A 144,179-nucleotide genomic window follows, 5' to 3' on the forward strand; every position below is an offset into this window, starting at 1 on the left:
CTGACATATTATAGACCTTCAGGGTCCCCACAGGATGAGTGACAATCCTCTGCCGTCCCCTCCAGGGTCAGCATGAGGTTTGCATTTGTACTTTCGAGTGAATTGTTCCAGTAGCCTACCATGAAAAAGAAACTTGTTGCAAGGCAGCTGGATTCTCACGAAATTTGTGAGATCCCAAACGTACTCAATATTTTCCAGGCCTCAGGCTATGTCCTGTGAGCAATGCACAAAACTTATCTACAGATCTGCTAACTGCTACTTGCTAGCTTTCAGATCCTCAGTGGCTTGTTACATTTCTTCCTAATTGATCTGAATTAGCTCAAGACAGAAAGGATTGCTAATCACATATTGATTTGAAAGCAAAACTTGGGCCATGGTGTACTTTCTGCTAGTACTAGCTAGCTTACAAAAGGCTCAGATTATAAGTGACACATGTTTCAAAACTGCAGTGCAGTAGTCATACACAGATGCTAGCAGCTACGCTTCTCCTGTTGCTATCTGATCTGTTATAATGAGGAAATTGTTATTTACAAAGGTTGGGGCAAAACTTCACCAATATATAAAAAACTGGTTATGTTTATGCCAACGGAACAATTAAATGAATCGCCCAACATATGACATTAAGTCACATTAATGGAACATACGTGTGATCGAATTGGGGCCAATACAGCTGCGAAAGTCTGTGTTAGTAGGTAGGGTTGGGGATGGTGGGGGTACATATAATAGAATCCACCAGACATTGTGAACAGTTTCATTTTCATCTGTGGTTCAGTTTAGTTTTTCATTGCAGCTGGATTTAAAAAAAAACTACTGGTTAAGATAAGACATTAAAAAAACAGCGTAAGGGGTTAGGAAAGGATCATCAAAGAACACACACATTTATCACATCAAACACATTTTATGAGGAAAAATGGTCACCCCACCAGCATGAATATGTAGAGATTTAGGAAAACATATGCATGTTCTGTGTCAAGGACCGAAACACTAACCTCATGTTACGTTTCCTGGTGAGGATGGCCTGCACCACACTAACTGAATGTGGTGGAGAATGGACAGACATGGGTATCTATGTTGTAAAGCTGAACATATTAAAATGATAATGTGTATTTTGCCCTTGAAATAATGTTCATCAATCATTTTCATATCAACTGGTAACAGTGTGAGTTGACATGATATAGCCTGTGAGGGAGGGTCCGAGCATGGAGCTGTCTCCATGCTCGATCAAGATCGGCGACATGAATGGAAACACTGTGCAGCTTGTTATACTGTGAGCGGACAATAAATACACATCTATTTCTGTTTACAAAAGTACCTCCCAAATGTAGGAGGAGCCCCTAAGCCATTTTCCCCCTGAACCTTTGTTTTAACATGGAGGTCTAGGGGGATAACATGTAGCCAGACTCAAGTGGCATCAGGAAGGCGTAGTTCATCCCTTTAGGCCCAAAGAAGAAAGCTTACTGCATCCACCATGTCAAAAGTGGATTATATTCCACAGGAGAAATTAAATCTGTCTTTTAATGAAGAACCGTGCTTATAAACAAAACAGCTGTTAAATATTCATGGATTTGACATGGAGTGGGTCACTGGTGGCTTTCATTCACATTCTGGATTAGAATCAAAACAGTACTAACTGTCCTTAAACAAAGAGGAATGTGTGTTAGCCACAGACTCTAATTATCAAAAGAAGACTGGGGGAAATGCATCAAAGGTCTGTTTCATGTTGTTTGACTGTGGGGTGATACAGTGTGTTTAAAAAGTAGAGCATACACAAAATTCCTGTTGAACACAGATCTTATAGATTATCACTTTAAACAAACCATGAGAGACCTCCTCCTCCAAAGCGCACATTTTTCACATGTATGAAGAAAAAGCACTAAGAGAGCAGCTTGATTTTTACAGCCTGCAGCGTTGGCCTACCCTGTCAGGATTTAGGACTCAACAGATCCCACCCACTCCCATCCCAGCTGAACATCAGTCCCGATCCAGAGTGATGAGAGAGGCTGGGATGTATTGTTATGCTTTACGCATTCCAGATGAGACCTTAGACTGCTCCCCCATCTCCGCCCCTCTCCCCACCCATGAGAGTGTTTCAAAACATGTGTTCTCTTTATATAATGGATTTTACCCTTTCATGACAAAAAGAAGGGTGTAATCAAGTTTGATTTTAATAATAAAATATAAATTATGCTTATAAGATAAAAAAAAGCAGGAAAAATACGTGTAATCCCAACTTGAGCACTGAACTCAGAGAAGAAAATATAGCATGGCAGTGTGGATTGAACTTTTTTTTTAGGGCTGTGGGGGGATGGGATGGAAAGACTTAATTGAAAACAGGGGTTGTTTTTATATTTTTTCCATTATAAAGTTCCCCTTTCAAAACAATTACCTGGGCTCACATCACACTGAGCCTCAGCCTTGTTAAAAAGCCAGGCTCCTACAAGATGTGCCACTCTTATTAATGTACAGTATAAATACCACAAGCATGTTGTGAGGATAAACAACCGAAACAGACACATGCTCTCTTCTCCTTCACACACACACACATAAGCAAATGTGCAATCACAACGTAAAATGCCACTTTGAGGATATATGGGGGTTTTCCAATGAGAATATTTAATTCTCTGAGGTCATGGTTGGGTTTGTGGATCTCCAGTCTGTAAAAAACTACACACATGCCTGTGGGAGGAGGGAGTATAGGCCGAGCTGGCCAAGTCCTGAAAGTTACCAGACTAACTACAGTGTATCGTTGCACAATGGATGACTGGAAAATTCATGGAAACTGGAAACTTTGTGGCAGCTGCAATTTTTTTTTCACCTCTCAGCATTACATCCACACTTCACACAACAGCGGACAGTTCATTTCATGTCATGATATGATCCTAAAATGGCCATTTCTTTTTGGATTTCCTATTAAAACTTGCTGGTGACAAGGAAATTCCAAATCCTGTCCGCAGCTCTTTCCATTGAGTAGCCCTTTCCTCCAAACTTGGTGTCTGCTTGAGTCACTGTCTGGCTGCTCTCCTGCTTTACTAAGAACTGATGGGACGGGCTGCACACAGACGACAAGCAGCTGGAGCAACCATAACACACACACACACGCATACATGCAGGCCACCCTGGTCACACCCAAGGCATCCCAGGCATGCAGGGCCAGGCACTCACACAGTGGTCTCTAAATATGCCTTTGGCTGTGTGGTGGGGGCACGTTAGCGTGCTGCATGTTGTGTGTTTGATAGTGTTCAAAAAGGGCAGCACTGTGTGGAGTGTGGTATGAAGGGCTCAGATTAAGAATGGACAGACTGAGCCGTAACAGTGGGCTAAGTGTCTCCTCTCCTCTCTCAACTATCCTCCCATCCCAGGGGCCATCATCTCCGTGACCTCACCCTGCCTCCACCCTGTACACTCCTCCTCCAACGCTTCCTGGCTGGCCCCAGACTGTAGCACAGCTGGAGTGTGCAGCAGGAGAATAGTAAAAAAAATACTTGATTTGGGTGATTACTTAACCATTCCTTCTCTATTTGTTCCATCTTGCTCTGATTCACATTTTGTCCAATCTCACTATTGCTCACCAAGTCGGTCACACACCCACGTAAGCAAAACACTCGTGCACACAAGCCCCATGAAGTTTGAGGTTTTCTGCTGTGTGAATGAGCTAGTGCTGCCCGAAGATGAATCTCATGCAGCTTTCTTTGAGCGGTGCGGCGAGCCGTCAATCAAAGTAAACACTTGCAGATGGAGAGGGGGCGGGGAAAGGCTTTAACTTGGGCCTCACCATGCGAGGGACTGACACAGGAAATCCAGGAGATGGCCTCATGCTCAGCTGCATCTCCTGAGCTCAGAGGCAGACACACCTCTCTACATCACATGTTTAAAATAAGCACTGCGGATAGGTTTAAAATGCAGGGCCTAAAAATGTCAAATGCCAGAAAAAGAATGTGTCACGACAGATGTGAGGATGTTAGGGTTGTTTGGGGGATCGAATAACTGAGCTCTGCTGGTTCAAATCCAGCTTTTGAGCGAACACTTACATTTATAGCATGCATGCCTGCAGGATGGTGGAGGCTTGTGTTTACCACGGCTGTGCAGACTTCTGTTATTTGACACAGAGCAGAAAATTGTATAAATTCCGTTGCTGAGTTCAGTTAAAAGAACTTCTTCCTCTCTGCAGTCCGATTTGGATATTTATTTATTAACGTTACATTTGTAAACCAAGCCCAGTGCAGTCATGACATAAAAATTAGAAAATAAAATAAACTCAGAAGACACACACAATAGAGCTGTCTGTGGACTTTCAACTCTGATTGGCCGTGGACCGTAAAAACCTGGCCAGCACCGGCTGGACTTTTCCCGTTCTGCTCTCCAGCTCAACCCCAAGGGAGCCCACGGCCAGAGGGAGTGGAGTATAAACTGGATGACGAAGTTGTTAAACAGAGGACCAACACCCAGTACAGTGTGTTTTAAAGTCTGAGATTCTTCATCCTTGTGTTGTTTTCTATCTCTGGACACGCCCTGATTTATGATGCCATTGAGATTCTGAGGAGAGTGAGGGAGCCCTTTCAGCCGTTTCAGTGTTTCCACCAGCGAAGTGCAGCTTGCATATAATGTCGCATGAAAACAGGAAGGTGGATGGGCTGTAATGGAAAATGTGTCTGGTGCTGATATTAGTCGAGTGCAGCGTGAAATCACAGAGGCCAACAGTGGACACTGTGTTTTAGAAATGGCACTTTGGATGTTACATCATAGTTACTGAGCTGAACATCTTCCTGAATTTTAAAGTGAGATGCAATAACCCGGACATCAGTCCTTCTGCCCTTGCAGTGAATGAGCGGCTGGTCTTTACTCATTATGTGTGGAGAGAGAGAGGGAAGATTAAATTGAAGAAGGACTAGGAGGTCAAAGTTCAAAGCTGGCCTTATGGGAAGTGACCCTTTGTGATCCCCTACTTCCTGGTCAGCTCGCAGCCACACTGTGGGCATGCAGTGTCTACCAAAACAAGGGCTGCATTGTATGGACATACAGACTCTGTATAGGAACAGAGCCAAGCCCATGTTGGCAAGGATGTAGACACACTGTGTGATCTGAGGCTTCATTTTATCAATCATCATTGGAGTCACCAGGAAGAAATCAGTTTTTTTACAGTGATGTATGTCGTTTTCCACCCAAAGGTTTACATGTGGGTGTACACAGCAGTGCACTCCGTCCTTCAGTGTCACCCAGGCGTGGACAGACCTGGGAAAGAGAAGCAGCCTCTGGCAGATATGAGGGGTAAGAGAGCAGCAGAGCGTCCCCCTCCCTCCCCGCCTCCGGCCCCATTCACTGTGGTCATGGCTGAATGCAGGCCAGGCCAGACCTCATGGGGACGCATATGGCTTCAGGAGTGAGACACACAGACAGAGGAAAAGAATGGAAAATGAAGGAATGAATCATTGTTTCTGCGCTTGTGGCAAGAATTAGTCCTCACTGTTAAAAATGGGACAAGACATGATGGATCAGTTTATCAGTTTAACTTGTTATCACACTGACATAAAAACACATCATCTACAGATTCATTCACAGCAAACACAACACTGTGAGTGGTTAAGGTTTAGCAGTTGTGGTACATGAAAAAAACTTTTATGGTTGTGACACTCTCGACATTCTTAAAGAAGACTGCACAGAGAGACACAGGGACGCCCGTTACCACATGAAAAATCCATACACATTCTGACATACCTGCAAAAATCCCAGTGAGGGATGATGGTCTAATGTTTCATGGTCTTCTGGCATCTGAAGCTAGAAGACATCTAAGAGCAGCAGAAATCCTCCCATCCACCGTGTGTGTGTGTGTGTGGTCTCCTGCTGCTGGCCCTGCAGACCCAGGTTTCAGAGGTCAATAGGTCAACACAGGGTACTGGAATGTTTATGTTCTCTGCTCCTAACATCAACATCCACGGTGCTCTGCTCTGGAGCCTAGATCACAAAGGGGGGTGGCTCCTGTAAGAATAATGAAAACTGAATTTTAAATAAAAACACAATACATGTATGCATCATGGGAAAGGATGTCTGGATGGTGTCCAGTTTAACTAACCACTAAACCCACAGTTGGGGCTTTTCTACCATGATACTCGCCTTCCAGTCACACTCTGGTACACCACACCCACATACTCCCCCTCCTCTGTGCGCAGAAATGGCTGTTTGTTTATGAGCCATTAAAAAAAAAAGTTACGAAATGGTGCTGCAAAAATAAAAGAAAACACTGCTTGGGGAGTGGTCTGTGTGTGTGTGGGAGGGGGGGCTAGGCAAAGGGCGGTATATGAACAATTTCTGCTCCTATTCTCCCCCATCCCCCAATTTTTTTACTTCCTCTGCTTCAGCCATCCCTCCCCACCTCCACCCCCCCACCAGCAGGTTGTTTAATACTTTCCAGATTTCAGCATGCCTGCAGCCTTCTGGAAGAGCTGCTGATGGAATTTGGCGGAAAAAAGGTTGTGGGGAAAATACAGAAAAAGAAAGCTGGGAAGCAAAGGGAAATGACATTTGACAGGCTCGGGAGCAGATGAAAAAAGCGCGGGTGTTTGAGAGGAAGAAACAGCTGCAAGGCAAGACTCAGATTACACTGTGTGGAGAAAGGGGGAGGGAGCAGAGAGCGGAGCACCCTGAACGAATCAGGAGTCTGTGGTGTCAAATTCAAACAAGGCAGGACAGCAGCTGTGTTAACATGCTGCTGCAAATCATCTAACTAATCTTCTCTAATAATGACAGGAGACTTTTTTCTGCACTGTAAAATGTGGCCATTAAATTATGAGAGAAATGAAACTAAATAAAGTAAAAACATCAGTCTGTATGATGTCTGTAAGATGAAGCTTTAGCAATATGAACCCCACACTGACACGCCCATCACCCGATGTTGGCTTCACACCACCACTAGATGGCAGTAAATAACAAGCTTTTATACTCTGGGTTTCCCAACCCAGCCATGGCACATATTTAATATTTAACACATTGAATTCAGACCTGGGGATCATTCTTGGACCACCCCGTGCAATTTGACTTGTACAATACATCTTATACCTTTTTGAATACTAATAAGTTAAACCTTTTTATTTAAGTAGTTTCTTTCTTTAGATTTTCAGTCTTGAAATATGAATGTATCATGTCCAGCACTTTTTAATTTTTAAGCAAAAAACACTTTCACTTCATACTATCAAATGAACGTTGAATTTATTTAACCCCTCCATGAAGTACAAGTATTATGACACGTTCGTCTGCTGTGATGAAATGAAAATCATACTGTGATGGAGTAATGACACATGTGACTGCAGTCAACATATGTTTTACACTTCAAAAATGTGATTAAAAATCTTCACAACCATGCTGCAACATGAATAATCAAAGCAACAAACTCATTATGCAACACGTTGCCTAGAAAGATGTTCATTGACATTAAGCTTTTTAAAAACAGGAGGAATGTGGGTCATTTAACATTGGAACATGTATAAAAACCTGTTTATGGACTGTGAAACACTGAAAACAGGGAAAACATTCTCCATCAGTTCTAACCCAAGAAGGTGTGTGACTGTGCTTGTCACTCCCATACGAGGTACCGCAGGATCCCTAACAGGCCAGTAGCATCTGTTGGCACCAGCTTTTGACCAAGGCATGTGTTTCATCTGTATTCAGGATATAGGTCACATATGAGTACACACTGCTTCCACTACCACTGCAATTGCCCTGTCAACACTTTTGTGGCTGACTGGTTGGGAGGCGTGGCTTCAGGGTGAGCTCCGAGAGAAAGGGGCGTGTGTTTACTTTCAAAATCTGGCTGACTCTCACTGAGTTTGCAAAGTCTCCTACCCTACCTTTAACTGTTTCTGTGAGAGCCTTATTTAGTAGCTCACGGGCATCCGGTATATCACCATTCCATTGGTCACCATCTTGTCTGCTGTTCTTATCAAGGTGGAGCTGAACAGTCTGTGCACTCACCAGTTTTGCTGGAGTCGTCACAGGCTATCAGTCTGATTAAACTCTCGAGGTCTGTGGTGTCTACAAGCCTCAAATTAATCAACTTGTCATCAACAAATCAATGATTCTCATGGACCCTGCACTGACCATTGTTGAGGTCAGACAGGGAAGGATATACAGTACAGCCCAAATGGGCAGAGTTTGAGTAGGACATTTTTTGTGAAGGTTCTTCACTGTCAATACTCACTTTACTTTTTAATCTTGTGACGGTTTGTTTTCGTCCTGTTGTAATCATCAAGCGTGATAAAGGACACTACATCAGCTTGGAAAAACACTGGAAATCTCTTTGACAGTGGTGGTGCAGTTTATTTGCTTGAACCCTGCTTGAAACGCTTGTGTTTCCTGATCATTCTTCCCTCTGTTACCTTTGCAGTAACTTGTTTTTATTTCTCTTTTCTTGTTTGTTTATTTTTTATCTCTTCATCCAAAGCTTCATGGTAGTTACTCTTCCCATCCATCCTTCATCTATTAACCCGCTTCATCCTGCAGTGCAGGGTCACGGGGCTGGAGCCTATCCCAGCTAATTTTGGGTGAGAGGCGGGGTACACCCTGGACCCAGCGTTTAGTTAATTTATTTAATTTGGATGATGAGAATCCTTCTAGTTTAATAGTATATATATAATAGGTATCTTTTCCAGAATATTTCACCAGTTCTGTCTGTTTTCCTCCATGGATTTTTGTAGCTTTTCAATTTCTTCCTGTAGTCTGTCTCTGTTCTTCTCAGGGATTCCTTTGCCTACAACACAGCTATCAGTGACAGCCTGCTTCTTATGTCGTCTATTTTTTCTCAGTCCTAAGAGCATACTGTTCTAACCTTGAAGATTGTGCCTGTTGTGGCTCCTGGACCACTGGACTTTGAGGAGGGGTGTGGATAGGCAGCCTAGCCTTTCCCTCCTTTCTCTTTCCACTTTTTACACAGCGGACCTTTGTCTTGCTCACAAAGACCATTAATAAGCTTCTTTTTCCCCTTGCTCTACATCCGTCTCCATCTCTGACGCTCAAGTATTTTGCCTCCTCTCAGGATCAGCATTCTGACGTACACGGCATTGCCGCTGTCTCTCTGCAGCGCTTAATGAGGCCATGATGGAGACATCTGCAAATATTTTGAAATGTACATTATTCTTTAGTGAGTCATTGAGAGAGACAGGTGGAGAGAGTGACTGACTGAGTGAGACCATGAGATGAATTGGATGTTGGTGACTGAGTGAATACATGAGTGAGAGATGAATCAAACAGAGTTAAAAGAACAGTGAAAACACTAATAATAAATGCCACTGACCTTTCCCACTCGTGGCAGACATGTTACCATGTAAGCCTACAGGTTGTGGCTCAGTTCAACCAGTTGGTTTTAAATTGTAGTATCACAGTAAAAACTGTTACAGGGTGGTAAATTTCAACCTAAAATGGCCACGTGGTCAGCCAGCTAACTTAGCAGCTTTCTTTAATGGTATAACAACAAATAATCACCAAAACATCAAGTGGGGACTGACTGCGTTTGAACGGGCTGCTGCAAAGCTTAATGATTTAATTGTTTTATTAGAGAGAGGGAAAGAGTGACAGGGTGCTAAGACTGAGTGCAGCCCGGAAAGCTTAGCATTTTTACATTTTCAGGATTTAATCCTGAAAATAACAAAGACTTGATAAGAAGGTGTTTTTGTTGAAATGTGACTTGGAAAAAAGGGTTAGGGTTATTACAAATGATATGTTATTGTTTTGGAGTAGCATATTGTGTGATTGAGAGGACCTCAGTTAACTCATTTCACTGTAAAACATGCCTGGTGACATGTTTTAATGTCGAGCACTGGTCATTTCAGTATGGAGTTAACAGCTTCCTGCTTCCAGACTCCGCCTTTGATAGAACTCGCTGCCGGTCTGAGGGCCCCACGCTGGCTCCTGTGTCTTTAAGGAGCCATGTAAAGAGGGCGTGTTCAGCGGGCAGCAGGCTCTGTAGTGAGCGCAGTGAGCGTGGAACAGAAGCACACTTTGTGAGGATGCGGTGTCAGCTGCGGTGAACGTGTCTCTGGAAGCAGCTGGTCCGGTTGGTGTCGCAGCAGACAGGAGTGATCTGCTGCGGTTCGATACACGCGCCCCTCGTCGTGGACCTGCTGGGGCCTGAGGAAGAGGAGCAGCCGGCTTTATGAATGGGATGCTCGGTAAGTGTGGCGCTTTGTGTCTGTACATGTGTCTGTACATTTCTCTTCCCTGACCTTTTTATTTGTGCTTAGACAGGAGTGAAATAAACGCATTGAACCAGGCTTATTTACTGCAGATGCTGCTTTGGTCAGCTGTTATTGTTCTGTTGCAGTGACCCACCCAGAAGCATCGCTGGAGGCTATTGTGATGCGATCAGTCGGTGGCAGACGCAGGACTGAATCAATCTGTGAAAAGAAGCCATTTGTTTTTAGTCTGCTTAATATCTGCTGCTTTGAAGCTTTTCTTTGTGCTGTTGCTGTCGCGAGGTCTGAGTTAGGCCCAGTCTGTCAGAAACCACATCATCATCAGTATTAATATATTATTATTTAGATGGACTGAAACTGAACTTGCACCGGATGTTATGAAATGTCCCACGTGTGCTTGATGCTGGCTGTGTTTGTTTTTGTTTTTTTTACATGATCAGAATCACTTTTGTGCACATTTGATTTATTTGTGCAGAGCCTGCTGGGCTCAGTTTGCTTGATGAGCTTCTGTGAGCAGCAGGATGTAGCAGGCCTCAGCTCTGCAGGCCCTCTCTGTCTCCACCACTGATAAGAACTTCGAAAGAGATAATGTTATCTGGGGGGTCTTGTTGTGTGGGATCTCTTTTGTGTAGCGACATATGACCTTCTGAACACACGGGGTTGTGTAAGATGTCAGATTCAGGTTGCAATTTGCAAACAAGGAAGCCTCGTAGCTTAGATTCATGTGTCCTAACGGTCAGGCTTGTGTACGCTTCTTGTGACCATTTCAGAAGCTCTGCTTGCTCTGCTGTTTCACAAATCACACTCCTGCAGGAGAAGTGTTAGTGCCTGAAGGTGAAAGTTATGCCTCCTCCTTGTGGTGTTGGACACTGTGCCAAGCACTCACTCACTGGGCACAGCACTCTGGCTCACGTCCTACAGGAAACACAAAGGTGAGCAGATGTATTTAATGGGGAGATAATCAGCATCTGAGACACTGTGGTAAAGCCACGCAGCAAACTGTTATTTTGTGGCCACTGAGTGAACAGTCCTGCTCCCATGTTTGAACATGTCCGCAGCTTGTGCGAGGCTAAGTGTGTGTCCCGTCCAGCCCTTCACATTCCAGGAAATACCAACATAAACTGTTATTTTTTTCCTGGAATGCCTCAGAGGATGGTGATAGTGAAATTCTGGATTGTTACAGGGGACGGACAAGTCTTCTGAGAGATGTGTAGATCAAACAACACTTGGCTTACTTTTCTATATGATTTGAATGTAATGTTTTTATTAAACAGATCAAATGCTCTGAATCCCCAGCAGTGGTTTGCAGGGGATACACATAAGCTCAGTGGAAACTTGAATTGTGACAGTTCATCAGTTCACTGCCACTCGTACCCTTTTTTACGACATTGTTGTCTCCTCAGATTATAAGGGCGTCTCATGTGTCAGTGTGTTTGTTCCTGTGTCGTTTGTTTGGCTGCTTTGTTTTCTGGTCTTATCCAGCATGCTGCTTTGTGACCCCCTCACGCTGGGGCTGCCTCAGGGAGTGTTTATTCTCTGCTGTTTTCCTGCTTCCTTGTTACTAGATGTAAATACTGCATACACAATTGAAGCAATGCACAATGTCTGGCTCATGACTGCACATGTATTCAGAGATTTAGTGTTATAGGTCAGTCTTTGTACAGAGTGTCCATCTGCTGGCACAATCTGCCATCTTGTATTTTCTGTCACTGGCTGCTCCTCTGGCCTCCCACCACCGTTTTCCCTCTTGTTTTTGGACTCTGTAATTATTACGTTGCCGCACTTTAAAGTAAGAGTGTGTATAATTTTCCTGCATTCTTTCCGTCGGGATGTGCAGGTATCCTTTTAAAGGGTTCATCTTACTTTTACACACACCTCAGAGATACAGACACCTTCAGGCTGGAGCCGTCATCGGATGTTGTGACTCGGCTACTGGTCGCGTTCATCCCCTAAAAGAATTGCTAAACTTTAAAACCCTCCATGTACAGTGAGCTGCTGTTGCACAGACACAGTGTCTACTCCAGTTCAGCGCTCTGCAGCTTATTAAAAAGTGTGTGTTGATGGAGATACTGGCTGTTTGTTTGGATAGCCCATCTGTAATACAGTATAATGGAGCGAAGCCTTGTTTGCGTTATGAGTTGTCAGGAAGGGCAGGCTGGGGAGATTTCCGGAGAGATGGGAGGCTGTACTGCCTCATTTTCTCCCTGCCCTTCCTGTGGACCTACCCCCCAACACGTTTCTCCATGAAAAGCCTCCATCATGCAGATACACTTTCCAATCAGAAAGCATCAGAGATGATAACAGAGCAGGGATGAATACCATTGTTTGTGTATAAAGAAAAAGCCATTGTAGAGCCATGATCATGTTTATCCATCTCTGTCACCGTGCAAAATACTTTCCTGGAGGTGGAGTTCCACATTTTTGCCTGCCGCCCACTGTTTGTGTCTGTAATAAAAGCTGTCAGCATCATCACAGCGGAGGACGGAGAGAAAGAGATGAAGAGTGTCATGTCTGCAGGCATTGTTGGCTGTAAATGTAGAGAAGACAAGCCATCTCCTCGGGTAGCACAGGTCAGATGGTACATGTCTAGCTGTCTCGCCGCAGGCCTGCTTTCTGCCAGGAAGTGTTTCATTGGCTGTCGGGGCTCTTTTGAAAGTTGCAGTCTCGCCGGCCTTCATCTATCACTTTTCCTTAGTCTTGCTAAGCTGGCGTGGGCTGCTTGAGGCTTTAATTCGGATGAGTACCAGCGACACTAGAAGTGACAAGTGCTGCTTTTTAACATAGCTACAGCGTTGCATGCTGTGGATTGGCAGTAAGTTCCCTCAAATATTCCACAGAGGCCTTTTCACACTGAATAACAAACAACCAACAACTACTAACATATGGCTCTTGTCTTCAAGGGTACAGTCATTATTCATTGCTGGGTCAAATGACTTCATGGAGTCAGGAAACACTTGAGTAGAACTTCTGTTTTTACACAGCTGTGCTGATAAATTCTAGCAGTTTTTGGCTGTGCTGTGTGTTAATTTACTCTGAACTATGAAATTCTATACCTTAACCTACAGTGCCTCCATCACCCCTCCAACCACCTAGGGGGGAGTTTGTGGCTGTCTTGGGTGACTTCTATTGACAACCTTGTGCGTCCTGTGTGTGACAGGATGTGTGTTGTATTTTTGTCCTTACCAATCTTACTAAACACATCTGTCAGTTATTGCGTTCAGCGCTCATGATGTATTTTTTTTTTTAATCAACATTGCAAAACATCCCATTTAAAATGATGTAAACCAGTGAAAAGAGGCAAATCTGTTAGCTAGAACAAGAACAATTAACGTTTTAAGTTTTGCATGTCTAACTGCCAGATGCACATCCTGTTCAGGAGCTCTTAGCTTTCTTGGGGATGTGACTGATGAGGCCAGAGAGAATCCGAGCTCTTTACATCATATTCTGCTAACACCAGTAGCAAATGGCATGTGACTTTGGTGCCCCAAATGGACCATTTAGCAAACAACTAAAAATTGGCTTTCATTTAAAAAGGAGGGTTGTGTTTGTTAATGCTCATTATAGCAACATATTTATCTCAGAGGGCATCATCTGCTTGATGTCTGCTCTTCCCCATTTGTGTGATTGAAAGATAATGTGATTTCCACTGTTTGTCCTTTGGCTGCTCCTTTCTAAATGAGATATTCAGGCCTGCTAACTGAATTGTATTGCAGATACCTATCTACTGCAGACCATTTGTCTGCTTAATTACCATGGTGTGAGAGCCTGTGGTACCAACAACTGTACATGTTTTGCATACATGAGGGAATAAATGAGATTTCGCTAACAATAGGAGTAGATTTTAGGCAGGATCCAACAGCTTCCTTTTGGTTTTACACAGGTTTTCGGTGCATGCTGCGTCCCACTCCCTCATGTCATTTCACCCTCAGGTCATTTAGCCGTTCATTCAGGTCAGTGACTTCAAATGATGCAGACAGGGAGCCTGCAGTAGCCCCATTCCTCTTACCCAGACAGTAAGCACACACAGGATGATTAAGCCAAAGAGGGTGCATCAATACTGACGGTGCTCTAGAAGCTGAGCGTAATTCATATTTGATGGTGTGTGTTTGGGGCTCAGTGAGGGAGCCCTTGTGTATTGAGAGAGATTATTGACAAAATGTTAGGTTTGTATTAAACATAAATTATCTAGATGGTCGATATTTCTCTCTGATCTTGATCTGCAGTGTTTGTTGTGCATTTTAATTCTGTGTGTGTCGGTTAGCTAAGCTAGAGAACCTTAATGATGGATGGTGATTTTTGCCACACTTTGTTCATTTGCTCTGATGTAGCCTCTGTTTATAACATTAAAAATGACTGCAGCCTTGCTGTGGTTTCTGCTTTCCACAAAAAGACACATATTCAAGATTTTTGATATTTTTTGATTCTTTGATATTTTTAAATGCTTTGTAGACCCTGGTCTACAGATCTGAGATGGTGAGAGAAGTAGTGACAGTATAAAATAAAAAATCTAGCTGCTTTACTGCTGCTTTTTACTTGGCAGTTGAGAAATACCACATCTCCAACAAGGCAGGTCAGTGCAGTGTCCCAGCATACACTGTCAAGATGAGATGATGCAGATGTTCGCTCAGCTTGTCTCACATTTTGTGCCTGCAGTGGACCCTGCTGAGTGTTGTGAAAGTCTGTTTATAAAGTCAATTCCCTCCCTCCTGCTGTGACCCCATGGTTCCCACGCTTGCTGCTGCCTTCTCAGGCCCCTTTTCACTTTTTTTAATCCAGATATACACCCACTCCTCTATACACACACACACACACTCTTCCGCAAAGTTTGACAAGGATATAAATATAGCTGCAGGTCTGTGAATCTGGTGAGATGTGATGCAGGCAGCAGTCTGATTTCTGCTTCTACATCCCAGCAATAGGCACCATTGAGCTCAACACGGTCTCATCCAATTATGTAAAGTAGTGATGTACTTAACACTTCTATATTCCATTGTAAACTAATTGATGCAAAAGTTAAAAAAGCCCATGTCAGTAGGAAAAGGGGCAGCAAATGGCTTAAACCCACACAAAGCTGCAGCCTCCAGGGCCAGTCAATCTCTATAGACTCCTATGTTAAAATGTCAGGATTTGGCACAGATATAAACATGATTTACAATCTGGTACAAAAACCGTTTTGGTCTCCACTGATTTTTATGGATTTTTATCACGTCATTCATTTTAATTGTAAGACCTTACATTTCTTGCAGCTTTCTGCTTCCCCAGTTGCTCACCTTCCTCAGCTCCACTCATGATCCACATCTTTGCAGCTGAGGTGGACTCCGATGCTGCCAACATGGCTTAGGTGGCTTCGTCCATAGTTATCTACACTTAACTTTTACCCAGGAAACCCTAGTTTGTGTCCCCATTATGACATTGTTGCTTTATTTCTGTGAGGTGGTGCATGACACGATGTCACAAATACCACAAGAAGTAGGCAGTGAAACGCCACTAATTAAGGTTAGGCATTAAAAACAGGGCAGGTTGTCATGTTGGCTGTTATAAAAATGTTTTCTGTCAGTCTGTACAAAACCATATGTTAAATTACGTCACTATTTAAGAAAACATGCTGCAGGAATGATACATAGCTCCAATTGAAATGCATTAGTTTAAAATTTGTGCTGCCTGTCATGACAAAAAAGGAGAGCGTGCGTCAGCGTGCACGAAGCACTTTATTCAAAATGACATGACTGTTCTCATGATGTGATGAGACTGGCTGGGTTGTTCAGCTCGATCGTGGCCTGGGGTGTGGGATATAGAGGAGTGGGACGTGGGCTTTCACCAGCTCCACTTGTGTTGTTATGCCACCCAGTGATGCATTTCTAACCGGGTGTGAATTACTTTCCAAAACAGGCAGCGTAAACATGTCTTTTGAAGAACAAGTGAACATTTAGATGTGGGTGGAAGGTGTGCTGGAAGTTTTCACAGTAGTGTTGACGAATGGAATGAATGAAATCTCATATTAAAGGCTGTGTTTGAACTGCTTTGTGCTTCTAAACCTGAAACCTTGTGCAGCTGACAGGAAACACAGTTGCTTGCATACAGAAGAGAGTTACTATGGAAACCAAAGCAGGTGAGCGCTTCAACAGGAAGAGGAGTAGAGGCTCGGGGCGGAGACAGAAGAACGAGGTCAATGCACTAAAAATCCTGCCACATTAAACGGTCTCATGCACTCAGGCGCTTATGCTAAATCCTTTGTACTTTTATATCTTGTGAAAGCTCGGTTGTTAGATCCAAATTAGAAGTTAAGATGCCGACAATGTTAATATTTTTGGTTGGTAAATGAAGAAAGAGGCACAATGTGCAAGGTAAGCATCTTCTTCAGGCCTGCTTACATGTAACCTGAGAGATTTTCCACCACATCCGTCTGCAGGCGCCCTTCATGCTGCAGACCACCATGGCAGTGTTCTTTTCATGTGTTTTTATATATATATGTTGGGATGGATGGTTAATGAGACGCCCTCCTGTCCTCCGGTGTGCCACCTGAGGAAGCTGCAGCGTCTGGCTGGCAACCTGCAGAGAGGCTTCCTCTGTCTGGTTTTTCAATAATGCAGATTTTCTATCAGCTGTCACTCACAAGGCTCCAGGGGATTGTTGTCTAAGAAAAGAAGGTGGATCAGAAATATTTTCTAATGTCTGTACCATCAAGACAGGGGTGCTATTGTTCTGTTCTACCTAGAGGATTACTGGTTACTGCAGTCAGAGTTGTAGCAGAAATCCCTTCAGCCTTCTGCTTCGTGTTGGTCTGTGGTATGTGTTTTGCTCTCAGTTATGAGGCTGTTTCAAAGTCAAATTTGTGGTTTCCCCATCTTTTTTTCTGGTGCATTTTTAAAGAGGTCATCCCATGAGATGTTGGAAGATTGAAGCTTATCATTATAGAGCTACATAATTGATAGCTTCAGCTCTTCAATTAGTGGAACATTTGAATCCCTAGAAATGTTTTTGTATGTGTTTAATGGGATTCAACAGCTAAATGAAAATTCTTTTCAACATAACAAGCTGTGGTAGTTGGTTGGACCCACTGTAAAAACATATTTGAGCTCTGACGTCTTCTGACCTTAATGTTTTAACTATGAAATTAAAGTTTGACATGATTTTTCTTCTCTGGCTCAGAATTATTTGAGATTCCAACCTGAGATTTTCCAGAAATTAAGTTAAAAATATTTTAAAAAATATTTTTTAATTTTTAGTTTCTGACTGTAATACTGCCCCATGATTGGTGGCCTGTCCAAGGTGTACCTCACCTCTTGCTGGGATAGGCTCCAGTGACCTTATAGCCCCGAACAGGATACATTTGAATTTGAGCTTAATTGTTTTTGAAAGGATTCATTGTAATGTAATGTAGAAGTACCGGTAACTGTGTCTGAATAGGTTCTTGTTAATTATTTGTATTTTCTTTTCATTTTTCAGGTACCCTGGCTTATTGGATTTAAGAATCAACATTTATTCCAAGACTCCTCAAACCCTTAAATCAACCACCATGCCGATTTTAAAGCAGCTAGTGTCCTCTTCCTCCCAGACCAAGCGTCGCTCTCGCATGGACCTGACCAGGGAGATGATCAGCGCCCCCCTGGGTGACTTTCGCCACACTATGCATGTAGGCCGCAGCGGTGATGCATTTGGAGACACTTCTTTCCTCAGCACGCGCTCAGGAGAACCTCCTCCTGAGACCACATCCTTCCCCCGCTCTCCTCGGCCCGGCCTCCTCTCACGCACCTTCAGGAGCAGCAAGCGCTCCCAGTCGGTGACCAGAGTCGACCAACAGAGAGACAACATGGTGCTGTCTGGAGGGTCGCCAACTTACGTGAAAAATGCAATGTCTCTGCCCTTCCTCAATAATGAGGATAGAGAGGACAGCATGGTGGCAAAGAGTCTGTCTTCGAGCCCACTGAAGGAGCATGGGGAGGTGGATGGCAGAGGTGCAGCAGCAGCACACATCATAGAGCTGCAAGAGCGCAGCTTTGGTGAGCTGACAGAGCTGCCGGAGAGCTCCTATCACTATGGAGGTGGAATGAAGCATGCAGAGTCTGTCATGTCCTTCCACGTTGACCTGGGGCCCTCCATGCTGGGTGAAATCCTTGGTGTGATGGAGAAGGAAGATGATGATCTCGGCTATGAGGAGGGCAAGAGCAGCGAGGGCCAAGCCTCCCCGCCTCTGAGCGCCCATGGAGAGGGAGAGGAAGAGGAAGGCGTGGAGAGAGGACAGGACGAAGACACAGAGGAGAAGATGGTAGCAGACGACACATCGGCACACCTGTTGCAGCAGAATGAGGTCTCTGTGCATGCAGCTACCTCTATTGATCTGAGGCCTGAGGATGGAGGCCCTTACACCCCGGAGTACACCCCTGAGATACGACCCAAACATTTGCAGCACCTGGACAGCTGCTCCATGTCCAGCTCTGGATCTGCAGCTCTGGATGAGAAACCTAGCCAAATGTATGCAGGCGACACAGACAGTGCCACATTCAGCGCCCCGCCAGAGGAGGAGAGCAACTTCTCCTCCTTCCTGGATGATGAAGATGATGAGATCCGTGTATGAGAATTTAAAATATTGTGGAAAAATAGAGTACGTAAATGGTTGATGTGAAACTGGCAAGTCCTTTGACACTGTGGATTTGCACTTGAACCAGGAGAAGACACTGTAGTGAGGTACTGTGGGGATGGGATTGTCAAAGAAGATAGAAGAACTTTTACTTTGTAGGCTTACAAAGAAAGTGTGACTACTCCTTTAGGATGAGCCCAATCTGTCAGAGAGCCTCCGCTGTCTTTGAACACTGAGGGAACTTACATGGAAGAGCAGACACTTTTTGAATATGGAACATTCCAAAAGTAAGCAGGGAGTGTTGGTTAGAGAGGAAAAAACACGTTCCACAACTAAACCTCAGCTTACCACTCTCCCTCTCACTTGACATGTCACATGTGCTTTTCTCATTTGCTTTGTCTCTCCTCTTCTCGCCGTGCTCTCTCTCTCTCTCTCTTCCTCTCTGGCTGTGGGACATGGTGAACAGAAGGCCTTTGTCACAACAGGATCACTGGTGGGTATCTTGTCACAATAAAGGGAGCTGTGTGTGTGTGTGGCACTGGAGTGTGGGGCCCTGCTTTGAGCCTGCTTTCATCTGAAAATATTACAGTAGTGCCACAGATCTATCAAGAGATCTTGCACAAAGGCTGCCATTTCCTGCTGCAAGGCCCCAACCAAAGTCCTGTTTTACTTCAGTGAGAGCTAGTGGTTCACAGCTATTAGAGATGCATATAAAACTCTCATGACCACACTGTTTATCTGTTTTCCATTGAACAGATTTCTTTTTCTGATGCCTTCTACGATTGGGCATCATTTGAAGTTAAACTGAACAGAGTTTTATAACCACTTCCTTCCTTCCTTCTGTTTCTTTGAACATCCGAGCAAATGCAGTTGTGCAACCAGAAAAGTGCAAATGATACTCATTAGTCAACGATCCACCTTTAAGTTTAAACAGCTTCCACTGCTATGTATGAGTGGGCACAATTAAAGCAGACACTACTAGTATTTGGTGATTTTTTTTTTTTCGTCTTATTTTCATCTGCCATGTTTGTTTTATGTCTGTTTGAGTGGATGAAAAAGAAGCCAGCAAAAGATGCACAAGCCTTAAGAAAAGATTACTGTTTGTGCACAGTCCTTGCAGCCTGCCTGTGTCTCTTGCATCATTTAAGAAGCCATGACCACAAGTGTTGAGGCAGAGTTGCACCGATTAGTTTCACTGCCTTTCACTGAAACTAACATGTGCCAAAATCTAATTTTTCAGCTAAAAATAGTTGGAGTGGTGGAGCTCTCTTTTGGGCGAGGTCTGTCAAATGCTTTTCATCGTTGAATCCAGGTTTAAGAATAATATTCTAAGATGTGATATCCTGCAAGAAAAATAAAAACTAAGAATTTGCATAACTGGATCTTTAACACTCACACTACACAGTATATTCAGGTAACTTTGGATGTTCATTTTGTGTGAATGAGATGTACTCTGTGTGTATTCTGCCTTACTGTTTGTATATTGACAGCCTCTTTTCTGTATTAGCTAAAATAACCTATATTTTTCAATAAAAGAAAGCAATAATAACTTCCGTCATATACATTTTTATTGCTGTTTTGTGACATCAGACTTTAATATGTGTGAAGTGCTGCTCGGACAGCAGTATTAACAAAGGCATTTTTGAGTGCCTCCTCTGTTTCCTGTCACTATTCTTTGGCTCTCCCAGAAGAGGAAGGAAGGAAGCAATTGAGACCTTTAGCAGCCCTAACTGGACATGTCTACAGTACACCAGCTGCCAAACATCAGATGACTCAGGGATAAATGTACATGACTAAGAGTCAGTCAGTAAAGAGTAAAGACAATGTCTAAAAAAGTAAATTATTAGTTTAAATTGTTTTTTTTTATGTCTTCATAAAAAAAGCAACCTTTGATTAATTAATACATTTCCCAGATATGTTTATGATAATGTATATATGGATGTATTTCCCAGCATACGTCACATTGTTACGTTTATGCTATCGGTACACATTGCCTGCAATCATTGTGGAACCAATGCAGAAATCTGTGTTAGGTGGGGGTGGTGGGGGTGGTGGGGGCATGGCCAGTGCAGTGGACCTTCACTCAAGACTCCGGGGTTTGAGTTCCTCTGACACCACGAGCTGTTTTGTTTTCATGTGCTGTTGCTTTCACTCATGGTTGGGGTTAGGCATGAGATTACAGGATAATGCTACCATGGTGATAAGAACTTTACCCTGTGGACACACATAGAGATGCAAGCCAGAGAAATATGTTCTGTTTTTAATGACTAAACTATCAGCACATGTCTTCCTGTTTAGGTCTGTTTCTTTACAGGGCCATTTTATAAAGTACACCTTGGCAGGTCGGACCCCTTTCGATTTCAGATCCTGCATTCATTCTTTGTGGCATATATCCACAGTGGACCATCAGTAGCTTCTCGTCCTGCTGATTTGAGGTTGGATGAGCCTGGTCACCAGAGAACAGGATCCTCCTCGTTACCATTGACATCCTGTCACTTTTGGTTTTTACGGGCCATACTTTAGCGTTTCACGCACTGCTGAGCCCCTCACAGCTCGGGCAAAGTTCACCGCACTACGTTTTGTTAACACTCGCTGCAGACAGTACAGGTCTGACCCTCCATCCCTGCATCTAAATGCTGAAAACACTGCCCCAGTGCTTTTTTCATTTTGATTCAGTCTTTCTCCTCCACTTGGGGCGACGTTTAATCTCGTTCCACTTTCAGTTTTTCACAGTCGCATATCCCGCTGTTCAGTCTGCCTGGGGGCTGGAAAAAGTCGTTATTCTCACACTTGTGGGCCGTTTATATTGATTGTGTGGTCAATTCAAACCAGTCGGTGTATTGATCCTTCTGGTGTCTGCCAGTATAAAGTCATTACTCTTCTAGACAAAAGACTACATCTTCACCACTCACTTCTAAGTTTATTCTGAAGATGCTTAATCAATTCTTGTAACTGAATTATACTGTATTATTCCCCTGTGCTCCTACACTCTGTAGATCAGTGTTTCTCAACCACCTTAACAACTTTAACTTAGTGCCTAAACTTAGTGCAGGCAGTGTGTGTGTGTGTGTGCGCGCGCACGTTCCGCTGTGCCCGATACTTAGAGCAGAGAATCCAGTGTAAGTGTGTCTGTATAATATTATATAGATTTATACTAAACCCAGTATAGGGATATATAATTTCAGCAAAATGAATGGGCTAATGGATAGAGCCTGAGAGTTTGGTAATACACGTTGCTATTGTACTCATAAAAATAATGTTTTACATAGGTTACTTATTATCGCACGTACCTTTATGACATGGTAAGTATATATTTATATCTTTACTTTTTTAAATTAAAGTTAGGTATCCTTTTGGGTGGTTATATAGTGCTTTACAAGCGAACAAACCTGTAGGGCACACAGCGAAGCTGGGTTGAGTGGTTTGAACCAGTCACGTGATTCCCTTAGGGGACGTCATTGGTCACATGTCTTTTTCTGCACCATAGCAAACTTTGAAGCAGTGGTTCCAGTTAAGGCTGTTTTCACCCCTGGTCCCTTTTAAAAGAACCAAACTCAGTCCTCTTTAAGTGGTCCAAAAAGTGGACCAAGAGAAAAGGATCTCAGTTCTTTTGGTGTTCACACTGTGAGTTTATCACTAACAGGACCAGGTTGTCTTTCTGGTCCAGTTCAGATTTGTTGGGGCCTCAGTCCTTTTTCTGTTCACATCAGGCCCTCCAGAGCTCTCGGACCCCCACTGCACTGAATTCTGGGTAGTTTTCACTTGAAGCAAAATGTCTGCTGCTGTGCTGCCTCCTGCTGTGTTTTCAGATTAAATTAGTGCACATTCATGGGTAAATAGAGATATTCATTACATATGAGCACAAAAAGGAGACTACAGTTATTATTGGGGGTCTGAATGACTTGTTTATAAAATGTAAATTGTTTTGAATCTATATAATTATAATGATTAAAGTCTGGGTACGATGGGAGTATTCACCTGCGTAAAAAATGTGTCATTGATCTGAGTTCCTTTAAAGGGACCAAGTGTGAAAACACCCTCAATCTCATCTCAGAGCATCGGTGTCAGACAGCCATCACTAATAATAAGCTTTTTGTTTGTTTAAACCAGAGGAGGGATCAGCTACACGAAGACTTTTGACTACTTACAAGTTTCATTTGTGTTTAAATGTCTAATATTATAGGCCCTAGTAATACATAAGTGATGCATGTTGTATGTTTCCTGTACAAATATTGGAAATACATGAATATTTATTAGGCTACTAGTAAAATAGTGTTTGTGTTATATGAATTTTGATTCCGGGCCTCATGTCAGTGTCTATAGTCCAGTGGTTCTCTGGTAAGTCTTGAGGGGCACTGTCCAGTTACTTTTACTTTAGTTAGGCTTTAGTTTAAGGAGATAAACAAAAGACTCCCGTTTTCGCCAGTTTCCCTGTTTAAGACAGCTTTTTGACACTCAGTCTGGTAAAGGGGTGTGTCCTGCAGGGAATGTGACATCACGGTCATGTGACTATAACATCACTAACAATCTTTATCTATATGCCATTGGTAGTTTAGTCACTTGTTAGCAAATATCACCACTTTTTACGTGATTTAATAAGGCGATTGCTATTAAATTCAGTGATCAGTGAAATTAAAGTCTGAGCGAGTGAACTACAGAAGCTACGGACTGTTAGAGAGGAACCTAACTGCTAATGCATTAGAGACTCTGCATGTGTAGCATGGAGTTACCATGTGTGCTTCACTTTGTTAAGTAGTTATGGTTCCCACCATTTCTGTTAGCTCAGTTAGTCTTCCTTTAAAGTGTGTTTCAGCATAAGTTGTCCATATATTTTAAATTTGTAAAATGATCATTTCCTACAGTCCAGAAAGGCAGACAAAATCCTGATAATGTTCAAATTGAAAAGATTTTTTTTACCTTTCCAACAATTGATTTCACAAGATAAGATAAGATAAGATAAGATAAGATAAGATAAGATAAGATAAGATAAGATAAGATAAGATAAGATAAGATAAGATAGCAGTTAGCAGTTAGTACAGAGTATAAGTGTCACTATAATCCAAATCAGAGTACAGTATGCAGTACATCAGTTTGATCCTCCACCATTCAGTGCCTTTTTTGTGTGTGGTGAAAGAATGAAGAAACAACGGGCCACACCGACAGGAGCCTGGGGTTACTGTTTGTCACATGGCTTTCTTTCTATTGTAGTCTGATTAATTACTTTGATGAAAGCCTCCCTGCATGTTTCCCTGTCTGACATTATGAGTACCTGGACCATTTGTTTGATCTTGTGTATTCCAGGTTGATCAGCTGCCCTCTGTCAGCGACCACTCATTAGTAGCATTTGAAATGGAAATAAGTGGGAAGCGGCTGAGGTGCACCCTGGCTCTGAATACGTATTCTGAGCTCGGGAGAATAGAATGTGTGAATGGCTGCTCATTATCAGAGGCCAAATGTCACGCTACCTGGATGGAGTCACCCGTCTTTTTCAGTCATTTATTCATGCTAGTCCATCTGTCCATGCTGTTCTTCAAACCCACTGTTCTTTCCATAATGAGCTGCATGAATGTGTCCATCACAAACACACACCAGTTGTTTCCTGCCTTTGGATTTGTTCCCAGAATGCTCTGTCCCACCAGCTGATGGGAGAACATGGCTCTTTATGATGAGAATCTGGCTACAGTGGCCTTTTGGTTCATGCTCAAGCTGTTACTTTTTGACATATTTTTGAGTCCCAAAGGGATAAACGTGACCACATCTTCTTATATGGTACCAGCTGACCTCTTTCTCTCTCTCTCTCTCTCATCCAACATTCCAACATTGTTATTCAAAACTGGTCAGTGGAGGAAATGAGAGGATCCACTGTGACATGATGATGCATATAGATGTTGCATTTGTGTCACTGATGTTTCTCTTGGGCATCCTGTTGTGATATATGTACTTATACATTACATGAATACTTATTGGTTGAATGGCAGGGTTTCTGTAGAAGTAACAAAAACCTCTCTTGTGATTTTTCTTTGAAGGCTGCATGTCTGACGTCGTATTAAGCACGCTTCTTATCAGTTATGTCGACTTTTGGTGCTTGATATTTTCAAATCTTTCTCAGTTGACATTCATGATGCATGATGCCTTTTGACATTGCCATGATCCCCTGTTTGGTTGGGTTGGTTATCATTTAATCCTTGGTTTCTGGTTGTATCTCTATTTATTTTGGATAAATTGTATGTTTCCTCGGGTTTGGTTATGGTTCCTGTTTTATTTTGAAAGTCCTTGTGTGTCCTTGCTAGTTTTACTTCCTACTGTTTTTCCTCTGTGGTGATTGCTGCCCTGCCCTAAATGTGTTTCACCTGTGTTAACCTTGTGAGTTTGTTTTACTCCCTGTGATGTCCTTGTTTTGTTCCCTGCCTTGCCTGTCTTTCTTGTGGGTTTCCTATTGTTTTATGTGCCACCTGAGATATGATGTTCATGTATACTGACTACATGTGATATGGTCAAAGGTACTCTTTAATTGCATACATAACTGAGCCTTAAAACAATAGTAGACGTAAAGGTACTATTTGCTCTTTGTCTTAAATATAAATACCATGAAAATATATTGTGCATGTTGTAACAACATTGGCAGGTTTTGCAGCTTTTTACATCTGCTTTACAAGCTGTTGCTAGAGATGTATGCGAATATGTAGTCAGATTGCATTCAGATAACTCGAAAGTAAGCAAAATGGCCTACTGTTAACTACCATAGGTGGGCACCAAGCTCAGCAAAATGTGGTTCTTTCCATTTCCTTTTCATATCACATATAGACTGTGTGACATCACACATGTCCTAATTTTAAAGTCAGATAAAGTTAGTTGTGCTGCAAATGTGCATTTCACAGTCAAAATTAGGGCATGTTCTGTACAAGTGGATCCCATGAGGACACTGAGCTGAAATGTAAAAATGTGACAGATTGGTTGATGTGAAGCTAATTCTGTCTTTCTCTGTCCCCCTTTAACTGTGTGGGTGAATGTGTGTAAGTAAAATATATCTGTCTAGTTCCTGGCAGTGAATCCACAGAACATGAGTAAAAAATGTTACAAAACAAAATGAACTTTAGAGATCTCTGGATAATAAATGACACCTTGATATTATTGATGGTGGATGACTAAATATAAAAACCTTTTAACCAGGTTTTTTGCACGTGTCCCTAAACGATGATCCGCCCACTGCTGTGAATTTAAATGCTGATGTCTTTTTAGGTCTGACAGTATTTATGATGAGGGCAAATGAACATGTTCCAACAGTAACTCTCGCTACCTCTGATTAGACTTTCACCTTCTCCCTATAAACCCTTCAACCTGTTCCCCTCTGCTCCTTCCTGTTTGGCTTGCTTAACATCAATGTGTTCTGGCCTGAAATAAGGAGATTACCCCGGCACCTGTCCCACCCTCCCCCAGATTTTCAGCATGCTTGCACCGGATCAGGTTCTTCTTCAAATTCTTCCCTGTAACTTATGCTCTTATGCATCCCAATTATGTCTCTGTTGTGGGTGAGAGAATCAGGTCATTTCTACACTGTGAGATCGCTCACAGATCACTTTGTATTCAAGACCATTCAAGTAGCCCTACACAGGACTGTTCTGTGCAACATAGTTGTCAGCAGAGTCTAGTACGTACATATTTGTTTGTTATAAGGTTTTATTAATCCTCTCATATGTCAGAGAAAATATTCCCAATTCATCAGAGGAATTATTTTTCTAACATATTCTTGAAGTGTTTTATGATTCATGAAGGAAAAGCCACTACAAAATAGAATAATTTATTTTCATTGAGCTACCATGAATATGTGCATACTGCTTCCTTGATGATGTATACAGTGATGTTCACAGTGGAAATTTGACAGATGACATTTGTGGACCTTTACTGTTATACAGTTTATACATTATGGGTCCACCCCCAGCACAGCAGAGACCCAGTCAGTGTTTGTAAAGAACCTGTATGTTCAAAAGTGTGGTAGAAAACATCTAAAACTTCATATGTTCTGTTACCGTAGCATAAAATTGAAAACATATAAAGCGTGAACACACATAACACATGACAATCGCTGGTGATGGATTACACAGATGTCTTCTGTTGTTGTCTATCCCTAAATAAATTAATAACTTAGCTGCCCCCTTTTCTAATCAGCCTAATCATCAAACTGAGACTAAATACATGCTTTGTTGTTTTCAGCTTCTGCTGTTTGTAACCATGTCTTTCCAGTAAAGAAAATAAAAATTCTGGAAAGATATCAGTGTGGGGGCACATTGATAGTACCCTGACAGCCAGACGCTTTGTTCTGTAGAACTATCAGGGAAGTCATCCAGGGAAAGTCTTGAAGCCTTGGAAAGGCAGATGATTGGAATGACTTTTGGTCAGTTACTGTCTGTCACGAGTCAACCAATCAGATCAACTCACTACAAGGACACAGAAGCTGATGAGGATCTTTTAAAGCTGGCATATCGGTAGAGATTTTTGCATCCAAAACATGCCCAAAAATACAGGACACTGATTGGTCTGACCAACTGGTGGTTTGACTACAAGCACATAGCTTGAAGCTTGCCAAGATACATTTGCATAAGTTTTCTCATATGTCATAAAAGTCCAGCTGCTGATAGACCGCTTCCTTGAGTGCTTTTGTTTGTATGTTGGTCGATGATCTGCAGTGTTTGCAAGGACATGGTGATATGTATATTTGTAAAGGGAAATGATTACTGTTGAAGTTGAGCTGCTGATTGGTCAGAAACATTGGCAGTTTGATGTGCATAGCCTAGAGCCTGGAAAGATGGATTTGTGTGTGATCTCACAAATTCTTACTAGAATCAAACAGCTGCACAAGGTTACCCAGAAGCCCCATGCTTGATGCAGTTAGCTGTTAGCATATTAGTATCGTCCGTATGAAAAAACATGTACATCAGAGGTGAAGGTTTGCTTCTTGGTTTGAAATCAGCATTACAATACAATGATTTTGTAGCTTTGTTTCACACTCTCACTGCCACTCAGCAGCCTAAATTAAAGCTAAAATGCTAAATGTCAGCTAATTAGAGCGTAGTGACTCCTGCGGTGGGTGTGGGGGGATGCGTATCATTTGAACCAATACGATTTGTGCTTTTAGTCCTCAGTCATTTTCTGTGAACAACATTAAAGCAAACAGATGCATAATTAGTTTTGCGTATCTACTGACATGAGCACCAGCACACAATCAACATCCTCAGACTACAATAAAGGTGCCACAATGCTTTAATGTGAGTCATAACATTGTCACTAGTGATGTTCTGAAAATGAGAGCTTGTAGCTGATTGATATAAATACCTGGTAAACAACATGAGACGAGAAGCCTACATACAGTAAACATGTAATGCGGTTCCAAATATGTTTAGGCAGAGTGAGAAACTCCAAATGCTCGAATGAGTCCATTTTCTCACTCAGTTGTCCTCATTCCAGCTGGGGTTTCCATTGTTTCAGCAAACCAAGTGCCCATATATGCTGCTAAGGTGGTGCCTCTCCATAAAGCTCTCATATTCAACAATGATACAGTGTAAAACTGGATTTCTCTTTTCAGAACGTCTTCTGTTCTCCAATAGTTCATCTTTCAAATAAATTCACTAAGCAACACAGAAAAAAAACTTCAAATGATTGTCTTTTCATAAAATACATATCACATAGATTAACAACCCATACGCACCAAACACAATCATTCACACACTCTTCACAGAGGAGAAAGCACAATTTAAGATGCCTGCAATGCTTAATATTGAGCAACAACTCTGTCAGTAAGACAGAACAAAAGATTTCAAAAAAGAAGAGCAAAATACAAATAAACCAACAACAACAAAATCAAAGACTCATCCCCGGGGTCCTGTTGTTATTGGAATGAGAGCTGTGTGTCAAACAAAAGAGGAGAAGCCTGCGGTAGGTGCCTGAGTGGCAGAACCCAGGCTGCTGGGGGGCCGGTACAGGGTGCCATGTTGGCTGGGGGGTTCAGAGGACAGCAGGGAGGGGGTGGGAGTCCGGCTTCCCTTAGGCCTAAACAGAGTGCCCTGGCCCTGGCTCTGGGGCTGTGGGGATGGGGTGCTCTGGGGGAGCAGAGGTGGGAGAGGTGGCACGGGCGGTGGGTGCTGCCGCGACTCCTGTTCCACCAGGGGCTCGGGCTGGGAGTAGCCGTATGCCGGTGGGCGAGAGACGCCCTTCTGCTGCCGCCGCCAGGAGTTGTAGTAGGTGGGGTCGCTGATATAGTGGTTGACAAAGGAGTGGGTCTTCTGCCGGCTCTGATCCATTTCATATTCGCTGTCGCTGCCCTGTCAATCCAACAGGAAAGACTGTTACAAGTCAGCAGTAAGACAATCTGTTGGTGTTTTCAAGTCACGACTAATCCTCTGTCAAAATACAGCAACACAACTGCAAGTCTATCTATCTAGTCTATTTCATAGAGGGAGTCACAACTTCTACTGACATCGAAGCTCACCCATAGTTCTGTGGAGCACAAATATGATAAGTGTACACAAGGGGGCCCTAGAATTAGACAGAGGGGAAGATTAGTTTGCTTTTATTCTAATAATAAAGATTCTACGTACAGAAAACCCTTAACAGTAATAACTGTGTTTGTAAGATGAAGTGCACTCTTCTCATGCTCATGTGCTCAGTACAATGTATACATCCTGGTTTTTTTGATTATCTACTTAATGTGTTCATTGTTGCTATGTTCTTTGTGTCATACATGTTTTACCACAAGTGACAAACAAACAGCCCTTTTGATTTGCCTGTTCCCTGCATGTCAGTGTGCGTATGACATTAGGTCGCCTGTTTGGAAGAAAAGACCACAGTGATACAGTCTAGCTCAGCCACAGCTAGCCAGCTAAGATTTACTTGCTTACCTAAAGGCTAAGTAGAACTATCTAAGCAGAAAACTGCATTTTGTCTGGTTGGTAAATATCTTGTTAAATTATGTGCTATGTTGTCATGGAGCTAAGTTGCAGCTAGAAAAAAATGCAATGCTACATAATATAGGCTAAGATGGGTAAAATCCAATAATGCAGGAAGCAAGCAAAGCTTAGCCTGCTAGCTGTTATATACTTAATGCATTGATTTGCTGTTGTTTATTTTGATGGTAACATTATTTGATAAATTAAGTATGCACTAGCCAGGCAATGTATGAACACACAATATTTTACTAATAATAACATTACCAAGCTACAAGCTAAGCTTAGCCAGCTAGCTGATATGTACAAAGACTGCATTTATTTAGTGTGGTTGACTGTGGAATCTTAGTTAAAATATACTAAACTCATTTCATTTCGAATGCCAGGACATTGAACATGGTGTTTGTGTGTAAAAACCCTGCTGTTCCGCTTTCACTACGTTTGATGAGAAACACAAACAGCTACAGAAAAAGACAGCAAATTACTCTTACAGAAACATTTGGCACATTTGTGTGCCTGGAACGTGTTCGCCCATTGACTGCTCTATTGAAACACTACACAGCTTAACAGATGTTGAAGCACCATCTATTTGCACAAGTGGCAGGTAAACAGTGGGAGTCTATGCACAGGAAACAAATAACAGCAGTTTGCGTCTCCCGGGAGAGCAGTGTTTGCTGCAAATGGGTTGAACAATGTTTTGACTGTGCAGGTAGCAGACAAATGGGCATGGGAGATGAGGCCTGAGAGTGTGGGAAGACAGATGTTCAGAATCTACTACAATGGGCTCCTCCGCCTCTTCTATCTGTCATCCCTCGTCACTTCCAACCTCCTGTCTCTTTATTGGGTCGACATATTCATCATCACACACATACTCTGAACATGATGAGCCAGCAAGCACAGATTAACAAACGATTTCCTGTTTGAGGAGAATGAATTACATGTAAAGATATTTCAACAAACAGGAGACATGAGAATCGGCTCTGCGCTTCCTTCCCATGGGAGAAATCAGTATTAAAAGATCTGGCAGATGTCAGCAATGATGGGGCTTTGCTATATTTTTCTGAGGTGATCCACTTGAGGCAGACTGACTGTTCTTCCTAATCAGCTGTCTAATTTCTACATTGAGCAGAGAAACGATGATGAGAAAAAGGTGATCATAAAGTAAAGTGGACTAAGAGAAGTACTTTTAGTTTAAAAGGTTATCCCTGCACCCTGAGGACTTTGTCACTTTAAACATTTTTTACTTTTGAAACTTTTCAACTTCATTGCTTATTCCAGACAGGGAGCTGGGACTATAGGCTGTAAGCCAGGGTCACTGCTTACCTGAGAATCAGATATCTCCGAGGGTTTCTCAGTCAGACTGCTGCTCTCCGCTGGGATCAAGTCATTATACTTAGTGCTGACATCCTCATCTGAGTAATGCAGACTGCCAGGACTTGGTCTGGGAGGAGACCTGGGCACATGGAGAGAGTGAAGAGTTATAAAAACCAAGAAAGCAATCAAAAGCTAAGAGTTATATCAGAAAAATTCTCATTTAATCATGACTGCATTGTCATCATGTCAGTGTTGTGAAGTTTTAGTAGATTTTCTCAGCATGGTTCCCGCTCTCTTCACAAATTGTTCTCAGGACAGTTTTGGTGACATAATGCTCCTGTGACAGATGGGAATCATGTATTATTTTACCTTCCAATGACTTAGCAGTCAGAAGAAATGCTTCAGAGATAGCTGAAAGAAACCATTTGCTAAAGTACCTTGTAAAACTATGTGCAACAGAGGAGAAGTGATGCTATATTAATCTTAAACATGAGCCTCACTGAAGGCGTAATGTCAGCTGGCAGCATATTCTTCCAGTCATCCATTCGGTATTCTTAGGTAGTTGTAAAAGAAACAATCCTGCAGTAAAGGCAGTGTCTTAAATTATGAATCAGCAAATAAGGAATGAGTTTGTTTTTTCAGTTACACACACAAATACTTGCTTCTGATTGGTCGTATTTCTGAGGCTAGGCAGAACCATTGCATCACAGAACCGGCTGCTGGTATGGACTTGAGTTAGTTTGTGTCTATTCTGCTGAAGAAGTTTTATTATTTTTATTTTAGGTCAACATAAGTATGGACTATAACAACCGACACATTCATTTGGAAATCTTGTCTTATCTTGCTCAATAAAATTCAACATTAACGTTACCTAGCAAGCAACATTTGTTGATCTTGCCCAGCTAAGCAACATAGTGTGGTAACGGGGATGTTTCCATTCCCATGACTGCCGGAAAAAGAGGTGTAGCGGAGCCCGCCTTTCCCTGAGGTGACCTCTGTCACCTGCGGGAGGACACCGATGGGAGCCCGAGGACATAAGGGTGGGGGGCGTTGTCGTTGCCGGGACAGGATACGTCTTGCGTTTTAACCCCTATATTAAATTTGTTACTGTTTTGTGTAGCTATTGTTGCAACTTATTGTTTATGTGAATTTGAATTTAACTCCTTTTTCACAAAGTGGCTCTGACCACTGCTTGCTGTGGTCCCTTCTGGCTGCTGTGTCCCTTTGGAACTGCTGAGGCTTCGTAGTGTGTGTGTGTAGTGGGTCCCCTTTTTTGCATGTTGTTCCTTCATCTGTTTCCTCACACACCAAAAACAAATAAAACAAAGGAGTTGATGATGTGCTTCTAAAATTTGTAAGCCTGCATAGCAACTCCAAACATGAAGAGACATTGATTATGAAAATGATGCTTCAGACCAGCATTGAATACTGTATCACTAAGCTACTGCACTGTTTCCTTCTCTTTTTAAAAGTGCTTGAGTTCAACCCCAAACACAAACTAGTTGTCATGAGGGTTCTTTGAGGTGATTAGCACTGAATGACTGCACAGACTGAGCTGGCTAACAAGGCATGGATGTGAAGCTCTTATAAAGGGCAGGTCAAGTTAAAAAAAATACCCATAGTTTCTTTTGGCTGCGCTCATTAAGTCCTTGAAGTGAAGCATCTGCACAGACAATTCTTCTTCTGCTGCAGTAATGACCGCTGCTGCATTTAAGGTCTACTGAGACCGAACTGGAGCTACATCAGTGGGTTCAGTAGCCCAGGCTAATACATCATTAAAATACGAGTGCTCGTATTTTGTTTTTGGTAAAAAAAAGAAAGAATTACATAAACTAGGCATGAAAATAAATGTTTGAATAATCTGAAGTGGAAAGCACTGTGTGTGGTGGGGGTGGGGGTCTGGGGGGGACCAGACAAGCATAAAACGCTGTGATGTCAAGTGAATATTAAAGCACCGAGCAGACAACCTTGACAACCTCTGAAGTAAAAATTAATATGTAGAGATAGAGAAGTCACTGGGAATGCCAAGAACAAGCTTAGAAGACACAACATGACAACGGCCATGAAAGGGGTGACACAACAAAGGCATATCTCCTCTAGGTTAAAGGGGATGACGTGAGGGGGCAGACTGTGGAAAAAAGACATTCACATATGTCTAAAGTCAGGTATTTAAAGGATGGTGAATGTAGAGGAGGAGGAGGGACGATGGATCCTCAGCTATGAATTATTTAGGAGTATTTTTCCTCTTGCCTTATTGGGCTAATTCATCCTTCTTTCACTCACCCGTTCAAATATCCCACAGGGAGCCCTCCCACACTCTTCCTCCAGAGTCTACAGATCATTAGCAAACACTGCACTACCAGATTGGAGCTCTTCAAAGAGAGGGTACTACTCAAGGGCCTTTGATCCCCCCTCTTGGCCTTCTCGGTCAAGGAAAAAAAGCAGCATATTCCCCTGTCCTTTAATGCACCATAATGTGCAAAAACCAGCATCTTTTTCTGTGCCGCAACACTAACTTTGAAGTCATCCCCCGAACACGCAGCCATGACCTTTGTCTCTTCCTGCCACAGAGATTGTGAAATTCCTCCATCTGATGTTTGCCCAAACATTACCAAAGAGCGGTCACCAAAGTCCTGCTGACAGTAGTTCTCATAACACTGAGAGACTCCAGGCTCAAGGCCAACGAAAAGGAGCCGGTTCTGACCCATCAGCAGCTCTTTTGTCCAAAGCACTGACAAAGAGTGCATACAGAAGCGCTTGAATGCTAATTATCCTGCCTTGTGCTACCCCATATAAAGCTTCAGACAGACGCTGAATATCAAGTTGATAAGAAATAGAACGAGATCAGGAGCTGGACACCTAAAGGCTTTTTTCCTCATGCACATGATTAATTCTACTTCTAATTATTTAATGAACAGACAATTATGCTTCAGAAATGGAATTGTTGCCTTCAGGACATGAATAGCCAGCTGGAGTACACTAGCTGTGTGAACTGACCGGGTGTAGATGCCGTTTTTGCGGCAGAAGGAGTTCTTCACAGAGAGGCGTCTGTTGTTCAGCTCCAGGGCTGGGAAGCGTCCCTCGTCCAGGCGCACCATCTCTCCGTGTGTCAGAGGCAGAGCTGTGCAGTTAGAGTGGTTGCCTGCACAGGGGTATGAGGACAACACTGTGTGGGTCATAAAGTGAAAAACATAATTTGTAACGTAGATTTACTTTCAGCCATTTGATTGGACACATTTCTGTCAGCCTTAAGTCACACGGCCTTTTTAACTACATTGCTGGGTCCTCCTCAGCCTCCAGTAAGAGGTCAGCCCTGTTTACTAACCCCAGCAGTAGTGGCTCTGTGTTGAATGCTGACTAAGCTGAAAAGTCAGTGGTATGAGGTTTTAGGACAGTGTGATCTGACCCTTCACTTTTCCTCCACATCTGCCTCCTGTCTCACTATTTCACCTTAGATGACTGGACAATGTGTCTATAACTTCTCATGACTGAGCTATTCGGTCATCCCGAACCTCCACATTCTCTGTTGTTCTCCCCTTGTATTTTTTGACAGTCCTTTGTTTGTCAGATGTGAACGAACCAAGTCATACTGTGGGAGTGTGAGGGGCCCTGTGAACATCTGATCCTTTAAGCCAATCACTACCCTGTGTGCATGCATGAGTCTTCTTTGACTCATGACTCTTGTGTGATCGATGTACCTTTGTGCACAAGACTTGGGCCAGCCTTGTGCATGTGAGCAAGCAAATGACCATTTCATGACCCAATGACCCACTAATTCTTGGCACCTGGTTCACCTGATTTTTGTGCAAACAATCAAATCATATTAAACAGGTGTCAGTGTACATCTAAGACAGCCATAGATTGGTTAAAGTCATGGCTGAGAACTAGCTACTATCAGTCATGCGAGTGTCCAAGTCACTGCTACCGCCTGGTAACAATATAAGAGGAAGACAGGAAACACAAATATATTTCCCACAGTTTCCCATACTACAGTGGATTAACCATACGTCAGGTCAACTTCCCCTATCTAAAGTGTGTCTATTTGAAGACAAAGGCATTCAAAGGAGTCATGTGGGATCCTTTATAAGTGTGAAAATTGGTTTCTTGATACAGTGGTGTGGGAGCCACTTGTGCTGTAGTTTTATATATATATATATATATATATATATATATATATATATATATATATATATATATATATATATATATATATATAATTACTCTCAGTCTGACTAATGACCTGAGCTTTAAATCACAGCCGGGCCATTTATCCTGGTATCGATCCTCACTGCAGTTAAACACAAACAATAATATTTATTCATCCGCCGCTTTCAGCCGTTTCACAGACCTTTTCTCTCATCTTCCCTGTATTCACCAGGAAATCTAATCTAATTGTCTAATTGTGTGAGCATCCACACTCCATTTTGTAATATAGACTTTGGATGTGTAGGCATTAAAATGCAATTCTCAGCAGATTTGTCAGACAAATTCCACTTAGGCAGGTAAAGAAGAAAGAAAGTGAAAGGCAGTGAAAAAGGAGCCATGTCTCCTACCTGAATCTGCTTTTTTGGTGTATTTTTTGCTCTGGCCACGGATAATGAGGATGAATACAAGGAGGAGGATGAAGATAAGCCCCACCAAAGCGATAACCACCAAGAACCACCACTCCTCATAAAAGGGAGACACTTTCTGGGCTGCAAATGTTAGAAATCACAGACATAAGGAAATATGACAGATATTACTATATTAATAGAACAAATTATGTCGGCAACATTACCTGATATGGAAGGGGAGGGGGTGCTTGGAGACCCGTAGCCATAGTCATTGACAGCGATTACCCGAAAATCGTATGTGACGCCTTCTCTTAGCATGTCCAGGTTAAGCGTGTATGATGTCACTTCTTTAGGGATGTCTTTGATCAGGATATCCCACAATCCTTCATCTAAAGTTAGAATGACAATATGTAAATATGTATAAATGAAATCAAAGCTGTACTGTGTACAGATGGTTTGAGTTATTGAACTGGCTTACCAGAGGGTCTGGCCTCGATGACGTATCTCGTAATGGGTGCACGACCTTGATCACCACTTGTCCAGTGCAGTGTGAGAGCGGTACCATATCGGGAAATAAAGGGTTCTCCAGGAGGGCCTGGGGCTCCTTGAGGAGAATAGTGGATAGTTATCAAAGTTGGCCAATTATCTTTGATTGGCTAATGATTTCCTACCTTCTCCAGGCCCTGTGGTGATGTTGGCCTCCACCTCAGGGCCATAGGTGAGCGTCTTGGCCCGGATGCGGAAGTTGTAGGTGACACCATCAGCCAGATCTTTGATTTTCATCCACAGCGGAGCGCTGCCTTTTACATCTACTGTCACTATCTTACTGACACCTGGAGTGCGAGGAGAGGAGTCTGTAATGGAAACACTAAGACTCTAGATGCTGCTTTCTACAAGCGACAAAAAGCCAAGCTTTGTGCAAACAAGCAGAGACCAGACAGACAGACAATCAGACACATCTTTGTAAATATGACAGAAAATGCATACCAGAGACACTAGGACCTTATTATAATAGACTAACTTGTTTCTTTTTCTGCTGTGTTCAGCTTTTCTGTGGCTCTGCTCGCTGATAGCCGAGGGACCACAGCTGCCTCACTTCAGCATTCCACCTCTGCTCCCAATTACTTGACAATCTGGTTCAGGCAACCACACTTAGCCAGCTATTAACCATGTATCTCAGTGAGAGTAGAAGCAATGCAAAGTCCCTCCAGAGCATTCCATCATCTATATTTTTTAAAAATCAGCCATGCCATATATGTTACTGCAGGGCCTATATTCATCTGCAACAAATTAGAGCATGAGGTGAAGCAGCAGGAGTTAAAGGTGGAGTTTGGTTAGGGGTTGTAAGTCACTGCATGAGAAAGCCAGCTGAATGTCAGGACATTGCAGTGAGTTGTTAGGCAGCATGCAGGAGTTTCTCACCATCCACTGGCGTGCAGGGCTCATAAACCAGGCGGTAGCCCTCAATGATGCCGTTGGCCTGCTTGGGCTCTCCCCAGGACACGTTGACTGACGTGGTGGTCAGCTCACTGAAGTGGATGTAGCTGGGAGCACTTGGAGCTTTAGGTGAAGAAAGACAGGAAGAAAGACATGACTACTACTAATACTATTCATGCTGCCATTACTATATTACTACTACTACTACTAACCATAATCATTTTTCAACTTTACAAACAAAAGATAATTTGACATATTCTTTAAAGCTAAATAAATACATAAAATACAATAAATACATTTGATGTTTTTTAAGGTTCGAGAACTGCATTATTATGATTTAAATAGTAACAATATATTCAATATAGTAATATTGTATTGTTAGTGTGGTTGCTGCTGAATACAGAGGTCCTTATGTGTTACACTGGAGTGCCTAAAGGAAGAGAGATCCTGCATGGCTGTGTAGGCAAATGAGTCACCAAAAAGTAAAAGTAGAAACAAGTCTGTGCAGGATCATTCTGTGACCTTGAGTCAGAGCTGTGAGAATTCTGTCTGCTGACCCAGCCCAGATCCAGCTAAGTGTCGGGATTTAGCTGCAATTCTGCATAAAAAAAAAAATCACAAAAGCTTGGCTTGGCTCACGTCCCAGTACCCTGCAGTGCAACGAGCCAAAATTCCTGCCTGTGTTTTTAAGTTCTCAGCACTTTGTACCCCTAGTGAATGTCACAGCCTTCAAGGGGGTGGAAAAGAGAAATTTATACTGTAAACCATTTTTGTGCTGAAACCGCAGAGGAGGGACTCTTGCTAGCTGGTAAACACTGACGTCTTTGTGCAGTTGTGGACAAAAAAGCTAATCTACATGTGTCCCCCGCACTCTGTATTCTTTGCTCCTCGGCTGTTATTAGGCTTCCATCCCCATGGCTTGTGTTGGAGGAGGTGCCAGAAGGACTGTGATCTCTCATGCTGAGTCTCACAGGACAGAACCAACGTCTTTAGTAAATAAGTTGTTGCTGCATAGCACGGGCAGGTGTTATATTATTTGTTATAGAGCTACACAAACTGCTGCAGGTTTCTGTCACACCATCTACCCTAAAAACACAAAAAAAACATTTAATGATGTGACTGCACCTCATGGTGTAACTCACCTGCTTGCTGAGTGCGCCCTCTGGTGGGCAGGGAGCGGGGTCCATCCCCTGCAGCGTTGAAGGCAGCCACACTGATCATGTAGGTGGTGTAGCCCGTCAGGTTTTTAAGCTTCACTCCGAGCTCGGGCAGGAACAGAGTGCGCAGGCGCTCTGTCTCATTCTGGAGCTGGAACTCCCAGAAATAGATCTATAAAGAGAATGAAAGGATCAGGATTCTGTTTTGAAAATATATTAATATGAAAGACATGATGTAAGCTTGCTTCATGCTCTTGTAATACATACAAAAATAAGACACATTATTGATACCTTGTAACCCTGTATGTCACCATTCTGTGCATCCAGTGGAGGCGGGTCCCATGTGACATCCAGCTGAGTGGCTGTTGATGATTGGACCACCATGTTTTGAGGCGGGGCTGTCGGGACTAGAATGTGACAGGGTTTAAATAATACATCTGATTTATATATTAGAAATAAAAATAATAATAAAATACCAACATACCCGCCTCTCCAACAAACACCTCCTGCGGTGTGCTGCTAGGACCCTCCCCCACAGCGTTGTACACACTGAGGCGGACCTCATAGCGTTTGTGTTTACTCAAATCTGCAAGAAAAGCTTCCATTGTAGCTTAAGAGTTAAGATGAAAGAGCAAAGAGAAGTTCCTCAGAGGCACACAGCTTTAGTGACGGCCGTGGTGAAACATCACAAATTGAACAAAAAGAGACTGTGGGTTAGAATAATGAGACACACTGACGAAAAGATGGGGTTGTTGTAGGGACACGGGGAAGATTTGTCAGTGATTAAAAAGTAGGGAAGCATACTGAAATAATGACAGGACAGCTTGGAGAGATTAAAGTCATACACACACAATAAGAATCTGCAGTGGCCCCTCAGTGACTGCAGCTGAGTGGGAGGATGGTATAAATTATTATACAAATGTATATTTTATGGAAATAAAACACAGAAGATGGGATGCAAACAGACGGAGAGTGATGGAACAGAAGTTTAAAAGAAGATGTAAGACTTACTGTCCAGCTCATATTGTGTGAGGGAGGATTCACTCAAGTTCCTGATGCTGTAAGGAGCTGAAAATAGGAAAATGGGAAAATGGGAAGGGTCAGGAGAGAAATTGGTAGATAAATTGAATTCACTTAGACTAACCCAGAGCCAGCAGACAGAAAACCTCAATGCGATCTTTGACACGCAGCTAAGCATCATGGGAAGTCTGTCTCTGCATTCTATTACCTCAAAAACATTCTGAAGTATAACATCTTCACTCTGAGTGACATGGAGAATCTTGTACATGCTTTTAAATCAAGCAGGCTGATTATTACTGATACTTATTTACATAAAAAACAAAAACAGTGAACAATTAGTATTACTATAGTCAAACTTATACTTCTATTTTTGAATTATAAAAAAATCCATTTTAATTTTAAATTCGATTTTGAAATCTTGTTTTGGTTCATCTGTCTGATCAGGCATTTGTAAAGCACTGTGACCTCCAACATCCTGGGTAAAAAGTGCTATACAAAACAGAAGAGGGTGGGAACAACAGCACGCTTCTGTTAAGCCTGCAGTAGCTACCGTAGCTATTAGTAGGCTCCACTCACCAGTCAGATCTGCCCAGCTGGCAGAGGGGCTGTTTACCGTGCGCACAGTGAAGCTGCGGAGTCTGTCATAGTGTAACTCTCTGTATCTGACCCGGAACCCCAGCAGGACTCCATTTATATGATCCTCTGCAGGAGGCTAGGAGAAGAGGAAGTCTGCTTAACATACACTAATCATAACCAAAAAAATTCACTATGCATTTTTCTATTTACAACCCACAGCGCTCATTTAGCAGTGTACCTGCCAGCGGATGAGCACAGACGTGGTGGTGTGAGGTGTAACAGACAGTATTGTCGGGGCTTTGTCTGGGGCTAGAGAAGATGAAAAAAATGTGTTAGCACACCAGCATAGCTGTGAAAAGTGATATGTAATTCAAACAGTCTGGTAGAGAACAGCTTGAGAGTCAACACACACTCTGTTGACGTAAAGTATTCACTGTGAAAATCCAAAGTCAAAGCATGAATGCAAAGGCATGCTCACACAAAGGGCTCCTGTACAACACAGTGGAAAGCAGCAGATAATGACTTGTGTTGAGGGATGCTCCTACCATCCTGTAACGTGGTAATGGCCTCGCTCTCTTGACTGTATTCACTGTCTCCAATGTCATTGGTGGCTTTGATGCGGAACTGGTAAGAAGTGAAGGGCTTTAACCTTAAAGGAAGAAAAGACGTGAATCGTGTTTATAGTTTTTGACTGCACACTCAATTGTATGAAATTATATTCAGGAATATGCAAGCAAACGTTTTTATTTACTTATCCACAATGTAGGAGTGCGTCTCATGGCTGACTGATGCAGAGTGGACAGTCCAGTTGCTGTCCGGCAGCTCTCTGTACTGGACAGTGTAGTAACGAACCGGGGACAGGCCGTCGCTACCTGGTTCCCATGACAACAGCACCCTGCGAGCTTGAACTTCCTCTTGAGGCACTGTAGGGCGGCTTGTGGGTTGAGGTCGAGCTGAACACACACACAGCAGCTCTCTCAAACTTATATAAACTAATATTTAGAGGTGAGTGACTTAAATGATACATTTCAGCTGGAGTGCTTTGGCCATACCTCTCTTCTCCGTTGTGACCACCAATGCCTCTGCAGCCTCCCCCCAACCTTTCCGTGTCTGAGCCGTGAGGCGGAATACATAAACCAGTTCTGGTTTGAGTCCAGTTGCTGTGTACTGTCGCGTGCTGGGGCTTAGCACGTCCACGGTCGCAGCGTTGCTGTTGGAAGAGTTTCTTCTGTATGTGATCTGATAGGCTAAAGGCAAAATGGATCAGCAATGAAGCACAATATAAATAAATGAGAAGCAACATGATTAGACATGTCTTCAATATCAGCTCCTCATTACTCTTTATTTTACTCCTCACTGCTGACGTTTGTGGCCAATGAATGAACTGCATCCTGTACCGTACAGGGCAAGGGAGCATTTCATGCATGGACTTGATAAATTCAGCTGCTCTGCTTATGGTGCACTGTTTTATGAATGTACATAGTGCTATGGCCAGTGAACCAGTTTGTTGATCAACGTTACAATCCTTACAAAGTAGCTACGTTATAGCTTTCAAGCTAAGCTTAATGCATCCAACCGACCCTGGGCTGATCTGGATGTGCTTTTGTTAATGGCATGATGACATGTACATGGCTAATCTCTCTGGCCAACCATCCCTACACTTACTAATTAACATTAGTTGTTAAGAGTTTTCAAAAATTAGCTACGCCATTGGTGGCTGGTAGAGGAGGTGCTGATAATTAAAGGGCATGTTTTATGCCCCATGATGACGGTAAAGCAACTATTTTCTTGTTTTGTTTTATTATTCCTATGAAGTGCCTACTGTATCTATGTTCCTCATAAAGATGGAAAGAAATAGTTGTCAGGGTTCTTGTGTATCCTTTTCTTACTATGTTATTTGCTGATCATGGTTACAGTTATCTCATGATTAATAGTGAGGGTTCATCCAGTCACCAGTCACAGTGTGTTCTTTACACACAGTTTTCTAAAATTTCTTATAAACCGCAAGACCAGCTTATTTGTGGCCACTCCAGCCCTGGGAATTTGGATGACATTTTCTACTTTCTACTGTGCATTAAGCAGGGGAGCAGCTCATAGTATCAGCATTAACTTCAAGCACTCTTGAAGTAAACATAAATGACACCATCACATTTACAGGCTGCCAAAGGCTCAAAGCTCAATTGAACTTATCTTATACACAATCAGTTTACAATTTAGCAATAAACTGGTCTACATTGTATGATCGACAGCCTTGCTCTTTAAAGGTGCCATTCAAATAAACTTCCAATACCTTGACATGACTTTATCTTACAATATTATATAAGATCACAAATAATTGTAAACTCACCCAGAATAATGCCATTGGGCTGAGCAGGTGGCTGCCAGATGAGCCTGACTGAGGTGGTTCTGACTTCTGGAAAAAGAATTCCAACTGGAGGGCCCGGTACTGTAATAATAACATTTAAATAAGATAAACCATAAATTAGTGGTGAGTAAAGGTATACCGTACCTAAATATTATTAGGTATACCTTTATTTGCTTTAAAAATGCAATTTTTATTCCATGGTTTGGAATTTTTTTTTTTTACCATCATCCAAGGTTCTCTCTAGAATGGATGGCGAGCTCCTTCCATCTCCGATCCGTGTGAAGGCCAGCACCTGGATCTCATAGAGAATATACTTTCCCAGGCCGGTCAGCTGAACACTGTGACTGGTGTTGCCCTCCACTGTCCAGAAGCTGGGGTCTGAGTCTGAGTCCTTTTCCTTATACACAACCTGAAAGACACAGCTGTGATGTGAGAGTGACGACAATCAGAAGATAAATACGTTTTCATATGATTCACAAATAAGACCTTGTAGCCTAGGATGAGTCCATTTCGGTCAGCCTCTTGGACTTCTCCCCATCGCACAAGGATGCTGCTGGATGTGGTGGCGAATGCTGATACATTAGTGGGACCGCTAGAGGGCACTGCAGCAGCAGACAAACGTCATCGGTTACAACCTAGCACAGATACCTGCTTGATTAATTAGGATACATTTATTTTCCTCACCTGACTCCCTGGTCCTGCCATGGACTGGCTGACTCCAGGGTCCAGAGCCAATACCATTAATGGCCTGAACTCTGACCTCATACTCAGTCCACTCTTCCAAGTCCTCTATAGTGAACTCCCTCTCCAGGCGGTCCATTATAACGTGGGACAGAACACCCCCTTTGGACCCAGCTTTGAAGTACTGGATGCGGTAGCCAACAAGATCTGGATTGCCATTGTACTCCCACTCTGGAAGAGGCTGAGAAGTTTGCAGTTTTTATTAGGCTAGATTAATAATACCACAAAGTGATTTCTCTGTAGTATGCTGATAACTCTACATAGCCATCAGGTGAGACACACTGAATAGCACTGTTATATTGCAGCAACTCTGCTTTTATATCCAGGTACATCCACCCCCAGCTGCGAAGGCACTGACAGTGATGATCATGGTCAGATGTAGTAAAGAACACATTGGTAAATCGCTGACGCAGAGTGCAGCAGTTATCAAGGACACAGTGCATGCAGCTTTCTGAAAGATCATCAGTAACATCGCATGTATTCATTCCTCATTTAGCAGGCCCATGAATACAGAAAGAAAGAAGGAGAAAATTGGTTAAATTATGGCTTTGTGACAAGAGAGATGCTTGTGAGTCAGTAATTTAAAACATTTACTCATCACTGAATATCAACCTTTTTGGTACTTGGATGTTTAATAGGCAAAATAAAATCTCTGATTTTAAGCTTATCTTGTGCATCCAACTAAGCCAATGGCATTTTATACATCCTAACTTTAATTAAAATACTTTATAGTCACGCAGACACATCACAATACAACAATGTGTACAAAAGCTTGAGCTGAGGCTGGACCAATGTGGAGTGAAGCATGCCGTCTTACCACCCAGCGGAGCCACAGGCTGGTCTCACTGGCTGTGCGCAGGGTAACATTTGCGGGGGAGATGTCCGGAGGGGCCTGCAGTGTCTGGATCTTCCTGGAAGGCTGACTGGGAGGACTGGTGCCCACAATGTTAACCTGACGCATGCGAAACCTGTGACGAAGAAAACCAACGAATGAATAAATGTGAAATTATGATAGTCGAGTTTTTTTTATTATTATTCAACAGCTGGTCAGTAGAGAGTAATTAGAAGTAGTAGGGAGACTGACTGGGGCTCACATGCAACAAGAGGCAGCAGGCTGCGATCTGGGTAGTGCATGCATGCTCACCTGTAGAACGTATAAGGATTCAGATCCAGCACCTCCAGTGATCTAGCATCTGGTTCATTAGTCAGCTGTTGAACCATCAGCCACTCTTCATTCTCTCCAATTATTCCAATCTAAAAGCACAAGGTATTTAGTTTGCATCAGTAGCGGAGGGAAGTGAAAACATTTAGAGTGTGCACCATATTAAGACATTAGTAACAAAAAAACAAGTGGAATCTCTCACCTGAGCTTCAACCTGCCACCGAGAGATGGATGTCTTGCCATCGTAGCCAGGTTTGAACTGTAGGGTGACAGAGCGAGGGCCGATGTTGGAGATGGCTAAATTGGTAGGAGGACCGGGCAACTCTGTGGAACACAAATGAAGAGAGACTAATTAAAACAGTATTTTATATTAGGGTTAGGAAAGGAAAGACTCTTCTATTACTGGTGTGTTAGGAGATATTTTAAGCAGCAGTAAATTCTCCGGCCACTGACCTGGTGGTACCCCTGAGGATATGGTGGACGCAGAAAGCTGGCCTTGTCCCTTGGATGTCATAGCTGCTACCTGGATGGTGTAAGTAGTCAGAGCAGTGAGCCCTGTCACCTTGTACTCCTGGGTTAGGTTGGGCAAATAATGGGTCACCCTGGTGTTGGTGCGGTTGAACTCCTCCCATGAGATACGATAACCTCAGAGGCAAAGCACAGTGTTAAAATGAAGCAGAGGAGACGTGTCAATGTTAGACAGCCCTTTTTTTAATTGTCACCTGTGAGAACGCCGTTTTTCTCCTGTGGCTCCTTCCAGCTGACTTTTAGTGAGGTGTCCAAGATGTCTGTGAAACTAAGGTGTCCCACAGCACCAGGGGCTGTAGGAAGGATAAAGGCAGGCAGTAAAGAGTCTGGTATGTAATTATCTGTGAATTCTGTTTATGAGCATCTTGAAAAGGGACACATACTGTCTTCGTGTGTTCGTATCCGCTGAGGCGGACTGCGCGGCCCATCCCCAGGGGTGGTGAAGCACAGCACGGAGGTGTAGTACTCTGTGAATTTCTTAAGTCCTGAGATGTAACCAACATGAACACTGTCCTGGAAATTGGGGCGCACTGTCACCACAGTGACCTCGTTTGCACGGCCGGGTTCCCATGCCAAGAGCTGGAAATCACATGTGTGTTAGTGTGCACATTAAAATGCCTTTAAGGTGCTCATGAGGAGAATGTGCCAGGAGTGTCCTTCTACCACTGACCACTAGAGCGCACCAGTCGACAGAAAGGAGCTACCCACCTTATATCCTTGGTTGATTCCATTGATAAACTGTGGGCTCGGGGCACTCCAGGTAAAACGCACCGTGGTGGAGTTGACAGGCTCACCTTGTACATTTCCTGGTGGCACAGTGGGCACTGATCCAGAAGGAAAAACGAGAGATAAAGGCAGGGAGATTAAAGTGGAAGAGGAGTGGAGGAGGAGGCAGGCAGGGAGAATGGTGATGAGATAGGGAAGGAAAGTTGTAAATCTACCCAGTCAGACCAGCCTCATTCAGAGCGTGAGAATCAGGCTGAAGGAATTCTTATTTTGGCTCATTTGGAGAGGTGAGAACATGCCAATCAAACCGGGTGTGAGAGCGATTGCCTCAGGCTGCTTCCAGGTGAAGCCTGAAGCAGTTTGTTTGAAGAGAGCGTGCCTTTCTGATGTAACATCGGAAAACAGCCTGGAAGTCGCACATTAATGAATGTGATTGGCCAGCGTTGGCCCCCTGTCCACACATTATCCTTAATTCTCTTTGAATATAAATGCACATCATGATCTGCTCTTTAATAGAGTGAGTGACGGAAGCATCCAATTAATGAGGGCTGAGCATGAATGCTTTGTTCACTGTCATTACTCATTGACAGAGGTTTGCATGATGAAATTATTATTTATTTTTTGCAAGACAAGTGAAATGGAAATAAAAAGCGATGTTTGCCATATCTTGCAGGTTTCATAGTTGTGCTAATTAATTACACAGAATGGCCTTGTGTTTCTTTAGAAATGTGCTATATTTGTTTATGCAACTAGTCTGATTTGGGCCTGAACTGATTACAAAGGGTTACAAAGTGGCAAGCAGATACAAGAAACTGTAAGAATTTGACACATTTTATAATCATCTTCACAAAAGAAATCCCTCGATATGAAGCAAGATATATCTGTACATGTTCACTTGTCATGATTCTGCATTCTGTTTTTTTATTTTAGTGTGAGAGTTTTCATGGTTTGCTTTGATTGTTTCCCTTGATGTCCTGAGTATCTGGTTATTTTGTTATTTCCATGGTTTGTTGGATAGTAGGAGTCTGATTCTTCTTGTGTCAGTTTTAGACCCTGTTTACACATAGCCGGGTATTTTGAAAAACAAATATTTCCTTCCCTCTGTTTTCCAAAATAACATTGTGCACACATCATTGTTTTCAAAAAAGGTTCCGTTTACATTAACCCGCATAAATACGCTCCCAAGAGCCGTCATAACTACGCCAGGCCTGTGGGTGGCAGTGTAGGAAGAAGGAGAACACCGTGCAAGCCAATCAGAAGCCTCATCGACGTGTTGATTCCAAAATTGCTGAACCTGGAGACCTAACTCCTCTACATACTAAGAGGAGCTGTATTTTTAAATGCAAACACGTAAAAACTGCTGACACCAACAGAAATGCAAATGCTACCCGGAATGCTTTCATTACTAGACTACAGCTGCTCTGGCAGCCGTACTATGCAAAAAAAGGTCGCACCAACTGACACGCAGACTGCCGCAAACTCCGTTTTTCTCAGTTTTTGTTCACATTGAAACGCGAATATGGCGTTTTTCAAAATCTCCACTTTTGCCGGAGTTTTTAGAAAGATTCATTTTCAGAGGTGAAAAATCTGTTTAACTGTAAATAAAAAGGCACAAACGAAGGGAAAAGTCTCAGTTTTTCAAAATGCCCGTGTATGTGTAAACAGGGTCTTACTTCCTGGTTTTTTCCTCCTTGTTGATTACCTGCCCTGGCCCTAATGTGTGTCACCTGTGTCTTGTTGTCTTCCCTGTGTATTGAATGTCTGTGTCTTCCCTCACTCTTTTGCCGGATTGTCTTGCGTCTTAAGCCTCCAATACACTGTGCGATTTTGGGGAAGTCTGTATTTAGCACCAAGGAGGACAGGAAACCCACACACATGGACCAGGACCTGTTGTTTGACAGGTACACACACTGGAACACAAACTGGGAGTCATCAGGACCCTGCAGCACAGAGCACAAACTGTACCAACCAGCTCAGAGATGAAGAAGAAGGAGCAACACCACATCAGGAAGGCCCTGCAGACCTGTGGCTACCCGAAGTGGGCACTCATCAAAGCCACAAAAACAAGACCCCCCAACAACAAGAAGAAGGACAACACCCGGCGGAGAAAGAACATCTCCATTCCATGTGTCAGGAGTATCAGAGAAACTCCGCAGGATCTTCAACCACCATGACATCCCGGTCCATTTCAAACCGATGACAACACTGAGACAGAGACTGGTTCACCCGAAGGATAAGATTCCCAGGGAGAAACACAGCAATGTGATATATGCAGTCCAGTGCAGTGAGGAATGCTCTGATCTGTACATTGGAGAAACTAAACAACCACTCCACAGAAGAATGGCTCAGCACAGGAGAGCCACCTCCTCAGGACAAGACTCAGCTGTTCACCTCCACCTCAAAGACAAAGGACACTCCTTTGAGGACAACAATGTCCACATCCTAGACAGAGAGGAAAGGTGGTTTGAAAGAGGAGTCTAGGAAGCCATCTATGTTAAGCTGGAAAAACCTTCCCTTAACAGAGGTGGTGGCCTCAGACATCATCTTTCTACCACATACAATGCAGTGATTCCATCCATTCCCAGGAAGTTTGCACATACTCACAGCAAGAACAAAGGGCTGTCAACCAGTCCCCCTCCGGCAGTTTCATAGTCGTTAGCCAGTCGTTAGACACACCTGGCCCAGTCAGCCAGAACATCACAGGTAAGTATGGAAACATTCAGTGCTATTGTTTTTTAAGCTTTTACCCAGACCCACCCACTGAGGTCTGTAACCACATATAAACCATGTTTCCCCACCAAAGAGTTAGAACTGATGAAGCTGCTTGGATGAGCAGCGAAACGTCTTCTAGAAAACTCTACAAGTCCAGACGCCTTGCTTCAACCTTCTCTACGTATGATGACCTGAATGACTGAGAATCGATGTCAAGTCAAAGCTCATGATGTATGTGCGCACACTGTCTGGTGCAATGGTCGGCTGCGCCATCACTGCTCACACTACACGTGAATACAGGTGCTCAGGTGATCACATTGAACCGGAAATTAAACATGTCTAACCCGGAGCTGTTGCTGTTTCATAGGAAAAATCTAAGTCACAAGCTGTGCTGCGTGTTGCTGCCTCAGCTCATCAAATATAGCCTCCATCAATTCTGTCCAATGACGTTTGGGCGCCGCCATGTTTGTTATCATCTAAAACAATTTCGTGTAGGTGCAGTGATGTCAAGCGTGTTCGGCAAACGCATGCTCAGTGGGGAAAAAAACTGAAACAACTTCTGACACAAAGAGCCAAACTGGGTTGATAAGGCTTCTGATTGGCTTGCAGGGCTTTCTCTTTCTTCCTACACTGCCACCCACAGGCCTGGCGTAGTCATGATGGCTCTTGGGAGCGTATTTATGCGGGTTAATGTAAATTGACAGTTTTTTGAAACGATGATGTGTGCACGATGTTATTTTGGAAAACCGAGGAAAGGAAGCCTCGTTTTTCAAAATACCCGTTCCAAGTGTTCCAGCAGTTATTCTCCAGTGATTTCCTTGGGTTCGACTTTTTAGTTAGTGTTTTTTGGATTTTTGCCGCTTTGTTGCTTACCTCCGCTTGCTTCCTGACTCTTGAGACTGCCTTTCCCCTGCTGTACTGTTGCTTGGTTGGACTGCTTTTGAGTCCAAACCACCTTGTGATCCTGACACTTGTTGCGTGACCAGGATGATAGATGAGCTCCATTTGAACAGACATTGGCACTATTAGTGCATATTTAGTTTCTCCTTGTTTAGCCTCAGGTAGCAAGCTACTGGGGTGTAGGTTAGCTAGTTTTTAGATGTTAACAGCTGAGTTTCGAATTATTTTGCAACACCTGGTTATGTTAGAATTAGGTCACAGGGTCACATGTCTCACTCTGTTTCATGTGATCATGATGATTTTCTGCTGCCTGCATTTTGTCCCTATTAGGTAAATACATATGTTTAAATAGTAAGGGAATCCATTGTTATTATCCATACAGGCCCATTTTTAACACGCACTATAGTAATAGTGGTATTATCAAATGAACCAAAAAGCCTTTGTACTGTGTGCATTGTTCACTACAAAAAGCTAGTATATATTAGTCTCATATCTTTGCACAGCTGCTCGCAGAGAGCAGACACCGTCCATCAGGTGAAATCTCTCGGGCACATCAGCATGTGACTCTACAACCTGTTTGGTGCCACAGTCTAATACCACAACACCTGTAAAATCGAACTCTGGAGCCTGTAAGTGTATCTGAACAGAGAATAACGTAACATAGGAAATTAAAACCCTCCCAGTTAAGGGTGCTCTTGAGAATATTTAGCAAGTCTGGTATAGAGATCTGTCTTCATGGAATGGATTTAACATGACAGGGATTCAAAGATATGTGAGCCTGTTAAGCCTTTTGGGGCTTTATATACAAGTTAAAGGAATTTCAAATCAAACTGGGAAGTCAGTGCAGCATATCTGAACCAAAAGCAATATCCTCTGTTTGGCAGTAGCATTTCAGACTCACTGTAATCTATGAATTGACTTGGACTGAATGCCAGTATAGGCAGCATTATTCAATCTGCTCGTAAAAACATAGATTAACCTTTCAACATATTGACGTATATGCAGTAGCCTGCTTCAGCTCTGTATCTTGACAGAGGCAGCTTCTTAATGTGGAGTCTAAAAGGTTGACTTCCACACTTAGTCTTAGCTGATGTTGAAATGAGAAGTAATAACAGAGATATGTGGATGTGTGGAAGCTAAAAAGCTCATAATTGTGTTCTAATTATACACAGTATGTGTGACTGAGGAAGCTTCCTGCTGCAGATGATCCGACACTCATCATCACCTCATGATTCATGTGCACAATCAATTATATCTATGCTCCGAAAGGCTGCCTACAGGTTGTCAATATTTGTACCACACTGTTAACACCTATGGCCAGAGCCGTTTCTGATCATTCATCCTAAAGTCTGGAAAATGTGTCATCTCAGGAAGAGCTGGAAGGAAGGTGTAGTACAAATGTTCACTTGTACACAAGTGTCAGTCAGACATTGATGGTGACGGGTGAAAGGCTGAGGTTGCTGTGACCTCAAAGTTGTCCCTTTCTTGTGATGGAAATAATCTGACAAACACCTTCTCAACTCATCATTGAACTCTTCACAAAATACATGAGTCTGGACAGACAAGGTTGTAAACAACAACCGAACAAGGCGGTGATTCTAGTTCTTTTATGTGAAGCGCTCTGTCAAAGAGAGTCAGAAAAAAAGCCTCAGTGACAGTATGTTTTCTCAAGGAAGCACCAATTTTAAAAGACAAATAAATGCTCTGTATTTGTCGAGTGATTTTCTACCTACTCAGATTTCCTATTCCTTTACAGTTACACAATCACACAACAATGATTGACCAACTTCAGGCTAAATGTCTTGCCTAAGGACACAGGCTGAGCATTGAACTGCCAAGCTTCCAGTTAGTGGTAGCTTGGTACCCGAGCCTCAGCCGTCAACATAAAAACATGACATACACCACACAAACAATCTAACAAAGGAAAGATCGAGACAAATAAAAGGTATTCTTAAATAAAAACACAAAAACTTTACCACCAGATTACAGCAATTATAAAGAATCTGCACAAAAAAGTGTTCAAAGTACACAATGTGAAGAAAAAAAAGGATGTGGACACTATTTGTGTGGCCTTCATTTGAGATGAGCAATTTATGCTACATGTTAAACAGTAAACACACTCATTCACCATCACTAAAGCTATGATTAGTCAATGAATGGAAGGCTGTATATTCTGACTTATGGACAATATGTCACAATATAGATAAGGCATTGATTCAATACAATCAATCAGCAATACAAACAATAATCTGTTGCATCTTTTGTAATTATACAGCACAATTAAGAGTTCTCACTAACTTAACTGTGGTCATTTACTTTGGATCAATTAATGTAGTGAGCCTTGCTGCTGCGCTGTGCTGTTGATATCTGACTAATAGAGGAACAAATTGTGTGTGTGTGTCACTTCAGTGTTGGTAACACAACTATGTTGTGGTAAAAAGTTGTAACAAGCATCTAATAAAAAAAGGCATGTCCTGTTCTCACCTCCTTGCAGAGTCCACTCCGTGACTTTGTGGCTGTAGGTACCCCTCCCTGCTCCATTGTATGCTGCCACCTCGATCTCATAGTTGGTCCAGATGATAAGGTCCTCTAGGAGCAGACTGGTCTGGTCTGGGTTGGTGATGTTCTTCATCTGACAGTCCACTGGAAGCCCTGACAGACAGTACCTGGTGACAGCAGAAGTGACAGAGAGGGGAACACATAGATGGACACAATATAAATAAATTAGGACACCGATTCTGTGAAAGAAAAGAACTGGAACAGAACCTAGGCGAACAAGTATAAAATGGTCACAAAAAGAGAGGTGACAACAGTTGAATGGAGAGGAAGGTATTTAATTGGCACCAATTATTCTGCAGCAGCAGCGAGCAGGAATGAAGTGAAATGGAGAGGAAGAAAAGGAGCTGACATAACAGTTATTATCACATCTGAATGGCACTGGCCCTGACAGGCACCTATCCTTGGGGGGGGGGTGGCTTGTCATGGTCTTCTTACCTGATGATGTAGCCCTGGAGTGGACCATTCTGATGGCTCTCAGGGGGCGGCTGCCATTGGATCATGATGGACTGATTGGTGCGGCCACTTGCGATGACTGTCTGAGGAGGGGCACTGGGAGGCTCTTCTGGGAGAGTCAGTCTGAAGCGGCGAGGAAGAAAGAGTGCAGCCATGCATTCATTATGACAGGTTTCTGCATATTTCCATTCCATTTCATCATACACATTAAATCATTATAAAGGCCGCTTTATATTGTATTTTCTCAGAACACCATAAAGGAAAGTTGGTGTAAGCGTAGCTGCGTCTCTTTGTCCGAAGCATCGTCTCTACAATACTGTCCGCAGAGAGACAGCTTGCTGTGGCATGGAAAAAGATCAAAGAGGCCTTGGTGAAAATAGAGCAGCACAATGGAGAGACAGCGAGAGCAAGAGAAAGATATAAGAGAACAAGAAAGAGAGATCCAGGCTGACTTTTCCCTTAAGTCAATTTAAGATGACATCTTGATTTCTTCCCAGTGCACGGGAGCACGGCTCTGGAGGAGATAAAGCAGAGAGTTTAGGATCAAAGAGGTGTGCCGGAGAGATGTCTCAGAAAAGCCCTGAACTCGCTGATGCTCAGTCACCCTCCTGGGGTGCACTCTTGTCTGGGCCGATTCACACAGGAATTCAGCTCTGTAATCTAGCGCCTTGGGAAAAAAAGGGTGTTTGCTGCAGTGTTTCTTACTGCAGGAAGTAAAAGGATTGTGTTGATGTGGTGAAGGTCAGATGTGTATAGGTGACTCGTGATGAGCTTAGAATGTGTGTGTGTGTGTGTGGGCCTGTGACTGTTACTTCACTTGAGATTCAGGTCTGTGTTGAGCCTCAGACTCTTTCAAGGCTCTCTGTATTTTCCTCATGAAGTACAGCAAAGGCACTTAATAGGAGGAAGAGAGATGAAGCTGGGTCAGCGCACCCATCAAGTTTTCACAAAGCGCAATTTCAGCTCATTCATAGTTTTATCTTGAAAAGGCCCATTCCCGAAGCCGGCTCATCTCTCTCTCTCTCTCTCTCACTCCCACAGGAGCCAAGACCAAAAAGTGGACTTACAGGAAATCACAGGATTTTCTTTTGAACTGCCAAGGCGAAGGAGGAGAGTGGGTGCTTCCAGAACAGTAAGAAAAAACCTCTTCTCACAGCCATGTAGCAACAATTGGTAATATTCAGCAGATGCAGAGGATCTAACAGCACAAACACCCACCGGTCAGTCTCCTTGCTGAACTGGCCTCTGCCCACATCGTTGACAGCACACAGGCGGAACTGGTACGAGCGTGCAGGGATGAGGCCGCCAACGGTCACCCCAGTAGACTCTGGTTCAATGTTGGCCAGCAGTACCGTCCAGGGGGCATCTGAGACACAGAGCATGCACACAGACAGAGCTATGAGCAATAGCTGGTGAATGGTAAATGACCTTGTGAGGGCATTAAGATTCTTCATAAAAAAACTCATCATTGTTATTTCTGGCTGTTATCACACACCATTCTTTCATTTTCAGTAATATTACAGCAGCTGCAGAAAAAACAACAAAAAAACAAGTCATTTATTTTGCACATACTCCATCTAAATATCAGATTGCAATTCAATTATCACAAAACACAGATCCCATCTGCATCCTTAGATCCATTTTTCTTTTAATGAGTTGTCATATTTTCAGTTAGCCTGGGCTCCAGTGAGAAATGCTCTGCTCTTTGTTGGTAAAAAGAATCTTTGATTTTATCATGTGGAATGGAGACATCAATATGTTAGGCTCCCACTGATCATTACAAAAAGCACACAGGTGAGAAAATTGAGTTATACTGATTGCAGGAGGTATGTGAGGACGCAACTGCCAATTTTAGGGAGATGATGGAGGTAATATAATAGGAGGGATCGCAAATTGGCGCTTCCTGGGAGAATAATGTAGCAATATTGCTTTACAAGAAAACAATAAAAGTCATGTTTTTGTGCATTGCTGATGGCAGGGTTCCTCAACAAATTACAGACTCCCAGATCCAGATCTCCAGACTTCCTCATAGTTTACTACAGAAAGGGCCACTGTAAATAAATATCGGGTTCTCACTTTTTTGGTAAAATTTACCCTCAGTTCTGAGATTTAAAAAAAAAAAACTATGTCAAATTGTGCACATGCAACAGTAATCAAGTTATTCTCATGCATTCTCATTCTCATGCATCACTTTTAATTTTATGCTTGTTTGTATAAAAAAAAATCATCTAGTGCGTCTATCGAACATTTAGATTTAATCATGTGAGCTGCAGCAGGTGCTGCTGACGATCAGTCCTTGATGGATTGATCATCAGCAGGTGTACAGACCTCTATAAAAACATGTTTTGGCAGTTTGCTGCTCTGGAGCATTCAGGTGTGTGTTAACACGAGAAAGACACAGAGAGAGAAAGACATGAACAATGGTGTCACTACAGGCCTCACTGAGCATGCTCAGTGTTCATGTGACAGCACAAGGAGAAGACTGAACAAGTACAGTTTGTTTGAAGGGTGACCAGGAGCACATAGAGGCACGACTGAGGTTCCCTAAAGTGCATCTGAACAAAGAACAACACTTGTGGAACAATGTCCTATGGACAGATGAGACAACAGTGGAGTCATTTGGTCTTAATGCTCACCACCATGTCTGCTGGAAACCAAACACAGCCTTTCAGCAGACACACCTCATACACACTGTCAGCACGGTGGTGAATGCCCAAAAACCTCAATATGAAGCATTGAAGAACGGACTTATCTTACTGTTCTGATTCAAATGATTGCTGCTAAAGGTTATTGCTACTGAATCATTGGGGCACTTGTTCCAGGAACCCTGTCATACTGATGTAGGTAGTGAAAACTCACTGTTTTCTGAGACCTCCAGGATGTAGCGTATCAGAGGGCTGTTGCCATCAAAGGCTTGGGCCCATGTCAGATTGATGGCCCTCTTCTCTGTGGTACTCAGAGCTGCTATTGGGTTTTCAGGAGCATGGGGCAGCTGCCTGTTTGTAGACAGAGAAATAGATTCAGACAAGAGAGGCAGCAAATGACAGAATGAAACTGAGAGCTTCTTGTTGTAAATATTAGAGGTTTGATGGATTAAAGAGGAGAGCAGTGATAAAGCCACAACAGTGGAGGAAGCATCCATCCATCATGTCCAGGTCAGACATAAATACAGACAGTGAGATAAGGACGGGTGAGTCGTGAGCAGACCTGACTCGGAGGTGGGCGCTGCGGGAGTCATTGCCACCCACTGAGGTCACCCTGCAGGTGTATGTTCCAATGTCACCCGACCACGTCTGGGAGATGTGCAGGGTCCCGTCGGGATCCAGGCGCAGGCGGGGTGATGTGTTCACGTCAATCACAGAGCCGCTCTTCTCCCACACATACCTGCAGGTGCATGCACAAGTGTGTTAAAGTGCAACGCACTCACTCTTTATTCCAGAGTGTTGTGTGACAGTACATTCATTTACCTTGTTTGAGTTCTCAGAAGGTGCTGACACTGATGGCAAGCACACACACAGTACACAACCTATACTCCATGTTATAGCCACAAGCACACACATACTATGAGCTCCTGTGATTAATTGCGACTATTTGGGCTCTCCAGCTAATCTCTGCTGTGTTTCGTTTAATTAAAGGCGCTGTCTGAAGTTATTACTCTGTTTACATATTCATCTGTTTACTCTGCAATCTGATCAATGTCGCAGGCCCACAGGTGACAAGCACTCTAATCGCTGGGCTACACACACATCACTCCCTCAGAGACAGACACATGTACACACACTCCTCATCCTCAAGACCGTCTGAAGAGCGAGAAAACCGACAGGCTAATTCCTCAATCTGAGTCGAAGAGTTTCTGAATGTTCCCATAGTCCTCTGAGGGTAGATTAACGCTGAGATCTATCGCAGATTTTATAAACTAATTAAACACTGATACCCAAGCTTGATTTATACATGTTGAATGACGTGAATGAAATGTTCCTACACATCCTACAGTCTCTACCTCATGGTGACGCTGGGGTCATGGGTCACACCGCAGTTCATGACAGCCTTGGTCCCTTTGATGACACTCTGGTCTTGTGGCGGTTTAGTGATGCGGGTACGTGCTGTGAAAACACCCAGAGTGATGAGAGACTGTGTTTGAACAGTAAGACTGAACATAGCTATCTGGTCCTTCTTGATTCTTTAGTATTTTCAATGGGTGGAGGATTTGGCAAGACTTTCAAGGACTGGATCAAGTGGTCCTGATAGGACTGACGAACCTCTATCATGAGGAAAATTAACCAATCAGATAAGCAAATTACCAAAGAGGATACCACAATACACACATTTCTGAAAGGTAATACCATACATTCTGTTAGACCCATCTCCTGATCTTTTCATAGACAATTATTATTTTCAATTATTACAGATGGTAACTGTAGGTTTTAAAATAATTTCTTGAGAAACATTTTTCTAAATGTGTCTTAATAAAAATGTTTTCAAAGTCCAAAAACAATTCATGTATTGTATTGCCAATTATTTCCATGAAAATGATTTTAAAATTACATTGGATTATACTGGATTGTCATCATTATAATCAGGTGATGATGTGTCAGAATATGTAGTCAGTGTTCTGACATGGATTCTACGAGTATAAACAATGTATTCATGGTTTCCAGTTTTTTATATGAAACTAAAGCAACAAGAATTTGAAAAGCATCCATGTAATATAAAGGATTTGCATACAGCGACCAATGTCTGTTCTGCTTACCCCAGACCACCAAGTCAGCTGAGGCCTCATCAATGCCCCTGGAGTTACTGGCCATGCAGGTGTAGGTACCAGCATCTGACAGATGGGAGGGACTGATCAGCAAGCTGCCTGACTCCAGCAGGGTGAACCTGGGCAGCTGGACCGAACCACTGGCCAAGACCCGTTCACCTGGAAGTGATTGATGGTAAGGGATGGAGGAAAAAAGGCAGCAAGGTAGGAAAAAAGATTAGGGTACTGGAGAAATGTCAGGGTCCACAAATTCTGAATGTTTTTCCATGACAATTGAAAAGGCAGTATGATTACCCCACCCCCCCACTACCACTACCGTGCCATGCGGTTAGCCCACACACCTTTCTGCCAGGTAATGGCTGGCCGTGGAGCTCCTGAGGTCTCACAATGCAGGATGACTGACATGCTGTCAATCACTGCGCTGTCAGAGGGGCCCGCCGTGATGTTGGGGGCAATACCTGAGCGGGAAGCGGTCAGTCACACACACACATACACACAGAAACACATGTTCAAACTAAATCAGGTGAGACAGAGGTGATAATGAGAGGCATAAACAGCTTCCCCCCTAATAAAGAAGGCAGCAGCTAGAGCTTAATAGACTTGACAAAAGGGGCAGCTGTCAGATCTCATTCTCAGGGACAGCTCTGAGAATCTGACAAGGCGCCTCCATCTCTCTCTCCTGCTCATTCTCTGATTCAAAAATAGGCAATAATTGCCCAAGCATCCAAGGTGACATATCTGTCACTGCAAAGAGATATATAGATAGATGGGTGTAGGAGGGAAGACAGAAAGAGGGACAACAGAGGATTAGAAATGAGAACAGAAGAACGGGTTTAAGGAAGAGGGAGGGGAAGACAGAATTAATGCTGAAGGATTTTAAAGGGGACATACTAGTAACAGCTAGGTAGGTGTTTGTCTGGATCTCTCCTGCTAGATTGCGGGCAAAGCACTGAAACATCCCGGTGTCGTCAGGCAGGAGGCCGTTGATCTGCAGGCTGCCTCCTACCAACACCCTGTATCGGGGGATCTTCACCGGGCTGATGGGCACGGCGTCTTTATACCACACTATGTCTGGCTGTGGTGTGCCTGCAGAGGGAGGAGAGGATGTGTTTGACCCTCTTGGTGTTTTCTTGCTCTTTCCCAGAAAAAAACAGCACCAACCTTGCGCCTGACAGGGGATATCCACCACCTTCTCCATTTCTGCACTGATGTGACTTGGTGGCTCTTTTACAAAAAGAGGATATTCTGTTTTGAAGAAAAAAAAGATTGCTCCATTAAACACACAAAGGACACTTTTTGACCGGTCTCCTTCTTCAGAGCATTCGCACCACTCAGCACAATTAGTGAAATGACAACCCTTTTAACAGCACCATCCCTATTTGGATCAGTACCGAGAACATGCAGGTAGGCCCCGGCAGTGACCGAGGGCACGCTGCTGCTGCGGAGCGACGCCTCGCATTCGTAGTAGCCGCTGTCGCTGACCACGGGCAGACTGATGACCAATCGCCGGCCAAAGTCACGAATCCCCGTGTTGACCACCACCCCGTCTTTCCTCCAAGTGATACTCATCTTAACGAGGGGTCTGAAGGAGAGAGAGAAAAGAAGATGAAAAGAGAGCAGGAGACAGGAAGATCGCCTTTAATACAGATTTCTATTCCGTTTCAAGGTTACAGAGCATTGAGGGAGCCATGTGATACATCTGTCACTCTGATTAGGTCTTTGAATCGGAGATAATAGTCAGAATTCAGCTGGGGTTGTGTGAGATAGGAAGAACAGAGTGAAGCCTCGAGTCAAAGGAAAGAACGGAAGAAGAGTACAAAATGAGAGATGTGCGCAAAAAATGCGCTTTATCTGTTCAAACAAAAGATTTCCAGAAACGTTTCAGTCCGTGTTTTGGTGATGTCTCCTTATTACCTGGCATTGGCAACGCATTCCATGACAGCTTCGTTCCTCCCCACTGTTACACTTGTGTTCTTTGGGGGGACAATGATGGAGGGGGCGATGGGGTCCGCAGGTCCTCCCACATCTAGAAAAAGGTGAAAGAAGTCTTTGAAGCACATGCCTCCCCTTTAGATTCATCCCATGATCTGCCTGATCCAGCCTCCTTGAGCAGTACCCGTACATAAAGACTGACATCTGTCGCTATCGCCCAACTATTAACACCCCTGTCTGCCTCAGATCCCTTTTGTAGTGCGCACAGCATTTTCCTGAGCACGGTGTTAGCCGAGGTGTTAGAAGCCATTATGTAACGTAATTGAGACAAACACAAAAGGCGATTAAATGCAGCACCATCACTCACAAGCTTCACGGAGCCTCCAGCCAACCATCGATTCACTGCCCTCAATCAGTGATCTCTCTCTGAATCTGATCTCATTTTCTCCCACCACCCCTGAGTACGGATATGGTCCTGTGAACTTGTATGTGTCTGAGTGATTGGATGCATGTTTTGTGGGGGTCCATGTGAGCACGTTTTCAAGGCTGCTTAAGGTTAATGAGGTCGCTAATAAAGTTTTATTATTGTTATTGCCATTTTGTGCCACTACATTATCAGTCCCAACCTTTCACCGCTCATCTCCAAAGCTTCCTCTATAAACACTGAATAAATGTAGGAGCAGACCCTCTGGGTCTTCGCAAATTGTGAGATAAATTCAAAAATTAGAGAAGCTCAAAGTAGATCAGGCGTCCATTATGGAAAGGAGCCAATGAAGTGGCTCTGGCACCACACCAGGAGGCCCCGCTGGGTGCCTCTCTTTGACAGTTGGGCATAGACCGGGACTCACTGAGGGATTAAATCTTATAGCTGTCCTAGGAGTGGCTGGAGGATCTGCCAGGAAGAGAAACTGGCCAGCAAACTTTTACAATACATTTTATCAATTCATCCACCCATCTCTCAGGGCTGTGGTACCAACAGGTGGAGACCTCCATGTCTGCTGTAATTTCCACCAGCTGTGTGGAAGGTAGAATCCCTCCAACTGGTCCTGGCTTAGCCTCAGAAAAAGGGAATCTATTTCAAAAATGAAAAGTGTTGTATGTATTGTAAATGCTACTAAAACTGAACTTTAAAGATGGTGGTACATTTCAGTACACAGTGGACTGTGTACAGTGCAGCTAATTCCTTGGCACAGATGTACATTCCTCCAAGCCATCAAGCTCTCTGAGAGCTGATTTTTAAGTAGTGTATGTCTAATCCTGGAGCACATACTGTAATATATATTCATATGTTTTTTATCAGGGAAACTGCAGAATACATATGAGCAAGTGCACAAGATGAGACAGGAAACCCATGCTCTCATTTCAGAAACAACAACAAAAAACAAAAGGTAGACTACAGAATGAAAAGCATGGTAAACAGCAGTGGTATTTCAAGTGGCAGCAGATTAAGATCATATGGGTAAAATATGAATAATGAATCTGCAGCAGAGACAGGTGGAAGGAGCTGGGCTGCATCTTTTAACCAATACATCCATCTATTTTTTTAAATAGATGGATGTAGCCACAGGCGGAGCAGAGACTCCTAGGCCTCTCTGTCCCTGGCAAATTCCTCCAGCTCCTCCTCAGGAGTCTTAGCCACTTCCAGGCCAGCTCAGAAGATGTAACCCCTCCATAGGGTCCTGGGCCAGCCTCATACTCCCCGGCCAGATGGCGGTGCATGGTACTCCTTGAGAGAGAGTCAACCAGGGGGCACCAGATTCCTGAACCACCTCAACTGGCTCCTCTCAGTGAGTAAGCCTGGTCACCCTGTATGTCTGCCACATATATTCACTGTTAGAATTTGGTCATTTATTAGACTTCATGATATATATGTAGACTGAGTGGTTTTAGTTCAGTCCTTTCTTTACCATGGCAGAGGCTGCACCAACCCTGTTAATGACCGTTCTCTTTTCCCATCACTCGTAACCAAGACCCCGAGAAACCTAAACTCCTCCACCCCCTCACCCCAGAGGGCAGGGTGCCATCTTTTCCTGGGAGAGAATCATCAACTCGGATTTGGGCAAGATGGGCTGCAAATTACAATATGTATATATGTATAGGGTATAAGTAAATCTGTGTAAAAACAAGTATTTTCAGTACACTATGAAACTATGACAAATCAGGCCATGGCAATACTGTGATATACAGTAAAAGCAAGGAAATCATGGCATTGGCGTTACAACCGAAATATTTTAACACAAAGTATCTTGTTTGACTGACGGATTGACACGTCTACAGTTCTATCACACCATTTCATCATGATGATACGAGCATCATCTTGACAGGGAGGGATAGTGAAGACCAATCAATTGATGCAGAACAGCTTCTCATGATGCTATCACAAGATTTATTTTTCTTGCTTCTGGATGTTTCTAAGAAGAAAAAAATCACTTGGGTTAGAAGTTATTGGCTAAAATGTGAAAGATCACAGAATGTGGCTGATCTATGTGATTTTTAGGCCTAATTAACAAGTGAGATTCTCATTGCCAAAGGTCTTCTGGTCTCCTCATAGATTTAGTGAGGGAGTAAAAGCAGAGAGAAAGGGATAAATCTTCCACTAAAATTAGCAAAGGGATTTTCTATGATCAGTCTGTGATTGGTTGTACTGCACAATTATACAATTTATGAATGATTTATTGATTAGTAGCTGCTGCCTGACGTGCAGTCAGGAGAGGCAGAGCCACAGCTGTCATCATGGAAAGAATCAAATACATATATTTCAAGGAGTTGAATTATAAACTCATCTTCCATTTAACTTAAACAACTTTAAAATCACTGTATTTTCATGTTTCCCGTTCAAATAGATGACAGATGAGATGAAGGTGCGGCAGCAGCGAGCTGAGCCTCAAACTGTGAGGGCACGAGCGCCCCTACTGTGCAGCAGGAGAACTGCCTGCCTCACCTGGTGCCCGCTCTCATGGCACGCCGTGCAATGAGAGCGTGTTGCTGTCTCTGTGTGTGTCGGCCGTCACGTGTTTCAAACACTTTTAACATATACCCCCTGGGCCTCCATAGTTTAGCTGAGGGATATAATGTTCTGTATGTGTGTCTTACTAAGGCAGTGAAGAGGCACCAGGTGAGGCAGGCAGTTCTCCTGCCGCACAGTAGGGGCGCTCGTGAGCCCAGCTACTCCGCAGATTAAGTCACAGCGAGCAACAGGCCGTGGTTATGAATCAAGTGGGGAGAAGACATGGAAGACGCACGGACTTCATTTATAAGTAAAGTTTAGACCATAATGACGTTTTATTTACATGCATCACCTGGACCACAGTTTGTATGTGTGCTGATATGAGATATGATGCATACTGCTGCCGATCAAATGGTGAACAATCTATTCTGTTGGGTTCATATATTTGTAAAACGGATCTGATGGAGTCTGTACCTCACCAGCTACCCTTTTTGTCTCAAGAGGATGTGGACATGACAGCATCACACAGTTGATGCAGATTTGTCAGCTGCACATCCATGATGTGGATTTCCTGCACATCCTAAAGGTTCTCTGTTGGACTGAGACCTGTTGGCTGTGGAGACCATGTGAGTGAACTGAATCTGAGTGTTTACAGTCTTCTGTTGTCCAGTGTTGGTGAGTCTGTGTGAATTGTAGAGTAGATCAGCAGTTTTTGAAATCCTCAGACCAGCCCTAGAGGTACTAACAACCATGCCACATTCAAAGTCATATAATTGATGATTCTCAGAAAGTTGTATTCACCACATCTTGATGCGTAAGGGCAGTGAGCTGCTACCATGTGATGATGCTGATTAGCTATTTGTGTTAACAAGTAATTGAAATGCAAGCACAAAAATGCAAGGAAAAGAGGCCAATATTCAGTCATACAACAAAAAGTGTGAATCCATTATCACACAAATGAATGTATTTCAGTTCATAAACTCCTGATGCTGAGACACCTGAAGTGTGTAATTCTCTAATTAAATGAGAAAATGTAAACAACAGGGTGACCTGCATAGCAAAATAATCACAGCTGTCACCAGCTGCTTACATCTGTCTGTAGAATGAAACAAAATGTCTGCTTACTTGGAGCAGTAGTCAATGTCAGTTTGCCTTTTTACTATTACACTCAGCTCTGTCTTATTTGTATGCTCCCTCCGGAACAAGAGCCTCCCTCCGCTGCATATTTTTGTCTTTTGTCCACAGAAAACATGCAGCTGTTTAAAAGAAAAAAGCCTTATTGACTTTCAGATGTAAGACACAATTGTGTGATATACAAGGTCAGATCCAGTGATGTTCGCTGATATGCAATCCCCACAGAATGCTGTATCATGTGTGGTGAGCATGAATCGCAAACACTGCATTAAAGATATGATGAGTGCATCCTGGAGGGAGCAGAGGACGCGGACATTCAAAAGCTGCAATTGAAGTTAAGATTCTCATCATGTAATATTCAAATTATATCAGATCCCTATTAAAGGTTCAGTACAGGAATGTGGAATGTGGTATGGTAATGTGGTTCTGATAACTGAGCCGTAGTTGGATGCATCAGCACGGGTGATGAGTGAGTACAGGACTGTGGAGGACAGCTTAGTCATGTTTGAACTGCTCAAAGCGGCACATTGTCTTCTTAATTATATCCATATTGGATGTTATTTCAATGCTGTTATGTTTTACTTGCTGTATTTAAGTTTTATATGCTGTTACCTTACCTTATATTATATTTCTAATCTGTTAAGAGTTCTGATCATGTATGGAACACCTGGAAGTTATGATTCTGTTCAGAACCTCATAGCCATTTAGCACCTTCTTGTTGGAAGGCTTAGGTACGCAAACACAGACTGATGTTTTATAGATGAAAGTAAATAGCAGTAGGCAGCAGCATTGTGTCTCTTTGTTTAGATAAAAGGTGACAGTAGGTGTAGGAGGACGGGGAAGCATCATGTTCAGTTACACTAATGATTTGCACTGCCAGCAGCGAACTTTATTTGAAGTAGTGAACATGTTCTTTTAATAAGTGATGCCAATCCTCTAGTCTAATGTGCGTGGGTGCCTTTAGTCATTTACCTGTTTGTCTTTTTTGTAAACCGAAGAACATGTACGACAACCATGTTCTATACATATCAATTAAAATGTGCCAAAATAAACCAGCACTCCTCAGTCAAATGGGAAGCCACTGTCAGCTGTCATGTGACATGTGTCATGTGGCTGATGTGCAGTCGAGTGTAAACCTAAAGGCTATACCAGCCTCATCCCATCCATTTTCCTAACACTGTACAGTCCACTGCCTCATCCCATAATGAGACCTAGATTTATATATATTGTTTTGTGTTGTGTGTTAATGCTCAATCCTCACTGTGCGTGGGTAAACAAGATAGAAGTGATTGCAACGGTCATGAAACACCTCACAATATATAAAACAGCTATGCCACAAGGGGGAACCAGGGGCTCCTAGGTGATGTTGTTACAGCCTCTTCTTCCACCAGCCAGGTAAAATGTTCAATACCTTAATGGATGATGTGACTATTTTAAATTCAGTGTTCCTTTTTCCTCTCTGAGTTCTCTCTGCTTCTTGCCATGATTGCGGTTTCAATACAGACTTGACAATGAACAATGAGCTGAAAATGTGACAGGAGGGGAAACATGTCACTAAAGTGCTTGGAGTTGTGAGGCCTGTCAGAGAGGTGCTGTTGGGGCTCTGCATATACACAACCAACCGTGGTTGGAAAAGTAGAGACGATGATAGGAGCATGTCTGTAGAATGCGGCTGCCAGTAGAGGGTGCTATTTGTGTTTCTATTGTCTTTTGCTAAACCACCTGTTGTAATCAGCTGCTGTAGAAACCTTTTAACTGCAGTTTCATCTGCCTCACAAAGTTAATGCAGTCTGATGACACAAACAATCTGTGGCTTTCACTGTGTGGGGGCGAGGAGGTCTGTTGTTTAAATTCATGTGTGCGTGTTTGTGTATTTTCACGGGTACTTACTCTCCACTGTGAGAGTGATTGGCTGGCTGGTTTTGTTCTCTCCATTCTTGTCGTTGACTGCCTGGGCATAGTAACGTCCTGCATCAGGGGCCACTGTGGACAGGATGACCAGTGTGTTGTCCAGAGCGATGGCACTGAGTAACACACACACAGCAGACACAAACGATTGTAGGTCATATTTTTAGTAGTGTTATTTTTGGCTCTTTGATTTATAGACATCTTCAGTCAACTCCAAAACCTGTCCCAACACACACACACACACACACACACACACACACACACACACACACTCAAATCATTAAACCAGTGAGTAGATGTTTCTAACAGTCAATAAATTCTCAGGGTAAACTGACACACTCACATAAATGATGTCAGGACAGAAGATGTGTGCAGTGTCTTAAAGGAAAGAGTTTCTTGTTCTTTCTGTTTTACATTATTTTACACGGTAAAGTGCCCAAAGTCATTTAAATGCTGTATAACCTCAAGGGCAGCTGCATGGGTTTTGTAAATAAAAATGATTCTTAGTTGATGTATTCATCATGTGTTAAGCCAAAGTAACTGGCCCTATGCAGGCCCTGGCCCTTTTGTTTATAGCATCTTTTACAAAAACTAAATAAATAAATAGCCTCCGGGCACTTTACAGAAACTCGCAGCAATTAGGAACATCACCAGAGAAAAACTCACTTTTAATTAACAGGGAAAAACCTTGAGTAAGACCTATGCAATATTGACCAAAGATGTATCAGCATACTGAATATTGGCTGATGTTTTTACTCAGTTTGATGCAGAAAAAGATGCTACAACATGCAACTTTTCATATAGTCTGAGCTGCCTTAACTTATCTTAGTATCTAATCAATACTGTCTGCATCACATGTAGCTGTACACACATACACACAGTTACCTTTAGTTGTGAAATAATAGCTAGTAGCCTACCTTGCCAGTTACCTAATGTGTAGTGTATTAGTGCATGGCCAAAACACTGACGTGCTGATGCTAACAGCTGATATTGGCCTATATTTCTTTTTGGCCTAACATAATAAGAAAACACATGCTAAAGATGTTTGTCATCACATAATATGAGCTGTTTCGTCAATATTATGACAGTGACCTCACTGCACCATCACAGCTGAGCAGATAGTGGCGCTGTCAGTCACATGATGTCGTTATGGTATGTTGCTTAACTTTGTTACAATTCTTACATTTCTGGTGAGTTAGTAAACAATGATGCACACAACACTGTCCCTGAAAACTACCTAGCTATACTATAATCAGTGTTATGTATGTCCAAGAATAATTATACCCAATATATATATACAACATATGTATACATAAATTCAACAAATGTCTTAGCATTGTGTTAGCGCATTACTATCAGCTGATTTGTGGAGTACTGTAAAACAGATTTTTGGTTTTCCCAGCCTTAAATCCATTTTGACTATTTGAGACAGTGTAAGTCAACAGTGTGAAAAATAGTGCTGTGGCCCTGCAGTCTCTGTAGTGACTGTTTGTTGGTTCGGCTGATGGTCTAAGACGTCTGTGAAAATGAGAACTGACGCCAAGCACGTGGCCACATTAGTGCTCCCCGTATCTGCCAGCATCTGCCTGATCGGTGTCGGATAAACACACAATTAGGAACCCAGGCTCTCTCAGAGACACAAATACACACATACACACCTGGGAATATCAATGTGGCCTGACACAAAGCGAGCAAACAAGCAGTAAATGCAGAGTGTCCTGTCAGTGCCTCTCTTTGTCACGGAGCAAAGTTTCATGGCTTCACCTCTGATGAGAACCAACTGCATAGTAACCAGTTCTGAAAGTGTCTGGAACATTTACAATTTCTTGCAGTTTCCCTTAAGTGTCTGTACTGTTTCCTGAGCCCTGCAAGGTAGAGGATGTACTGTGTGCACACGTCTATTCTTCAAACAAGAACATGCAAGTCAGGGCACAAGTCTCCATGCCAGCAATGGCATGGTAGCTGTTGAATAATAGACGAGTAGGTGGTTTCTGAGGTGCTGTAGACTGCCTGTCTGGATGGCAAAATTAATCTCAAGTGATTACCTTCACAGTATCTCTTCAGGAAAATTTCATATCTGAGTCCAATAAACAAACATAATGCTACTGCACTTGCAGCATACAGATACAGTCACCCACGAACCTCCAAAGTGCATGGCCTCATGCAGGTTTCACCATATACACACACGCACACTCCCACACACAAATCCAGAGGGGTGCACTGTCAGTCAAGCATATCATCAGCTGAGGCCTTTTGTCCAATTTTGTCTAATTGGTTCCCCTGCTGCCTGCTGTATCTCAACCCTTCAATCATTCCGCTTGCAAAGTCAATAGGGGCGATATAATAACCCATTTTATCACTGAGAGGTGATTCAATGATGAACACAAGGCAGCGCCAACCTTCGTTCATCAACCATTCTGCTCAACTTCACTGTGTGTGTGTGGGGAGGGTTTGAGAAAATCTGTGAGCAGTATTGAACTTCTTAGAAGTCTCTGAAGTGAAAGATATTCTGCTTCAGCTGTTCACCAACCACTCATATAGTATGAGAGCCCTTGCTCATACAGAAAAACACGCATGCATACATGCTGTTGTTCCAAACCTGGGGGTGAACACGGACTTACATGCGGCTGCTGGAGGGAATCTTTCGGCCGTCTCTGAACCAGGTGATCTGCGGCTTTGGGAAGCTGTGTATCCTCGGTGAGTGGATGAGAGCGCCTTCGCCTTGAGATACAGTTTGAGACCTCTCGCCCTCCACAAACCCACCCATATCTAACAGAAGTAAGAGTGAAAACAGAGAAAATGTTAAAAATACATGCCAGGATGAAATATTAATCGTCATTACTGTTACTGCTTGGACGGCTCTGACTCATTGTGCATGACAAAAACATTGTCCTTTGCTCACTTTGCCAGGATGCATGGAAAGAAAGCTGCACTTACAGGCAACCTGCACCTCAGTGCTGCACTGCATTATAGCACCCACTCGGTTTCTCACAATGCAGCGGTAGTGGCCGGCGTGTGAACGGTCCAGTGAGGGAATCAGGTATCTAATAGATGCACACAACACAAGCGCAATTAGTCATCATCAAAATGACGGACAGCGACATTTGTCATCTTGCCGCTTTTATTGCAAACACACACTCCAGATGCTAAATGAATTGAGATGTTTCACTGGGCATTAAATGGCATACCACTTAGCTGTCAGAGCTAGATGTTCTAAATCAGAACATAGCAGATTGACAGTGAAGTGTGGCATGGCGTGGGACAGAACATAGTAAATGAATGCCATTTAAAGGTAAGGACCCCGGTTACCCTGTATATAGACTACCCTACAAGCAGCTATCAAATCACACCAGCACCTATCGCATGTTCCCCTGACGTGCATTCATGTTAAATGGTGTGTGAGCAGTGCTGGTTAGATAACCCAAGAGCTTAGTCCCATTTAACTAGTTCGCATCAGGCATGTAGGAGTGTGGCAGCCACCCCCCCCCCCCACCCCCCCGCTCCACGCACGCTGCAATTTTGGAGTAAAGAGGGGTGTGGAAGAGAGGGGTGGGGGGGTGGGGGTCTGATTAAATGGATTCCAGTTCTCCTCTTTGATCAGGGCTGGTGAAGAATAACAAGCAGCGGGCTGGCCTGCAAGGCAGACCCAGAGACTGAGCCACGTGAGATCACAGCCAAACGCTGAGAAAAAGACAGGCAGGCAGGAAGGAGAGAGAGAGAGAGAGAGAGAGAGAGAGAGAGAGAGAGGGGATGTGAGGGAAGACAGGCGGAGGATGATGTGTGTGTGTGTGTGTGTCTGCGATGGTAATCAGACAATGCCACCTGATCTGTCCCCTGTCAAGTCAAACTGCAAGTATTCAGGAAGACCTGGATAGAAAGTGAGTTTCATTGTGGACCACAACTGAGAACACTGTGAAATGCACACACAAACACTCACAGATGTGTACAGGTTTGTTCTTCTTGAAGAATTCACCAGCGCTGTGTTTGCATATTGAAATAATTAATATAACGTCTTCCACACTTGCACATCGCTCGCAGAACGAAGTAGCCCACCCACATAGCTTTGTGTGATTTCATTACAACAGCGATCTTTTTAACAAACAGCAAGAGAGGAGAAGAGTTATCTGCTTACACCATCTCTGAATATTGAATGTAGTATGAGATACAAATCGGAATAAATTTGACAATCCCCTAAATGCAAGATGTTATGTTTCAAGGGGGATATGCAGCCAAAGCAGTCCTGAATAAATCCATAAAAATGAGTCTGGAGTATGAATAAAAATGAGCTATTGTGTTTTAGTTAAAATTAAAAGCTGCTAAAATGTCCCCATGTAGTAAGATAATTATAGCTGATGAATTAAAGAAATGACAATCAGCTCTGGAATGAAGGTTGATTTCCTCACCTGTACTCCAAGGAGAAACGTGTGAGCTCAGTACCATTGTAGATCCATTTGAATTCCAGGGGCCAGCTGCCCTCCGCCATGCAGGTTAGGACCAGACGGTTTCCCTCCAGGTGAACCTGTGTCTGAGGAGGCTCCATCTTAAAATAAGGTGGGACATCGTCTACTGGAAAAAAGACAAAGAGAAAAAAGAGGAAAGGTTATTTAAGAAAAGACAAAGGAAAAGATGAGTAAACAGAGAAAGTGAGTGGGGTAGTTGGTAAGAATGGCAGTGACTGAGTGATTCAGTAACCCTGTGAGGAGGCTTGCAACACAATTTCAGCAATTCACAGGAAATGAGGGCTCAGAACAAGCTATTTCCATTTTTTTCTACGCTGATTGGGAATTTGAAGGTCAACAGAAACGCTTGCCAAAAAAGCACATGGAATAAGTTGTTAGTGCAAAAGCAGCTTACTCTTTTATTTCAAATTGAAATGTGCTGGCGAAGAAGTAGAAGAGCAATTTGTGCAGCAGAAGAAGTGTAAATGAACACTTCCATACCTCTAGATCAGTAAAGAGGATGGAGGAGGGAGAGGGAAGCGGGGATAGACAGAAAGCAGATGGAGAAAAACACAGCAGAAACCCAACACAGGAGAGAGAGAGAGAGAGTGGGAGAGAGTGGGAAGCCATTGGGGGTATAGGCGTTGCTTTAGAAAACACAAAGTTTCCCAGTCTTAAAACCCCCTCTCTGACAGGATGAGTTATGCTATGTGCCTCCCTTCATTTATCTTTATAGCTCCCTAATGCAGCCAGATTATACAGGCTTCATCCGCAACACTGCACACAGCCTATGCAGCCACAAAAAGCCTTTAAGGTGATACGTAAGGTCCTGGGCTGAGCTCGGAGACAAAGTGCTTTCATTTGGGCTGATGAAAAAAGCATGATCGGACCTATTGATCTGTCTGCCTCACCAGCCACCGGCAACACTGAGCCAATTGTGCCAGCGGTTGTGGCAGCCTAATTAAAGTCTGTATTAATAGTTGCAGTAAGTCTGGTTCTACCACAGTAGCTGACTCACTCTTATGTCCGATTACAAGAGCCTCCCTCCACACCCAAGTTTACTCCCAAGATTTATGGCAGTAAATGGAGAGGATGGTGTGGCAGGACTCGGAGAAAGTGAGGGCAGCCTCACCGGGCAAGGAAGGAGGACAGAGAAAATTGAACCAAATAGAAAGTGTAAATAAAAGAAGGAAACCTCGGTGCTTCCACACAGTCTTGTGTGCAGTGCATGTCAAGTGTGATGAGATGGAACTGTTTTAATGCTACAGCTGTTGCAACTCAAACTATAGTTCTAATGTCTAAACAAAAGCCAAGATAAAACTTTTTATTACAACCATCACATGATCACCTAACAGCAAAAACACTCCACTATCTGATCTGTTCTTTCTATCACACTGCGTAAACCTCTCAAAAACACTGTTAAACCCAACAGGCACTTGAACCTGATCCTTGCTTGAGCCCGAACGGGGGAGCCATCCCTATTTTCCCCAGGTACAAGCTGCTGGAGTGGTGGTTTTGCTGTAATTCCATCTACTAGTAAATGCATTTGTACTCACACAAAACATTCAGCGAACAAACACACACACAGGCAACATCAATCCACTCCAGCCGGTGTGTGTAGCTGTGCTGTTCTATCAACAAGCCTCCATTAGAGACCCACACATGATAAACCTGGACTTGAACAGTGTCAGAGACAAGGTATATGTGACAATATGGAACAACAGATTTAGTCTAACACTCCATCTGTTTCAGTGCCTTTCAAGCACTTTCCATATTTATTAGAGATTTGAAATCCAGCTACTATGGTGCTGAACCAGAGGAAAGATTTCTCTCCATGCAACACCTGACGGGGTGATCGTCTCTTCTGTGAGAACCTAAATGATCACTGGCTGCCAACAGTTCTTATTTCTCACCCTGGACTGTGTGATCTAATGAGTTTCTAACAGAGAACCTCTTGCCTGACACTGATACTCCTCTTCCTCACTGTGCTTTTGATCTTCACAGTGAAAGGCTGAAGACTGCTGATGTGTTTTTGTGTCTTCGGTAGACACTGCAAGAGTGGCAGGAGTGTGCTTTCTTTGTGTGTGTGTCAGCCATGGCAGGAAAGACATAAATGTGAATATATGCACTTTACTAGTGTGTGTGTGCCAAGATAGGAATATCAGTGTCTATTTCTGCTCATGCAAATGTGAACTTTAACATGTGTGCTCGTAGAGTAGTACAAGGTTCTGCTAATATAGAGTGCACAGCAGAGATGGCACACCATGGCTGCTGTCACTAATGTGTCATGGTTGTGTTTTTCTCCACTGTGGTATTATCTGGTTTGACTGAAAAGTTGGTGCCAATATGCAGCAAGTGCAGTGACTCTGGACCCTCACAGCTGGCTAGCTGCATCCTTTGAAGGATCTGGTTTACAGAGGTGTGCCCTTTGTAAACCACCAAGGTTGCACCAACTGTTAGTTGAGGTGTAGTGTCGTTTTGTCGCCTAGCAACCATGACAACTGCAGTTGTACACGCCACAAAAGGAGAAATGGAATATTCACCTGATGCATCCTATGCTACCAGGAAGAGGGAAAAACGAGGCACCTGAAGGATACTTGGACAAACAGCGAACCTGCACTGCTGTGACAAAACTGTCCTTCAAATGTGTCGTTCCAAAGATGGAGCACCTGAAATAGAGGAATGGCTGATTTTTGTTTTTTTCTAGGAAAGAGACATAGAAAGATGATGTACAGAGCTGACTGAAAAGAAGTGTTGCTTCCTCCATTCCAAGGATGAATGAAAGGGGCTGTAGTTGGTTTGGCAGGTCCCCACTGCAAGTCTTAAATTAGGATGAAAAGCTACAGGACAGTTATTCTTTACCAGGTGTTCCAGCACTAACATAAGGTAAAAGCCAAAGTCTGCAGATTTGGGAAAGACTAAAAACTGCCACAGGAGTACCAGGGCCTTTTAATGTAGTTGTAGTTGCAGTGCAGAACAGTCAATCTACACCACCACAGCCAGTTCACCATAGATATAAAAACACCTTATTCTAACCTGACAGCTGAGGTTGAATGGTGGCATGGCTCCAGTCTGGTCCCCCTGTCGTATACACACAGAATTTTAATGGCTATGAGACAAAGACCACAGGCACCAGGGCAGCTTTATAAACCAAAACCCATTGTGCTCTCCGTTGCACCATGCTGGCATGCAATCACACGGACGGTGTTCACGATTGGCTTTTGTGGTGTATTCTCCGTCGCTTATTTAGTGCCTCACCTCCACACCAGCAGCAGGGAGCTTTTCCCACTCCCTGTTTTATCCTCAGGCACCTGTTCTTTGGCTTCTGTAACCACATCCTAGCTGGCACTCAGCACAACTGGATCATGGAGGTGCAGCAGTAGGGGATAGAGGACCCCCTGCATGCTGAAGCTTTGGAGGTTTCTTGTTATCCTCCCTTTTTACTCTTTTCCTCTTTACATTGCTTTTTTCCCCACATCTCTTTCCTCTCCTACACACACACACAGATGAATATGCACATAACTTCCCGGTTCCATTGTCTATCTCCAGGCAACCTCTAGTTGCATCATGTCATCCAGGAAAATTTAAAGCTGTCATTTAGCCACTCCAATTGGACTTTAACATGTGAGATGGGTCATGGTTAGCCTCTCTGATGGGGGTTATGCAACTGTCATGGCAGTGACCTTGGCCTAGTAATGGCTTGGTGAAAGGGTGTTGGTTGATGGAGGGGGGTTAAAAGCATCTTAAAGGCTGATGAAACTCCTCCCTTATGAATACCCAGACAGGAAAGACACACACCTCTCACACACACTTATTTCTGTTCTTGTACATTTGTTGTGATAACAATGTTTGGTCGAACAAACACGTAAACACACAACCGGAATAATACACCTCCCCGAGGTCCATACTGAAGGTCATGCTGATCACAAACTGCTGTCACCGTGACAGCAGGTACTGCACCGATTTACACTCCATCACTTAGGTGAGTCAGAAAAACAGGCGAACATGAAAGGAAGGATTAAGAAAGAGAGGGAACAAGTGAAGGAAGAGAGAGCGATGGGAAAACAGATGGTGAGGGGAACGCAGGGCTTAATGATAAAAACAAAGAGACTGAGAACTGATGTGAAGGCAGGGTGAGGAAAAGAAAGATGAAAAGGGGGAGAGACAGGGGGCGTCCTCCAGCACCAGGCAGCAAGGTGAAGCGACCCATTACAGTGGGAGCCAAACAGGAAGACAGGCCTAGGAGACAGGGGGAAGGGAGGTGGACATTCACTTAGAGCAGGGGTTCCTATTGTCATTACTAGGCTAATATAAATGTAAAGGAAGGGAAAACACTTCTTTGTGTGTGTTTGTTAGTCATGTTGTGGTTGTGTTGCAATATGGTGAGAAGGCAGAGCAGCTAACAGCAGCCGAGCAGTTAAAAAATAACTGTCTAGGGCTGAGATGGGAAAAGTCTTTAAAAAGACTGTTTGGGTTTTTAAAGTAAATAACTTTAAAAAACTTGGCAAGAGAAGAGAGTGGCACTACTGCCTGAGTGCTTAGTTACATTGACGTTGGTCCCAGGTTCAAAATACTACGGGTTAAAAAACCACGGATTTAGAGGAATGACCCATGGACCCCCGCCTGAATGTACAGCCTCTGAATCGTGTGTGTCCACCTTAGAACCATCGTACACTGAATGAGATCCTTTGAGATTCCATGGTACCACCCCTGCTCAGAGGAAGAGATGAAGTATAGATCTTCATGTTAAATGGTTGGAAATGTTTTTCTTTTTGATGCTGTGTGTGCTTTGATGTTGCAGAAAATGTCCTCAGGTCGCAGCAGATGAAACACTGCCTGCATCCCAGCTGTGTTTAGTGGATTGCCACGGGTTAATTGATGTGTAATTGATGTGATTAATTGAGGTGTAATGTACCGCGGTGACGTGTCTGGGATCCCACTTGCTGCAGGGCCTGTGTGTGTGTGTTTAAGTGTGCTTGTGTGTCTACAGCAACACAATTAGAAGCAGTAGCATCCAGCCAACAAATGGAGATTTAATTAGGAGTGAAGACGGAGCGGGAGACCAGTCAATGGGCAGCAGATTGAATTATCTGGACACACACTCCAGCAGGCAGCGCAGACAAATTCACAGTCACACACACATACACACTTTCTGTTTGGAATTCTTCCCTGTTTGCCTCACTGCTCCCGAGTGCCTTCCTCTACCTCTGTGCTATGCTGTCTCAAACCATCTTCCTCTTTTTGATTCCTTCCTATTTTTTCTCTTTCCATCTTAAGTTTCTTCTGTTTTCTCTTTTTCCCACCACAATAACATTTTCCTTGCTGAGCTCTTTCTTGGCGGCCTTGATCTCTCCCAATACAGTAGTTTTCATAGTCTCTCTCCCTGCCCTCTCATCAGTTGTCATCTCTCACACAGTTTTTCTCCCCTCCTTTCTTCTGAGCTCTCTGCCAAGAAGTCTCTCTATCTTCTGTCTCTTTGCACCACTCCTCACTCTGTATCCTCTGCCCTTTAGTACTCATCTCTGATACTCCCTATTTCTGAGTCACTAGCAGTATATTGTATTGCGTACCGTGGGACATGTCTGTGATATCCAGCAGTCTAATTAGCAAGTCCAGCTCCTGGCAGAGAACGCCTCACCGCAGAGGAGCATAGGCACAAGGCCCGGCATCAATTAATGAGACCTTGCACACCCACAGCCACATTTACACGCCCTCTGCAGCATCAAGTCTCCAGTCAGCTCAGCCTCCGACCGACCACAGCTCAAACAACAGTAGAAAGTTGTGTCTTCAATCATCAAGAGATAGTCGTTGTAAATGATAAAGCTGGGATTCTTTTCTAAATTTGTGGCCACTCAAATAAGATTTATGTCTTGCAGTAAAAAGCTGTGGACATATCCCTTAGAAGCATCACCAGGTGATTTCTTTCAGACCAAGTCTACGAACTGATTTAGTCCTAAGGAAGTGAGGTTTGGAGAGATTTTAAAAGAAGGACATAATGGGACTTTGTGCGTGTGTATTATTCCCCAGGTGTGACAGACAGCTTCTACGATTTGGAGGAAGAGGTAAAGGATTTAGGCGCCAGATCTCATATGTGACTCTCCACTTTTCCATGTTCACCAGGGGAGAAGGCAGATGGTGGCAGGTGGCTGGAAATACAGGTACGACTTTTAGGCTGATCTTTGTGAGAGCTAATTGTCATTGTTTATAAAAAAAAACACTAACTAACTAACAAACACTAAAGAAAACTGATAAGTGACAGTAACAGAAAGAAACAGCAAACTGAGAGCAGCTCTGGGAATAGAAGGCAGCAGGACTTAGTTTTTTTTCTCAAGGCATGAAGAAGGTTGGAAACAGGCTTGAGTGAATTAAGAAAGTGGGGCAAAGACTAACGGAATAAATAAATAAAATAAACAAACGCGTTGAAATGTGAATTCCACAGGGCCCTGGGTCATTAGAGTTAATACTGTGCGTAATGCCATCTGCTGCGATTGTTTACACTAGGCTAGATAATTAGATCCTAATTAGTAGATGGTATGGTGGGGGAACGTTGTTTCACACGCGCTGAGATGGAGATAATCAGATGCACCTGCAACCCTGCTTTGCCTGTCCATCCTGGGACCTGTGGGTATCTCTGTGAAGACGTAGCTATTAGACAGGTCTTGATTTAATTGCTTGAAACAGATCTCTCCTTCCTGCCAGTAACATATGCTGTTTTTAGAGTCGTCTTATGTGCTGCTTGTTGTCCTTCATCCATCATGCTGTGATCACAGGTGTGTGTCTGTGCATAGAAATGTGCGAGAATCTTCACACTTCTCTGACTGTGTCTCTTTAAGATAATGACACCTGAATATTATCAGGCGAAATGCACGGACTCAAACTGCCATGTCCCATCCGTGCTTTTTTTCTCCAAGCGATCCCTTTGAACGTCTGAACGGGAGAGAGATAAAGCTGGCATGCTAATAGTGCGAGGTATCACGGTGCTGCCATTATAATATATGTGTGTGGAATAGCTGGTGATTGTGATTCTTATCAGTGTGGCAGAGTGCATGGGCGCCAAGCAGTGAGTGGCAGGGGCTGGCAGTAAATACTAATGGCACAGAGCAGCTGACAGGAAAAAAAGAATTATTATCTTCCCTCATTACGTTTACACGGCCTGCCTGTTGGTTTCTCATCCTTCCGATGCGCCCAGGCGTGAACTCAAATCAGTGTTGGCAATGCTTTATTTACCTGTTTTGCAGAAGACAAACACCTTCGCTGTGAATGCATCATCCGCTCTGGGATCTCACACTGACAACAGGTCACACTGATTCGATTACATGTGAGCAATACGAGGCCTTTGGCTGGAAAGAGTTAGCAGTGATATATGAGCAGACCAGAGGAGTGTGTGCAGTTTTTTTTGTTCTCCTTTTTTAATTTTGGTGGAGGTCTGGAGTGTACTGGGATCATCACCCTCATGAACAGGGCAGCCTGTGAGAGCACTGAGTGCCTGTTCCTAATTGAGACCTCTGGAGTGTGAGAGCTGACAGAATGGAGCTTGTCACATCATTGCTTCTCTCCAGCACATTAAAGACAGGGCCCATGACCACTATTTTCTTCCATCAACTATGTCACAGCACAGAATCCATCTCTGTGATGGTGTGACAGCTAGCCCAAATCACTTCCTTCAGATGGAAACCTCAAAGCTGCAAGTCCTCCACCATGCCACATCCATGACCTCTGAGGCACCCACACCGTCTCCTTCTGATGTGCACAAACAGGAGGCATGACGGAGGAGGAACACAAGCCTGTGGTTTTGTGTGAAGGCAGCCAGTCCTGTCCTCCGGCAGCAGGCAGACAAAGATCTGAGCACCAAATATTATGCTAATAGTAGTGTTTGGCTCATTCTTACACTTCACACTTGATTGCTCACCTCAATTATTAGATACAGTAACAGGTGCTGAGTAAGAGGCATTACACTCCAACAAAACAGAATACATTCTCGTGTACTAATTATTTTGCTGTCTCCAACCCGACCAAGAAATGTTCAAATTTGACTCATTTTAGTCACATCACTGGTCAAACCTAATGATTTTTAGGAGGCACGTTGGAGATGTTTCAGTTTCAGTTTCAGATGTCGGGGTGCAAGTTGTAGTACAATCACTCGGGAGTCAGGGGTTTGAGCCCCCCCTTCATCGCCATTTTCAGCATGTAGAGATGCAGCTGGAGAGATATGCAAACTTGTTCCATTTTCAAGGACTGAAATATCGACCTCATGTTACATTTTCCTGGTGAGAACATGCTGTATTTTCAGTTCAGGTTATTGATAAATATGACACTATCCTATGAATGTGGTATAACCTTAGCTGATATTTCACTGTGCTGAAATATACATGTTTACTGTTTCTTATTTCATTCTTGAAGAAACATGGTTGAAGGTTTGAACAAAATTATTGTGACTGTATGAGCCTTGATTTCCACACCCTGTGACTTAGCAGCATGTACTTTATTAAGATAACCCAACCTTTTTTTATAGATTAATAACTTGATAAATATTGTAATATGTCGACTGAGAGTGAAACTGATGAAAGGATACAATGAAGAGTACATGTGTGTGCTACACATACAATCAAATCCTCTATGTGCGCCATCATCCTTCCACAATGCCTGTCATCTGCTCCCATCGTCCAGTCAGTTCGATGTAAAAATTGCAAGCTCCACTACAAGAAAATATAGGTCTTAATCAATAAGTCAACATTACTGCAGCACTGGAGACCGGTGCCAACAATGCTATCTAATATACGAGGTTGATGATGTTTTCCTAATTATATTCTTAAGCTTGCACTCCAAACATTGCTCCCAGTGCTGCGCCCCCCCCTCATTTCGGATGAGGGAATCCACTCTTTTCTCTGCTTAAACATTTTCACTCTGCAGCCCAGCACATCCATTTCACATGCCTGAAAATGCACAGTATGGAAAGGTGTTGAGAGGTTTCTAAATTTTTGAAAGTAAAAACCAAGGTTAGCTCTATTTTTGACACGGTCTTATACATATGCAAGAGCCCTCCATACACAAAAAGGAATTACAACCACAGCAATTTTAGTCTTCACACAATGTCACGTATATCCTGGAGGTTATCGTTAGAAATTACATAAATTTAAATAGGAACACCATCTTCCATCAGGTTAATGTATTCAGAAAGCTTTTTTCTTTTCCTGCTGTGTTATTGAAATGTTCCCACCATGGCTCTTAACACTAAAAAAAAATGTGTTAGTAATTCTCTGAAATTCCTTCACCTCTGAGGACCTTCAAAGCACAGGGATTGATTGTTGTTGGCTAAACTGAACATATGCACGGATGATGGAGCAGATATGGGTGCACTGTTACAGACGCCCAAGCAGAAGCATGAGTGATTTGATGGCTTAATGTGGCCCTCCACACTACACAGAGTTATAGCCTGTGATTTGTACCATAAACGTCTGTTAAATTTCCACTTTTAGAAATGAATCTCAGTAAATGACACCCTGACAGGGAGCCAGATGGGGGAGGATGCAGTGGCACTTTTTTCCACATTTGTATTTTCCACCCTAATTCCATATTACTACATCTATAAGCCGTGCATAAATACACACCAAATAGCTTTTTTTTCAACCCTCATAATCCCTGGATAATCTTCATCTACAATATGAGTGACACTAAATTGGAGGGAAGATTCACAAATGAACATATTTACATCAGTCCCATTAGTGAGACACTGAGGAGATGCTGCTCAGAGATCTGCTGCTTCCAAATGCCTGTAGGCACTTAAGAATTTTATTAGAAGCATTTTAACTTGCCATGCCATGGTAAGTAATGTGCTTTAATGCACATATAATGCAGTGGATTACAACACTGGATATTAATAAATCATCTGTTTAATTTATTACTGCTCTTTTTTACCATATCACAGTTAATGACATGTTTAATCTCTGCCATGGTCTCTTCTGCATGTGCCTGTGTGAGGGTGTTTACATGTACTGTAAGCCCTGTACAATTATTCCCACACACACACAGACACACACACACACAGAGACACACGTCCCTCTGGTGAGTTGATGTAGGCATGGGCGTCGCAGCCACCACTGTTGTTTTTACCGTGCAGCATTAAGAATAACTTCATACAGTGAATATGTTTCTTTAACTTCGGAATCAGGGGTGTACTGAAAAAAATGTGGGTGAATTGTAACAATGAGTGTGTGGCATAAATGGCTTACAGTGTTGATCAGGGTCGGGCATATTGGAAAGTGTATGTAGATAATGCAGTGTGATTCAGAAACACTAAGCTACAACTGTATGCACTGATAGTGACAGCAAGCAGAACATTGGATGTCCTGGTGAAGTCATAAATAAGAGAGGTGTGCCAAACACATTTAGTTACGTTCAGCTTCAGTCTTGCTCAGATACCCTCATCCCCCACACTTTTATAAAGCTTGCTACACCCCTGGATGTAGGCTATGTATACTTGAATTCTCCGTCAGATTAAAGAAGTGTCTTTTAATGACATAGAGATCAAAGCAGATCATGTTCCTGGCCCACTTGAAGGGGATCATTAGCAATGGGTCAACAGGCCATCAGTAACTGGAACGCTGCCCTTGTATGTTTACACAGCTCATTGTATATGTGTGTGTACCTGTGTGTGTGTGTGTTCATGTTTCTCTGATCTCTGTGCAGTGTGGGAGGTGCACAAGGTCTCTCCTGAGGCCCATTTCCCCACAGACAAATGCTGCTCCAGCCTCATCTATTGTACCTCCTGCCTGCATCAACTCACATTCCATCTATTACGACCCAACAGGCTGATCTTCATGGCTGAAGCTCATTGTAAAACCCTAGCCTTGCTGATTCAATAGGCTCTGGAGGGTTTTGACAATGACCAATTCACTCATGACTATTATTCATCACAAAACCTTTCCAGCTCTCCAATAAAATCCACCACCCACCTTTCCTACTCCTTTTGGTATGCTGTAACAATCCATCACTTCCAAACGTCCTGTGGCCCCTACCAAATGTAGCATGCACACACCAGCACACACTCTCTAACATACACATGAATACGTTCACTTTTCTCTTACAACTCCACTGAGTAAACTCTTTCTCACCTCGGAAATTGCTATTTTGGTGCAGGGCTATTCCTTCTCTGAGCAGTTTCACATAAATTCTTTCTCTTTTTACAAACATTCGCTCCTGGCTGCCTTCTACCATCCACCCTTCACAACCGCAAACTGCTCTCTTCTGCTGCCAACTCTGTCTCTCACCCTCCCCTCCCTCACCTTCAGATGCCACCCATCCTCTGCCTCCATGCCTGACTGCTTTGACAGGCCCGAGATTCAGGCGGGAGGGATTTGATCCCTTTGAGTGGAGCTCTGGCAGTGGGGTCCACTCTCAAACCGCTGGACGTAGAGCCCTGAGCCACCAATTAAAAAGTCATGAAGGCTTTTAGGGGCATGCAGGGCTGCAGTTTCCCTCTACGCTCTGGATTGGCTGCCTGAAAATAGTCTTTGTGTTCCTGAGACAACAGTAAAACATGCAGAGGGTGGAGGGGGGGTAGAGGAGGTGCGGGTTAACAGAGCAGCAGTGCGTGGGCCACTTTGCTTTCCCCTGTGCACTCTCCCGGCCCTTCACTTCCTAGGATTAGATGAAACACCCACTGTATGTATGCATGCTTCCTCACTGGCCCTGTGAGCACTGCATATAGGCTTATTTGAGAGTACAGCTGTCTTAAAGCAGTGAGGTCCTTGCATTCTTTCCATTATGCCAACATCAGCACTCTAAAAATATAAGATTATTTTAATAACTCAAACATCTGTCTCAGGCTGCTGGGTCATAGATTTTGAGTGGGTTTGACATAATATTGGGTTAAAAATCTGAAACTCATTTTTTGCAGTCCGCAATTTTATTTACACTATATCACTATACCGCAATCTTAAACCAGAAAGTAAACAAACAGCTCCTACAGACCTAAAAAATGTTTCCATCAACCTGAAATGATGTTTTTATGGACTTCTTACATTAATCACGATGAGAGAGAGCATTGTATTACAGTTTGTCATTATATTACACACAAATTTATTACACTCTAAAAAAACATTGGGTTATTTTAATAAACTTAATAATAATAAATTAATAAAATAAATTAATAAACTTGTCGCCTCCTCCATTGCTACAGCACCTACACCAGCACTACATAACTCAATGGTGTGGGTACTATACCATGTGGTTTTCTTTTAAGATGAATGAATGGACTAATGAGAGCGCCTGTGAGCTACCTGAATAATTTGATTTCAAAACACAAATCAGGTAGGTGTCCATTTTCTTCCTAATGGCTGTGAGGACAGGTTCTATAACACTTGTGAAACAAGACCTTAATGTGCAATGGAAAAAGCACCGGCCTCCCAGCATTAGTTCAGTCTTACCAACAGCAACCATCCATACCATTGTCACAAATAGCAGGCAGCCACTAATGGAATCAATAAAGCCTTGCAAATATTTACAGGACAAGAGAGCCTCAAGGCAATCAATTCCAATCTATAGGACGATGGAAGGTTCTACTGTGACTGTGTTTCAGGTTAGAAAAATCAATAGTCAGCTTTGGAAACAGAAGGAAAAAAAATAACTAACAACCTTATTGAGGCAGGACCCCTCAGTCTTCCATTCAAGTGCACCCTCCTTCCTTCCATCATTTTGACCCTCCTTTTTTCCCAAAGTGGTCCAAGTTTGACATTGGAAAGCATCGGGAACCGCAGGGAGTGCATACAGCATGGTAGTGGGAGACGCCTTTTGAAGAAGGGAGCAGCCAGTGGATGTGACAGGCTGTTGAAAGCCTGGGAGATAACAGCATCTGCTTCTGGAAGTCTTATAGCAGGTATAAAGGTAAAGTAAAAGGGGGAAATGGAGGGTTGAGCGGGGCCAGGCAAATTCTCTGGATAATAGGATATAAAAACAATGTTGCTCAGTTTCTGCATACATTCGCAGGCTACATGGAAGGCGAACCGAGTGACAGAAAAAGTGAAGTGTGGAAGCAGTGTAGAGAATAAAAATTAGGGTATATTAAAAACAGATTGCTTCCATTTCTCTCTGGGGGCAGATTTTTTATGCACAAGGTTGTAATCCCTAGTTTATGTTCTGTAGTAACTAGCTCGATAAAATACATCAACCCAGCACATAAAAAGTGAATAAAACGGGGTATATAAAAGTGTGTCAGGAAGCTATAGAAGTCAAGACTGCCTAGAGTGATTGCTGATTTATTGATGCACTGATACCTTGACAAGTTCAGCAACTTCCGATAAATATGCGATAATGTCAGGCTTTCCTCTGGCATGCACACAGCTACAAGGCCTCTTGCAGATCGCTGGTCTCCGGCCTAATGAGCAGGTAGAACAGAGAACGGATTAACTGAGCACAGAGAGGGTACAGCTCTTTCTCTTATGTCACTGTAGTCTGTCTGTCATGTAACACACTCCCCAAGAGAGAACGATCAGGGAGCTTCTGCCAGAGGATATGCGTGTCTACTTAAATACTCCACCATCCCTCCATGGTGACATACGTGTATACATTATAAAGCCAGGTGACCAACACAGTCCTTTCTAAAACTTCAAGGTCTTCCTAAAACTTCCATCTGCTAATTATGGGCCCTCTAGATCTATGCTGGTCATCTTGAAAGTCAGGTGGACTCCTCATCATTATCCTCATCTTCCTTAACTCCTCAAAGTCACTAGAATTGCCATACATAAGCATGATGACACCTTGAACTTTGTAAAACAAATGAGCGTGTCCTCTAAATTTCTTCTTTATATTGTTAAGTGACATTTTGTATGTAGGAATGAGGTAATTTGCCATATATACATGCAACATCATATTTGATACACGCATTTTTTTACAACAACGTAGTGGGATAAAACACTATTTGGCTAGGTTTAGTTATGTTTAAGAATTAAAACTGTTTGGCTAGGTATAAGAAATGAAACTACTTGGTTAGGTTTTTAACTGTGAAACTTGTGCTCATTTATGAAAATACTTCTTCTCACATTTCCTTGTGAATAGGCTGGATTCAGCATAAAGAGATAATCCAGGGAGCAGCTGAGGACACAACCAGTGTCTTCAGAAGGGCACACAGGTTTATAACAGTTGAAGCATGTTACTGTACATATCACAGTGCCTTCTTCTTTCCCAGGGCTCGAAAACATAAGCACCTTGACTGCCTCGACACCTTCTACCTCACCGTGTGTTACAGATATATCTGGCGAATATGTGCAAAAATCAACTGTTAGTCGATTTTGCATCACGCATATATAAATACTGCATGGTCCACAATCTGAAAAAAATGACTGTATCCTCATCTGAAAGATATTTCACAGCACAGCTCAATTCATTGACTTTCTCAACAGAAACTCGACAGAATTCATATAACAGATTGGACTTCAAAAAACTGGAGCAGACAAGAAAAGCGTGAGCGAGACAGAAAAAACGAAGACCAACCACACGTACTTGAGGGTCAACTGGCAAATCATATGTGGTTCTGACTGCAAACTTGCTAAAAATGTCAATTATTCCCTCTACATCTGAAACTTTTATGAATGCTTCTGGGCTGTATCAAAGCCTTCCACTTCGCTAGCTCCATCAAAAATGTTTTCTCTCTCAGAAAATCAGCTTTAATTATTGAAAGTGTGGCTTCAAGTTTATTAGTGTTTTTCAGGACTGCCTTCAAATTGCTGTCTAAGGCACTGCATATCAAAATGATATTATTGATTCTAACATGCTTTCTTTGTTGCAACACTCAGACTGTCAAAAGCTCAGTGCTGTTGCCTTTAGTCTACAAGAGTCTGCAGACAAATGAAATAAGATAATCACCACTGGGGATCAAAGCTTTGTAATAGCAGGTACTCTGTTAGCTGACCACACAATGATCTGATCCCCTGGCCCCAGCATGAACTGACCCAGCCTCAGACTCCACCACAGAGAGCTGTATGTCTTTCCCAGCAATACATCAGGCAGACAGAGAAACAGACAGCTCTGATCTTTCTACTTCCATAAGCAAGCCTGTTTTAATCCCTTCTGGATCAAAGGAGGCAGCCAGCTTTGCCTCCCTTTCATTAGGGAGGGATAGAAGACCGCATGGAAACCCTCACTCTTTTTTTTCCAGGACTAAGCAGCCAGGTTTGATCAATCAATAGCAGTCCACTAACTCTAACTAAATGTCCCTGCTCTAATCACTTTCTTCTGAAAAATGGAGGATGAGGTTGTCGGACCAAACACACTCCTGTTTCATCAAAACAGTCTTTGGTCTGGGAATGAGTCAAATGATATTGTGCTTTGTTTTACGTTCTGATCCAGCAGGAAATCTGCTGCCTGACAAGCACAGCTTCAGAATTTAAGTCCCATCGCTCAAAACATGAAAGTCTGAATGCCAGTGAAAGGACGGGATGGGGATCAGCTGGGCTGATGGAGTAGCTAAGTACAACTGGGCTTCTGTCTGACTTTGTCATTGTTGTTCACTGGAGGAATGTAATCTTCTTAATCACAATCTAAACCTGCAGAACAATTGACCCATTTTCATGTGCTGCTTCTTATCTCTGAATGCATGCCCATATCTCATTTAGAAGTGTTAGAAATCCCTTTTCAATCTAGGTGATCTGTTCTCACCGACCTGCCTCCACATCCCCTAATCCACTCTGATCTAATCCGATGCATATCACCCACAGAATATCATGTTTATGTGCTGAGTAGCGGCTTCTACTGTACTGTTCAGGTTTACCACTGTACCACATTTTTTTCCACATATACAAACATACTCATTTGACATTTGTGGTTATTGTGGTTATTATGCTAATGCCAGGATCTATTTTCAGTAATGAATCAATGCTGATTTGGTTCAAGCATAACAGAAAGTTAAGTTAAGCTCTGCACTGTCACCTCACAATGACACTTTAGTATAGTCACTGCACATGATGACTATTTGCACTGTTTACTTCCATCTGCCATTTGCACACTAGTACCTCACCGATCCATGTGGAACCTGTTACACTGTTACACTCTTTCATATCAGGGTCTATGTTTGCCATTACAACCACCACTCTGTTCTGTTTATTGTATGTCTGTAATGTCAGACATACAGTTATAGCTTTACTCTTAGATTACATTATTGACCTTGTTTACTTGACCTTATTTCATCTTATTTACCTTATTTTTTATCTTAGTTTCCTCTTATTTCATGCTAAGTATTATACGTTTTATGTATGCACCAATCACTGAGGCAAATTCCTAGTAATGTGAATCCTTTTTACTTACAGTATTTTCCGGACTATAGCTCGAACCATAGTATGAGTCGCACCAGCCAAAAAATGCGTAATGAAGAAGAAAAAACAATAGATAAGCCGCACCGGTGTATTAGTCGCACCAGCGGACCAGCGTAAATCACTACGTTTTTAGCGTAATGTTGCCTCTTGAATTCTTTTTAACTTAAGTGGTGTGGCTGCAGGGCATTCAGAGTGAGACACACTCATTTCAACAAGTCCTCAAGCAGAGAAATGATGAGCTTCACCGCACAGAAACTCCTATAAACATCCTGTAAATGAGTCAAAAGGGACAGAACAGCTACAGGACACACGGCTAACTAGTTGTATATTTTTTCATATATAAGTCGCACCTGAGTATAAGTCGCATACTCAGCCAAAGGATGAAAAAAGTGTGACTTATAGTCCGGAAAATATGGTACATGGCAATAAACACGATTCTGATTCAGATTTTTTTTTTTAAAGAACTGATTGACAGGTTGCTGTTTAGTGTAAGAATTCAGGCAACACTGTGGGGTCTTACAATAATAAAGATATTATCACAGTCGTCTCTTTACATGAATTAGAGGTGAGTGTGGGCTGGTCCGTTGGGTGTTATATTATAACACCGCCCCCGTAGCTGTAATGACAAAAAGTCTGCATTACGTACTAATACTTTTACAAGTCAGTGTGGTTTTTAACATGATCAAAAGTGTGGTGAATATATACATATATTCTACTAAAAACTGTTCCTGTTATTTCTTTATATCAAATTCTCACTGTGTTGATTATGTATGTAGGTCTGATCTGTGTATGTGTTTATCAGTCTGACAGTATGCCTACAGAGCAGAGGGATTACCATCACTGACTGTCTAGAGATCAAAAATGGTCTTTTTCCCTTGACTGGATGCCAGTCTGTCTCCCTCTCCTCTGCCACCGCTCCATCTCTCCGTCTCTTTCCTTCTACATTCCTATTAAATTAGAAAGGAAGGGTTGGGCTTTCTTCAGCGTGAGCAACAATGGCATTATCGTCAGTGCGAGCTCCCTATCGTTGCAATGTGTCAGGATGGACCCTTCCTGTCGGGCTGTCACCATGGCGCTTGGGATGAGATTTGAGAACTTCGGTGAATTTGTCAGGAGGGGAAATAAAGCATGGCACCCGGCCGATCTGACACCCTTATCATCACGGCATCAGTCCGCTCAGACGCAGACAAGTAAGTCAACTGGATAAAATATAAGCACCCACAACAACAAAAAAAATCAATATAAACTACATCAAAGACTGCCCATCTACTAGCCCATATAAAATGAATATGACATAAGCAGCTGATGTCAGGCCTGTTAGGAAGCCTGTGAAGAGCTCCGGCCTACATGAAACAGCTTCACTTCAACAGTAGGTCGGACAGTTTCTAGAAAGAAAAAGCTCTTTTCTCTTCTCCTTGCTTTCACCATTCCTCCCCTGTAATGGTTCCTGCAAGAAATAGAATAATATCCGCAAACCATACTCTTATCTAAAAAGTGCCAAAAAAAACATCTCATCCCACTTTTTAAAAGACATCTGCTTACAATTCTGTATGTCTTCCCTGCAGCGTACACGCACGGCCTCCACATGAAGCCAACCCCGTTTTTTTTCCTTTCTTTTTCTTTTTTTTAATTCCCCCCTACGGTGTCTGAGCCCTGCTCAGGGACTGAGCACGGTGCAAATGGGAGTGAAGCCACCAGCTCCTGACCTTTACTAGCAGCAGGGTGCACCTCAGTTTACCTGACTCACATCTTAAAACAGCTAATCAAAAGGTCTCTAATGGGTTACCACCTGTGAAGAGCTGTGTGTGCTAGTCTATTTACTGATGTGTGTGTGTGTGTGTGTTTGTACCAGGTCAGTATGTGCAGATGTATGTGCATAATTTTGCTGTGCATATCCTCATATAATGTTTGGATTATATCATTACAAGTCAACAAGGAAAAGAAAATTACCTCTTTGATGCACTACAAAGTGGATGTGGGCTGTGCTGTGACGGCCCTCAAAGTGGGTGTGAGTCAGTAGAATTGAATAAATCAAATTTGTGTTCATCCTTTAATTTGTAGTTACCACAAGACTGCTCCAACCGCCGCATTTCAACTGCAAAACCACTTCTAAAAAATAAAGCTGCAAAGGTCAGATGAGGTCAGGGTCTAACCACCACTGACTAAGTTCTATAAATTAAAACTGCATCTCATTTCAGGCTGTACTTTCATCACGAAAAGTTAACTCAGAATTTATTTATATAGCATTTGCAAGAAATGACATTAAATGAACTGTAAGAATTTCAATATGCTCTTCAAAAACTGTTGTTTTCTACCACTGCACCTCACAAGTCATTGCTTCTTTGTTATTGCTGCTAAATGTTTGGATGATAAAGATTAATTTATAGATTAGAGCCGATTTAGCTTTAACCATAATATTCACATGATCAACTATGATACCAATGTTCCATCAGTGCAACCACTCACCACATGACAAATCATTAATGAGAGATGATGATCGCTGTCTTTATGTAATCATTGATGTCTCTGGCAGCTGCCTCTGTCCACAGTCACAGGGTTATAAAGAAGGACAATATAAAGGCATTACTCTGAGAAAGACATCATATATGCAGATAACAAACTAATAGGAAACTTGGATTTATCTTTGTAAACACGTAACTTCTGCTAATGGAGTCATTTTGATATATGCTGTGATACCAACAAGCTGAATGAGGAAATAAAGTATGGTCAGAGGCAGAGCTGACTGCTAAAATAACAAGAAAAACTGGATTCGCTGTAAAATGTAACAAAATAAAAAGTGACCTTAACTGATATGCGCTTACAAGGAAGCCATGCTGGAAAAACCTTTCTCACCAAAAATCATCTTTCTACCACATCTTCCAGCTTCCATCCTCCCAGGACGTTTCACTCCAAGTCACATGTGTCCAGTAAGAACAACAGGCCATCAGCCACCTGATCCACCACAGCCCCCTGTGGTCTCATAGTCACTAGTCAGTCGTTAGACACACTGACACAGTCAGTCAGACCAACACAGGTAAATACGAAAACATTAGTAGTGCTATTGTTTGTGAGTTTCACACAGACCCACCCGCTGAGATCCTCTACCACATAAAAATGACTTTGTGATTACCATTACAGTATGAACAAAATTAAACCTATAATTTCACAGTCTATTGTGTACAGTAATGAAAATATTGTCAAAATCACAAACTAAAGTGGACTGAGAAGTCTTACCACATACACACTCACCCTGCAGGGTAATCAACATGCAAATATCCATAAATCCATCCTGGGACATGATGAAGACTCACTCTTTGGGGTATTTGAATTTGTAACAATGTAGAGAACTGTGGATAAAAATACTCATTTTAAAAAGATGTTTTGTTCTTGTCCATCTCTTGGCTCGAAGGAAAAATTGCAATCTTAAATTTCAAGTAAATTGATTGCTGTTGTTGTTTTTTAGGTAGCTAGCTAGCGAATCCGGCTAGCGACGTGATACTTGTGGTTCACGGGGAGCGACACGGGACAAAAAACCCACGACGAAAACAGAAATCTTTTGTTGCAGTGAGTGAATGTCTTCCCAATGTGAACAGAAGGCTGTGACATGTCAGGTCATGCTGTAATGTTTATCCTACTATTGCCGATGAAACTCATGACAGTACTGGTAAAGTGTCCCCTGGCTCTGTTTTTGTTAGAGGGAGCCTCATTGCTCATTGTTCTCAAACAGGCTGCTGTAGTTCCAAGTTTGCAAGGAGAAGTGTAGACACCTTTTCTTAGAGCTCTTGTTCTTCCTTGTCTGTTGATGCTCAAGTGATTGTGGTGATATAGCAGCATTAGGCTAGAGGCCAGTTGCCTCTACGTTTAGTTTATTTAGTCAGTCAGTTTAGTTACAGTTCTAAACTCTAAGAATGAAATCAGACAGTTCCTAAATGTGTGCATTACAGGTGCATATTACAAAGTTGTACTTAAGGATTCATATCTGCTGTTCATCTTTTGTCCCCTTCAAACTGTCATCTCTTGTTTCAACAAGTCAAGGCTTTTAATTCAGCTTCCATAAAGGAATTGGAATCGCTTTCCTTATATCTTCCTATTAATGTGCATGCTTAGACTTTTTTCAGCGAGTATCTCTTAACATAACTCAGACCTTTTATGTAATCACAACTTACTTTTTATTGTTCACTACATTAGTTTTTTGGTAAACTAAACTTAAATTTACTGAATAGTTTTTTAAGTCAACTTATTACACTTTCCAGCAGTATTCTTTGTTTTTTTTAGATTTAACTACCAAGATGAATATACTTTAAACAGTATAAACACAGGTCTAAAACCTTAAGCCTGAAAAGCAAAGGCTAATGCAAACAACTGAGGCATGAATGCTAAATAATAAGTGCTGTGCTCATAAATGTACATAGTGACTTACAACTTGTTAACCTAAAATGTATTTAATACAGTAGTTGCTGTTCATCTGGCGTCTGTCTTCTCCACTGCTGCTGTGAAACACACTCATCACCCTCCGCTTCCCTCACCTCACTGTAGACATACTGCAGTGAAACATAACAGAGTAATACTCTGAACCAAACTATAAAACAACTTAAAACTTCAAATTTGTGTCCACAGCAATGCACCTGTCAGAAATGAAGTGCACCGCATGAACAGTTGCTAAGAAAGAAAACAACAGAGATTCTTTGCTTTAAAGCAACATCAGCAGTAAATCAAATTATTGAAATGTATGATTATGTTTCCACATTGTTGTGAGATTGATGAACAAAAAATGAAATGTGACTAAAGAGGACAAAGGAATTACAGTAAATAAATAATCCTTCTTACAACCTGACGTCTTTAAAATTTCCCCAGCTAGGAAATCCAGCCCACCATAACTAGCCTTCACAAAGTCCGTCATAACTAGCAGAACTGAGGACAGACTTGAAACCGTACCTGCGGTGTGGATCTTTATAAACGTAGCCACTGATCAAATCAATAGCAATCAAAGAAGCGAGCTCATTTTTACTCTTTCCTCAGTGTGAGAAGAAATGTTGTAAGGATGGAGGAAGAGAAGTGGGATGGAAAGAAGGAGAGCAGGGATAATACAAGTAGTGGAGTAAAATGGGGGATGGCAGTGAGGGGGAGGGGCTTGGTTGCTATTGTAGCTGCCAGAAAGTAGGAACTCAATCAGCGGCCAGGCGAGGGGCCCATTGTGCTGGAGTGTAATGGGAACTGTGAGATTTTATTAAGAGAGAGCAATTGCATGTGCTCCTCATCAGGGTTTCCATTGTGACTCTGTTGGTCACAATGACGTCTGGGGAAGATGGAAACAAGGTATTTACTGTCTCACATTGGAGCGAATAGACAGCTCCCAGAAATAGGCTTCCACTTTGACGTTAGAGGCTCTGTTACCTATAATTGTCATGGCATCCTCTAGTTCCATCTCTTTCCTTTCCTCTTCCTCTCACTTTATTTTTCAAAGCTCTTTGCCTTGCCTTTGACGCCCCCCAACACACACACTCACACACTTTCCCTCCCTCATTCTAGCTATTTCATTTCTTTGCTCTTTTATTTGTCTATCACATTCCCAAATCCCTCTGTCGGGCACTGCGGTAGAACTGAACTGTGGAAAGTCAGCCTTAGTGGGTTTTGTCTTTACAGTGATTGCATGCATAGGAAGCCTGTACTTAGAGGAGACAAGTGAAGGGAGTGGGGAGAAAGGTGTGGGAGGACAGCACTGTGAGAAGGTGTGTCAGCCTGGCTGGTGATGGACCATTGGTTTGATGTTGTCAGAGCTGGGTTCTCCAGAACACAGGCTGTAAATAGAGCAGGGAAGTGTGTTAATTTTCCCTCGTTCAGTATAGATAAGTATAGGAACATTGGAGCCTGTTTGCCCTGTACTGGCATACAGTGGGAGGAAAAGAGTTGATGTTTGCCTTGTCAAACTATAAATTAACTTATTAAAATAAGTTTAAATAATCATGGCATGGATCTCTCTAAGTCTTGCATAAGTGAATTCTTATTGTCTTGACAGTCCAGCAGATAGTTGTTTCTTTCTTATGACAACAAGCAGGCAGATGCTGTAAATGTCATCACTCTGTGTAGTTTGGACAGAGACTGGACATGAGTGTCCACTGAGAAGTGTTTTCTGTTCTGCTAAATATGCTCATAAAAACATTCTCAATAACACACCGCTGGAGCTAATATTCATTCATTCTGAATCCAGAAAATCCGAGAATCGTGGCTGTTTCTGCATCTAATTCTGCATGCTGATTACTCCCTGTCCTCACAAGGACAACGTTAGAAGAGGACATTTTCAAGCTGTTGAAACAAGCAGCAGTCATAAGATTGTGAATTGCTGTCTTAATGACTAAATCTAACTAAGAAATGATGATAATCCTAACTAGGATTACAAACAAAAGTGACATTGACAATGGGCCTGGATGCACCTCCTAGGTCACAATTATATACATTATATACAATAGTAGATAGGATGTGTTTGTAATTCTGATTTTAATTCCAGAGTTCTGCTTGTTAGAAAAAGAGAAATATGCAGCTGCTAGAGTGAGTAGCCGAAGAAGGCAGCGCATGATTGAAGGATCAGCTGGTGGGCTCTGGATATTCTTGCCACATGTACTAATGCTATTATTCATAAGGTTGTAATAAAGTTCACTGAAGACAAGTCTCTTATGGATTCAAAGAATGAATTGTTCTCTTTTTAGGGTTAAAAGCTGACTATTACTTATCAGGACAGATGTTTTGTCTGACTGTGAGATGATATTCTACTGATACATCTCTCTCTCTGTCCTGATGTGTCGTTGTCCTAATGAAACCAAATCAACGCCTCTCTGGTCCCACTACTGCCTCTCTACCACAGACAATCTGATAAAGGGATGAGAGAGGATATCATGTGTTCCTCACACAAATCCTGCCTGTAATCCGTACATTGTTGTTGTTCTACTTCCCTCACTATAATCTCCCTCCAAGTCCATTCTGTCCCCTCCCAGTCCGATAAATATAAAATATCCTGGTCGGCCACAATTTAAGAACGATAAAGGAAGAGAGAAAGGACACAGTTAACTGAAATAATCTTCGTATAGTAGTTGCTTCACTGTGAAAGAGGGCTGCTGATAGTGCTGGTATGCGGTATAATACTGCTACGCATGCTGGACATCAGATAATGAGGCAGGGCAGAAGGGAATAGAGGGAGTTAGGATTACATTCCCCAATAGAGATAGGACCAGCATAGGCCATATGTGGTCCAGTCCCTCATAATCCCATTTGACTACAATACACTTGAAGTAGAAGACATCTAAAGAGCAGAGGGCAGCCTGCGGGATGGAGGGATGTGTTTGAAATAAACGGATGACATGGTGTTAGAGACAAACGTTACTTCGATCAACAGACTAATTCTCTACCTTAAGTCCATCAGTGCAGTGGGTAACACTGAACAAAGCCCTGCCAAATGTTGTTTTCTCTGTTGGTTCCCCCACCCCCAGAGCCACACTCACCAGTGTGTTTATTTCACTGTACAGCACGCTCCATCTGTTAAGGTCTGAGAATGTAAAGTGATTGCTGTCGCACATAATTTCTCTGATGCGACCGGACATTTGTCGCAAGTGTGCTCCCAGGATTAGCCACTCACATACACTTACACACACATACTAACACACAGGTTCATTCCCAAAGAGTCACATGCAGATGCACTCAGAAAAGTAAATCACACTCTCCAGCGTTACCCTGCCTTTATTTTTATCCAGATGCTGACATTTCAAATCATGTTGCATCTAAGCCCATTAGCATCAATACTACGCTTTGACAAAGAGGAACAAAAACCTGCAAATGGATGCAGACATGGTGAGAAGCACCGTGAATCAGACTAACCCTGAAAAGACTCACTGCAGTACATCTGATGACGAGTTTGAACCTGCAGACCTGCATGCATGTGTGTAAGCATGTAGCAGTACACACAGACATATTGTGTTTAGATTGGATCAGTGCCTGTGATTAACAAAAGAAGAGCCAGGTGTTGTAGAGCATCAGGGTCAGTTTGGGGCTCTGCTGGCTGGTTGATAATGGCAAAGCTCCACTGCACACTGTAAACTTGACTTTATGCCACAGGATTCAATTTACAAGCTGCTGGTTTAAGCTGGCACTGTGAACCACCCTGTTGTTTGCACCAGGACATGCTGTCTGTTTGGAGGCTTTTTGTCCTGCAGTTAACGAGCAATCTAGAGGGAGAGAAACCGTAATGGTCGATTACAGCTGTGATAATGGCCGACTCTTTTGTGCGTTCACAATGGTGGAAAACCTGTCCTCGCTGAGAGAAAGGAAAACAAATGAGGAAAAAATAAACTCTCACTTTGCAATCCTGCAAAGCTGGCTGCTTTTATGTGATGTGCTGACTGAGGGCTCAGTGCTCTCTGCCTGTGGATCTGGATTCCAGTCAAAGGGATCAAACATGCCCAACAGCCCACTAACCTGCTCTCATCCATTTGTCTCTCCACGCTGTCAACATTTACTCACCTACAAAGGTGTTCTTAGAGGTACACTAGGGCACTGCTCTGTCTTCCATGATTTCAGTGTTATTCAAATCCAACAACACTGCAGGCATGCCCTGTGTAAGAAAATGCAGCCTGGATACAGTAACTGAGTATTCTATTGAGTAATTTAGGGTGGGGTTCAAAAACAAAAACACCAAAATGTGTGTTGTTAGGGATTATTTTGTGATATTCATGTTGGATATTTGTACTGCTAGGGTAACATTATTTTGCATGGTTTTCTTTTGAATTGGAGATGAGTTCATAGGCACAGCAACTCAAGGTCATGTAAGAACCCAGGCCCAATAGAAATAAAAGTTTGACTAATCGTAAAAATAATCACTGACTAGTCGACTACCAAAATAATCATTAGTGGCAGCCATACTTGGATTGTTTATTCTTTTTTTAAAGTTTTTTGTCCCTGCGTCTATGTTGGGCCACCTTCTCTTCTTCTGCTTCTTCTACAGTCCAGCCCCCCCCCCCAATATTAAACCATTTGTTTATGAAAATTATTACATAAAGTGAGGCATTGACACTTAAAATCTCAGTCGATGACTTCTTACAGTCGACACCGTGGTTTATGTCAAATGATCTTTGCAGACCTACAGCAAAGCAGAAATTCCTGGTGAACTAAGCACATGGTGAAAAGAGTCAATCCTATATTGATTCAAAGAACAAAGCTTAAGGAAAACAGATTTCAGGAGGACCATATGGATTTTTCTCCATTTTCATCAATGAACAACAAATTTTGTGGGCAAAAAAACAAGATGACAGTGTCAGTTAGTACCAATTTTTAAGGGGAATTTTTAATGTAGAAATATTTTAAAGTGGGACATGGTTATATTGAAAAAGATTTGTGGATCATTGTTCATTTATTTCCCAGTGAACGAAAGTATAGAAAATATCAGCTGACACCAACATATGTGTGTATCTGTCAGGATCTATTAAACACAATTTATCCCTGACTAGAGAACCTTCAGCACAGCTACAGTGGCTGTCTGGGCATGGGGCTGCGCTGAGTGACCAGGATCCGTCTGTACCTGATTAGTCGAGAGTTTACGGAGCGACTGCAACTGTGGGCAGCCATTTGTCAGACGCCCTGTAATTAATCCATTTCAATGGGAGCCTGTTGGGAGTCAGTGGGGATCACTAAGGAGGCCCTTGAAAGGCAATTATTAGACACACAAAAACGAAACCGTGTGACATACACGAGATAAAGACGAAGAAGCCTGTTTTGAGTGACACTGTGGTAACTGATGTCTTCGTAGCCCTTTACCTCTCAGCAAGACAGGTGATTAGATGAAGGCCATAGATCAGAACCTGAAGCTGCTGCTGCGAGAGAGAGACGTGAAAAGGAATTACAGGGGAGAAAAAAAATGATTGTTCGCTAAGTGGGCTCATTTATCCAGTCACTTTAAGGTCAACACTGGTCTTTTTGCCATGGCAGGCAATATTTGAGAGTTGTAAATGGGTGACATTTCCAGGAGGATGCCCGGAAGATGCTTGCTGGGAAAGGTAATTCACATACAGTATCTTCAGGAGAGACAGGGCCTTATTGACTAGAGAGACCATCGAATGGCTGACCGTTTGAACCTTAGAATTGAAGTGTCATGCTATGCTAATAGATGTGTTCCCCACTGATATCATTCCACAAGTCACAAGAGGCGATTTATGCTCAGTAATGGGGAAAATGTTTCTTCAAACACACGTGCCTGGGAGCACAGTGTTATCTCCAGCTCAACCACTGAAAAACAGATGTCCAGCCTCCCCCTATAGTGCAACATCTCAGTCCTACTGGGCACGCACAAAGTCACCCAGTCACCCGTGCATTAAAGAGAGGCAGCTGCCAGAGCATTAGTGTCCAAAAACTCAGAAGAGAGACAGACATAAACAAGCATGACAGTTGGTTTTGGGGATGCGAGGAACACTGATTGACAGTGCTCTGTCGGCCGGATTAGAGACGTTCATTTCGTCCTGAACTCAATTATATTTTACAAAGGCTGACATCCCCAGTTAATTGCAGCCTTTCCACATGAGGGAATTATTTGCACTTCTCAATTCCCTGGCCATGTGTACTCTGTTCCGCATGTACAGGCTTCATCTAATATGTGGAAATATTGCAAATTAGATCAATAAAAAAAGGAAAAGGAGGGAAAAAATCTGGGAAAAGAAAAAAAAAACTTTGGGAAGTGTCGAGGGGCAGAAAGCAGTGAAATACAACTTCAAGAGGGAAGCGTCTGTTTGAGTAGTCTGCCTCAGTCTCTCAAGTGTGTCTGGATCTTAGCTCTGAGACAGCTTAGTTCAGAGACAGATCCAGAGTGACAGCTTTGTGATGATTGACACGGTGATGAGGAGGAGAAGAGGAGAGGAAGAGAGGAGAAAAAGGTTGTGCAGCGCCACTGGCTCCACCATAATGAAAATGTGAGTCTTGCCCATGGAAGGATGTGACAGGAATCCCAGGCTGGATTTGTGCTGAGGAGGTAATGTCAGGGTGGTAATGTCAAGAAAGCCCGCGGGCCAAAGTACAAGAACATCTGCATATGTGTGCAATACTGCTTATGTACAGTCCATGTGTGTTTTTGAGGGCTGGTGTGGAGAGAAAAGAAAATCCAGTCTTGCAGATCCTGGATTATCCCACCATTTCTAACTTACCCCTCTCTGCAGACATCCTATGGTTGACATGTGTCACCACACACAGTCAGATTACTAGACCTCTAATCCACCTCTGAGGCTGACTGGGTGGGTGAGAGGGCTCCGGATGATCTGCCACACCACAAATAATCCCGCACCTAGCATTTGAAGAGTGAGAGGGAAGGGAGGGAGGGCATGTTGTTGCTCTCCTCTCTGCTGTCACTGCTGCTGTATGTTCGAGGTGCCATGGATTAGATCCACCGCTCCTGCTGACATGTGGACAGACAGCTGTCGGCATGAAGTGCAACGCAACCCCGCATCTCTGCGCTCCCCTTGAGCTGTCCCTGATCGGAAAGCTAATCCTGTATCATTGTTTTGTGGTTCTGTTTGTTACAATGGATATCGGTGACATCACTGCTGTTGACATTGGCTTACCAGCAAACAACACTAGTGTTTATCTTGGCCTGTTAGATGCTGAGAGAAAAACACTCCCAGATGGGAGAATTGCACTGCCAATGAGATACCAGAGTAAATAGGTAGACAGGAAATATTTACTGATAATAATCTCATCAAACAGACAGGAGCAGCATCTCTCTGCAGTAAACATGTTCTTTGTTAGAGTGGTAGGAACACTATTCTTCATTGATCCTAAAACTTGAATGGTTGTTTTACTTGATAATATTTGTGCCAGGAAAACTTGACATTGATCTCTTTTGGACACCATGACCCTAATAAGAACTGCAGCTTTTCCTAAGAGAATAAAACATCTTATTCATCTGCTAGGTATTATTTGTGTGGCCACTCTTCAACCAAGGCCTGCATAACTCTAAAGTGTATAGAGGGCAGAAAGGTCACAAAAACTGTTGAAAGAAGAGCAAAAAAAACAAAAAAGCAATGCATGCCTTCTTAGCTGGTTGCTACAAAAAACCTAGAGGCATTCAATTCAGGATAACTGCCAATAACATTTACAGCTAATGCTGTGCAGTGTATGTGAATACACACACAATATGAAACATACTTATATGCGTTTTTTTTGGAGATATAACACACAACAAGCATGTGAAAAGCAGCAGCTCGAGCTTTTTGCTGGTAAAACTTTGCAAACCAAATTTGATTCATTTTTGGGGGAGAGGTAATCTCCCCCTTCAAAATCAGTGGCAGCCAGAAAGTTTACTGAGCAAAAGAGCAAAGGGACACGTCAGGTCTGCAGTAAGCTCAGAGACTCCCTGCTGCTCAAAGGCACTCTACTGATAAAGATGGGCCAATCACTCTTAGTGTCAATGTCAGGTCTGCGAAGAACATAGACTCTCCTCAGAGGAGGAGGGTGGCAGGAGGCCAACACCAGTTCATCCAACTCCCCATTAGTATGAGTAAACCAGTGAAACCTGACCTCGGCAGACCCTGGCCTCAATACAGGGCAAGACTTGCCAGCCCATTAAACACAGGCAGATTCAGGTTAGTCTACAGTGCTGTTGCTGTAATGATGTAAACAATTTTCATACTGCTGTAATTCTGCAAGACAGAATGATTGTTCTGTCATTGTTTTGAGTGTGGGTGTAGCTCTCAGGAAAGTCATTAGCACAGCACCGTTTTCCAATCATGGTAAAAGTAATGCTGAAATGACTGGACATGACACAGCACTGCTGTCTATACAGGAGCCTTTATCAGCCTTTCCTCCAAGTTAACGCTGGATACAGGACTACATGCCTCAGACTTAGCTTACTACAGCATATTGTGGTTATTACAGCACATGAGTGATCTACACTGGCCTAGAGATTATGTGATATATTCTGTAAGTGTCCAGGCCAAGCTGCTCTTTATGGTTAAATGTGTCCCCGGGGACAGTAATGCAGAGGACAAGAAACACATACTGCCCCCTCCCTCTTCTGCCATGGTCACCAGCCTCACAGCTTTTTTAATGGCACACTAAAATGCTGCATAAAGACTAAATTGCTGCCCTCAATGGGCAACAGATGATGGAATTAAAGAGATTTAGAGCTGTGGGGAAAACGGACTGTGTGTTTGATTTGGAATGGAAGAAAAGAAGGAGGGCAGCGGAGCACACCAAGGCAGCATCTGGCCCTTGTAGGGGGCCACAGAGCTTTCTTGGAAGTCTCCGTGGAAGTCTCCGTGGAGCGAGAAAGAGGCTGACTGATAGGTCTTACTAACACCCACTATGTGCACAAGCGTGCCACTCACCTACAAACAACACCTGCTAACCATATGGTGCCACAATATCACCATCACTTAAACAAAGTAGAACACGTGAGGTGCAAAAAAAGTGAAAACTGTGAAACTGCAAGGCCATCGCACAAAAACACCTATTAAAACCCTACCCCTACTTGAGGTAACCATAGCAACCCCTCACCTGTCGTTTTTTTTTTTCAATAGGCAGACAGCCAGGTCAGAGTGACACATTTTCTCTAACTCAGTAACACACAGAATGCTTTTTATATGCTGCACTGTTCCCCATACTCTCTCATATCCCTTCCAGAGACACACACAGCTCACTCTGTACACCCTGTCTGCCTTTTCTCATATACCGCCACTCTTTGCTGCTGTGTTTATCTCTCATTAACCAACACTTGTACTGTCACAACTGCACACAGACACACAATGACACATTCTAGCTGTACAGCTCTTGCCAGAGGAAGCTGGCAAAAAGGCAACATTTATCCTGACCTGGCATATTTTGAGCCCAAGTGAAAACGTGGCCCAGTATAAAGGGCTGGTTTGGTTGAAGCAGCCTCTCTATTCACTAGAGACAAAACCTGGATCTGTGGCACGATCTGGCTGGCTGGACCTGTGAATAGAGCCAGCAATCCAGCATTGATGGACCCTGTTAACCCGTGTATACTGTGAGGTTCTGCTTGGCTGAGAGAAAGGGATAGGCATGCAAACTAAAAAACTGGCATTGATGATGACAGGTTTGTGCTGCATGTGAACTCCTGATAGAGCCCGCACTATTCCAAACACACAGCTGCAACATACTGGGCAACAAGTATTCTGTGAAAATGTGAAAAAAATGGACTAACTGCAGCCTCATCCCTCACTGCTCTCCCACACAAACTTCTGCTTTTATCTCGTCCCAAGTGTGGAGGGAAGTTAAAAATAATTCAGAGAAGAAAGGGGGGCTAGCAGACTGACACATTCAAACAAGCTCTGGTGTAAGGGATGGAGCTGCAGCACAGCGGTGGTTGATATGTTTGGATGGGACAGGCTTTATCCCGTGTGATAAGAGGGGGGATGGGCCTCACGCACCTTGCCTCTAAATTTTCCCTCTTTCATCTCACTGCGTACCGAAGACCCAGCGACTCACCCAGCAAGCAAAACACAGACAAAACCAATAGCCAGCAGATAACATCTCTTACGCTAACAAGCTTTTCACTTGGGGATACCATCAGCTCCCTGGTTTTCTCATACAACTAATTAAAGATGGACTGAGAAGCAGACCTGCAGCTATCCGTTCACCCTGTTTTTATCCTCTCAGTCTGCTGCTGCTGTGGCTCCTTCTCCATCCTGGGAGTCTGTCTTTATCGCTCTGTCTCACTCTTCCTGTCTCTCTCACTCTCTCTCTCTCAATTCAGTCCATTCACTTCACTAGTATCCACTATCTTCCAATCCACTACTGCCTTGACTGCCACTGTGTCCAGCCCAAGGCCACTACTGCCTCTTAATCCCATTAGACCAAACACAATCAATTATCCAGCCAGCCATAAGGATCTGAGAGCATTAAAAGGTTAGCTCAGGAGATTTAAAGCCATTGATGTCTATGACAGGAATGCACCCGCACTGACACCCCCTCCCCTCCTGCTAACCATGTGTCCATGCATGTCATCACGTGTTCATCAACATGACACCCCGGCACTGACTTGAGCCATCGTGCATCGCTTGCAGATCTTTAATCATGTCCCTGCAAGTCCCGGCAAATTACTGCCTTGTGATGGTAATCGATAAAGCGATAAACACAGCCGGGGACTGCAGCTGCTGGAGTGAAGAAATACCGCTGCGGCCACTGGTTGAGTTTTTTTTCTCATAATCGGATCTCCACTTGCCAAGAGTGAGAGAAAAAGTAGAAAGAAGAACTCTCTACATGCTGTTTGAAGGAGAAATACACACATCTAATGCTTGTGGAGGCACAGGTGCAGCAGGTCAATCAATCCTATCAGGCAGATATGATCATATTGTAATCTGTGGTCCCTCAGTCTGCTCCTGTTCATGCACTCTATCCCCCAGTGCTGCTCCATTCATCGCTTGATCTAATTCTCTCACCCCCTCCCCTTTATCTTTCCTATACACTCCCCTCTTCTAGTTTGACTTGTTCCTGCTCAGGCGAGAAAATTTAATATGATCATTCCTCTTCAAAGGCACCACTATTAGCCACATAATGAATATTCAGTTAATGTAGCACGGAGAAGAGACTGCGCGAGTAACAGAAATAAGCCACAGCAAGAAAAGAAGGCTGGAACTCTTAAACTCATTTTTGACAGTACAGCTCTAAAATGAATGAGTGTGCACGAGCATCATTTTCCATAGACGTTACAGTCAAATAACACTAAGCATTAATTAATTACAAACATCTTATTACCATGAATGAACAGTCCTGTGACATTTACGATGTGATTGTGGATCTACCTCATCAGAGTCCAATACATCATTTATGGCTCATTAATATTTCCAGTGATGAATCATTGATTATGGAGGCTATTATGAAATACTTCCTCAAGTCTCACATCTCTGATGCGACCTCCACTGAAAAATCATTTGGCTAAGGCTTGAAAGACGCCAGGGCACTTGTGGCTCTAACGTAAACTCTGCTCCTAAGAACTTGTCCGCTTCACGGATGCAGCTGCCAAGCACCTTCTCCGCTGGGATTCAAATGTGTTTCCTCATGCAGACACGATAGCCACTTTCCAATTTCAACTTCATCTTAAACCACCAATTTCTACTGCCGTGGCGGTGATTGAAATATGAAACCCTGCATATATACAGGCCATTACAGAGAGTACAAGGCTGCAGCTGCTGTCTGTCCGCCCAGGGAAAGTGAGAGGAGAAGAAACAACAGGGATCAGCTACAGCCGCAACACATTTCTATTTATTTATTATTCAATAATGCTGAATTGGCCCCTGACCCCTAGAAAGCAGCTCACGCCAAACTACCCTCAGATAAAAATGGCAGTGTTGCTGAATCAGGAGGAAATCAAACAGGATCCTTGGGGCTCAGTGGTATGAGAGTTCAAATATGACAGAACTTGACAGGTCTCCTCTTTGAGAAACTCCTTTTTTTGCTGCATAACATGAAAAAACATTTTCTAGGACAACAGGCCTGCATTAAAAAATAAACGTGCGTGGGGTTGTCATGAGGAACCAAGAACGCGATGAGCATTTTCAGAGATTCCTCTTTACTGTCTCTAAACCAATATGTTTTTCAGGGGCAACATGTAGTGCTTTCATCTGTCTGTTGAAGAGACTGAGAAGGTACTTCTAACCTAATTTCAGCTGGTGAGAAAAGATTATAAAGTAGCTGTTGTCCAAGCACACAATAAATGAACTGAGCAGCACAGCACATAGCGTACAGTAGAGGAATGGCGGTGGTGGGGAATGCTGCTGTAGTCCGGGGCTTTCAAGGTTGTTTCAGCTGTTAATTAGTTCACTTTGATGGCTTGCATCCATTGCTGCAGTCTAACCCAGTTAAGTCAGATGCTCAGCGACTGTTCTCCGGACCTTAAATACTGAGCCGCTGCTCTACGGGAACCTGGCTCAAGGTTACCACCACAGTGTCAGTCAGGCCCAACGTCCACCGCTCACAGCCTGCCACGCTCCTCAAGTGGCTGCCAGAACACTCACCAAGGTTAGACGTAGCGAATGCCCTCTTCTTCTCAATCAAAGTCCTTCACATATGTTTGAGGGCGTGTTCAGACTTGGACATGAACAGTCACACCATTGCACTAACCTGAACATTAAAATAATAACATCTTGGATGAATCAAGCACCACTGATCAAGTAAACATCTTCAATTAATCAATTAAAATGTTCCCCGCTGCTTGCACATTTGCATACCCCTGCTTGTAATATTTCACATCTGTTTTAAAGAGAACTCACTCAGTGATACTAAATCTCTCTAATGGCTGTATGTGTCTTTTTAAAGGGGCTTTTGATATTAATAGAGAAACATGAAACACAGCTAGAGACTAGCTTGCGTGAGATGGACCACAAATGATTGATTACTCACTGAGAATAGATTTTACAGAAGAAGAAACCCACACATTCTTACACTCATCTGTTGGGTACATAGTCAGTGTCACATATAGTGTGAGACACAAAAGGTGGTGCTTTAATCAACACTTGTAGCACTTGTGAAAGGGTTGCCAAAAGGCTGCTGCACGGTCAGTGATAAGAGGTAGAAGTCAAGCAGCGATTTCACCAGGTGCCAGGTAGATCATTTCACTTCCACAATAAGTGTAACACCCCACACTGTCAATGTTGCATTAGGTCTGAAGCATATCCAATGAGCCGTTGCTACATATTGTGGGGTCAGTCAATCTTGGTGACATAAATAGTTGACTTAGTATAGAACATATTAACATTATGAAATGTCATTGCTGGCTTAATACAAATCTGAAGTTTACAAAAGACATCATGGTTTGAGTCAACAACTCTTGCCCCTTTAATAATGTGATTTGCTGCTTCAAAACCTCCCAGATCTACACCTGGTTTTAGAGAGAACCAACAAAAACTAAAGCTTTCCTCCTCATCATTCAGTTAACAGTGATTTATTATTTGTAGTAGACTCCAACCACATACCAGGTAGAGATAAATCTGAGTCTGTTCATGTCTGACAGCAATATATTGTGCTTTAATGACAATAAATAACCCCACTTTGTTTCCCCTGGAAAGAATCTATGAGATGGATGACAGAAAAAGGTGTTGCATGTTTGCTATATGTTATGTAGCATGGGGGGGGGGGGGTTTATTACATATGATAATTAATGCAGCAGTGACGTAGACACATATTTTGACTGCTTGTTTTTGTCCACTGTGTAACTAGTATCATGAGCTGACAAGAGTCTTTCTTAAATGCCACAACCTTTTTTTTAACATCATCACACTGGGACATCAGTCTGCGTGTGAACTGTGCGTCTGCGTTTGCGGGTTGTTTGTCTGATCTCTGCAACTGCAATCTTCTATCTCCAGGGGCAGCGGTTCCCTCTCTCATCAACCATACCCAGCCAATGTGACTGTCACTCCCAATCTGCACTGAGAGGGGAGCCTGTGCCTATTTTTATAAATGTATTCATATTCATTAGGCCTGAGTGTCATTCATAGCAGCAGTTCTTTAATGCGGTACGCAACCATCAGAGCCTGCCTCCTCTCATCTCACAAATTAATAACACAGGCAATCACTGCAAAGGTGCCTACTGTCAAACAACAATGGCTCCCGATTTCCATCAACAGTCCACACGTCCTCATTTCAACATGACACACAAAAACCCACTCAGTGGTCTCCCCTTGGGGAATCACAACAAAAATGCCATTGTACCAGCCTTTGAAATATGAAATCATTCATTTAAGTGAGAATTAATTACATCCTTTTTTCCCTTGACCTAGCGCAATATTTTGCCTCATAACATCTTAGTGGCAGTTGCTTGATTGTGCAGAAATAACTGGTGTAAATGCTGGCTGCTAATGAGAGCAATTAGAGATCAGACTCGCAGAGATTTAACCTCACCCGCCCTGCTCAACGAAGGCATACTTTGACGTGATTGGCTTTATGTGTCACATAAACCATATGCATTAATTCAACAAAGGCAACTAAGCCTAAGTGGAACCTTGTAAATGAAAATTCACTCATCGTCTATGACTATTGATATACAGTATATTAAGATGTGAATGCTGTCAACATTTATTTCTCATTCACCATTTTGGGCAATGTGTCTTGTGAAGTAATGGAAGTGGGCTGCATCTCACAGCCTTGCCATGTTTTTTTCATGGCCATTGTTTCTGCTCCACCCCACTTTAAATCAGAGCACAATGCAATTACACCCCCGCCCCATTCCCCCAGCAAACCCCGCTACCCCATCGCACTTCACTCTGGACAACATTAATAAAACAAGCTTTCAATGATGCAGAGTGGAACTTTAATCACACCGCCACATTGGGCTCAAAGTGGCGGTGTGATTAAAGCTTTTAAACACAGCCACCCTTTTGCGTTTGCATGTGTCAGCTCTGTAGTCTGTATTTGCAAGGAAGCCGGTAAAGTACATGTTCGCTCCGTTGTTTTCTTAGTCTTCTGTATTCTTCACTAATGCACTGAGGGCAAGCCAAGTGCTGGGCCCCTTTAACGTATACAGCAATAAAAGGACAGTGAACAATAGCAGAGAGCAGAGCACACAGAGAAACATAATGTAGAAGGTAGTTGCTACAGTGATTGGGTCTATTTTTTCCAATATGTATTTATGTGTTTTAAAGCTTAGGACCGACACTGAAATTCTCACTGGTCACTTCTTCATACTGTTCACTCTCTAACGAGAACCCCTTGAGTGATTACAGAAATGGAAATAAAGCTTTTAATTGAATTTCATGAAATTAAACATCGGCCAGAGCAACTTCATTAAACTGATACAATCCCACTGACTCTCACATTTCTGCCGTACCCACGGGCAAAGACCACGTCCAGCATTGTTACAGTAAGATACATGCTCAAACATTTTCTTTCACAGAACAGGGAAATCACTCTTTGAAAGCCCCCTCCGACCACTTCAAAATTAAAGCAGCTTTCCCAGCGACAGATTTCAGAGCAGTGATGCTGAAGTGTAGCCCGAGGCCTCTCTGCAGCTGCACCGCGGGTCTCACAAACACAACCCTGCCTTGCTGCTTTCGCTTAATTCAGCCATCACAAATCAGTTTTGAGCGATCATATACTGTATGTGTCACAAGTGATGCAGATCTGATATGGCTTGACTCTCCTGGGTAAAGGTTCTGTGCCCGTGTAGAGTGTATTCACATGCCCGCTGCATCTCCATTGTGGAGACATGTCAGAAGAACCTTGCGGGGGGGTACAGTACTCATCCCCAGCAGGGAGGGACATTGTTTAGTTTCTTCACTCCAGCTCTGAGACAAGAGGAGACAGTGACCGAGGTATTTGGGACGCTGTAGTCCCCTGCAGAATTAAACAGGCTGCGTCTCGAGCCCCCGTGACAGGAAATCTCACTCAGATCATAAAAGGCAGCGCTGATTGCATCTGACATATGCCTTCAGATGCAATGTCTTTGTTTTGTCTGGATTACTTGTGTGTAGGCATTTGTATTTTTGTGTGTGTCTGTGTGTGGGAGTGTCTTTCTCCACTCCACAAAAATTGAAAGCGTGACCTTTTATATACATGTCCGTGAGAATGCACAAGCTGAAAACTGTAAAAGAGTCCAAATTAAATAGCAGCAATAGGTTATGTCTAACAGGGGTAAATGTATAAAGAGGCTGGCAGCAGTAGAAATGGAAGGGTTACTGTTTGGGCTCAAACTGGGTGCACTAATCCCGTTGATCCCCCCCATTTTACTGTCAGCTGTTTCCTAGCTACCGTCGGATCTGCACAGAATTTAGGATTTGTGCTACTGTACACCACAGCAATCTCTACCCCACTGATGCAGCGCTCTCCTTTCTTTCCTCCATCAATACCCCACCCAGCATCAACATCCGTGGCAATATTCATTTCTCTTTCTGTTCCCCTTTCTCCTCCACCTCTCTGCAGTTGGCAGGGACTGTGTGACATGGCAGGCAGGCAGGCAGGTTCAGTTGGAAAATGTTTTGCACAGAGGACCATCGGAACATGACGCTACACACTGAAAAAGCTGATTCTGATTTTGTCTATTCACATGAGACACCATGGCTGTGCCCCACTTTCATTAGTTGTGCCAAAAGCAGCATTCAAATACTGGTTTGGTCTTTTGAGAAAGCTCCATTTAGCGGTAATGAAACAATCTCCATGTATTTGTGTCGATGCATGTGTTGGAATAAGAAAATATGTTTGTGTATTAGCATACAAGCACACTTTTGCTTCGTGCATGTTTGTGCATCTGCTAACATGCATTACGCCAATAAAGGCACTCTTATTGGATTCCTCTTTCAAGCTGCCTTTGAAATTAAAATAAATAGGCAAATGTATCTGCGCAGGATCTCTTTCATCCTTGTCAGTATCGGTTGCTTTCAGGGGCACAATGCACCACCAGACTTCCCACTTAACCTCTGAAGAGCTCTCCCAAACTGATCCTAAATCATTCCAGGCAGAAACACATGGCCGGCTCGATTTGCGTATTGGCGGATTCATGCCTCATTGTCAAACACTAGCTCTCTGTGGCCCTGTGCCTATTAATCCTGTAAGCATGTAGAAGCAGAATGAACATCAGTGGTTTCTCAATTTGCTGATTTCAATAGGAGCTGCTAGGCCATATTGATTTCTGTGTGTACTATACATTTACATAATTTGTATCATTCATGCAGTCAAACCCTCAGACGACCTCTTTTTTTCTTTGTTTTTTTTCTGGAGGTTTTGCTTATTGTGTGTATTTCGATTAGGTACTCTATATCTTAGCAGTCAATCCTTTCCTGAGCACATAAATGAAAATTTAACGATCCAGGACAGGTCAAATACTGTGTGCTGTCAGTAGGGCCGAGAGATCTGCCCCATAGTGCAATCATGTTTAGTAGAGATCGCCAATATATGACTTGATTGCTGCATTGAGGCGGTTTCGTCTCAAGAGCACTGGAAATGCATGGCCAATGTAGAAAAACATGACGTGTTCTATTTGAGGAACATTTTGGGTTTTATCCAGATCCAAAGACAAGCCTTAGGCCTTACTTAAACTGCATATGCCCACTGGACATACCTATTATAATACTGAAAATCCTGCCTGGAGTCCATGTTCCACATATGCACAGCGGATAGGCATCAACAGGATATTTGCACATTTTACTTGTTTTTATTTTCTCTTTGTATTGTTTTTGACACAGATAAATGTAGATAGGTAGTTGCTGTGCTACTGCGGACTATTTCCCATGCCCAGTGGATAGGCATCAAAGTCTCAGTTTCCCTTCAACATTTTGTTGTTTTTCTATTCTTTTTGACACACTGGTCACCGTTTATTGACTTTTTGGAAAATTGTGTGAGCTGAGCTATGTCCAGAGGGGCTGGATCTTATAGGAGAGATTCACAGCCTAACGTGTGCACCGCTGAGGGGAAATGTCAGCAGTGTGTGACATCGGGGGTGGATGGTCAATAAAGTTTTGAGCCATAAAAGGATGCTGTGGTCAAGTTTTGGAGTCTCTCTCCCCTTTAAAAGTTTCCTTTGCTTTAGGTTAAGTGTCCCACAATCAATGAAATGTAAACAGTAGTGCAGAACTACACCATTCGGATAATGAGGCCTGGAGACTAGTGTTTACTAGAATATATTCAACATGTCCTCTTGGGGGGAAAATGCCACATTTGGCCAATAATACATCTCCCAGATTTATGCTAACAGAGCATATGATTGTATTGTGTCATATAATGCAAAACCTGCATTAGGTGGTAGAGTAGGGAAGTTCAAGAATAAAACTTATCTGCAAGCTAGCACCAGTGAAGTGCATGCAAACCACATATTGGCACACAGTTTTATCCCTGCTGCTAAACCACTCCAAGCTAGCACTGCAAGCATCACCACAGGTATTATTTGCCAAAAAGTCTCAACATTGGCATCTCCTGTTAAAAGTCCATCTGTCTGTGGCAATCACACACAACCATGTTCCATTTAACATCATTATCTTATCTTCAATATCACAATTCAAAATCCATATTGTTAAGTACTCTTGCAGGGCCCAGAGCAGGTTTGTAATTAAGAATTTGAAAATCTCTCGTCACTCGTGCTGATTAACAGGGCTCAGCAGGCAAACATACTGCTCCACCACAGTTGGGATATGCATAGTCTAGAGATTATAATATCCTATTATATATAGGATATATTATAATCATAATATCCTATGATGCAGTTAAAATCACAGTACATACTGTAGGAATAAACATCTCTTCATTCATGTACATTTTCCATACCTCAACGCGGTAAAAGTATACATTCACCAGAAATGCCGTTTGTTGGGTGTTCATCTGAGACAGAACCCCACCATATGCTTTCAGTGTTCAACCTGAAGCACTCTCATGGCTTCTACTGGAGAGCCAAGGAAAGGGAATCCAGATGTGTCCAGAAGATGCCTGCAGTACAACTGTCAGCTCACATCACTGTCACACTTCTGAACTGACACACTGCTGATGTTACAGGCAAGGACAGTGATCAAAGATACGTGTATATTAAAGCGCTGCCATGCTACAATGACAACGAGCTTCGCTCTGCTGTGCATGCCAAAGAATTCCCTATCAGCGAATACAAAGACCCTGCTAGAGAAAATAGTAGGTATGGATCCCTAGATTTAGCTCAGGTGATGATATGCTTAAACATCCATACTGATATCCTGTTTTAAACATACATTGAGAGTGGAGGTGGGTCCTACTGCCCAGCTGTGACAGGTAGGGGAGGATCTGATGCTGAGGAAGAAGAAATAGCAGGTGTTTGGGAACCAAATCTAACATGATACTGTATGAAATCCCATGAGTCTAAGAGGAAGACAATGGGAAGGGAGAGTCAGCAATAGCCCTAATCAATACTCAGCACAAGGCACTGAGATGCATTTAGGGGCATTTCGCCAGGCCCCCTAGTGGGTCTGGCGGGCTTGCTGCCAAGCACAGCCTGAGGAGAGCAGAAAACTCAGCTCTGCAGATGGGGAATAAGGAGGCTTCCTTTTCCCTGAACAAACCTTCACAACAGTTAGCCTGTGTCATGGACTACAGCTACACAAACCTGCTGACCCCTCTTTATGATGCAACTATAAAAACAAATAGTAATCAGCAAAGCAAAGATGTCAGAGTCATCTGATGCTCAAACAATAGGCAGAATAAACCGCTGCTAGCTCTTTGTATTGAGTTAACCACAACCCTGCATGTCCCCTCTTACTGCAGCGAGCAGCGTTGCTGGTAGCAGCATTGTGATTGGCCTGGTTTGATGTCAGAACAAGACTGGAGCAGAATGTCAAGATGCGAACCCACTCATGTGAACGTACAGAGAAAAAATGGATTGGTACCACCAGTTGTTTTTAGTAGGACAAGGAGAGTTAAAAAGAGAGAGAGGGCCCACCACCCCCACCGCACCACAGTTTTCTCCCCATTTCTCTATTTCTTTGTCTCTTTTGCCATTTTATTCACAACACAAGAATACACTCACCAGTCCCCAGGAGGGGGGAGCTGGATGAGAGCAGAGATTCAGTGAGCACATTATGCTGTAAAAAGCATTGTTTCTCACCACAGTTTTCCTGGAGTTGCCTTTGTGTTGTTTAAATGTTTACATGGAACAGCTTGGGGGCTTGAAGACAGATGTATGGTGAAAAAATACTGCACTAGTACAATCCATCTTTTCCCTTGATGGAAGTATTGACACCATTTTAGAAGCTTTTTTAGATGGCTCCTCCTCTGATGAAGACACATGCACAACAATCTTTGCTCCCTTGTCAAAATTATACGAGACAAATGAAATGAATAGTGCCTCTTCACATTGCCCTCCTTACTACATCCAAGGTCACCTCCTCTTTTAGTGTCTCCCCCAGCTCAGAGTCTGTTCTGAGACAGTTTTTTTTGTTCTTGGTTGAGGTGCCTCCCAGGCCTGTGTCAGATTGATTAGACTTTTAGCCAGGAGAATTAATATGTGAGAATTTGTCTGTTTCCCCTGCAGCGTTTCTCTCTTCGGTCTTATAAGTAAACAAAGAGACATGAAAAAACACTAAGCTGTGTGCTTAAAATCTCCCCCAGAAGAAAAACATACCTAAATGAGAATTTCACTGAAAAAATCTGCCTGCTGATACTGGACTCTCACACATAGATGGTTTCACTGATATTATCACTACACATGATGTTGAATATGAAAGTAAACATTTACAATGTGACCCCTGACAGCAACCAGTGTGCTGTGTATACATTGATCAGCCACATTCTGATCATGAGTATTAACATATAACACATTTGAGTGACGGTGATGTCTGAATATCTCCACATGGTGTGATCTTGGTCTATCAGGAAGAAAATACATAAATGACCCTCTGTCATGGTCATGCAGCCAAGGCCCATTGATGCATATGTAGAGTTGGTGTCAGAACATACAGTAAATCATAGTGTGTTGTGTAGTAGTTAGGGTGTCCATGTGGACCCCTGTCCACTGGCTGAAACCCCTTACAATGGGTTTGAACTGGACCACCAAGCAATGAAAGTGGCTTGGTCGGATGAATGACATTTTCTTTGATAGTATTCCCTGTTATCAAACCATTCCTGTTATAGTTCAGGAATTGGATCTCAAGCCAATCCTGCAACTGCAATATGTGCTAATCAAATAAGTCTGCTCCATGACAGTTCCACCTTGCAACTTCTAGGACTTAAAGGGTCTAAAGCTGATTCTTGGACACCACAGCACACCTTCTAATGCTGTTCTATAACGGAAGTAAGGCATGGTCACATGACTACAGCGTCACCGATGATGTTTGAAGAAACTTCAACACCTACCACCATTATTTTTGTATTTTGTGTAATTTTAAATTTGATTTATAATATGGGAACCAGAAATGAAAAAAAGCCAACGTATTTCTAGGTTTTTGGACTTGTACTCTAGAGAGACCTATATATTTCAAAATCAGAATTGGTAGTGGTCCCAAAAATGCAATATCCATAAGGTTCTGATCTAAATCAAAGCAATTTTTAATACATCAATATATTTTGTACTTAATTAGACAAAGACTCTCTCTCTTCCCTCTGTGGGTAAAGAATCAACCTGTAAAACATGATTTTGTAGAGTGAAGATCTGGCCTTACCCCACAGGTTGCTCCATATTTTGTATTCTCCGGCCAATCCTTCCTTGTAGTTTAGCCGATAAAATGTTCGCTACAAGCACACACAAGTGAACACAAACCTCTCCATAGCAAGTAATGACTGCAGACAGCAGCTCGGCAGACACACTGTGTGAGCGAGGACTCTTTGCCCCATGCAAGCCATCACCACAGCCCTCTGGGCAAATGGCAATTACTTGGGAAGGGTTGAATGCCAAAACCCTGCAGTATAAATAAATTTGATTACATTTCCATTATGAACTATAAACACTGTTTTGCTGCTTGACTGGGCCAATTAAAGGCTTCCTGAAGCTAAAAGCTGTTGACAGTGCAACAGCCCCATTGTTCTTCAACAATAAAGTTGATTAGAATCATTTGTCACCCTTAAACACATTTGAGGCACACATTTTTTTTCTCCATTTCAAAACATTTACTGTGGAAAAAAAAGAATTTTTCATTCAATTACTTCATCTGTTGCAATTTTTTTAATCTAATAAGCTGTAATATGTTCCATTTTCAGAATAAAGCATCCTGTGGCTACATGAATAAACATGTGTAGACCACATTTGGCAGTCATGTAGAACAAAAAAAATGAAAAAGGCATCAATGAAGCAGACATAGAAGGCAGGCGCTGAAGGCACACAAGGAGCCTGATTTGGAAGTCAGGCCGCCACCACATTTCACCTGGGGCTGTGCAAGCCACTGGCTGGTCTCTCTTGGCATAAGCCACACTGCGAAGAAACAAGCGCTTAATCCAAATTTCAGCAGCTGTTAGCTCTCTGGAGCAGTAAACATGTTTGATTAACTACTTTTCTTACCAAACAGGGAGCTATGTCATAAATGTGCACTCTGCCAGCACTTCCATACCACTCTGTCACATAAAGAACTTTGTGATGTGACCAAAGATTTGGAAGATGCAACGACTTACTCACCTATTGGTCTGATGATTGTTGTGGTATCATTTTAAATTTCACGTCTGAGGCCACTATTGTTTGGATGTGAGTACGTCGCTCTACATGCAGAACAGACTGAGCTCTTTGTGATGGAGCGTTGAACAAGTGGCTGCAGACCATCAGTCTTTGTAGGAACTAGGAGATGCCTTTGTTTCTATTAAAAGTGCATTACATTTCTCTTGATGGAGTTGTGTAATCTTGTCCACATTGATTTTTCCTTCTGTGGTTGTGTTTGAATGTGTGTGTGTTTGTGTTAGCGTGTCACTGATGTAGATGAATTATGAGCTGGTGCCCGCATTAGAGCAGGGAGTTTTAATCACACAAGGATTCAGAGTGTTTTAAACAAATGTTTTTTGTAAGCATGGTGGATTATCATAAGATTTAAAGATTTGGAAATGGCTGACAGCTGTCAAGCGGCGTAATAACGTACGTCCAGAAAATTATAGCAGCAGCCAGTTGGCAGAATGTCAATGCCGCTATCTAGATTAAAGCTCAATAGGCAGGAACATGAGCACGAGTGAGCACACACACAGATTTACAGACGCACACAAAAATCACAATCAATTGCAAGCAGACGTCAACAGCAGACTTTGAGGAGGAATGATGATATAGTGACTAAAGCCTGACCGATATCAGAATTTTTGGGCTGATACTAATTTGTTGTAGGGTAAAATACTAAGATCTCGATATATGCAGGTATTTTGATATACATACTATAGCATATACACTCAGTGTTGTATGGTTTACAATAACAAGGTATAGACCTGTTCTATAGGAAAGGACACCTTACATGACTTCTGTTATGATCTGGTGCTATAGAGAAGGGGGGGTCCCCCCTAATATAATAACATATTGCCATTGTTTGTTGTTGTTGTTGTTGCTTTACTATTTAACTAATTTACAAATTATCAATACATAACTGCTGTTACTACTGTTACCTGCTGCTGAGTGTTGTTATCACTGCAGGTGGATGGATTTTTGCTGATATCCAATGTGGTCCAATGTTGAAGCGACTTATATATGCACATATAGTATTTTTTTCCAGCTGACTGCAGGGAGACTTAGACCATTTCTAAAGTGGAATTAACATATTAAAATGTCAATGTGTAGTGTTGAAGGACTGCCTTTTAGTCACCTGTCCTGAGGTAGTATGAGCAAACAGTAACTCTGCTCTCACTTCCTGACACTTTCAAACCTTCACACTGCAGATTTGCATGTCCTTCTTTTACACCATCCAATTTATTGGCACATCCTTTGATGTGCACACTGAGACAAAACCTCACATTTATTTACTTGGTATTTAAATGAGGGGGTCTAAATGAGATTTAAAATGGCTGGCTTAGAACAGCTGTATATTTTCCCCTGTGGATCTTCCATGAACCCTCATGTGCACTGTAACAGCCAGCTGTATTAAACTCAGCAGGGGCCTCAGTAGGAACCGGCTGAAAAACAAGTACATGCCACCTCCAGTTCCCTGAGGGAAACTTGTGCCTGCAGTGTCACCTAATTTATGACATTCTCTAAGGTCCTCCCAGCTCAGGGAGTGATTGTAGCATCTCTACCTTTATGCATCCACACTGCTGCAGAGGCAGTCATTTACAAACAAGGATTCCCATGAGGACGAGATCTGCTTCCTACTTCAGTAGAACAAGGCCTCTGTGGATGATGAGAAGACCCCCTGCGATGACTACAACTGTGTCTTCACTAGAGGAATGAAAACAGCAATTGTGCAACACAGAGAAGGCTCTTCTAAAATGAAGGAGCAGGCAGACAGAAGAATGAATCTCTCACCAATGCTAATGCACAGCCGGGAACATTCAAGGGGCCGGAATAGCAACTGCAAAGATGAGAAAGAGGTCTGCTCGGGAAGGAAAGGTAAAGCCCTCTGAAGTAGTCTAGAAGCGCTCAACAGATCCTCACAGACTCCAGGCATGTTAGCTTGAGAAAAAGATGCTAATAACAGCTTCAGGAACTGTGCCATGCATAATAAGAGACGCCTGAGACTCTTTTCAGATAAGGTTGGGAGCACTTTAGAGCAATGCGGCCCGTTCAAAGACAAACAAGCAAAGGGATTATGCTGCTTTTAGCACTTTGGTGCACTGAGCATTGTGATTATAAGATGGGGAGTGCATAGAAAAGCCACTTCTCATATGAATCAGCTTTCAAAATGAGACTTTTTTCCTCCGGTGGGACCTATAGGAGTAAAATGCTTCAAGGATTTTTATGTCAAACGTGCATCTTTCCTTTGTGGTTGTGTAATGCCCTCTGTAATAAAACCATGACCCTGAAATAGAATTCTTAGGCATAAGGTAAAATGCATCTTAATGTAAGACAACACTGCTGATGAAACTCATCGTCCAGTTAGTCCATGTCACATACTTTATCTACTTACCTTTATTACTTAAGACAACTGGCAGTTCAATATAGAGAAACATGGAGGCAGGATCTGCTCTCCCACTCTTTCTGATTCAGATATCAATGTATGTCATTACCATCTTAGTCAACACAGATGAGGACCATGTCATGATGACTGTAGATTATACTTGTTTCCTTGATGATTGATTCATTTACATTACTTTTATCCAACCACATTTGAGAGCAGTGCTCTTCATATCTTCACGTCATACAGCAATACAGTGCAAGTTAATGAGAGAAGGGGGGGCTGTCTCAGTCCAATCAACAGCAACAGTGGAGCCAAACTATTAAACACAATATGAATATCAAAATATTTGGCTGTGTTGATTTGAAGGCACAGATGCATCCCAGTGTCATCCAACATGTGTCAGTCATGGTCTCGCTCCTCTGTTTGGCATTTGGAGAATGTAAGTGTGGTAAAAGAGTCCGTTTGTCGCCACTGAGTGACACATTTCATTTACCAGCGTGTCACTCATTCTGTTGCCATAGTTTTCAGCACTGCTTTTTGCAGATGTACATGTCTGACACAGAGTTACTGTGCGCTCCCCTCTCCAACAGTATATGACCAAAAGAAACTGTGTTGCGCATCTTACCTTGAGCTTGAGCGCTGATGATACAAGTCGCCAGCAGCAGAACGCACCAGGACACCCACACCTGTCCGACCCGCTCAGCCCGTCCACCTCCAATCATGCTCCGCGGCTGTCGCACCATCGTGCCCCCGGCGTTGCGGATCCACGCTGGGAACATGTTGCTGGGTGGCCACACGCACTCCCGGGAAGAGTCCTACCTGCTACCGCCGCTGCCGCCGCGCCGCCGCCGCTGCTGTGGTACGGCAGACAGCTCAGTGTTGATGAGGGTGAGTGACTGTGAGGGGGTGGTGGAGGGTTGGGAGAGACTCCAGTCAGCTCCACGCATGCAGACAGAACTAGTATGAAAAGCCCGTGGACAAGTCCCGCATGAGCAAGGCGGAGTCAGTCCAATTGAATTTGCTCGGCTGTCAAGTGTGCGAGACGGAGTATTGACATCATCTTCTCACAGCTCAGAACAAGCCCTGAATGAAACACAAAGGCAGGAGTGAAGTAGAAACAGGGAGCAGTGTGTGTGCTGAGCCGAGTCTACATGATGTTATGATCCCTTATTGTTTTTCCTTCTTATTCCTCCCTCTCCCTGCAACTGTTGCATCAAATCCCCAGCTGTAACTCCCAGCTGTCCGCTCACTTTAGACATCCTGGATGTTTCCTTACCTTTAAAAAGTCTTATGTGCTTGTCGTGTGGCTTTTGACCATACTTTCTATTTCTTTTTTTTCCTTTTTTATGAATTGACCATTACATAGAGTGACAGTGCGCACATCCTAAACCAGATATGCTTGTGCTCTGTACGCTACTGCCACCAAGAGGCAGTAAGTGGCATAAGATCCCAATTCAGACAGTTTAGATTGATTGTTGAAACGTTGAAACTGAAAAGCCTGGATTACAAAACAACCTCATGACAGCTACATCTTAAAGCAGATGTTTGTAGTGTCAAGGATGAAGAATCGATCTTATATGTTCTGTAGATATATTTTTTTAAAGGTAACTGATCCAGGAATTAGCCTGGGATCAAGTACAATGACAAGCAGCCTGTGGATCCTCCTCCATGGCCGGACAAAGGATTAAAGGCAGGTTCAAGTGCACAGACATGATAGGCACTTCTGAAAACAGAGGAGGGCATATGTGACACAGCTTTGTTGTCCTTGCTCCTTTTGAACTCACTGCAAAATGCATGTGGGGGGTGGGGGGGTGCGGCTTCAGAGAGCTGTCACAGTATATCTGTATGTGCACCATTAGATTTTGTATATTTTTGTAGTAAAGCTAAACTAACAGGGGAACATCCATGAGCTGAGTACAGCCTGCTGCTGTTTCTTAGAGCCCAGTTGAAGTGTAAACAGAGGTGTTCCTGTCGCACCTTTCATGTGCTGTGCTGCTTTGTGTAGTCTTGCTGCTCTCTTGTCCTTTATTCTCCCAATGCTACCTTCCCTTTCCCCCTTCTATGTCTTACAACATCTCATTGCTACCAGGGGCTCATTTGGTGTCACCCATGACTCCCTCCTTTTATTTCCTCCCTCATCACCCTGCTGCCACCCTATGCGCCAACCCCCCCCTGATAATGATGTGCTGATTATGAGGCTCTTAGGCCAGCAGATTGCTCTCCAGTCTCATTCGCATGCAGTGGAAAATTGCTGCTGTCTTGGAGCCCCCACCCTGCTGTGCGTATCAGCCAGGTTGACATTAGCAAGCTGCTGGGAACAGTGCTCCGGCACGAGGGCAGGTGCTCTGTCTCTGTCTGTGTAACTGTTCTGCAGCAGAGGAAACAGAGGCTGCCTGATGCTACAAGCCTTGCTGGGGGGGCACCACAGGCGGGTGTCAAACAATAAGGTATTATGTAGCTGACATTTGTACACACATACACAGAATAGTGACTTTTATTGTCTAGTGGGAGACAGTTTGTTATAGTGTTACCCGAACATAGAAAAATGATTTCTGAATGTATTAGCATCACAACATTTTTTTTAAATATAACATGTACAGACAGAGAAGCAGATTAGGTAAAATGTTTAAAAAGTAACTATAAAGTTAAAGAAATATCCTGAGTTCTTTGTTATGGTTTTCCCTTGTGTCTGTCTTGATCCTGTTGTGTTGTTCTTGGCTTCTCTTTCAAGCCTCGGTTCTTGGTTATCTGTATAATTTTATTCTGGTTATTTCGTTAATCAGCCTTTTTTGCATTTTCTGGTGTGGTTTTGTTGTTTCCTGTAATCTTTGTTTCGGTTGTCTTGGTTTTCGGCAATCTGCGCATCTTTGTTTGTGTAGTACGGCTGCCAGAGTAGGCTATAGTCTAGTAATGGAGGCATTCTGGGTAGCTTAGCATTTCTGTTGGTGCAAGCACTTTGGGTCAGCAATTTGGAACAACTTCTGACACACTGACTTCTGATTGGCTTGCACAGCTTTCTCCTTCTTCCTACACTGCCACCCACAGGCTTGGCGTAGTTATGATGGCTTTTGGGAGCGTATTTATGCGGGTTAATGTAAAGGGAAAATTTTTTTGGATGATGTTATTTTGGAACACGGTTTACCTTGGTAGCACCCTTTGCATAAATCTGCCTGTGAACATCACCTTTCTGCCTGAGTCCTCATCCATACACCTGACACTGATGGCGTTTGTAAAAAGGTATACATAATGAGTCCTTAGTCCAAATTCAAAGGCTAAATGAATGACACACACAAAGTGAAACTGTGTTTAGAGTAAGAGTCTGTCTTGAAACTTGAAACAAGCACAAATAAATTTGGTCAACTTTGGTTTTCTTACCATGCAACCCAGCTGGATTTTCAAAAATGTTGCCAGGCTTCAAGTTACACGCTCGCAGCTAAACCCCAGGTGGTCCAGACCAATCAGTTTCCTATAGGCTGCTGGCATTTATGTGCCTGTTTTTGGTGTAATAAGCAGTGAAAATCAACCATTTCGCCAAAATCGTCAACCGACGAGGTTCTTGGTGGGTTGTTGGGTGTTTCTTTCTAGGCAAGTTAGACTGGTTGAAAGTAATTCTAAATCCATTCCCTCCACTGGGAGTTTTAGGAGTTGGCACCAGAAATAATATATACACTAGATGACACATTATGTATTACGGTAATGTGCGATATGGTGCATATTTCCTGTCAGAATCAGATGAAAGAATGACTAAAGATCTGTCCTCACCTTTATTTCACCTATTGCAATCAACTAGTCTGCCAAAAGACATGCACTCGCTCCTTGGTAAGTGATTGGTTGAGGCATCTGCCTATCACCACCCGATAAGTGTGTATGATTTTCCCCATTGGTCCTAGAGATCACAATGTTACTAAGTAGATATAATAAAAGGTTTTCTGGGTCACTAAGAGTCTCTTGGCAGGTTACTGCAGTGCACCCTCCAACAGACTGTGACTATAACACACTCACACACAACGGCCCAAATAAATGACTACTTATTTTGGTCTGAGAGATATGCACCATGGCCTTTTGAAAGCCGCTCTCTTTCCATCAGCTGGCCTGATTTGAAATGGCTTGATTGAAACGAGCTTCATTTAAAATTGGCTATGTGCTGCCTCACTTATGTATGCAGAAGTGCACGGTGGTGCAAAGGGGAACAAAGTGACCATGAAACACTGTGGGTACAAACACTGAAGTTACTATGGTCTCTGTTATTATTCCATATATTCTGTCTTCTGTATAAATTGGTGCATTTTGACACACATGTTGCAGTTGATTTTTTTTCAATGCATGTACTTTTCTGAGAAAAAGTATGTTTTTCACAAGAGCAAGCAAACCGTACCTACACTGCACAGTGTTGGATGGATCATTCTTGACACCTCATCTATAGTGCCTTGCAGAAAATCGGATTTCTCCCAGTAACAGGCATCTCACAGCTCTTTCCTTTAAACACTGGTAGAACTGAAAAGCATAGCATAAAAGACAACACTTCTACAAGATGTAGAACTACATCTAAGCAAAGACATCAAGAGTAGCATCCTATACAAATCACTTAGATGAGTTGTCCTGCCACAACAAATACCAAATTGTATAGTCATGGTTACCTCTGGTCACTGATTATTGGCTGTCAGATTCTGGAAATATGTGTGCTAAAGAAGCTGAGGAGCTGTGTCAGCAGTGTGTGGTTAGAGACCTAGAGCCTGCTCTGGTTACAATTGATCAAATCTTAGCTGTGAAAAAAACATGCTAAAGCTAACTTTTCCTCCAAAGACCTTTTTTGCTTTAAGTTATTGTGTTTGTCTTACACCTAATGAACTGAAACCACTGACTGGAGGCAGTAGTGGCACGGGTTCAAATGCTGCCAACAGACTGAAAATGGACTGAGCAGGCACACCAGGAGTTCCAGCTGGACCATGCGCCAACAGCCATCCTTCTATAACCTAGTTGGACAGCCCCAGTCTAACCCACCTTTACCCCACAATGCACTGTCCTGGAATGTCTCCTTCAATAGTGCGTTATCAGGTGCTACACAGTAGCCATGGCAACGGATAGAAATGAGGATAATGTTACACTTCCAAAGTACAAAACAATGGAATGTGATGTGTCAGTTATCAGTCCTCATCTCTCAGGACAATGTTCATCTCCAGAAAAATCCTTCACTTCTCTTTTTTAGCCTGCTAGCTGATGCTACATATTACTGCTGCTATGTGCTGGGCTGTGATTACTTCCTGTGTCATGTTTCCTACTGATTGTCCTAACATACAAATACAATAATTGACCCAGTATGCAGTAGGTACTGCATGTTACAGCCCCTGGGCCATATTGGGTGTGTGTGTGTTTTATATGCATTCAGTAGGTAAATGCAGCTGTTGGGAGTTAGTTTGTAGTTGTGGGTTTTGTGCAGCACGCTGTACACTTGACGCTGGTGTGTTTGAACTTGAAATGGCGTTGCCTGATGTGCTGCCTTGTTAGATAACACACATAACTTGCATGTGATGCTGTACGTTTGGCGTGCCATTTTGTTTGGTAATGGTGTTAACACTTATATGGGACCCACATCCCTTCAGGTCTACTTGTGGTTGTAACCGCTATGAATTAAAGCAAAAAAGCATGCACTGTTTAGAACTGCAATGCCTCCACAATCCACTGTTTTGTAGCGTGAAGTCTTCTGGCTGTATTGGTCCTATGATGATTGTTGGTTTCTATTTTGGCTATTTTGGTTGTTATTTGCATTTCAACTTCAGATTTCACATAATTAGGTGCATGAGCCCTTTGAGTAACAGATGGGAGTGGAACCCAACCACCTCAGCTCCTCTCACGCTCCACCTCTGAGTCTGTATTTGAGTTATCCAAGAAGTTAGGCGGAGTCAACATGGACTCGGAGCCTCCAAACATGCTCAAAATGCTTCTTCAGGAACTTGTGGGTAACGTCACAGAAATGTCAGCCATATTTTTTATGGTCTGTCACCTGCTGTTGGCATGTCGGATGACTGTACATGAGTGTGTCTCCATAGCCTCTGCTGTTTTTTTTTCTCCACAAGCATCGTCATAAATCCACTTGGATTTTTAGACAATCATTTTCCCAGTGTGGGGGTGACAGTATGTGTCCTCTGTACCATATGCAGATGAGTTAGGTTTGAACATTTACTGTAAAAAACAATAGTACATGAGTAGGTCTCAGAATATTAATAATATCAAAATATTACCCTTGGGATGACTCACTTAAGAATATTGCCTTGAATCACTGGCATAATTGGTTTCCTCCAGTCTCACTTTGATGTAAATAACATTAACAATTTTCCAGCCATTTTGCATTGATCCTTCACCACAGAATTCTGCCCCAAGAAGCAGCAGCAAATTGAATGTCTGTCAGAGAAACTGCACTACCTGAAAGATGCAACATTATGGGATTGATTCTGTACATTGCCAGTGGCAATTTCTGTTCTAAAATGAGGATAGAAAACTATAAGTATACTTCCATGTGACAGTCAGGGAGTTAAATTATGACTTTGTGCTGTGCCACTTAACAACACTTTATGTCGTTTGCTTTAACAGTTTGACATTTGTTGAGTGATTGCTGTGTTTTTATTCCACCTTCCTGTGTCATTCTGTAACCTTCACTGCACTGATTTGGCAATTTATTGTTCCAGCTTCCTCTTGTCTAAGTCTTTTAGTGTGCAACAGAAAGCACTGCTGGTTGAGGTTATGTTTCTCTTTGGAACAGATGATAATGTCAGAGCTGGGGCACACTGCAGTATATAAAGAACATTACTTTTACTGCATATGGTCATTGTGAGATGAGGAAAGTGGGAAAATTGACTCCACAGTGCTATATACAAAGAAATAATCAATGTTTCCCACACTGTGCTGTAGAGTTATGAATGTTCTCACTAGATGTATTAAATCAGCTAATCAATAATAATGACAGGCGAATGCTTCTTCTTGCATAAGAAAAGCAGCAGGTTTTGTTACTGGAAACACAACTGTGACACAGAGGAGGAGCATGTCCCTTTAAATCAGTGGCTTGAAAGGTCATCTTTGTCATCTTCTGGTGTTGGGAGGTACTGTGATACTGTAAAGCATCTTTTTACATACAGAGCAAAATTATACTCCTCACTATTAGTTTTTTCTTCCTTTTGGCTGATTACATCACTGCTAAATCCTTGAGTCCCTTAAACCCTTCCATGGTGTATCATGGCATTATAAAATACCTTGGGCACAGTGAAGATTAGGTGGGATGAATACAGATATACAGTACAGAAGCCAGGGGTCTCTTACAATTTCACGCTTAGCATGTGGAATTCTTCCCCATATCCTTGATAAATCTGCATGCCCGATGCTGCGGCAGCATACCTGTTTAACCCCACAACTAATACAGGATCTCAGTGTGTCGAGTGTCTCTGTGGGTTTGAAACCATGTGTTTATTACTGCCTGGCAATGCTGCAGTTTGTCCTTAAGCAATACAGGAGCCAGGGTGGCAGCACAGCCCCTTGAGTGTAACAAAGTGTGAAGATTTGGAAACCTAATGATTTCAAAAAAAAAAAAAACCAACAGGGGTATATTCACAGCAAGCATGGGCAGAATATGAAAAACACAAACAACACGTTTGACCCAGCTGTGCTGATCCCACTGAGATGAAACTACTGTCTGAATACATTAGCTGCATTTCAACACTGTGAATTATGAGGCAGAATGCTTGTAATCAGATCAGTGAGTTTGAATTATTGCACTGTACAGATGCCATTATACCATATTAGCTGGCTAAACTTTAGCCAATTGAATTGCCCAAGTAGCTTGGCTGTGACAGAGTGATTTATGTAGTTTTCAGGAGTTTGGGCTGTAGCATAATGTAAATGAATGTTGTAGACGCAGAGTTACCCATGGGTCAGGCATTGTTTTTTGTCTAGAAAGCACAAGTAAAGGTATATAGAAAAATTAGAATTCAGTCCAAACACTGCTTCCTTCTTATTGTTAACGCTATTGCAGCGTGTATGAGATGACTGTAAAATAAGATCTTTTTTTCAAACAGCACAGCTTACTTTAACTTCATCAGTGAAATTTAGCTTCAACTTTTAAATTCAGACCTGCCAGTTTGTACACGTTTCTCTAATAGCGAGTGACAGCAATGTCAAGTGTGCCAAAAAGCATAAGAATGAGGGTTTGACCAATCATCGGCATCTGAATACCAAGCAGGGATGGCTGACAAATGAATACATGATTTTAGAGGGTTCATCCACCACCTTCTTTTTCATCTGTGATCTGTGTTGCACTTATTTCTGGAAAGTTAATATTACTAATGTCAGCCTTACTATCTGTAGTTTACACAGGAAAACATTAAAAAAGGCTTTGTACACAACCAGTGTGTACATTTTTTGGTGGTCATCTAAATAATGCATGTCACTAGTGTTGTGGACTGGAGCCATCGCCATGGTATAAATTTATCAAAGTACAGCTTACATTGAGGAGTGGCATAGATGATTTTCACAGCTATCTCTCATCTGCTGTCATTAGGAAATGATACCCAGACAGAAATGAAAACATTAGTAATGTGATCCTGTCAGTAAATGAGCCTTGAAAAACTGCTGCTTACCTCTGCTTTTTTAAATGTAATTGTCCACATGAGATTAGATGGCCTGTTAACAATTTATTGACAGCATTTGTGAGATTTTCCATAAACTGACATATTGATTTTTATACAGCAACAATAAAGATAAAGGACTGTAACATCCACCCACAACAGCGTCGGAGATTTGATGGAGCTGTGAATGTGTCTGTCCTGTAATTTCATATTTTTAGTATCCAGCCCACGTCCTCCACTGTTTAACACCTGAGTGTTAATGCCACACAAGGTTAACAAAGCAAGTCATCATTTTCATTAGAGAAGCCACTTGAGCTAATCATAGAGAGCTCTTCTGAAGTGATTATGTCAGAAACATAATTGGTGTCCTTGTGACGTCAAGACATTGTGTTTGAAACTGAACAGCTGCAGTAACTTCAACACTCACACACTTAGGACAGAGGTCATTTGTGTCATTAAGAGTATGGAGCCAAAGGTTTTATCCTGGCACTGAATATGGCTGCTCCATAAATTTGATTCAGTGCCAATGGGCAATCATGTCCTTTAATTCCACTTAACCACTGAGCAGGCCTGTGGTTGTCTTTCTGACAACAGAGTGAATTAAGCGCATTCACATATATTCCTCCCCTACGGCAGTAACAGAGGGGAGCCAGATATTATCTCCAGATGATGCAACAGCCTCCATCTAGTCTATACAAAACCTCCAGGAACAATGCCTGCAGCCTCAGTGCTCTACAGCTGAATCTTTGACTGTTCCCAAGAGACAAGCCTCTATGTTCAGTTGACTACTGTCAAGGGACTATAGTCAAACACACCAGAAACTTTTCCTCTTTCATAGTTTAAGTTTAAGTGCGTCTTTGTCGGATACAGGTGGAGGAGGGCTGAGCCCACTTTGAACTACAGGTGCACAGTGGGGTGCATCAGCGGTGGAAGTTAAAATTGGATTTTCACAAAAAAAAATCACTCTAAAGAGCAAGTTCGAATGAATCGATAAAATCGAGTTTTCGCCAGCCCTATTACTTAGTTATTGTCATTTGAGTAAGACATGTAAAAATTGTAAGCTCATCTGTTGCAAAAAACAAAATCAAAAATGTATCCAAACTCAGGGACAAGTCTTAACTGAAACAGTATGCAGATGATATTACTGTATTTATGGCACTGATGCCATACTTTGCTGGACATATGGTTCTAATATTTACATATAATTATGAAAATTAAAATTATGAAAATGTTTGCTGCCAGATTATATTGTATGTATAGCATTTAAAATGGCCGAGAACAGTTAGTAAGACCCTATAAAAGGGTTTAATGAACAATGGCCCCACCTGTTTTTCCATTTTAATATCACATCTGTTGATTATGTTAGCAGTACTGTATATCAGTACTGCAATTTCCTTGCAAAAAATTAGCATTGGCTCAAAAAATGTAATTTCAGTGAGGCCCTAGAAAGTACCTTTACATAATGTGGGATAAAGACAATGTACTGCTTTAGCTCCAACCCTGTCAGCCATGACACCCCCACCTGAAGTGGCTGACAGATGGTTAACACAGGGTACAAAATGTCAACTAGCTGCTCTTGGAGGCCTTTCCATCCAGCCAAGACAGGCATGACTACTTGTGGCAAGGACCAACCATTACCAACAGAGGGGAAAGGGTCCTTTGTGTTTGCACTCACAGATGGTAACAGGATGTGGGAGATTCACATTGAAGTCAGTGGATAGGGACCAGGTCACCAGCAGACTAATGGAAGCTGAACACTGACGTTGTGAGTCAGGTTTGTACCGCGTTTGGATGTAGATGTGTGCCTGGAGGCCAAGCACCTACTGTCCTCTGTGGTTCTCCGTGCCACCTCATGACTATTCGCCCTGACTAGATGTGACTGCATACGCGCCACAGCCAAAAAGCCCTCTCGATACTTTTTGTCACCTCTGTCTGATCTTACAACCGTTCCAGCATGCCTTCTAAATGCAGATGAGAACGCTGACCTCCCACTGTGGTGGAGACCATCCAGGGCATTAATGTTCTGTCCACTGTTTCTATGTACAAGGCAAATGATGTGTTTTAGTGGTCATGTGAAGAAAGAGATGCATTATACATTTCATTTAGCAAATACACTCAATATTTCAATTTTCTGCTGTCCCTTTTAATTAGCAATGGCTCAACTTAGTGTGAATCCCTATATGCTAGGCTATATACCCATATATACCACTACTACAGTTTTAATATAGATATATGCAGTGTTGAAGAGAAATGTACCAACAGCACTATGTAACTGAGTAATAAATGTTGTAATGCTGTAATCTGTTACATTTTCTGGCATATTCCCAGACATATGGCTCAGCAAAGCTGTGGGGACAAATTTGAGTGCAACACTGTCAAGGACTGCTTACAAGCAGCTGTCTACATTCCTCAGCCACAGACTGAATATAATGACAGGCTCCATTCATTTGTCAGCATGCTCTTAAATTTCAGGCTGATTGATTATCTTTCTACCTGCATCTATTCAACCACACAAAGGCAGATGGCCATGTCATCGGACAGAAGAAAGCTTTTCACCGCAGGAAATCGGTATGAGGGCTCTAACGTTTTCTGTACTGTGTAAACTTATTTTTTTTATTTTTTTATTTTTTTTACCACTGGTGTCAAAACGCTTCAACAAGTAACCTTAATTATTGTATTGAGTATTGTATTGGAGTGTTTTCCATTCCTGTCACAGTGGGCTAATTTTTTCACAGCACTATTTACACTCTTGCATTAGCATTTCTGTGGAAACGGTACAATCATGGCTGTTTTTTGTGCTATAAAACACAGTTATAATTTTTCTTAAAAGTTAAGAGCAAAAAATAAGTAAGTGCAGAAATTACAACCGAGTGCATGAATGGGTGAGGCTGGATTAGAGACTGGGCCTTTAATGTCACCAGGTGAGGCAAGCTTTAGAACAGTGAACTTCCTTGTGAGGTTAGGTGGCATGCTTCCTTGTGTAAATCTAGATTTTATATGATTGTTTCAAGATGAAACAATGAAAATGTATGTAATATATGTAATATAGGTCAGTTAGCAATATTAGCAATAAGTACATTCTCCGTGGTAGTGATTATCAGGTCAGTGAATCCCATCATAATGTTTACTCAAGGTTAGGCTACCTATTTTAATCTACATTTAACTGACTCATCTTTCAGCATGTGTGCTGAAACTAACAAGCCAGCATCATCACTCATTATCAGTTCATGGAAGCAATGAGCCTCCAGCACCGCTAGCAAAATTCTGGTGTTATGACGCTCCTTCGGATCCAGCTGCATGACTGGTCTGTTTGCATATTCGGAGAACTTCCCTGTTGATCAATGGTAGGCTATTGTAAGGTCTCCTGTATAAGGTTGTGTTAATGTTGTGTTTTTCCTTGCTTTTTGTTTTATTTTGAAAGACTCACTTCTCCCTCTGGTTTCAGGTGTCTTGCCTGTGTCGAGGAGGCTTCTGATTGACTTGCACGGCTTTCTCCTTCTTCCTACACTGCCACCCCTGTGGGTGGCAGTGTAGGAAGGCCTGGCGTAGTTATGACGGCTCTTGGGAGCATATTTATGCGGGTTAATGTAAACTGAAACTTTTTTAAAAACTATGATGTGTGCACAACATTATTTTGGAAAACGGAGGGAAGAAAATATTTGTTTTTACAGATACTCGTGTATGTGGAAGCGGGGTCTGAGTCTTTGTCTTCCCCTCGCTTCTGATTTTGACCATTGCCTCCTTGATTTTGCCTTAACACTGTGGTTTGTTTGCCTGGTTGACCAGATTAAAATCTTGAACCCTTTGAAGACTGAGTCGTGTGTTTGAGTCTACAGCCTGTTGCTCTGTCAGGTTTTACAGTATTGACAGGAGCATCTACTCATTATTCACACACAGGCACGCAACAATCAGGGCAGTTCATTTGTCTGGTGTTGTGTGAAATCTTCACAGTGCCTCAGTACAGTGATTATTTCTTGGGCTTTATTAAAAAATAAATAATAATAGTTTGCAGACTTTAGCTCTGTGGGTCAAAACAATTACACAGTCCAAATCAGTGAGGTGAAAGCTTGTCAAAGCCGCTGCTGTGTTTCGAGCTGATTCATAGAGGGATTTGCATTCCTAAGCCTCCCACTTTAGAGATGATTATAGGCCGTTTAATTCAACTGTAGAACTTCAAATTGAATTATATTCACCTTTTGTTTCTTTTTAAACAGGTCAAATCAAAAAGTAAATAAAAATAAGAAGTACTTATTAAAATGGATGTTATGCAGTTTAGATATTAGCTTTCCTTGGCAGACACAAGACATTTCTTTCTTCTTTCCTCCCCATTTTCTTCATCTTGCGTCTCATTTATTTCTCAGTTCTTCTCCACCTCTCTGTTGTTCCAATTTCCTGTTTCCCCTGTCTCCAATTTTCTTTCACATTTTCTGTTCAAATGTCAAGTAGCAGCTGCAAGTGCCTCACCATTGGAGTCTGCGCTCATAAATCTGTGCTAATTCTCCACCTCTCTTCCATGGTGTATAAATCTTCTCACTCACAAGAGCACTGGTGCTTTTTGATGAATGTGTTCGAGAAAGCACTGGATGCCAAGCAAACTCCGGGAGACTGCATAGTCCACACAAACACAGCCCAGATTCAATGATATTAAAGAAGGCGGAATATCTTCCCATTTATTTGAGATCTTTGATAACTCTCACCCTGATGACATTTATCTTGTTTACTGTCTTGTTTACTTTTTTAGATGGTCTTTCAAAACTTAGCTCTTATGCTATGATTATCTAGAGTATTCAGATTAAAAAGATTGTATCTAGTACTGTAATCCTTGCTTTTGAACAATGCTTTTAGGGTGCTGGTCCTCAGTGAAATGTTGAGGGCTGCTTGCAACGTCAAGCGAAAAGGTTAAGCTACACCAAACTTGACAATGGAGCATGTAATTGCCATAACAACGTATGCGTCTAGTGTGGAGGAGTGGGTGTTGTGTTTTAAAGGACTTGCACAGCAACTAGCTAATAAACAGTTGCTATTTTGTGCTTCATTAATGCCGGCTGCTTGAGGAGGCTCAGTTGATCTCCATGTCAACACACATTATCAAGTCAATCGTGCAGCTTGACTGCTTGCTGAGAAACCAATCATAATTGATCTGCTTGCTTCACTGTGGGTAAAAAAAGAGAAATAAAACTCCCTGCTGGGTTACCAAGTGCCAGAAACATTCCTTCAAAAGGATAACAGAGTCTCTTGGCACAGTCTGGGCATTTGTCCATCACTTTGAACAGTAAATGAAAGTGCAGCAGATGACATCAGTCATAATGAAGAGCCTGTCGTTGCACTTCTCAATATCATCTCAGCCTGATACTTCACAGGTGATGCTGGTAATGTTGCTGTCGGACTCCAGCTGGCTGAGTTGTTGTGTGAGCCGAACTGATAAATGCCATGTTAAAATTGTGTATGATTAGCCAGATGCAGTGCTGAAATGTTCGAAATGTTTGAAGAATACTCGCTGGTCAATGTTTCCGCTCACAGCCCGTGAATTATCTTATCAGCAGCAACAAAATCATGTCTTAAAAGGATCTAAAGCATTGATGCCGCATTGTAATTAACATGCAGTGTTCAAAAAAACATCAAAACCTGACTTGTTTGTACGTCTTAGCTGTGCGAGTGTAGTATCCCAAAGACAAATGTGACTTCTGAGACAGTGTGAATGGATGACTGTGCACAGACACCTCTGTGGACCCATGTGTGTCAGTGTAGATCAGGATAGCTAAACAGAACGAGCCATTTATTAGGGCCCGAGCACCGAATGGTGCAAGAGCCCTATTGAAACCCTTAGGATTATTATTTTTTTTTTTTTTTTTTTTTTTCCCCCTCCGAGATCGCATTTTTGGAGGCCTTAACATGCCCAAAAACTCACCGAACTTGGTAGAAAAATTCATTCGCCCGAAAAATTTTGAAATTTGCTGACTTTTGAAATGCACATATAAAAATGGCTCTATAGCGCCCCCAACGCGTAGCCCCTCTGGCCGGTTTGACACAGGATTATGAAAATTGGCACACATATGTATCACCTCAAGACGCAAAAAAAAGTCTCTTGGACCCCCCCTCCAAACCTAACAGGAAGTCCGCCATTTGAAGGTTTGTGGCCATTTTTGGCGATGTGTGACCCTGCTGCCAAACTTTTCACGCCTCGCATACTTCAACGGATTGAGCGGAAATTCGCCGTGTCCACTCAGGACACCATAGGGAATAGACGCATTCCAAAACTCTTACAAAAGTCTGACGGTGTGGCCGGGGCGTGGCCTCAAAGTTTGACCATTTCTGAGGACACAGAAAGTCTCTATAACTTCTTCGTTTTCTGTCCGATCTGTACGAAATGTCACATGTATGATCAGAGTCTGACCCTAAACACATCTATACAACAATATTGAGGCTTTGACAGAGCGCCACCTACTGGCTACACAAAATGTTGTGTTTTCATAGGTTTTTCTGCCTGCCCCCCTGGCCTGTTTTGAGTAGGGTCATGAAAATTGGTACACATGTGTATCACCCCAAGATGCACAAAAAAGTCTCTTGGACCCCCCATCCAAACCCAACAGGAAGTCCGCAATTTTGAAATTTCTGTTAATTTTTGGCGATTTGTGACCCTCCTACAAAACTTTTCATGCCTCGCATACTTCATCCAATCAAGCTGAAAATCACTGTGTCCACTCAGGACACCATAGGGAATAGACGCATTCCAAAACTCTTACAAAAGTCTGAAGGTGTGGTGGGGGCGTGGCCTCAAAGTTGACCATTTGCCATTACAAATGAACTCCCTGTATTTTTTGCCCTAACGCGTAGCCCCGCTGGCCAGTTTGACACAGGATCATGAAAATTGGCACACATGTGTATAACCCCAAGACGCACAAAAAAGTCTCTTGGACCCCCGCTCCAAACCCAACAGGAAGTCCGCCATTTTGACTTTTGTGGCCATTCTTTGCCTATTTGTGACCCTGCTTCAAAACTTTTCACGCATCACATACTTCATGCAATTGAGCTGAAATTCACTGTGTCCACTCAGGCCACTATAGGGAATAGACGCATTCCAAAACTCTTTCAAAAGTATTACCGTGTGGCAGGGGAGTGGCCTCAAAGTTGACCATTCGCCATTACAAAGGAACTCGCTGTGTTTTATGCAGTACTACCCATATACTTTATGCAATGTGGACAAAATCTTACAGTACTGCTATGGACCCGGGTCTGAACAGATATATATGCTAATAGGATGATTCGGTCATAGCGCCACCTACTGGTAGCAGGAAAGTTTGGTTGTAAACATGTGTTTGTTGTATATCTGTGGAAATGAGAGGAGGAGAGCATAGGACAGGAGAGCATAGGAGACGAGAGCATAGGAGAGAAGACTGCGATGACCCCGCGGATCGCAAGGTGCGCGAGGGCCCGCAATGCTGCTTGCAGCTTTAATTTTGTTTGATTTTTCATATCAGTTCAGCAGAGTGACCACAGGACCAAGGGTCCCCCCTCATCCACAGATGGTCATATTGTCCTTGCCTGGCCACATAATAAAACTCAAGAAAGCAGCCTGTTCTCTCCCGGAAAAGATAAAAACAGGTCAATAATTTTAGACTACGAAAATGACCAGTGTGAACGCATCTGACGCACACTTGTGGCTGGATCTATATAGCTCAAGTGTTGGGAACTTGTGGGAACTTGTCACCTTGGTAGCTGAAAATAACAGAAAAAAGATGTGTTGAATTTTAAGAAAGAGTGTGATATTAACCTTACCAAGTAGCTTTAAACCTAAGCAAGTCTATGAAGCACTTAAAAGAATGCAGTGAAGAGACACCACCTTTTTGTGGAGACACGTGTATGCTAGCTACATTAAGGCTGTTTTCACACCTGGTCCCTTTTTAAAACACCAAACCCAAAAAGTGGACCAAGAGAAAAGGATCTCAGTTCTTTTGGTGTTCACACTGTGAGTTTATCACTAACAGGACCAGGTTGTCTTTCTGGTCCAGTTCAGATTTGTTGGGGCCTCAGTCCTTTTTCTGTTCACATCAGGTCCTCCAGAGCTCTCGGACCCCCACTGCACTGAATTCTGGGTAGTTTTCACTTGAAGCAAAATGTCTGCTGCTGTGCTGCCTCCTGCTGTGTTTTCAGATTAAATTAGTGCACATTCATGGGTAAATAGAGATATTAATTACATATGAGCACAAAAAGGAGACACTACAGTTATTATTGGGGGTCTGAATGACTTGTTTATAAAATGTAAATTGTTTAGAATCTATATAATTATAATGATTAATTTATAATCATTATAAATATACAGATTGTTATATTGGATATAGGAGGTTATAACAGTGAAAAAACAGTGAACCTGGTGCACTTTGTGTTCACAGTGATTAGGCAAACCTCACTGCAGCCTTTTTAGCAAACCGTACTGAGACCACTGACGCTTTATTTTAAAGGGATCTGGATATGCTAAACATGCTGAGTCAGTTCGTTTAGAGGGCTGAAAGGGACAGGGTGTGAAAACACCCTAAAGAGATGCAATGTCCATATTTGGATTGAAACCATCTTCTTTTCCAAACTTAGAGCAAGTCATGAGTAAATGCTTAACTAAACCTCAAACCATGTTACATCATAGGTATGAAATAGCACTGACAAGCTATGTGGCCCTGCTGGACGTCAGATCAGAAAATGCTTTTATGGGTCATACTGAAGGGCACAAACAACACATTTTGTTATTTAAGGCGTGGGATCAGTTGAAAATCCACACACACACACACACACACACACACACACACACACACACACACACACACACACTTACACAAATAAAAGAATGGATAAAACACAAACAACAATAAGTCTGTCAAACCCTGTCATTATGGACATTTGGAAAAAAGCTTCTTACAGAGGCCATTCCTTTGTAACATCCCTTTCCTCTGTGCCATGCTACCTACCAATTGCATCTCCTGGTCCACCCAGTTGATAGGAGTGATGTAGTGATATGAGGTGCTGGAGCAGACACTATAGAGCAGTGGAAGGTGGGGGTGGGGTAAATTATGAATGTCTTGGCAATCCCAATGAAATGCTGTGTTCCCTCATCCACTACCACTACCACCACCTCTGTAATTCACACAACACTGCCACATCCCCTCTGACAGGCTCAGTAAATCTCTCAGCATTTTTACAGTTTAAACTCAACGTGCTTATCTTGTGCTAAGACCAGCTGTGGATGCACACTGTGATGGAACCACAATACTCAAACTGTATATGCAAGTGACACAAATACATACAACAACACCGCGTGTATGTGGACTGTAGGTTTAAGTTATCTAAATAAGTAAGTAATCTAATTATCCTAACGCTAAGTGAAGGCCACAAAGGGATTATGGAGGTTAAGTAGTGCAATCCATTAGTGGCTTGACACTTGTCACCTCTATCAATTCATTATCTGTAATTATCAGCTGAACACATCCTGTTTTAGGAAAATAAAACCTCTCTGGAGGTTTTATTAAGATGCCTGAATCCCTTAAATAGCCTCATTTCCACACTTCAAACAATTCACTAACAGGATGTAGAGAAGCAGGAGGAGATGGGGACTCAGCTGAATTGTCACTGGGGTCTGAATCTGTGCATGATCCGAGTATGAGAGTCAGCAGGAGTGGGAGGGGGGCTGAGTCACCCTCAGGTGCAGAGGAGTTAGCACATGAATGATGTAATGAGATAGCTGGTGATTTATTTTACCGTAAACATCGTCTGACAGAATGTCCTCAGATGGGGAGTGTTTGTAGGTAGTTGTGTGTTTTGACACCCCTCCACTTGCATGCACATCGGCGTCCCAATGTGTCCGTCTGAGTGCATGCCGTCAAGTTCATGTACGAGGTGCTGGCTGAGCTCATCGCAGGTGAGGGCCGTGTGTGTGGGCGGCTGTCACCTGTCCTCCATCACTGTGCCTCCCTAGCCTGTTCCCGCATCTCACGGCTGTTTCATGTCATTCATTAATGGATGCCCCAGGGCCAACAATAGCTCACTACAGCCTTTTATTACTGTCACTTCACTCTCAGAGCCGTCAAGGTCAAATCTACTTCGCTGTCGTTCACCTGTCACACACAGCCTGCTGACATTTGTGTTACAGGAAACACGGAGCAATGTGAATGTGTCTGAAAAAGGGGGAGAGGAGACAGGATGACAGAGAGGAGAAGAAGGGAAATAATAAAACGTCAGGAGAGCTGCCATGTGAACAGATGTAGTCTGTTCGCTGTCCTTGATTACCCGTGATGAGTGTGGCTCCTAAGAGGATACAATATGTAAGTAAAAAAGAAAAAGGCAATCTGTTTCCTAGAGAGGCTTGTTTATCACAGTGTTATTTGTTTTAGAGAAAAGTGCTTAGTTGGCGCCTTAATAAAATTAAATGATGCCACAAACTGATACGATTATTTTGAATCTGATCATCAACTGTTCTCAGTTCACACACAGTCTCCTGCAAGGGAACATCATAAGAGAATCACCGCAGTGTGGCTGGTGGACCTTAATTGGAGCAGGCCCCCAGAATGAGAAGCAGACACACTCCAAAAGGCAGACAAATAATAAAAACACAGTACCAAGGCATCATCTGCTCCAACTGGCTCCATGGTAGCACAAATGAGCCGGTCAGTATCAGGTCTGACAATGGGGTATCCACACGGTTCCAACACGTTGGAGCTGCTGAACTGTGCTGAGAGATTCTCTCAGTAACGCACATGAGTCAGACATGAGGAGAGCTCAGAGGAGCAAAGTACCAGCGAGACCTGAGACTTTAACACTACACAGTGGCAAAAACGGCTGCAGGTCACACCAACACTCCTTCAGCACCAGATCCAAAGAAAGAGAGGTCTACCATTTTTAGATATAACCCAAGGATCAAGATGTGCACAGAGCCTACTGAGAGAATGTATCAAACAGTAGCAGGGTGTAGGATATGAATGGTGTGCACCCAGCAAAAGTCATTAGAATATAAAGTTGTGCTTTGGATTTTGGCCTCCATTCAAAGACTGTTTGAACAGGTGTTAGTGAGCAGCTGCAGCACATGTTGCCACCCTGAAGATGTCTTCTTCATATAATGAACATTTACTACCATCACACCAAACAGGATTTGGAATGGACTTTTGTATTTGTTAACTTAAAAAGGAAATATGTGTGACCAATGAATACAAAATTGAAATAAACCCATTCTGGAAGTAAAAAACAAGTTAAACAGAGAGCAAATTAAAAACCTATAAACGTGACTAAAAGCTTTTTTTGTGAAGAGTATTTGAGACCCCTGACGTGGTGACACAATGACACCTGTCCTTACACGGTGTTATTTATAGCATAGAGCACTAAGAGTCATTGAGCAGGTTTAAAAGCCTTGGGCTGAGACCATTAAGGTGTCTACTTTGTTAATGTTATGCTATCACTTGGGTTTATATAAAAATCATTCTTTACATGTACACTGCTGCCGGCATGTCCTCCGTTATGCTGAGACTGCATTCAGACATGGAAGTGGGCGTAACATGCAGGCTGAAAAGCCAGATTATGGCAGTTTCATGCTTGCTCAGTTTGTTGTTGTACATCTTGGTTACTTGCCTGGTTTTAGTTCTACTTCCTGTTTTATTTTGAAAGTCTTGTTTTCCTTGTGTATTCCTGTGTGTTTAACTTCCTCTTGTGTTTCCCCTCCATTGTTGATTCACCTGCCCTGCCCTAATGTGCTTCACCTGTGTCTTCTTGTCTTGTGATCCCCTTGGTTCCCTGTCGGCCCGTACTGTGTTGAAGATCGTGTTTCTATGCCAGGGTTTGTTCTGTCGTCTAAATACCCAGACCACCTACTCTATCTGTCTCAGGTGGAGATGAAGGAGAAGTATATCTGCAGTGTGGAAGTGTTAGAAGTGCTGGTGTGTGTGTGTGTGTCTGTGTGTGTGTGTGTGTGTGTGTGTGTGTGTGTGTGTGTGTGTGTGTGTGTGTCTGTGTCTGTGTGTGTCTGTGTGTGTGTGTGTGTGTGTGTGTGTGTGTGTGTGTGTCTGTGTGTGTGTCTGTGTGTGTGTGTGTCTGTGTGTGTGTGTGTGTCTGTGTGTGTGTGTGTCTGTGTGTGGGTGTGTGTGTCTGTGTGTGTGTCTGTGTCTGTGTGTGTCTGTGTGTGTTTGTCAGATTTTAGCCAACATTATCATACCTGTCATGTTATCATAATATGACTATTTGAATCTTTATTGCTCTCTCTGAATGTTGTAGTTTATGTAAAGTACATTTTTATGTATGTATTGAGCATGTTTCTAAGGCCATTTTCTTTGCAAACCTTTGATTGTTGTACACTGCACTGTGCCATGATGCCTTCTCTAACTGCATGAAGATATTTCTGTTTTTCAAACAACATTTAGAAATAGTATCTTTCTTTTTTCTCCCCTCCACTAACACACTTGGTGACTGCTGTAGTTGCAATCAGATAATTGTTTCCTCATTTATGCTGCATTACTCATTATCCATGCTTAGCACAATCCCTATCTCATAGGCCCCATGACAAGTAAGCCTTAGAGAGTTCTTCTGTGTGTGATTCAAAGCTCACAAGAAAAAAGGCCTCTCTGCTGTTACGGGCATTTATGGTTTTGTAGAAAACAGTGAATAAGTCTGTTTGCAGTGATATTTGATGCTGTCATGCTGTTTGGAGGAGCGTTTTTTCTCTGAACTGCTGTTCAGGCTGACTTTATTGCGTGTCTGATAAGCGTCAGAGATGATGGAGCAGACGTCTGTAAGGCTTAAGGGGGAAAGTATGACATCAAGTATTTTATCTAACAGTCGGTCAACAGAACTTTAGAATGAACAGTATGTGTGGCAAGAACTTTGGACTCAAGTTAAGATAGTGTGGAAACTGCAATGATCCGGACAGGCTGACAGCCAATTATCAGCATCTTTGCCTCTACAGAATTCCTTTTTATACATCCTCAATTCCACTTCTGGACTTGAAAGGACGGTTTTTCCTTGACAGTGATTTCTTCCAATATCTCATCTGCTGGTGTCTCTGCGTGTTTTTAACAGGCAGGCAGGCAGGCAGGCTCTCCCATGGGTTTACAATGTTGTAAGCCTTGCAACTCCTGCCTACAAAGTAAGGAGGAATGCCGAGCGGCTGGTGGCTGTCTCTGTATGTGTGAGGACTGGAGATATTGCTCTGACCACTGCTGTGACATCTGTTGCCAGATGTGTGTGGACGTGTGCTCTGGCTTGTGTTCAGGAGACTGCAGCTACACCTTCTGTACTCTCTGCCTCAGCCTGGCACAGAACTGCATCTTACTTTTTACCACCCAACAGACAGAACCATCAGAGGTACAGCGTAAGTCCAACAGTCATATTCACCTATTGTGCTAATTACTTGTGTATTTATATCAGCTAAATTTAACTGCAATGTTTTTTCTCTGCTGTAGAAGTTGTGATGGCTCCAAAACAGCACATCTAATGAACATGTGACCAGACCCAAAAGATTCTCTGAAACATCCTGCAGCTACACAAGGTACATTAAATGTAGCTACTCTGTACTTCTTGTCTTTCCTGCAGCGCCTTGCCATATGCTGCAGCTTTTTAATGTTAGCATCAAAGACGAAGTTACTGGCTATTTACACTGTGCTGTAACAAAACAAGTAGATTTCATTTGGGCTATTTAATCCACATTGACCTCTAAAATTCACAGCAAGAGCACAGTGGAACAGATCCAGCCCTTTGTGTATTGTTTACTTCCAAGTGCAAGTCGGTGATAAAAAGCTCTTTGATCTGAGGAGACACTGTGGTAATAACAGAGGCCTGCAAATGCATGTGATCACACACAATAATTACTGGTTGGAACTTTCAAGAGGCCTCATGAAAGCTGTCTTTAGTTATCATATCATCATCGGGCATCAGTTTAGTCAATATATAGTGTAATGTGTCAGAGTCACCTCTTGGCGGCCATGTTGTGTGTTGACAGTAAACTCTATGCCATGCTTCTAATGGGCAGTCTGAAGCTCAGTAAAGAAGCCCTCCTGCCACCAATGATCCAAATACAAGGAAGAAGCAGAGCTGAGCTGTTTGCTAGCTTTATTGGTCTTTGCCTTTATAAACGGGTTAACACCAAGCATGAAATCTAATGGTTGTAACAGAACATCAGCAAACATGTGGCAGGAACTTTCCAGTGATTTCCAGAGCACAGTAACTATGGACTACTTTCCCTCTCACCCTGAAGAACTCAACTGTGCTTTGAAATGTTGTTGTTGTACAATTAAAAAGTAGTGGCACCGCTTTCCCTGCTACAAGGGATTGCCAGAGTAGTGAGAGTGGCAACTAGGGGCTAACAGTAAGGCTATCAACCAGAAAACAGAGATGTGGTTTGCACATTACTTTTATGCCTCATATTTCAGAAAAATTGAAATAAAAAAACAAATCTTCACAAAAAATGCTAACAGGTAGAGAGAGGAGTCACACATTCAGATTAGAACCTGACCTGCTACAGTTCTCTAACAAAGGGCTGCCCTGCTTACACTGCTCACCACCAGGCTGGGTAGACACAGAAGGCTAATCCTAATATAGGCTGTTATTTGCCAGGAGAACCTATAGGACAAGAGATGCGTTTCAAGAGATATAAGGACAGTAGCTGAGTCGGTACAAAAGTGGGAAAATAGTGTAAAAACATTAGTTCTGTAAATTCATTTCTACTAAATATACTATATACTGAATTTCAACTTTCACTGGGTTGACACAGCCAGCGCATAATAGAATGGTCAGAGAAATGATGTCGCTCCTTTACATCAGATTGATTGACAAGCGTGTATTGCAGTCTGACTGCTTCCTTCCACGGTGCTGATGAGAACAGAGATAGGAAGCAGTGTGTGTGCACACGTAGAAGTGTAGGTTCACACAAGATGTTTTTATGTGCAAGAACAGATGATTTGTGGCTGAATGTTGCAGAATGCAAACTTTTCTTCTTAGTCAGAAATACACACTTAACGTAATAGGGCGATGGACTGCGTCAGAATCAGAATCAGAATCATGTTTATTGCCATGTAAGTGAAGGGGGTTCACATTACTAGGAATTTGCCTTAGTGATTGGTGCATACAAAGAACATATAACAATTAACATGCAATAAGATAAAAACTAAGATAAAATTAAGTAAATAAACTAAAGTAAGGCTAAATTTACATGACAGACATGGCGTAACAGACATACAATGAACAGAACATAAAATACTGTGCAGATGAAATGGTAAACATAGACCCTTATATGATCGAATATCATCAGGTATTACAAGCAGTATTTGTGTGTTTTCTATTTGCAGAACAATGGCCTTTAAACTGAACTCAGGATTGCTGCTGCCATCATTGCAGAACAAAAGGCCCACTCAACAAAATGTGGGTTTTTGTGCAGAGAGCTTTCCTCCTCCTTGTCAAAGGCAGTGACTGTGCTTTGGACTCACGTTTCCAGCCCCATGCTTCCAGCCCCATTTTTATGTGGATGGATTTGTCAAATGGAACCAAAACTGAATCCCTACATCAGCACAGTCTTGCGTTTTTCCATGAGGGAGATTAAACTGTAGAAATTGCCTCATCCTGGAATACTACCCACCCGACCCACTTCAAGGCACTCGGTAGATGTTAGCAAGATTGTGCCTGATTGTGTGAACCTTGTAGCACACAAAAAATATCATTTTGGTTTCACATGCTGTGATATCACTTAGTGAGATAAAGGTGCCTGAGGCAAAAAGGTGCTATTTGCTTCCACTGCATTAGTCCTTTTTATTATCCTCCACAAAATTGCTAGTTTATGGAAATCTAAATGATTAAATCAGCCATGTACTAGCATAAAAAAGAAGCATAGGTTTTTATGAGGAAAACTCTTAACAACACAGGGTATGAATGGCTGCACTGTCACTGTCCCCAGCTGTACTCATATCTGCTCCTGTTTCCTCCACCCCCAGTCCCTCTGGGCATTGCAGTGCATTCAGTCCAGCTAAAATGTGTCCCTCTCAAACTCAGCAGATATGTCGTGTGGTCTAGTTTACTCCTTGAACTGACCTTATCCTTCTTAAAGTTTGCGTCTAACTGATCTACATCGTTGTCTCAGTATTATCAGCAGTTATGGGCTTATATTAATATCAGTTCATGATTTGTTTAAAGTTAATAAACAGGCGTCAACATCATTTTTTTTACTTTCGATAATCTGACAAAAGTAAAGTTATCCAAAAACAAAACACAACAAAAATCCAATATCAGTTAGAAACTAATCTGCAATAACTTCTGAAAGTTCCACACAACACAAGTGAAATCAATACAGATTGAGTATGTAATTAATTGCTGCAGCAAATCTATAATCTGCATCTCAAAGTGAAAAGTCAGCTTTATTGTCAATATTGGCATATTTACTGGACATACAGAGAATCGAAATTGTGTTACTCTCACCGCTACAACATAAGTGTAAGAATAAAGAACAAAACAGTACAAAAACAATATAAAGTATGAAGAAACATGTACCTACAATGAGGCATGCACAAAATGTAAGGCACACAGTTTGCAGTGAGAGTGCAAAGGATGCTAATAGTGCAGTTATGGCACATATGGCCCCTGGTCTAACTCTTATGTTTTATTCATCTTATTGTATGAACCCTGGTCTGTTTCTGTTTCTCACAAATGATTGACATGATATGTTTAAATATGTTGTCATTGATATGTTCATTTCCAACTAAAGCTGAACAGTCGTACACACCAATGTAACAGTAATAGAAAGTGAGAGCGAAGTCCCAAATGACTGAGGATCTACCTCAAAAATGTGCTGCAGGAAGAAAATGTAAGATCTTGTAGGGATTTTTTTCATTCCTTTGCTGTCTTTCATCTTCTTCCCACTTTCTTATCTCTTTGTGGCTGAGCGCATTTCTCTCACCTTGCTCCCTGTCTATGTTCTCTTCTCATGAATTGCATTGCTTTTACTGAATGTCTTTTGGTTAGGAGTGCAGAAAGGCACGGTGTGCTGCTGTCAGTCAAGTAGATTACAGCTCCACAGGATCCTTATTGTTCGCCATCCAAAAATAAGTAGATGGCTCCTAACTCGGCTGGCCAGATCTATCTAAAGATGTCTTTTGCTTTTCTGGAAGGGGTTCTGGTACGAAAAACACTCGATGTGAGAGACAGAATTCAAAGACTACGTAAATCTGAATTTGATTCAACAAGGGATTCTATGTACATTTTGTTACTTGGTGAATACAAAAAGACTTTGTGCTGATATTATCAGAAACATGTAACCCAAACCTTCAAAGCTTTTTTCAACATCTAACAGTTGCTTCTCTGTTCTTATATCAACCCTCTAACGCAGCCTGGTTAAACGCGGCCCTGTGAGTTGAACAGTGGTTTCCCCCACAGAGAATAATAAGCTGTCTCATGACTGCCTGTATTCATCATCAGCAGCATGGACACCATGCTTGCCTTGTAAAAAGATATCTCAGCTGACGATTGCTAATTGCTCTGTGGCTCAGCAAGTTAATGGCCTAAACATTTTTGTATTAACACAAAAAAACAAGTTTCAGATTACTATTTAGAGACAATAGATATAGAAAATAGCAACCTTAAAACCCTAACTTTATCTTTTCCAAAATCTTCCCAAACCTAGCCACTGTTTTTACTGCTGAACCCTCCCTGCGTGTTAAACTACAGTGATTTTCCCGTCAGGTCACTTCAAGAAATCCTCCCATGGGGTACACAAACCACAGCCTCTATCGCCACCATCCACCACACCACCTCCTTCTGTGAACTTTTGATTGCCTCTATAAGTGTGGACATATGATGACGTTGCCTTAGCCAAACACCTAAAGGTATCATACTCAACTATCCTAAAGCTTAGTTTAAACAAGCATGAAGAGCCTTTTACCGTAAATTACATGTTCTAAAGCCAACACACATTTAGGTGTTTTAGATGAGGACTTGCTCTTTTGAGTATCATTATAATATATATAATAAATTCTTTGAAGCACAGCTTCACCTGCAAATCTCTACCTATTATGATATGAAGCAAGCAGCAGCTTTAAAAGTTAAAAAAGGGCAATGGTGTGTGTCCAATCTCAGCTGAGAGAGTGAAGATGGACTGGTTCGTGGTCCCTCTCTTTTTGCCCTCCTGCTGTATGTCAGGTTTTGAGATTCCAGAGATGTACAGGTTAAACTCGGTGGAGATGGGCAGGGGCAGCTGGTGGGGGGCAATGAGGTTTTTTTTTTCTTTTTTTTGTTGAAATTGGATTTTATTTTTGTCTACTCGGAGACCCCTATCTTATCCTGCAACCCAGTCCTCCCACTCAATTTCCATCCCACCGTGTGAAAATTGGAGTGATATAAAGATGTGAGCTTCAGATGGAGGAGACAGTCAGGGATGGTAAAAAGGAGGGCAAGGGAATGGCAAAAGATGCAGACACTGAGATATAGGGGAGAGGGTAAGATGGAGGGAGGACAAGGTGGCGGTATACAGATCGCTGCATTTCCAGTGCACAGCAGCAAATGTCTTGACCAGATTTTTCTATGATAGCTCATGTGGAGAAACAAACTATGAAGTTACCAGACTCCAGTAAATGATTTACTTCAAACTGTTTCCCAGTAGCATCACCACCAGTTACTTTACCACAATACCAATTCACTCTGTCAATACCTAAATCAATAACAACAACAAAATTCACAGTATGACTGAACTGAAATATCTCCGGCCTACCCCACCCCTCCTTGTTCTGCTTTCAGGTGGACAGACAGAGACACTCATACATAAACGCATAAACTGTGACACATTGCTCATTCTGGATGCATTACATGTTGTGATTTGATAACAGGGGCAGTCCAAAAAATCTCCTTTTTTCATTCCCTAGCCTCTGTACAGCAGTAAGTATTTAACAGATTCACCAGCACGCATAAAAAGAGGAGAAAATCATTAACTAAAGGTAAAGAATGGAATCAATGAATAGAAACAGGGCCTAATAGTGCGGTGGGACGGTTTGTGTGCAGTTGGTTTGCATTCATAATGTGTTGGTTGACAGCCCATTAGACACTGTTAAAAGGAAATCAGATTCTGGCCTTCCTCCAAAGCCATTAGCTGGTGGGGTCAGCCTGAAGACAAACTGGTAATTGGCCGATAGATTTAGGCTAAATTGTTGGTCCCTGGGAGAAACAACAATTTTGTTAATTGCATTTTTAACCGTGGGTGAAAGGATTACAGGTGTATAATAGCTGTGACAGCACTGAAATGGACCCAGGAGTCTGATCATCCTATTGTTCCCAAACATGTACTCCCAGCTCTAATACAAACATCAAAGTAATGCAGAGTTATTAGAGGATGCTCTGAGATGTTGCCTTGGAAGGGAGCTGAAACCAGTGAAGGATGGTGTGGATAGAACTAGATACAGCTTTGTGAATAATTTGTAAGATGGAATAAATAAGCTCTGTGTGAATGAAGAGTGTGTCCAGCTGGAGAGAAAGAACTCCACTCCCCTGTATACTGACAAAACCTCAGGAGCCAGCTGTCACTCACACTAATGGACACTAACAGTAGTAAGGTCAATGCTTTTGGAGGTATGTGTGCATGTGTGTGCATGTGACTTCACTTGTGTGCGAAGATTATCTCACATTTTACAGGACTGCCTGTTCAGTGCTAACTGACAAACATGGTGGACCAGGGTGCAGTCAGGTTTCTAGAGTATTTATGGCAATCACTATTGATAATATGTGAATGGAGTGGAATAATAGGATACAACTTTGAAATTCTGTTGTGTGTCGCTTGCAGGCTAGAGACCATATAGACATCATATGCTGAAAACTTAACCCATTGTGGGTTGAGCCTGAGGTGTGTAACAATGTACCAATTGCACAGACTGGTTTATATTGCTGTATTGGAGCCACAGTCTGGTTCAGTTTGTGGCATGCTCAGCAGTCTTAAAGAACACTTCCTTAATAATGTCTTTAGCTACTTTTATGTCTTCATAAAGAGTAACAATGTCCTTAATGTTCCTCTTTACACTCCTGTTTTGCAAGCGCTGAGAAAACAGTGTTTCAGTGTGGTGCTCACGCATGGCATAGCTTGAGTTCCACCTGGTGGGGACATCCTGAATCAGCTTGTGTCAAGCCAGCTGGAACATCTCTTATTTCTCCATGAATGAGCACAGCTAACCTGGGCAAGATGCAGTGTAGCTAAGCAACAGTTAGTTGAATTATCTCCAGACAATTAAGAAACAAGATGGTTTAATGTGCAGTCATTTCCTCTATTTGTGTCACATGGTCTTTAGGCCTGCCCCTTTAACAGACTAGCAATATGCCCTGAAAAGGTCTGGAAATTCCATGAGGGAGGGGAACATGATTTCAGATCCAAAAGGTACTTTAGCTCTCCCTCTGTCTGTATGTTGTATGCGTCCACTAAAAGCTACACAACCAATGGTTTTTAATAGCATGTGTCAGTCATGTTCAAAGGGAATTCTAGACTTGTTACCACAAGACTGATTAGAAATTGAATCTTACAACAATGTTCAGGCGTGAATTTGATCAAGCAATTGAACTTAGCCAAGAGCTAACCCAATACCTTGGGGAAATTAGACGTGCTGGTGGGCTGCATGGTCTCTACACTCAATGACACCTAGGCATCTACTCCTCTTACCTTCTGTCGAAAGACACTCCAGGTCAAACATGAGTTAGCAGCCTCTTACATAGGGAGAAGGAGGAGGAGGTGGAGGTAGGAGTAGACCCTTCACCCTGCAGGTATGACTTTCGACAGTGGAAGAGACCTGCTGCTTGGTTACAGTGATGAACGACTTCGCCTACCCTCTGATAAT

General features: G+C 42.6%; 2 protein-coding genes across 4 annotated transcripts; one reads left to right on the forward strand and one right to left on the reverse strand.

Annotated features, from left to right (window-relative positions):
* The first annotated feature begins 9,973 nt into the window (after positions 1–9,973).
* cdc42ep4a (CDC42 effector protein (Rho GTPase binding) 4a) lies at positions 9,974–20,305 on the forward strand. 2 transcript variants are annotated; one of them, XM_028413084.1, is made up of 2 exons: positions 9,974–10,154; positions 17,625–20,305. In XM_028413084.1, the coding sequence occupies exon 2, from the start codon at positions 17,695–17,697 to the stop codon at positions 18,751–18,753; it is 1,059 nt and encodes a 352-aa protein (XP_028268885.1). In that variant the 5' UTR covers positions 9,974–10,154; positions 17,625–17,694; the 3' UTR covers positions 18,754–20,305. The 2 variants fall into 2 exon arrangements, with proteins under 2 accessions (XP_028268885.1, XP_028268884.1); XM_028413083.1 differs by lacking the exon at positions 9,974–10,154 and adding an exon at positions 16,387–16,522.
* Positions 20,306–28,255: 7,950 nt separating this feature from the next.
* Positions 28,256–69,131, reverse strand: LOC114439658 (protein sidekick-2-like). 2 transcript variants are annotated; one of them, XM_028411751.1, is made up of 45 exons: positions 68,980–69,131; positions 67,514–67,620; positions 67,198–67,345; positions 64,559–64,692; positions 58,570–58,681; positions 58,047–58,237; positions 57,817–57,900; positions 57,547–57,741; positions 56,997–57,113; positions 56,647–56,814; positions 55,897–55,999; positions 55,104–55,280; positions 54,756–54,892; positions 53,115–53,262; positions 51,879–52,019; positions 51,369–51,550; positions 45,255–45,370; positions 44,930–45,125; positions 44,741–44,839; positions 44,472–44,663; positions 44,221–44,342; positions 44,001–44,110; positions 43,674–43,824; positions 42,800–43,037; positions 42,602–42,717; positions 42,338–42,524; positions 42,098–42,196; positions 40,803–40,997; positions 40,502–40,703; positions 40,296–40,399; positions 39,989–40,059; positions 39,751–39,886; positions 39,166–39,222; positions 38,639–38,740; positions 38,446–38,561; positions 38,140–38,326; positions 36,983–37,120; positions 36,232–36,393; positions 36,039–36,164; positions 35,785–35,949; positions 35,561–35,701; positions 34,005–34,149; positions 31,017–31,146; positions 28,914–29,072; positions 28,256–28,850 (listed from the first exon to the last, which is right to left on the reverse strand). In XM_028411751.1, the coding sequence occupies exons 1-45, from the start codon at positions 69,114–69,116 to the stop codon at positions 28,662–28,664; spliced, it is 6,432 nt and encodes a 2,143-aa protein (XP_028267552.1). In that variant the 5' UTR covers positions 69,117–69,131; the 3' UTR covers positions 28,256–28,661. The 2 variants fall into 2 exon arrangements, with proteins under 2 accessions (XP_028267552.1, XP_028267551.1); XM_028411750.1 differs by having other exon boundaries at positions 28,256–29,072; positions 68,980–69,059.
* Positions 69,132–144,179: the final 75,048 nt, after the last annotated feature.

This window comes from Parambassis ranga, chromosome 8 (assembly GCF_900634625.1).
Source record: "Parambassis ranga chromosome 8, fParRan2.1, whole genome shotgun sequence".
NCBI classification, from domain to species: Eukaryota; Metazoa; Chordata; class Actinopteri; family Ambassidae; genus Parambassis; species Parambassis ranga.

Excerpts from the sequence above, each read along its gene's own strand:
- cdc42ep4a (XM_028413083.1), top strand. The coding sequence starts at position 16,497 with ATGAAGAAAGAGGCACAATGTGCAAG. Across the intron at positions 16,523-17,624 it reads AAAGAGGCACAATGTGCAAG|GTACCCTGGCTTATTGGATT; the intron begins GTAAGCATCTTC and ends TTCATTTTTCAG.
- LOC114439658 (XM_028411750.1), bottom strand. The coding sequence starts at position 69,059 with ATGGCGGAGGGCAGCTGGCCCCTGGAATTCAAATGGATCTACAATGGT. Across the intron at positions 57,114-57,546 it reads CACCTACCTAGCTGTTACTA|GTATTGCCCCCAACATCACG; the intron begins GTATGTCCCCTT and ends CTTCCCGCTCAG. Across the intron at positions 42,525-42,601 it reads GACTCATCCTAGGCTACAAG|GTTGTGTATAAGGAAAAGGA; the intron begins GTCTTATTTGTG and ends TGTGTCTTTCAG.